At 44.6% G+C, this 144,179-nt stretch overlaps 2 protein-coding genes and 1 long non-coding RNA gene across 6 annotated transcripts; all 3 read right to left on the bottom strand.

Moving 5' to 3' along the window:
* Positions 1-15,980: 15,980 nt before the first annotated feature.
* On the bottom strand, positions 15,981-33,905 carry LOC122212813 (IQ motif and SEC7 domain-containing protein 1-like). Its single transcript, XM_042926792.1, is given in 13 exon segments — positions 15,981-16,186; positions 17,023-17,184; positions 19,687-19,786; positions 21,003-21,128; positions 22,656-22,697; positions 23,173-23,322; positions 23,791-23,984; positions 25,551-25,777; positions 26,015-26,093; positions 29,329-29,474; positions 32,283-32,444; positions 33,314-33,507; positions 33,834-33,905. Coding segments are annotated over 13 exon segments (1,860 nt in total).
* Positions 33,906-49,419: 15,514 nt separating this feature from the next.
* Positions 49,420-57,642, bottom strand: LOC122212809. Its single transcript, XR_006199332.1, has 5 exons — positions 57,575-57,642; positions 55,158-55,230; positions 52,190-52,250; positions 51,877-52,077; positions 49,420-49,672 (listed from the first exon to the last, which is right to left on the bottom strand). It is a non-coding gene; the product is annotated as an uncharacterized LOC122212809 (long non-coding RNA).
* Positions 57,643-60,902: 3,260 nt separating this feature from the next.
* LOC122212805 lies at positions 60,903-79,646 on the bottom strand. 4 transcript variants are annotated; one of them, XM_042926772.1, is made up of 5 exons: positions 79,254-79,646; positions 78,570-78,703; positions 75,548-75,704; positions 72,110-72,200; positions 71,946-72,012 (listed from the first exon to the last, which is right to left on the bottom strand). In XM_042926772.1, exons 1-5 carry the CDS (start codon positions 79,636-79,638, stop codon positions 72,006-72,008), a joined length of 774 nt encoding a protein of 257 aa, XP_042782706.1. In that variant the 5' UTR covers positions 79,639-79,646; the 3' UTR covers positions 71,946-72,005. The 4 variants fall into 4 exon arrangements, with proteins under 4 accessions (XP_042782709.1, XP_042782708.1, XP_042782706.1 ...); XM_042926771.1 differs by having other exon boundaries at positions 71,946-72,200; XM_042926775.1 differs by lacking the exons at positions 71,946-72,012; positions 72,110-72,200; positions 75,548-75,704 and adding an exon at positions 60,903-60,990.
* Between the last annotated feature and the right edge of the window lie 64,533 nt (positions 79,647-144,179).

Genomic DNA, 144,179 nt, shown 5'->3' on the forward strand with positions numbered 1-144,179 from the left:
CTTTGTCTCAAGTCCCCCACGATAGAAGCTGGCAATCATCCTGCAAGCTTCTACTTTTCTCTTTTCCTCCTTTACTCTCATTTCAGGGGCTTTTCGGGGAGTGTGGTCTTACTGGAACACTCTCCTGTCGATTGAGCAAGCTGCCACCCTCTAGCCCCGGCCACTCTGTGGGGAGGAGAGCGCCTGCCCTTTGGCTGCAAGTTGGTACCCTGGCCGGGATGGTAATGAGATCCAGAAACTTGATGTCCTGTCTTCACTCCTGTCCTTAGACAACGTTGTCTGCGTAGGGCACGGGACAGCCACCTAAGCCACGAAGCCTAAGACTCCCAAGTGAGGTTTCCTCATCAGGGGTCTAATGCGATCCCCTCCACCACTCTGGACTAGCCACCTGTGGCCGCAACAGCTCCACTGGGAGACAGCAGGAACCAGTACCTGAGTGAATTAAAACCCAACTGGGGACCGTTCCCTAGGGGAGTTGCTTGTGAAGACTCTATGGGTGGGACTGTCACTTGGACCATGATGGATTTACACCTGTGCTGCTTTCTGTCAATGTCCTCTACTAACTACTACTGAAATTACAAAACTGTGCAATTGATTCCCCCTTGTGAAACTTTTCTAGTGTTTTCCGTGGGTTACAAACGGCAGGTTCTTCAAGAACCTGGAGCCTGGCCTCTGTGGCATGCTCTTCAAAGACCAGGGAATCAGGACATGACCATCAGGGCCCTTTTCAAGCACGGCCTTCGGGGTAAGGTATTTCGGTCCATTCGCCGGGCACCCATCTGCAGTCTAGAATGCAACGGGGAAGTGGGGGGACACTAGCATCCCTCCTTCAGGAGCCCTTACTCGGCCAGTTGGCGGTCATGGAGATTTTATTCAAGGGACGCCTGGGGCACATTGACACCAGGAAGCTCTGACATACCGTGTGCATGGGGTGCCACCCAGGAGTCGGGGGCATGGTCAGCGGCAACGGAGCCTCTCTCTCTTTTCTTTCGACTTTTCTCTCTGGGAGGAGCATGGGGGCTTCTCTTCAGTCTCCAAAGATTCTCCCTTGGGATGCCTTTGTAACCCACTGGCAACAACTGGGCTTGCAAAATGCAGAAAGGACTGATCCTGTAACACTGTGTGGCCTTAGTAAACGGACAGAGGTACCCACCTCCAGGCCTTCATGGCTACCCGGACCCTGGGGCCCCTTGGGGAACGTGCTCAGGAACCAGGTCAGGAAACTCCCTCCTGATATATCGGAAGATAGTTGTCTCAACAGGCCTCCTTCCTCCTAAGAGAACCCAGGTTAAGGGAGGAAACTCAGGCCATCCCTGACAAAGGGGACGCAGACTCTTTCTCTCTGTTCCTCCTCCTACTAGATGTGAGGGCTTCTCCCTCATTTATTTCCCGGCTTCACAGCTATGATTAAAGCCACGTGTGCTTAGTCTTCCTTGGACGGGGACTTGAAGGAATATTCCCGAGCAGCTGCTAAAACTCCATTTGTTTTCCCCTCTTCTCTGGCCTGACCCAGATCGCCCATTTCCACTTTGGGGGAACAGAAAACATGGCATCTGTGCCTCTGACAGAGCTGATGAGGTTGGAACCAGGAAATTGTCCTTGCCTGCCTTCTGCTGGCATCTCACCTCTTCTGCCTTCCCCTCCCCCTCCTCCTGTTTCTGCACCACCTTGGGTGTGGCCTGAGTACCTGGTTCCTATCCCATCCTCAGTGCCTCGGCACCGCCGGCTCCTTCTCCTACCCTCCAGGTCAAGGAGCCCAGAGCACCCCTGGGACCACCCGCCCCAGATCCACCCCCCCACTGGCATCCCGGGAGAACAAACGGATTTTCTTTTTTTAAGTGGACGCAGGTGAAAAAATTCAGTGTTGAAACTCACCTAAGTTTGGCGGACCTGTCTTTAGACTTATCTGCATTAAATAGAAAACGTTTTTTCTACCAAGGTTTGCCAAAGGTCAGAGAAGCTCATTTTATGTCGGTTGCAATTTGTTAGCACAAAGATGACTTAAAATAATGGTTAGTTGTGCCTGGTTCAAAGTTGTCACAGGTTAAGATAGCTTTCAAAGTCTTTGGTAACATGAAACTTTAAGGTTTCGTTGTTGCTGTTTTTTTTTTTTTTTAACATTTATGCATTTTTGAAAGAGAGCAAACGGGGGAGGGCTAGAGAGAGAGGAAGACACAGAGTCCGAAGCAGGCTCTGGGCTCCAAGCTGTCAGCACAGAGCCTGACATGAGGCTCGAACTCACGGACCGGGAGGTCATGCCCTGAGCCGAAGTCCGACGCTCAACCCACTGAGCCACCCAGGCGCTTCAGTAACCTGAAACTTCAAAGTTTTCTTTCCAGTCTGCATGCAAAGGAGATGAAGTTCATTGGATATCTAGGGGTTTTTTTTTGTTTTTTTTTTTCCAAATAGGACCGAGTGCTCAAGCATTGATTCCTAAATATAAGGTTTGTCTGCTTTGGAAACAAGGTTCTTTTTCTCAGTTGTCTGCCAGGAGAACCAAAGCTTTCTAAAGCATTCTAAAGCTTTCTAAAGATCAGGTCTTTGATGACTTCAAGTGAAAACGTGTCCTTGGTAAAGGAGCTAGGCTTTGCTAACAGCTCTATGATGCTACACGTTTGCCTGTAGGATCTCTCATTGCCACCTTCAACCTTGGTTGAATAAATAAAGTTGTAAGGTTTGTAATGACCTGCAATCCTATTTGGGACAGGCCTCATAACCTTCTAAGGTTGTAGCAGACTTTCCCAAGATTTCAATTGTAAATGAAGTCTTTCTGACCAGGTAGGCCTTTTCATTTGGTATGTTAAGTTACTCAGAAAAGCTCTATCAAATGATGGTAAACCTTGGGCTGTACTGCACGGGTAAATGTTGCAACTACCCCCACTCTACACGCGATTCCTAAAGTTTTCAGTGTTTTGGCATAAGGTCCTCACTTGATAGTCTGATTATTGAAGTGTTATGTGTTGCAGAAATAACTGAGTTTCCTCGTCAGCTGCATCCTTAAGGACCTCTCGATTCGGAAAAAGGGCTCTGTGGACAAACACGGGTTTGAAAGCGTTTGAAAACGGGTAAGAATGTCCAGAATTCAGAATTAAAAAGCCGCAATCAAACTGAACAAGAGTTGGGAACGTGGGACTGAACGAACTGAGGAAGATCAGAGTTTTGGGACTCTTGTCAGAGACACTGCTGGTTTTCCGATGTTTGCTCTTTCTGGTGAAGGAAACTTCCTCTTAAGATAGCTATGATCTACGGAAATGTCATCAAGCATTCCTTTGTGAGTGGAAGCATTTATCTTTTCTCTCTGCCTAAACCCTCTGGCATTCACACCCTCCCAGTGAGTATCCTTTCCCTCGTGACAATCGTACTCATTTGCGTTAAGTCCTTGGAATGGGACACCATTGGAAATACTGGTTATTTTTACCAAGGCTTTGACTGGGACGTCCTATTTGAGAGCCATGCACAGACTCAGAGGTGTGAGCGTGTAGCTCCAAGGGACCAAGGTTGACTTTGGGAAACATGGAGCCATACAGCCCCTTGGAAATGTTGACCCGATACCTTGCTTCCAGAGTTCCCAGTAGCCTCCCCAGGTGAGTCAAGAATGTCACTTCCTGGCAGGTGCAGGAACCTCAGGATATCTCGGGGACCTCGTGAAGAGAAATTCGTCCAATTCCACAGATATTGCAGGCCTGTCTGACAGAAGTAACTGGCTTGGCTTCTGGCCCGGAGAGGCTACAAAAAGTTCAGTCTGGAGATTCCTGATAAAAGGTTCCGGCAGAGCAGACTTGAAAAGATCCTTATGATCCATCGCTATTCTTGCTGAATTTATGGAAACAATTGGGCCAAGGTTGTTAAAGCTGGACTTGTCCTACGAGTCAATTAGTCTCGATTTGGCCATCTCTGGAAATGAGGGTTTTTACAGAGACAAACTATGTTTCAAGAACGCATCGTTAGGGATGGTAAATCCTAGTTATGATTGTCTTTAAAAGTTTGTTGTTTGCCTAAGCTAGACAACTCGAGGTAAACTTTGTCACAGTAGCACAGGTATGGACAATCTTCTTGCTTGTTATTCTCCGGGAATAATAACCCCATGGGTATATGATTTAAACGACTGGAATGTGGGATGGATTCACCTATCAATAGACAAAGAGGCTAGTGGTTTATTCATCCTTCACTTGAGGCTGGGTTAATTCATAAATCTCTAAGCATGCAAACATATCCCTCCTAAACCTGATCTGACAGTTACTAGAAACCTACCCCATAGAAACCCAAAAGACCTGGTTTATTCAAAGGATGGAAAGTCGAATACAACAGGGGATTTGACTCCAAAATAAAAGGGCTGCAGTCAAGTTACAGGGGCATTTTTAACGGGCACCCGTATCTAAATGAAACCTGTACCCCCTTTCGCAGGAAATCCATGAGCACACGAATGTGCCTTCTTCTTCCTGTGAACCTGTGGAACACTTGTTCACACCTCTTATGATGATGGCAACTTTCTTTTTCATTCTCTTTCCCCAAGTTCTACTAACAAGTCCTTCTTACAATGGGCCATTCAAAAGGACCACCACAGACATTTGAGGTACAAACCAGAAAGACCAACCTCATTCCTGCTGCCTCTTCCCACTCTCCTCTGAGGATGCTTCCCGCCCGACATCTAACATCTCACTGGCAGCACTGGGAAACACTAAGTTTGTAATTTGCTCTAACCAGTCACCCTCATTTTTCTCGGTTCCAGAAGAGTACCTCTGATTAATTAGCTGATTGCTTACTGAACCAAACAGAGTCTACAGGATGGCTGTACATACATCACTTGTTACACAGTTAAGGCCTTAAATGACTCTCAACATACTATTATAGTGTTAAATACGAACATAACTCGAATGCAGAAAACAGTTCTACAAAATAGAATGGCATATGTGCTAACTGCTGCACAAGGTGTAACTTCTACTCTCATCAAAACAAAATGCTGTGTGTACATTCCAGATGACCACAGAAACATTTCTGGATTTCTCACTGACATGAGTACCACATGGGACGACAGTTCCCAAGAGGAGACGGGTCCTGTGTGGGACCTCGATGCGACCGCGGTTAGGCTAACGTGTGCCCCTTTGTGGGTAAGAAAGAGGCACACGCCCCTCCTCCCACCTCTCCCTTTCCACCACCCCCCACTTGGCACTGATCTGTCTCGAAATATGTTTCCTGGATTATTGTTGTTATTGGAGATACTTTACAAAATTCCTCAGTTTTCAGGCAGGAAAAGTGATGGTATTTTACAACGAAACCGTAAGATGCATGCTTACCCGTAGAGACCCAGCTTTGCAGGGAGTGCTGCGTCAACACCTAGGATCGTGTTTACATATCTGCTGTCTTTTCAGCTCCTTTTAAAGACAAACAAGAGGCTTCTTCTGCATGCAGCGCGTAATGGAAACATCGCTCTATGCTGGGTGACTGAAGACATTTTTAAGCAAGATGTGCACATCATATTAGGATGAACTTTATTTTTACATTGTTGTACAATTCATTCGTAAACTTAAAAAAAAATACAAACACATGATTTAATTGTTGTCCCAGAACAGATTTTTGTGGTGCTACCTGCCGCTTCCTCTACTCCTGCTCGTGTCAGAAATGACCGTTTCACTGGAACAATTTGCACGACTTGAGAGAAAGGTCCCAAGTGTGTCCTGACGGTGGGGAAGGAGGACACAAACGTCCTGCTCGGCGTCCTGCTGCCTATCCCCGGGGTGGGGGGTGGGTGGACGGCAGGCCCCCACAGCGCTGACCCTGTGGCAGGCTGGGGTCTAGAAAGAACAGTTCCACGAGAGCGCCACCCAGGGGGTGGGGGTGGGGCGCGGGAAAGCAATCTGTTGGCAGTTTTTGCTTCCCAAACGAGATTCCGGGCAGCGTGGCTCCAGCCTCCTTGGAAACACTCCCTGGAGACGCTTCCCAAGGTAAGCATGTAAATCAAACAAAGAATGATGAAGCCTCGCTGACCTGAGCCCAACACACTATACAAAGTTGGACACATGGGGAGAAAGGGAATTGGTTCCAGAAGCCCCCTTTCACTAGATCCGGCCGTGTGGCCACCAGACCACGCTTCAGGACACATGGACGGCAGTTTTGGAAGTAAGGGTTCTGAGTGGCCCGTGGTGCACGAAGGACGGCGATGGAGACAACGCCCCCGAACCCGACCCCATCGGCTTTGCTGTCCACCCTTTTTCATCGGTGGTCACCCCTTCAGAAAGGGCAACCTTGTGCCAAACAGCCTGCGTCTTTTCTGGAATAACCTCGAGTTTACAGGTAGACTCTACTATTGGTACAGAGGGTGAAGAAAGGCCGACATATTTAATATGTTATCACTTTACTTCAACTATTTGTCAACAGTAACACTGATATAGTTTGCAAATACACAATACATAGAGTGTGGCCTCACACGACTGACGCCAGATGGCATGCAGTACAATTCGACTTCTCCTGGTCAGAACAACAACCTTTAAACCGCAAGACAGAGAATGCCTCGGGGAGCCTGATTCTGCAGGAAAACCAAGAATCTAGGAACCGGTGGAAGCAGGGAGCCTCCCACCAGCCTGGCCTGGACCAGATGAGACGCACCCGTGCTTTGTACACATCCCTCCTTCCGAGCAGGTGCCCGGGAGAGAAACACGACATGATGGGAAGATAAAGGTGGGCAGGTTAAAGTCACACTTCTTCCAAAAAAAAAAAAAAAAAAAAGGCTAAACTCTAGATTGCTGTATTTGCTCTCTGTGGAGATTAACAAAGTGCTTGGTTTGCAGATTTGCTGCTATGGTGGCCTTGATGATATGACAAAGGGGCGGGTGGGGAGGGAAACGGGCAGGGGCCCCCGGCCGGCCCGCCAGGTGGGCTCCCCTCTGTCGTCCTGCCGTCTGGCCACGGCACACCACGCCGTCCATGGCATGCGGAGCCTGTGGCCCGCGGAGTGCAGCACTACCTTCGCCCTTTCTGAAAGAGCTCTCCGCCGGGGCAGGGGCCGCGGGGCAGTCCTCCAGTCCCACGGCTTAGGAGTATAGCACTGGCAGCTGCACTAGCTCGAAAGGCTGAAACTACAAAGTACGGCCCGTGGGTGACTCAGTCACAGAACTGGACGCGTGCGGCACCCGGCCCCAGGGGAGCCGATGGTGTCACCACAACACAGGAGCGACAAGAGCACAGCTGAGAGTCATGTGATGCCCTGGCAGCTAACTGTACCATGGGAAGGCAGAGGGGGCTTTGCTGGCGAGGGCCGGCACTCGTTGGCCAGGAGGTGGGGGTCAGAGGGGCCACGGTGAGGACACAGGGGTTGTGCTAGCACATGGCCACATGGAATCACGATGATCGCGGCTACCGCTCAGAAAACAAAATGGGAAACACACACACCGCCCTGGGTTGCTACATGCTAGAATCAGCCTTCGGGTTTGGAGCGGTTCCCAGCGGAAACTCACTGGGGTGGGGTGGGGGTGGGGGTGGTGCCTGTGGCAGTTGGACACAGGATGAGTTAGTTATGGTGTTGGGGAGGCGATTATGGGAGCTGGCCGCCCTCATGTTGGAGATGGCCGCCCTCATGTTGGAGATGAACACTTCTGCCATGGATGGGTGCCCCCCTGAGAGGACTCTGAATGAGTGTGCATTAAATCATATGCATATAAAAGAAATACGGATCATGGAAATTCACAGTTATCACAGCCATTAAAGTGTCTAAGAATCTGTGGAACCAATATCCTCAACCAGTTCCTAACCACTTGTCCTGAGTTGCTACTGTAGAGTTTCCTGCATTTGTATCTATTTGCTTACCTGAAATAACAGAGTAGTTTATAATACTGATTACTTATGATAGTTTTCTGTTAATAAAATAAGGATTTATACAAAGCAATATTGGACTTTCTAAACAGTTAGATGCTATGTTACTTGGCACAGTTAGTAATGATTGCGTAAAGAATTTAGCCAGTCCCTGGAGGGACTTCTCCTCTTTTTTTATGAAAATATGGAAGTATCTGAATTTGTTCCTAGCGTTTACGTTTTTGGTTTACTCTCTCACATTCATGTAAGATACTGTCTTCCTAGCGGGTAAGTGGAGCTCCTTGGAAAGTCTATATTGCTAATTTTGTGGACTGAGACATTTCCTTTCACACACAAATACTACCTATACAGTATATATATATATATATATATATATATATATATATAATATTTATATTTATATTTATTATTTTTATTATTTTTATTATTATATTTATTAATAATATTTATATTATATAAAGTTTACTTACGTATTTTCATCAACCATATCAGGTCTACTTAATTTTCTGCCCATTGTCAATAAAAGAGCAATAAATGCAGCAAGTTTGGTTTGTTTTTGTTTTTGTTTTGTCTTGTTCTGTCTCTGGTTTTTGTGTCTCGTTTCTTCTTTTCCTAGGCTGGGTTTTCATATGCGTGTACAGTTGGGGAGCAGAGGTGAGGGCTGCTTTGGGGTGGGGGACAGCTCAACATCTACGTGGCCGGTGGCGCCGTTTTCAAGGCTGATGGTGGCCGAGGCCCACCCCTTGGGTCCAAGTGGATGGAACCCAGGACACCAACGCTAAGTGAGATCGTGAACTTTGTTCCCTGCAACACAAGCCCCGTGGGCTCAGAGGGCTCCATCCAGGCCGCGGGGAGCAGAGGGGAGAGGTGGAAACAGAGGTGCCCTGGGTCTGGTCTGAGGCCGGCCGCCCCGGGGCATGGCTCTGTGTGGTATGCAGGTGTTCCAAGGCAGTCTGGGACCCCGCCCAGGCTGTCTACACAATTGTGCTGATGCCGCTGGGCAGTGGGGCGAGGGGCTGCCCATGGTGGTGCACTGTGTGGCCATGGCCCATGTGGCCCTGGTGGCTGGCGTGGGCCGAGGGCAGCGGTGGGTGGCTGTGCACGTGGGCCCCATAGGGTGGGTGCCCCCCGTGGGGGCCGTGGTGGTACTGGTGTGCATGCTGGATGTGCTGGGGGGGTGGTAGTGGTGGTGGTGGTGGTAGGGGGGCGGGTTCTGCTGCACGTGGCAGTACTGGGCATGGTGCCCGTGCTCCTGGGCCTGGGGCAGGCCCTCAGCAGGCCCCTGGTGGTGGCTGGCCCCAGAGTGCTGCGCGTGGGGCAGGCCCGGTGGGTGGGGGGTGGCTGGGGAGGGGCTGAGGGCAGGTGGGCCTGGGGAGGGGGCTTCCCTCTCTTACTCCCAAATAAGGAGCCCAGAAGGGAGGGTGAGTTAGGCATAGTCTGGTGTGGGTGAGATGGACACTCTCATGTTGATGTAGCTCTCTGGCGCATGTGAGGACTGCTAATGATGGACCCCTAAAAAGGAAATTCATAGAAATCAAAATTAAAAGACCTTACAGCACTTATGTCAGAAGGATTTTTTTTTTTTTTGATGTAAAATGTTCACCCACTGAGTGCTAAGCCTTAGTTAACTCTCTGGCTGCAGAGGGCGGGGCTGGGTGAGGCTGGGTCAGTGCCACCTCTTCTCATGCGACTGGGGGCCACAGGGACCCAGGGTGGCCTTCCACTGAGAGGAGTGGGGATGGGGTAGGGGATGAGGGAAGCTCCTGTCTGGTCAAAGCAGCAGCAGCAGAAACATAAGTGTGACTTCTGCTCTCGTCCTGATACGGAAGGCGGCCTGAGCTTTCGGATCAGAAAGACTGGCCCGGGGGTGCCTGTGAGCGCCATGTGCTGCGTGGAGTAGGCTGGGCTGATGTGCATGAAGAAGAACCCCGTTCCTGCTAAAACTGCACCATCTGCTCTGCCTGTGTGGGCCCCGAGCTTTCTGGGAAGCTGGTGGTAGGGACAGGGCGGGGGCTCGGGGGACCCTGTCCTTGTTGGAGGGGTGGGGGGGCTGCCTAGGCATTTCACTGCAGCTACCTACTGCAAATCAAACAAGGAAAAAGAAGGAAACAAAAAGGTCTGCAAGCTGAGGTTACGATGTGAACAGTAATATAGAAATGGTTGGCAGATGAATGTAATCTCATGAAATCCACACGGACTTTTTTCTTTCTCTCATGGCTTTCCTCCCCCGAGCTAGCTAAGCAATTCCATGATGTCCTGACTGCAGACACACAGCAATCGGAACTCCAAGAAGGAAGCGATGGGGATGGCGGAGCATGGAGGTCAAGAGATGGACAAAACCCACCCTCCCGCCCCCGACAGTGAGGATGGAGGGTGCACAGATGCCTGGCGGGCGGTGATTCCCGCCCAGGAGCAGTGTCGGCAGGCCGGGTCCCCGGGGTGGGGGTGGGGGAGTGTCAGGAAGCAGGGATGTTAACCATGCTTGGGGGGGGGCACAGGGGACGGGGTTAAGCGGGAACTAAAACACGAAATCCAGAACCACCCCCACCTCCCATGGGTCCAGCCCAAACAAGCGGTGAGAGACACGGGCGATTCTAGGAGGGGGGAAGCTGGCATGCACTGGGGCTGAGGCAGGCATGGGGGACGGGGCGTGTCTGCGCCTCTGTGTAGTAGGGGGAAGGAAGAGCAAAACGGAAAAAAAAAACCGAAAAAAAAAAGACAACAGATATAAACCAAGGATCAGGGAGGCAACACACGACAGCCAGCTGGACGTAGGCGCTTCCTACTTACTTCCACATTGCTCTCTAGCGATCCCACACTGCTGCGACGCCCTCGCCTCCCTGCCCAGAACATGCAATACCAGAGGTTAGACACGGACATGAGGCCAGGCCGCCGCCTGCCTGGCCCTGGGTCACCACTGCCGCAGGACGGGGGGACGGTCAGAGGACTGGCTCCATAGGGAAGCCCCTGGGAGGGCAGTAATGAGTTTCAAAAGAAAAAAAAAAAAGGAGGGGGAGTTCAAAGAAAAAAAATCGTTTTCAACCAGCCCCAACTTGATACCACTTCTCCTGGACTGGCAGTCTGTTGGTGGGGAGGTGGGGGGTGGGGGGATGCCTCCAGGTGGGCTGGGGCGCGTGCACAGTGGGGGCCAGATGCCCTGGCTCCAGCCACCTGCCAACAGGGGATGGGACAGGGGCAGCTTCTCCAATGGCTCAAAACAAACAAGATGTGGTCCTATGAGGCCCTGACTGCGTGGATTTCATATACATATGTATATGCATATTCACACATACATATACATCTCCCCCCTTGCAAGCAGGGTGGGGTTGATGGTTAGGAGAAAACTAAACTTGGTGTCCTGTCTTTTCCTTCTGGGGAGCTCAAATGTACTGGTGCCTCTGGAGCCAACTGTTTCGTTTGTGCAGTGCCCTGGCCAGGGGCAGGAGGCAGGGTAGGGACTGCTGGGAGAGGCCAGAGTCCTGCTTCCCTTCTGCGGGTACCACCCTTCCGGATGCCACAAGTGCTCCCTCAGCTGTGAGCGCTGCCTGCCGATGGCTTTCTACTACCCCCCGGCACATGGCATATAGTAGGCACTCAATATATGTTGGCTGTGTTACAGGAAGGCTGTGTCTTCTTGGTTCTGGAGGCCTAAGGCTCAGCCTGGCCTCCAGGGTCCTTTTGGAGGCCCTCTCCATGGATTCCTGCAGGACACTGAGGCTGGCAAGAATGGTGGGTGCCCAAGCTTCGGGGTCCAGCCCTCAGGAAAGCAGATAGGAAGAGGGGACAGAGAAGGGGCCGCCCACTTGATGTTCTGGAGGCTTCCACCTGTGCAGCCCTGGCCACGAGCCGAACACATTTGTTCTTGGTCAAGCCCCGCAGCAATGCAGTACAGGTGTCCCTTTGTGCCAAGCAGGAGGAGGAGGTGGAGGCTGAGGCTCATGGACCGACTGTCCAATTCCACAGTGAGCGAGCGGGACTCACACCCAGGTCTGCCTGTCCATCTCTGGGGCTGGGAAGCTTGGCCATGCTGCCTTCTGAGTGGAATGCAGGCTGAGTGAGCCCAGGAGCCTGAAAGATGGAAAGGCTGCTACGTGCCTCTCTGTGGCCAAGAAGCTGTCCCTGTGCGGCGTAGAGAGTGGGTCTGTGGGTCCTTCAGGCCTCACCGTGGCGTCTGAGAGTACTGGGACGGAGCCTTGATCTTGGGCATACAACAGTGGACTCGGGGGACATTCGGACCCTTTCCTTGGCCTGCCAACCCCCAAACCTGAGTCCCAGCTGGGAACTTTGCTTGACTCAGGCATGTGTGAGAGGGCTTCAGAGCTCGCTCAGGACAGGGCCACACAGAAGATTAGGGCAAGAGTGTTTTCCACCAGTTGCTGAGGACCAGGGAGAACCACGTAGGACCTGGCCCTTATTCCCAGCTGGAAGAAAGATGAGGGTCGTCACATATCCTCATCTTTCAGCTCGTATGAGAAGAGAGGCTGGCCATCTTCCCTTCCTGCTTTTTGTCCCAACACAGTGGTCCAGGGACATAGAGCAGAATGAGGCTCTTTGGCTGAAGAGGTAACCCCACCTGGCACTCCTTTGATTCTTTAGCACAGTTTCTGCGTCTGTGAAATGGGTACGCGCCTTCCTCTGAGAAGGGTAGACGTGAGCATCAGATACTCGGGATCTTGTGGCACCATGCAGAAATGCTGAAGTCAGATCTCTGCTGTCTCTGCGGTTTTAAAATCAGCTCTCTGGCCCCTCGAAGCCTAGAGGGCTCCCTTAACTGAAAACCAGGGACACAGTAAGGCCAGCCCGTCCCACCAGTGCCCAGCAATGTCTTCCGACTGATGTGCTTCTCTCAAGGGGACTTAGGCCAGGCCTGGAGCTAGGTTTGGGGGCTCTGTGTGGTATCTGACCTGAAGTACAACAAAACCCTCCTCCTCCTGCCCCCAAGTGGGCCAAGACTTAGGACACTTTTAACTTGGATGTCTTTGAGTGATGCTAAGTTTCTCAGAATCCATCTTTTCAACTTCCCAAATAAACATGAGATGTGAGGTATCCCTACCTCACTGCTGTCTGCAGTCCAGTCCCAGAGCACCTAGTCATGGGCCTACCCCACAGACACCTGCTCGCTATAGACCTGTGTCCGGGTGTGTGCACACAGGTGCACATCATGTGCTAATGGAGGTGAAGCATGCTGGGAAAGTGGCTCTCACCCATGCACCCACACTATCCCTCACCTGCACTCTATCTCCTGCTATGCTCCCTCTCTCTTGGGGGGGGGGGGTCCTGCACCAGCCACAGGTGAGCCCTGCCCCGCCCAGTGCCTCTCCCAGAACCTGATCAGGCCCTGCCAGGCCAACCGTGGCCAGAATCAGTAACCACGTCTGGAAGGAGTTCCCAGCATGGCTCTTCACAGCTTTCTCCTGCTTCTTGGTATCGGCACAGAATGCAGCAAGGGCTCTCAACCCAGGGTCCTACCCTGTGGTCATTAATAATGCTGGAGGCTGAGCAGGTGCTGCTTTGGACACTGGCCACCAGGAGCCACCAAATCTCCCCTGACAGGGCTTCCCGGGTTCCCTGGGGCAGAACATGGCAGGTCTCTGGCTAGGCCCTGGAGCAATGACAGGTGCAGGCAGGTCCCATGGCCTCTGGGAGACATCCTCTCTCTGGAGACTGATGTTGGGCAGCTTGGCTGGGAGGGGAAGGAGGACCCTGGGGGCTTGGGGATAGTGTCCATCATGACTTGACTGATCTGGGCCAGGGGTTAAGGCCGCAGTCACACCTGTGTCCCTGGTCCACGCAGGCCCTTGATCACAGTCCAACAGGGCTCTGGTGCCACTGAAATGAGCATGGATCCCGGACGAAGGAAGACCGTGTGGAGAGAATTGGTGGTGGGGGGTGGGGGGTTCCACGTCTGAGGTGTGTCGTCACCCGGAATGACGTGTGATTGCAGGTCCAGGGCAGACGTCCCCAGAGCAGTGACGTGCCAACAACTGAGCGCTAGCTTTCCCGAAGGGAGAGAGTATCCCCGAGGCCTTGCCTTTTCTCCAGCAGCCCTCTTAGTGAGGGCCACGGTGGGGAGAGTGACATTGCCTCTGGAGAGCTTCACTCCGACCCAGTCTGGGGCACGTCTTCGGGTGCTGAGCCCAGCATCTTCCTGGATGGCTGCCAACATTGGCCGGTCTCCCTCTGGAGACTGCACGTGGAGGGCTCCCAGTCTGGGGCCTTGGCAGCTGCCAGGATTCAAACACACCCTCCAGGCTTCCTGGGGACAGGGGGCTGCCTTCCCGGGGGATTCTTCACATGGTCTCCTGGGAAGACTCAATCACTAGAGTTTTTCTTAGTTCAGAATGTCCAAACGACAATGGCAATGGCGACGATAGAAGGAAAGCAGCTGAACTTCAGCACTCTGTCCCTCACACAGGCCTGGGGGTGCAGCTCTATCTGACCCCCAGGAGCTGGAGCCCTAGGTGTGGCTGTCCACGCTGGGAGCCTCGGTTCCAACAGAGCCACTGTTACCTGAGGGACTGGACGGGACCCATCCGCCCTCCAGGTGCTGCATCAGGGAACAAAGAGGCCAGGCCTAATGCCACTGCACAAACCCAAACAGAGGTCCCAGCTACCAGCCTGCAGAGGCCCAGAGCTGTCCAATTACGTTTAGCTGGGTTTAACAAGCCATAGGGAAAACCAGTGGTTCTCAACCCGTGGCACTTTGCCAACTAGGGGTGATTTTTGTCCCCCAGAGGACCCCTGGACATTTCTGGAGACATTGTCTGTTATGACTGGGGGGGGGGGATACTCTTGGCATCTATTAAGTAGAGGCCCGGGATGCTGGTAAACATCCTGCAGTGCACAGGACAGCATCCTCCAACAGCACAGAATTATCTGGCACAAAACGTCAATGGTGCTGGGGTTGAGAAACCCTGGGTAAACCCTCATGCTGGCAATGGATTTCTGATTTTTACTATAAAAAAAAAATGACAGGACAAAATAAGGACAAAAAAATTCCAACTCAAAAAAAGAAAAAAAAGAAAAAAAAATTCTGGGAAATGAGTAAGCTGGAGGGAGGCAGTGCGGCCGGTGGGGCAGGTGTGGGATGGAGTCATGAGCGGGCTCTTTTAGTAGCAGGGCCCAGGGCTGGCCACGAGGTAATGTCCGAGGCAGGGTGGGGCAGGTGAGGCCCCTAGAAGTGGAGGGGGCTGCCAGGCCCCTGGAGAGGAGGCGGCTGATCTTGGCCCAAGAAAGGGTCTTTTCCGACAACCCAGGGCCTGCAATCAGGCTCCTAGAGCCGGGACACCCAGAGCCGCGTGCCCTCTGTGGGACAACGTCCTGTAACCTCTGCTCCATTGTAGCTGGAGCCTCCTCCCAGGAGAAGCTGCCTGTTGAGATGTGACTGGGGGGCTTCAGGGGCTGTCCCTCCACAGCTTCTCTGACAGCACTGCAGGCAAAGCAGGCTAAACAACACTCACGGGTGGCTGGCCCAGGGGACCCGGCCGGGCGAGCGGCCCCCAAAAGCTCCCTGACACTCTAGACACACCTCCTCCCCTGGGAAATCTGGGAGGCTCTAGGGGTGCTGCTTGCTTAGGGGTTAAGAGGCTGGCAGCAAATAAACACACACAGAAACAAAGAAACAGTAACAAAAACCACGGTTGTGCCAGGGCTCTCCCCCCTCCCCCCACCGCCACGACATCCAGGGGGCAGCTGCGGCCACTGCCCTTGGGCCAGATGGGGGCCCGGGTTTCCCAGGAAGGGAGACCTCCGTGAGGGAAATGAGACCAGGGACAGTGGGAGAGGGGGGTCTCCAAACACAGTTTCGAGGGCTTCACTCCATTTCATTCATCAGCATAAAACACAGGGACACGGCAGCACAGAGGACAAGGGACACATCCATCAGTGGGGCCTGGCTCACTCTGTGTGAGAGCAGTTTCTGGAAAATAAATAAAAGAAAAAATAAAAACCCTAGAAGAAGAAAGGGAGAATAGGGGTAACCTCCTGGCTGTTCTGCCTTGACAACTGGATCCTGTTTCCTCTGGCCTTTTTGGGACACCCTCTCTGTGTGGTCAGATGCTACTAAGGTCTGGGGACAGTCACGGGAAACCCAACGGCACTCCGTCCTAGCCCTGCCGCCACCAGCCGCCACTGCAGTCCTTTCCCGGCACGTCTGAGTGCCTGAGTGTGCTGGGCTAGGAAGGGGGTCCTGGCCCGCTCTTGCCCGCTTCAGAGAGGTCCCGCAAGGAGCTGCTGAGGGCACTGCGCTTGAGGCCCTCACCGCTGGCTTAGCTGTGATCCAGGCAGGCTCGGCTCAGCGTCCTGTTGCCGGACTCCTTTTTGAGGCTGGAGCACTGGGACATGCTGGGCCGCATGACGCCTTTCTGCTTCTCGAGCTCCGCTGAAACAGAGGGGGCGAGGGACCAGTGAGAAAACAAAGCCTTGAGGGGGAGGCTCTGGGCCCTCTGTGTAGGCTTGGCATCACACCCAGCTGCCATCTGTTTAGCCTGAGGAAAAGTCAGGGCCCACGGCTGTCTTGGGAAAGAAAGAGAAGGTGTGAACGCTGCCTTTGACAAAAGGGAGCCAGGAGGAAACTCTGAGAGGGAGGCTGGAGAGGCACGGGCCTTGGGGTCTGCAGGAAAGACCGTCACTTTGCAGGCTTGAGGGCTGGCAAGGAGACTGTCTGGCCTGGGTCTGCGGATGAGCAAGGGGTAACCCGACCTTGCCGTGGGTGGGGCCCAAAGGTGGGGGTAGTTGTGTGTCTCCAGGGAGTGAGGCTTGGAGCCAGGAGAGAAAAGATGATAATCAGGTCCGATGAAACCCACAGGATGGGCTTGGTGGTGACTTCCCTGACGTGGAAGACAAAAGAAGAATAAGCACACCAAGGTGAAACGAGATCAGCTCCGGATCTCCGGGAAATCTCGTCTCGTGGGGCGACGGGGAAACCAGGCTCTCTCAGGCCATGCCATGTGGTCCCACAGGCAGGATGGGCTGGGCCATGGAAGCCCTCACTCTCACGCAGAGGCCTCTGCTGCCCTCCCCACGCCACCTCCTCTGGCCCTGGTATGGGGGCTGCCCTGTCACAGGGCTGTGGGAAGGCCAGGTGAGACCAGGGCACTTCACTTTTGTGGGCCCCCAGAGTCCCTGGCACCAGATGGGAGCCAACGGCCGCGTCCAGCAAGTCCCATGAGATGCCGGGGCTGCTGGCTCTTCCTCTCCAGGGGGCCTGGGACTTACACTCTATCCTGTGCTTCTCCATCTCCTGCACTTCCTTGATGGACTCCCGCAGGTCGTCGGTGAACTTCTTCCGGTCTTGAGGATTGGGAGCATTAAAGTTTATTAACACTTTGATGTCTGCTCCGGGGACAGCAGATGTGAGCTGGATGCCATTGGGGTAGTCTACAAAGGAGAAGGGGAGGAGAAGAACCCATGGATCCCTGGGTGCTCTCTGCACTCTCTCTGCTGGTCAAGAAAATGCTAAGTCTAAGGGTCCAGGCTCTCAGCAGACATGTCTAACCAGGGAGGAAAGGCATCCACAGGGCAGACCAGAGAGACTGCCAGGAAATCCCCATCTCCTGACTTGGGTCTGTGTTGTTCTATGCAGAAGTCTGGGGCAGATTTGGCCAATCTGAACAGAGGTCAGGGCCCCTATTACTTCCTCAACCTGAAGGTCATGGAGCCTAGACCCTTCAAGTCAAGGTCCTTGGTCATTGCCTGAAGCTCGAGAATGGCCAGGGGTGGAGTCCGGGAGTCACAGTCAGTGTCCTGTGCTGGGGGGGAGTCTTATCTGGTCTCCCTGGGCAATTCTGAGTGCACACTGAGCTCTGTTCTCTCACAAGTGGCCTCCAGACCCTCAGTTCCCTTGGGTGCTTCATGGGCGCCCCATACCCAATGCACTCTATGCTGAATGCTCAGTCTTTCTGGCCTGTGACCTGCCTGGTGCCACCTCCAAGCTCACAGAATCTCTGTGGCTTTTGTCCCCTGGTAGCATCTCTCTCCTCAGTGGGAATCAAGCATAAGCTACTGGATGTTTGGAAGTTCTTGGTCCAAACACCAAACCCACTTTTGCTCAGACCTAAGTCAAGGGAGGGAACTCAAATGCCTAGTGTGTTCCCATAAATGTAGGAAGTAAACCACATGAGACTGAGCAACAGAGTGGGGGGGGGGTGAGGGGCGTGCAGCCCATGACAGCCACATGACGTGGGAATGTGGGCCTAGCAAAAACCTTCTCGGTTTTCAAGAAAACTCAAAAATATCTAAAATTTTAGTTATTTTATTTTTTAATTCAATTTTTTTAATGTTTATTTTTGAGAGAGAGAGAGAGAGAGAGAGGCAGAGTGTGAGGGGGGAGGGGGCAAAGAGAGAGAGAGGGAGACAGAATCCAAAGCAGGTTCCAGGCTCTGAGCCATCACCACAGAGCCCGATGCAGGGCTCAAACTCACGAACTGTGAGATTATGACCTGAGATGAAGTTGGACGCTTAATGGGCTGAGCCACCCAGGTGCCCCCAATTTTAGTAATTTTATATATTAAGTATCAGCTCAACAAATTTTTTTTAAATGTGTAAACCAAACACATAACTGGGCTGCGACTGACCCACGGCTACCACTTTGAGATCCCTGCTATGAAGGCATGTCCCATAGAAATGTCAGTGTCGACTCTTGGGCTTATGCCAGGATCTTGGGTTCAGGGCTGAGGGCTGAGCCCTGGGAATGTAAAAACGAGGAGGGCACAGCCTCTGCCTGCAGATTCAGTCTGGTCGGGCCCACTGCTGGGAGCATCACAACCACCGCCACCCCTTCGGAGAGAGGGCCTTCCGGTCAGGACGATGTGGGGTGGCACCATGCTCCCTGAGGCCACCTTCCACCCTGGTAGAAACCAAGGCAAGGCAGGGATGGCCCAGGCACAGGTCCCTGGTTCTTTTTCAACCTGCAGATTGAAAGCGGATCAGACGGTAGCTTGGCAACCTGTCTGAGAGGATGAGGGCTTCCCTGCTGCTGGAGATATCATGACGCTTGACTGGAACGGTCCTCCCCTGGGGCCAGTGCAAAATGGGCAGGGCAACAGGATCTCCCCCTCACCCCCCATCTCAGGAGGCCTGGCTCAGCCTACAGCTCAGGGACCTCCAACAGGGATGGGAAAAAGAGGGAGAAAGGTAAAGGGAAGGGCTTGGGTATCAGAGAAAGACCAGGTCAACAGAAAAAAGTCAGTGGGGGTGTCAGCTCCTCCCCCAAGTCCTCAGGCCCCATGGCCCACTCATACCCAGAGAAGACTCCAATAACACCTAAGAATAAATCCTGCTCTAAGCACTTCATGTATGGACTCACCTAAGTCCCTGAGGTAGGTGCTATCACCCCACTTTACAGACAAAGGGAATGTGGCCCAGGGACCGCTAGGACCTGACGCATTTGCACCCGGGCTCTCCGCTCAGGACCGGGCTCCTGTCCTACAGCCCCCCAGGCCTTTCCTGCACCTGTTTGTTTGCCTGTGTTTGCACATCACTGTGCCATTTACTTGGTGTCTTCCAGGCAACATTTTATTGGCATAAATCCACTCCTCCCTGAATTAAAAAAAATCTTAACCACACGGTAAGAAGACGTAGGAGCAAAAGCAAAGGCGATCACCACCATGTACAATGTTATCAAAATCTCCCCAGGTACTGTTGCTCGTTAGACCCCTGGCCTGCAACCTTCTCTCTGCTGGCGAAGCAGGAATACGGAACACACGTGGGAGAGCTGGGGGAGATCCCCAGGGGGAGATCCTTGGGGAGCACAGCACTTCGTGACTACAAGGTGGGAGTTGTGACACCGTTTCCGCCACGTGACACACGGCCACGTGTGGACGAGTGCTCCAGCACGCACACTCGCGGCCGGGCCACGGCAGGCCCCCAGCACGGACTTACACTAGTTCTCGAAGAGCAGAACCTGCATGCCGTACAGGGAGAAGGACTGTCAGAAGCTGTACGTCACGGAGTTCTTCTTTTTCTGGAAGATCTTGGTCACCTGGGGGCAGCCAAAGACAGAGGCTGAGTTGTATCGCCTGCACCGCTCAGGGGCAACTCTGGGTGCTCGGGATTCTGACCGAGACTAACGTCAAAACCCTCTCGGCAGTGCAGAGGTCAGGAGGCCTCTGGGGCAGGGCAGGCCTGTGTGTCCAGGCACATCCTGACATGGATGCTGGCATCCGCTCCCGTGAATCCCAGCTGTCGTCCTGGCTGGCGATGAAGCCCCTCAGCAGAGAGGTGGCAGGCACCGTGCTGCACATGACCCCGAAGGTGCCAGGCCGGGCTCGGACACCCGGGACCCCACCTAAGCTCTGTGACTGCCTGAGAGATTTTGGAGGAGGAAACAGAGGATCAGGAATTTGAAGTCACTTGCTTGAGGTCAGGGACTCTTGGCAAAGACTTGAAACCCACAGGTCCAGATTCCAACCTCAGCAGTCATAGAGAAGTGGCTGGTTCTCAGGCAGGGAGGGGTCAGGGACAAGGGCCTCTAGCAAGAAAGCCCGGGGAATGCAGGAGAGACAAAGACCTAAGGGACAGTTTCCCCCCATTGTCTCCAGGGGCATCTTTATCCCCAGTGGCCAGCATCCATGCCACCTTTTTTTGGGCAAGAGCTCCGCATTTTCCCTTTGGGGAACCCCCTCTCTGCCACCCGGCACTCCTGGGGGTGAGCAGTGACCCAGGTTTAGCCAATGAGACAGCACTGCACCTGCCTGGCCCCTGTGAGCGGCTCAGGCATGGGCCCGGGAACCAGTAAGACCTCTGCCAGGACTCTTCCCAAGAAAATCCCCCTGGTGGCTGGGGATGCAGGGAGGGGGCAGGATTAAGCCTGCAACTGCGGAGACTGACTTTCTCTTTGTGGACAGAGCTCCTGAGAAGGGAGCCCACGCAGCTGAGAGACAGAGAGCCTAATAAAGCAGTCCCACTGACACTGTGTAAGCTTCTAGAAATAGTTGGGGCTGAAGCCCCACACCCCCCTCTGGGCTTTTACATAAGCTGACGAAGCCCTGTTTTCGTCGGCCGCACTATGAGTTAGATTCTGCCTCTTGTAACCCAAGACCGTGGGGCTGACTCCATCCCCTTCACCTCCACCCCACGCACGTGGGTGCCTTTCCCCAAGCGCAGGCACACAAGGCCAGATGGGAGACCTGAGCTATAGTTCAAGGCTGCCCCAAACCACGGGTCCCAGCCATGACACGTTCTGGGGAACCACATACCACCAGGACGTCATTAAACAGGAAGATTTCTCACTGGTGCAGCCTGAGCTTCTGGGGCTTCTTTGGGTCTGGAACCTCGAAGAGCCGGCAGTAGCCGACCAGCTGCTGGTGGGGCAGAGAGAGCACCTGTATGGGGAGGAAGCGCTGCGTCAGCCCCCAGCCCCTCCGCTGCAGTCCCTGTGTGCTGGGAACCCAGCCTTGGGCCTGGCCTTCGAAAACGCCTTCTCCCACCAACCGCACACAGCAGACGTGTCTGGACTCCTTGCAACTTTCCCTGCTCTTCCTCAGGAGTTCTCCTGAAGGGCCGTGGAAAGCGTCCCTGCCTCTCGCGACACCTCCTTTCCTTTCCTTCAGGCAGGTCCCAGAAGTCTTAGAGCATCACGTGCACACGGGAGCCCCCACAGTGAGGAATTCGTGATTTCTCAGTCCCCATAAAGTGCCCATCACACACATAAGCCTGTTAGTCCCGGCAAAGATTTCTCCAGAGTGTCTACTTGAGATGAGGACACTGAGGCACAGAGAGGTTGAGCAACTTGCTTCAGTCACACAACTGGGAAGGTGCAGAGCTGAGAGAGGATTCCAGGCCCCTCCTAAAGAATCCCGATGCTTCTGATGGTTCCCTGCCCCAACTCCTGGGCCGGCAGCCACACCACCCCTTGGGGCCTGGCCTGGGCCTCCACACGGAGCACGCCTGCCATGAGTTCACGTGAACCCCCACTCTGCCGAAGGCCGAGCCACTCGCAAGGCCAGGTACAACCTGTATGGTGTCTAAGGGCTGTGGTGACAAGTCACTGGGAAGGCCCAGTGGTGGCTCTGGAGCACCCAGGCTCATGCAGGAGACAGCAGGTCTCCTGTAAAGGGATGTGCTGGCAGGGAGGGTTCACTCTGCAACGGGTGCCCTGTTGGTGGGAGGCCGGAGCTCAGCGCATCAGGAAGATGGGAGGAAGGGCTTGGCCCAGGCTGGCGTGCTCAGGGAGGGGCATCATTTGGGATAAAAGCATGAAGGGGAGAGGGTGGCGGGAGGCGGGGCCAGAGAGGTGGGTGAGGGCTGGCCACGGCAGCGTCTAGTGGTTTGTCTCTAGGCCAAGGTGGGAAGAGGGGGGAGCAGACCGGTTTGCGACACTGACTCTTGCAGTGCAGGCTGCCTGGTGAAGGGTAAAGACGGACACATAAGGAAAGTGCCACGTGACTGCAAGGCTAGCCTTGCTGCTCCTGGGGTGAGCAGGCAGGCAGACCTGCTCAAGGTGGTGACAGTGGAGTGTGGGCGGCAGAGGGCTGGTTGGGTGGGCAGGCCTGCAATGGCCCATCAGCCTCATCTGTTTTGGGCACAGTGCCTCAGGTCGGAGGCAAGCCTTGGCCTCTGCGCTCAACCGGGCCGGGTGAGAGGGAGGGACACCATCTGCCCTGGCCTGAGGGTACACAACACTCCCCAGGTGGCTGCAGTCTGGGCCTGCAGAGGTTCGAGGCTGGGAGAATTATGAAAATCAAATTTCTTATCACTCTGGAAAGGAACTCAAGCAGCCAGAATTGTAGATCTGGGAACCAGGGCATGCAGGGAGGTGAACACAGAACATGGTGGACCTCTCTGCCCCCACCCCAACCCCAACCTGGTGCGGGATATCAGCCAGGATGTAAAAGCAGAGGGATACTCACACAGCCAAGCCCGTGATGCAGGGATCCAATCCATGTGGGAAACATTAAACAAACAAGAAAAGATATTAATGATCCAAAGCATGCACCTGGGACATGAGAGAGCTAATGGGATGACATCCGAGTAGGTAAGCACCCCTCCAGAGGCATGTTCCCATAGCCTTTGTCCAGACATGCCACACACAGCTCAGGAGACCTCCTCGCTGCCAGAACTTGGAAAGGCCGATAAGGGCATTCCCAGGCCACCAAGGGACCACTGCTCAACTTGGGCTGGTTTCTTAAGAGCCTCAGGCTCTCTTTAAATATAACCCAGGGCCAATGGTTATTATTCCCCAATATCAGGCAGGAGCCACCCTAAACCTAAAGGAACCGCCCCCCCCCCCAACTATGCCCCGAAGAAGCCAGGTTCCAAATGGCATCAGGGCCCCTGTCCAAAGCTAATGCCAGTGGGGCAGGCCTGGGGTCACATCAGGGGGGTGGGTGGGAGTGAGGGAGCCAGGGATGCAGGGCCACCACATACTCGCTTTTTCCCCACGATGAGCTTTCCCACCTTCTGCACCTGGGACACATGGTCCTCGTTGGTTTTCAGTTCCCGCTTGCGAATGCGCTCATAGATCCCAATTAGCATCTCCCAGGGAATGTCCTCACCATCGTCCACACCTGGGAAGGAGACAGTAGCCAGGCATCAGGGCGGGCCAGGGTCTGGGTGGCTGTGGCACCACTCAGCTTCAGGGCCCCAGGCTCACCCCTGATTTACCAAGTTTCTAAACCCAATCAGAATATCAATCCCTTTCATCAATCCTCAGCAGAACCAGAGACCTTCCAGACCCACAGCTACTGAACACCTTCAGTCAATTATGAAATGCCCTAGGATCCTTCCACCAGGACAAGGCCAGCATAGCCACCCAGATCAGCACACAGAGGGCTGTGCCAGCTTCCAGCCATGCTCCAAGGGCTTTATAAACATCAGCTTGCTAATCCTGACCACAGCCCCGCTGGGTGGGTGTGACCGTCTCCATTCCGCAGCTGGGAAAGCAAGGCTCAGGGAAGGGCCCGGGGTTGGGGGTGGCTGTGAAGCTGGTGTTTGTGGCTTCAGGCTCCCACAGGCATGGGCCTAAGTTCTTGCTTTGCCCCTCACGAGCCGTGGGACCGAGTCTCTGCGCTGGGGGTCCTCTGTGAAGTGGGCCACCAAGCGCACGGGTGACTTCATGGAGGTCTCATGAAGAAGACAGAGCAGCGGCGGTGCGTTCCCAGAAAGCGAGAACTCCGTGCACCTGAGCAGCGCCACCAGCTGTTGTCCCACGTCACATGCGAAAGAAGCTGGGGTCTGGCCTTGAAGCCAGGTTGTTCTGACGACAGGCATGCACCCTTTCCGCTATACCCTGAAAAACTGCTGTGAGGAAAACTCGGCCCCACTCAAGAGAGAAACGCAACCCCATGCCAGTCCTCAGACCACAGACTGGCAGAGGTCCAGAGGTTTGGTAAACTGCGCAGTTGGCGAGGCTGTGGGAAGGGGCCTCCCAGCCACTGCTGGTGGGAGGGTCACAAATATACACTCAAAGCCCCTCTGGGCCAGTGGTTGCATCCGGGGGAAATTTATCCCATGGGCCATGATGCACAGACCAGGGCACTCATGGCAGCATGGTTTCCAAAGAGCAGAAGACTGGGATTCACCCATTTACCCATTAATAGGGGACTGGTTAAGCCATCCCTGCACAGGTGCAATGGAATACCACACAGCTGCCAGGAAAATGAGGATGACCACAGGGAACTGACACGGAACTGTAAGGGGGAGGGTGTGGCCTTGGGCACACAGGTAGGGGTGGGAGGGGCTCTGCTACTGACCGTTCATACTTTTTTTTTTTTAGTTTTACAGAGTGTGAGAGCAGGGAGAGTGGCAGAGGGAAGAGGGGGGGACAGAGAGAGAGGGAGAGAATCCTAAGCAGAGCCCAACACAGGGCTCAATCCCATGACCCTGGGATCATGACCTGAGCTGAAATCAAGAGTTGGACGCTCAACTAACTGAGCCACCCAGGCACCCCACACATTTTTTAAAACCAGACTATTTTTTAGTACTGTGTTTTAGAGCAATTAAGTTCACAGCAAAATTCAGGGGAAAGCCCAGAGATTTCCCTGTAACACCAGCCCCCACACACTACCAACTTCCCACACCAGAGTCATATATTTATTAGAAACAGTGAACCCACACTGACACACTATTATCACCCAAAATCCATAATTTACATTGGGATTCACTCTTGGTGTTGTGTGTTCGATAATAAACGTTTACCGACACGTCTCCACCATCACGGAGTCAGGTGGAATAGTGTCACTGCCCGAAAACTCCCCCGTGCTCTACCTCCTCCGCCCCTCCTCCCTCCAATCCCTGGTGACAACTGATCTTTTATGTCTCCATAGTTTTGCCTTTTCCAGAAGGTCATATGGCTGGCCTCCTATGGTATGCAACCATTTAAGACTGGCTTTCTTCACTTGGTGGTATGCATTTTTAAGGTTCCTCCCTGTTTTCTCATGGCTTTTTTCTTTTTAGTGCTGAATAATATTCCATTGTCTGCATGGAATACTGTTTATGTATCCGTTCCCCCACCGAACGACATCTCTCGACTGCTGCCAAGTTTTGGCAACTATGAATAAAACTGCTATAAACATCCTGTGCAGGATTCTGTGTGGATGTACGGGGTTTTCAATTCCTTTGGGTAAATACCAAAGAATGTGATTGCTAGCTTGTCTTACTTTGTGTTTTTTTTTTTTTTTTTGAAACTATGTGAGGATAATAGCCATTAAAAAAATTAATCTAGAAAACTTAAAAACAAACGTCAATAAAAGAAAATCATTGCTCGTCTGGCTGCCATGCTGGTGAGCAATTCCTCCCCCGCTTACCCTCCAACCCCCCAAAGGCACTCCTGCTGAGGGTCTCCCCGGGGGAACCAGAGTGAGGAATTCCAGAGAAAATGCGCCCAGTGTGTACAGGGGGGAAGGTCTCCTCTACAAACACCAAGCTGGATGTCTGCCTGGTGCGGAGCACCAGCCAGGCTGTGGGAGACCAGAGTCCTGCCCCCGTGGACGTGACCTTGGGCAGATCCCTTCCCTCTGCCTTGGCTACCCTTCTGAACACAAGGAAGACTGAACAGAACACTCCTGAGTTCCTGGCTTGAAAAGATGGGATTTGGAGGGAATGGTTCAGGCTTGGGAGACAGCTGACAGCTCGATCTCCTGAGAAGTGGGATGATAACTCCCCCAGACTGCTGGGATGGTCGGGTGCAAGGCCGGATACAAACGACAAAGCCACTGATGTGAGGGTGGCCGACTGGCAATCTGACTGAGAAACCCTTCCCTCCCCGAGCCTTCTCTCCTCTGGGCTAATCATTTCAGGCTGCTCCTGTTGTTCCCCATACAGGGGAGTCCCAATTATGTGGGTGAGGTCTAAAGGCAGAAAAAAAAATCAGAGTCAAATCGCAAAGACCTTTAAAGTGCAGCGCATGGGGTCACCAACAGCATGCAGCACACAGCCTGCTCTCTGGGCAGCGAGGGAGCACAGGCCTACACGCTAAGGCCACGGGGGACCCTGTGAAGACCAGAATCAGGCTCAGCCCTGTGAGGAGAGACAGCCCCTGTCCCATCAAAGCATCTGCTGGTTTCTCTCGCACGCTCTGGTGCTGAATTGCCATTAAGAAAATTCCCAGATTCCTTAGCTTCCTGGGAACTGTAGCTAAGACCTGAATTCCTTGGGGTCCACAGCACTACTGAGATCTAGCAGAGGACCACACACCATGAGTGCTCTGGGCAGGGAATGGCCGTCTGGTTGGTCTGAACCAAGCCCTGCCCCTCGGCTTCCCTGACTGATCAGGTCCTGGAGCCCAGCTGGGAAAAGCGGGCAGCTTGGCACTCTTCTGGATGGGCACCCCATTAGCTGGCCTGTTGCAGGGTACCCACCACCAGGGGGCGCACCAGGACAGTTCAAACCCCGCTGCGGGTGGGTGGGGGGGGGGGGGGTGGGAGGGGAGGGCCTTCCTGCCCCAGGAAAGGGGACGACAGAGCGGTGGTTTTATAGGAAATTTAAATGGCGCAACAAAGATCAAAAACTTAAAATTTTGTCATCAGTTCAGAAGACTTAAAGAACTGGGTAGGAAAAAAAAAATAGCTCAACAAGCTGACAAAGTTGGACCTGATTCAGACCAACTTTTTTTCCTTTTTAAAAAAAAATATGACACCCTAAGGGGATCTCAGCCTGCTGCAGCTTGGTGTTTCCCAAGGAAAGGGACATAGTCCCTCCTCCTCCTTGCAGGGACTCCAGGTAAACGAGGACATGCTGTCAGCTAACATGGTGCCACTTGGGAGACAGCTGTCTCCTTTTCAATTCCTTTCCTCTGCAACAACACCAGGAAGGCCTTCCTTCCTGCTGCCCACCGTTAGCACCTGTCTAACATGGGCCACTCGCCCCGGCCTGGTGTTTTCGTCCACCAAATTCATTTTTACAATGGCTGCCTACGTGTGGCAAATGATACGGTCTTCCTGTTTACAGTGTGCTTATATAAGGTTCCTCTTAAAAATACACACAAGGGGCGTCTGGGTGGCTCAGTCGGTTAAGCGTCTGACTTCCGCTCAGGTCATGATCTCATGGTCTGTGAGTTCGAGCCCCGCATCGGGCTCTGTGCTGACAGCTCAGAGCCTGGAGCCTGTTTCAGATTCTGTGTCTCCTTCTCTCTCTGACCCTCCCCTGTTCATGCTCTGTCTCTCCCTGTCTCAAAACTAAATAAAAAACGTTAAAAAATTAAAAAAAACACACACACAAAAAGCAAGTCAGGGGATGCCTGGGTGGCTCAGTCAGTCATGTCCAACTTCGGCTCAGGTCATGATCTCACGTTTTGTGGGTTCGAGCCCCATGTCCGGCTCTGTGCTGACAGCTCGGGAGCCTGGAACCTGTTTTAGATTCTGTGTGTGTGTGTGTGTGTGTGTGTGTGTCTGTCCCTCCCCCGCTCCCACTCTGTCTCTCTCTCTAAAATAAAATAAACATAAAAAAAAGTCAAGTCAGTTTCATAAGGAACACGGAGTGTAGGAGAGGGCACAGCAGGGATGGTGGCACAGACACTCTGCCCGGCCCCTCCCCTGCCTGGCTTCCCCCCTCCTGCCCTGTTCCCAACTGTGCTCCCACACATCACCCCATCGGCCTCTGTGGACCATGTCTGGCCTGGCCCTCCCGAGCTGGGCTGAGCTTGCCCACCTGTCGAATCCCTGTGCATCTTTGCGAAACAAGCTAAAACCATCACAGCACAAGACCCAGGTATGGGTCACTCTGTCCATGCTCCAAGTGTGTGTCACGGAGCGTGACAGGAGTCTGCCCTCTTCAGGATGACTTGTGCCGTGTCTGTGGAGCCTTCTACCTGTATTTAGGCTGGCAATGCCTTCTTAGGACGAGGACTGCATGCCCCAGTCTCCCTCGGGATTGGATGCAGCCCAGAAGGTGATTAAGTTCTGGCCAATGGGATAAGAGCAGATGGGATGTGGGCATCTTTGAGGCTGTACCTTAAAAGGCAGAGCCCACTCCTCTCCCCTGTGGTGGTGGGTGTTGGCCCTGCTCCCTGGGACCCTGAGATGAAGGGAGCCCAGCTTGGGCCTCCTTCATGCCAGCTCAGAGGGAGATGCACTTCCATCTTGTTTCAGCCACGGCTGCTGGAGCATCTTTGTTACAGCAGCTGAAGCAACAGCCTCACTAATGTATTCTGCTTATTGTTCTCATTGCCTCAAATGTGCTCCCCTGCCCCAAACTCCAAGAGGCCCCCAGCCACTGGGGACTTCAGGGGGAGCTGGGTGAGGGGGGCAGATCAGAGAAGAGGAACCATGGGGTGCCAGGACTAAGGCAGTGGCTATCACAGCTCAGATGACGTGGGCTTCAATCCTGCCTTTTCCATTAGTGCCCCACCTCCAAGAAGCCCTCCTGGAAGGAAGTGCCTGAACAACCCCCCACTCAGGGCCCCAGAGTTGTCCTCCTATTGTGTCCTTATTCCCCACCTTGGCCCCACCAGTGGTGCTGAGCCTGGAGGGCTGGGTCAGTGGCTGACTCGTGTGTCCCATACCCAGCAAGGGCACAGAGGATCCCACCCAGTCACTGTGCACACAGTCCCGGGATGAATGACTGTAGGGTCGTAGCTGCCCTTGACTATGGGCTCTGTCATGCTAGGCATGGGCTAAGCGTGCCCACACGTCCAAAGGGGTTCAGTCCTTCCACTCTGTCCAGGGCAGGTACTTTCATTATCCCCACTCTATAGGCAAGGACGTGAGGCACAGAGAGATGAAGTCACTAGGGCAAAGTCACACAGCTAGTAAGCGGTGGAGCGGGTGCTACAGCCAGGCCGTGTGGCTCTGCAGCTTGTGCTCTGGGTCACTGTGTGAGACTGGCTGCCCTCTGTGAATGGGCGGACGATGGGGACATGGGCTCACCAGTGAGTGACGCTCATGAGGACCTGGAGGAAGACGGACTGTCCAAAAGTCTGCTTCTGGCAATAACCAGCACAGCCCCTGGCATGCAGAAGGGGCCACTGCCTCATCTCCCCAGGCAAGGGCAAGGCCACCTGACCCTGCTTAGGGGAGGGGGTGAAGGGGGATGCGGGCCCTGGACCTGGGCTTCATGACAAGTAACCTTCCTCTTGCCCACACCCACCCACGCCTTGCCTCGCCCCCGACCTGAACGCCTCAACGAGCCGCTCCACCTTCTGAGCCTCCCCTTGGGCCCGGATGTGTGCCTGGAACTTCCGGAGAGCTTCGTCCAGCTCCATGGCGGAGAAATCCATCTCGTCTACCACGCAGCTGGAAAGAGACACCAAGGCCACGTCAGCGCCTGCTGCCCGCAGGGCCTCTGCCGGCCTTCCTGCTGGGGGCGGAGCGCAAAGGGAGTCAGTGCAGGGGCAGGTGCTGAGCTGCCTGGAGCCGGGAGGGCCAGCCGCCTCTTGTCCAGGAGGGTCCTCCGCCCGGCTTCCTCCAATCAGCAAACACTTCAGATTATGTAGCCCAAAGACCCCCATGCTTCTGGGATGTCTTACAGACCCCACTGAAATTATGGGAAGACATTAGTGCTTATATCTATGTGTGTAATTTTTTCTTTTTTCTAAAAATTGTTTGAGAGAGACAGAGACAGCATGAGTGGGGGAGAGGCAGAGAGCAACGGAGAGAGAATTGCAAGCAGGCTCCCTGCTGCCAGCGCAGAGCCCGACATGGGGCTTGAACTCACACAACTGCAAGATGATGACCCGAGATGAAATCAAGGGTCAGACACTTAATCAACTGCGCCACCCGGGCACCTCGTACGTGTGTGATTTTCTACAGAGGAGCCAGACAGAGCCTATGGCTGCTCCTGATAAAGGCCGCCGGGGCACAAACAATCGGCTCTCGGGGCGCGTGGTCCACAGGGCACAAAGCGAGACGTTACTGCTCCAGTCTGCTCGGGCTGTCCTCGAGGGATGCCAGGAGCACGTGCCTATCTTCTCCAGGAGGAAGCGGAGGCCCAGGGTGCTACCTCGCCAGGCAGTGACTCTGCCCTGAGCCGGTCCTCCCAGGTGGAGGGTTTGGGGCGAGGTGCCTGGGTTTTGCCGGGGATTTTCGAGAGGCATCTTGGAGAACCTCTGCCATCCTCATCTGCCAATCCCCCGAGTGGAGGCGGAGCTGACAGAAGGCACTGGTAACCGGGTTTTGGTTCATTCCACTCATCCCAGCGCTGCCCCCCAGCACAGCCTGCTCCGTTTCCTGAACAGAGAAGGCGGGGTCTGCACCAGGGACCCACTCAGCAGGCTCTGGTATCCAGTGTATCCATTTGCAACAAAGCCATGGCCACCTCGGGTGTGGCTGCAGAGGTCTCGGCCATGGGGGGGGCCTAGTCCTCGCTTCCAGGGCCGCCCTCCCTCTGTTGGGTGCCATGGGCTTGAGCATAAACTGTGCTGCCCCCAACTTCTCTGAGTGCTCACAGCTCTGGGGGCAGCATCCTTGGAGGCTGGGGCAGAGCAGGTGGGGGAGGGGGATGGGGCCACACTGAGTAATTTTGCTGACTAGCATCTGAGCTGGACGCCTGGTGTGGGGGGGTGGGGGGTGCGGTTAGGATTGCTACTTCCTCAGGCTGCTGCTATTTTCTGATGGGGAAGAACAATGCCTGGATTTCCTACCACCAGCAGCCAGCTTGGGGTGTGTGGGGGGGAACGCAGGAACGGGGGCAGTGGATGGAGGACTGGCACAAGACAGCCTTAGGCCCAATTCTCTAAGGACCTCATCTGCTTTCCCCTGGACTGCTTCCTGAGGCTGGGTTAAAGGGAGAGAGGGGCACTAGCCACACTAACAATGCAGCAGGCTTTTCCTGATGGGGGAACACAAATGCCAAGCAGGGAGAAAGCAGCCCAGGTGGGCATGCCAGGTGCCAGGCACAGCCAGTTGCCACCAAAGGCCTGGCTCACTGCATCCTGTGTGCCTGCGCATCTACCTGTGTGTACAAGTGGGTGTCTGTGTGCCGAAATGAGGACAAACGTGTGTACGTGAGTCCGTGTGTGTGTGTGGGGATGGGGGGAGCACCGAGGCCAGCCCCTCCCTGAGCCAAAAAAGAGGCCCCAGGCAGATGCCTGCCTCCTCCCAGGGAAGTGTAGAGATGGCGGGAACACGCATGGCCAGGCTCTTCCTTATTGCAGAGGCGCCTTGCCCCAGCAGGCCTGAGCCCGCCCCCCCTTGCTTTGTTCTTTCATCCCGTGGGGCAGAGCTGGACAGATGCAGGGCACTGCCCTTGTTACTAACAGTCCGCTCTTTACCCTGCTCTGATTTCTGCTCCTGGCCTACATGTCTGTGCAGCTGCCTGGTCAGGAAAATCTTCAACGGGCTGCAGGTGCTCCCCCAGGCCCTGAGCCACCCTGTGCCATGCTATTCTGCAGTTTTGGCTCCTCCTCTGAGAGAGGGAGTTAGCGAGACCCGGCATCCCCCGACCCCTGCGTGTGAGGGGAAGACACAGGGCTTGTGCACAGTAACTGCACTACAACAGACCCAAGGGTCCAAGCGCAGGGTGCCTGTCTACTCAGGGCAGTCTCAAGGAGGAATGGAGAGATTTGGGGTCCGAGCTTTTCAAACTGTCGGCAGTTTCCAGGGAGCTGGAAACCCGGCTTTCTGCAGAGTTCAAGTAGCTGGGAGGGCTCTGGCCGTCAGCCATGGTTGGACTCTCACCCTGAGATCTCCCAGCCAGGAGAGGCAGGAAAGAGGCAGGGGAGGGAGGCACCGGGGGTCTCTCTGGGCTCCCCACCCCTCGCCCTGAGGGTGTGTTGGGACAGCTGGCAGCCAAGCTGGGGAAGGGAGCCTAGACCTCCAACCCCCCAGCCCTGCAGTGGCTCGGCTCTGCTGGAGAGGGATGGAGGTGCTGAGGGTGTGTGCCAGGGGGCCCGTGGGGTCCATGTGTGACATATGGTGCCCGAGGGTGCAAGCACGCACGTATGCGGCAGGGTGTGATGTATGAACCCATGGGGGGCATCCGTTTGTGTCTCAGAGCAATAAAGAGATAAGGGGAGGATTGGGTGTATGCTCCAGCAAGCAGGCGAATCTGACGCTGCATGCGCCGCAGGTCCCTGCCCCCACCCCCCCAGCCGTGGAACTCACTCCAGCACATCTCTGTTGAACTGTTTCTGTCGGTTGCCCAGGAACTCGCCGATCATCTGCCTGCTGAGGCCCTTCTGCTGCAGCAGGAAGTGGGCCACCCCCACTGGCGTGTCAGGCACAAAGCCACGTTCGATGAGGTACTGGACGCCTGTCTCAGGCTTCCTGGGGATGGGACGAGAGAAGGGCTTAGCCCTGGCTGTCCTGGCCCCTCCTGGCTTGCCTCTCTCCTCCCTGGGTACCCTAAGTGCCCTATCCTGTTCCGTCCGGAGCCCGCAATATGGGGGAACCCGGGAGTGCCCAGACTGTGCACCGGGCGCGGGCTGGGACTGGGCCACTGGCAGGAGTGTGGGCACGGGTGCTGGAGCAGGGACCCTCCCCACCCCCCTACCACTCTGCACTGCCCTGTACTTCACAGCCAGGCAGACTGGAACCCCCTGCCCAGCATATGCTGGCCTGCCCTCCACCTACCGAGAGTAAACAGTCTCTAATAGGCGCTGAGCACTTACTCTGAGCACCAATGTCCAAGCACCTACACATATTAACTTTCTTCTCACACTCCCCCTGCCGGTTGGCACTCTTGTAACCTGGGCTGTTTAGGAGCCTGACAGCCCCGTCACCTCACCAGGGGCCTCAACCACCCTTGTAAGGACTTCCTGAGTTTGAACAGAGTCAGGTGCCTGGAATGATCTGTGCGGTAAGCACCGTGAAAGGTTCTCGTGACTAGCTCCAACTTATGGGAGAGGAAGCAAAGGTGCAGCATTGACCCCTCCTGGGCAAAGGGAGTTTCCGGGAAGGGCTGGGCTGGCCCTGCAGGGCTGAGTGTGTCCACCTGCACTGGGAGCCATGGGGCCCTGGTGGGCTGTGGTGGAGGGAGCCCCCTCAGGGGCTGGGCAGGAGGCCCAGGACAGGCTTGGCTGACCTCACAGGGTGGTGTGACGGGGCCACATGTGTGACCCTAGGAAAGCAGGTGTCCTCTGACAACTCCCGAGCCTCAGACGGGCCTGAGGAGCTGTGGAACCGCTGTGGTGTACCTGCCACCGTGCAGGGGTGAGATCAGCAGGGCTACCTGCTGACTGGGAGCCTCCCCCTCCCTTGCTCCAGCAGGTAGAGATCCGTGTACTGCTGTCCCCCAGGAGCCTGGAAGGTGAGAGCCAGTGTCCACCTGTCCCCGTAAACCATGAAGCTCCTGGCTGACAGCAGCGTCCAGCAGGTACTGTATTTCCACCTGCCAGGGAAAGCAAACTTCCTGCTGCAAGGTGACCTTGCTATTTTTACCCCAGGATGACCACACACCCTAACATCACCTTTTGGCAGGGAGCAGCTGCTGGCCAGCTGGGCCCAGCACAGAAGTCGTGACAGAGTAGCATTGCTCCCCCACCCCTGGTGGGACCCCACCTCCACCCCCTGCCACATACCCCATTCCTCCCCATGACTCTGGTGTATCCAACCTAGAACTGCTCCCGTCCCAGGCCTCCCCAGCCACTCAGCTGCTCATGCTGTGGTCAGGGCAGGTCATGCTCCCTCACAGCCCTGCTTCACGCCAGCCCCTACAGGACTCCAGCCCTGTGGCAAGGGGTCACCGCGGCAAGCCCGCAGATGGGCTTTCTTTAGCTCATGCGACATTAGCGGAAAGAATTCTAGTTAGTCGCCAGCATTTAGAAATTGGGAGAGGTCAACACAGAATCCAGATTTCTGGCTTCTCTTGAAAAATCAGGCTGTCTGGCACTCCTGGGCCTGTGATCCCGTGTGGCAATGACTGGAGAGCTGGGCTGGACCTCCTCGCTCAGGCACCCTGCATCAGCCACCCACCCCGGGGCCTGCCTGGTCCCTCCCCTGAGTCCCCAATATGGGGCCCAGATCCAGGCCCAGCCTGCCAACATCACACAGCATGTCAGACTTCCAAGATTTGGGCTCCTCTACCCGGGGAGGAGCAGAATGCAGAGGGAAAGTGGAATGCACTTTGGAAGGAGAGTCTTACAAGGGGCCAGGGGAATGCGGATTCTTCAAAAATTAAGGACAGAGAGTCTACTTTTCACTAGGCCCAGCTCAGGATGATAGCAGTGAACGGGGCTGGTCATGAACGGATGCCTAGCACAAAGACAGGCTCTAACCCTTGGTCTCAAGGACAAAGGGACAGAATGATGGCAGGAGGGTGTAGGGAAGTTCTCCTGCGGGTGAATCAGAGGACTTCTCTGAGCAGGTGACATTGGGCACCTAAGTCATTAAGGAGCTTCCTAGGTGGAGGCAATAGTGCATGCAAAGGCCCTGAGGCAGCCATGGGCTTTGCAGGATTGAGGACCAGGAAGCTGCTTGAGGGTGGCTGACAGTGGGGGCATGAGGGGAGGGGCAGAAAAGCAGCAGGGAGGGTGGGCGAGACCCCACAGCACTGTGGAGGCCACAGGGGGAATCTGGTTTTCCTCTGAGTGGGCCCTGAACCCAGAGTGGGCTTGATTTGTTGTTGGGTAAACCATGCATTAAATCCAAATGGATACGAGACTCAGGGCAGATGGAGCCTCAGGACAGGACCATGGTAGGGGGTGGGGAGTAAAGACACAGCTCTGAAAGGCCCAGAACCACATATATGGGGCACATTTCAGACTCCGGGTTCCTCACACAGATATCAAGTAGGCACTGCCCATGGGCACCTACCAGCCCATGCTCCTTAGGGCAACAGGTGAGGTGTGGTGGTCACTGGTATCCTCGTGTCCCACTTTGGGCTCTGTGCCCAACCTTCAGCTTCTGCATCCTGAGCAACTTCAGCCTTCTGTATGGAATGCTCTGCATAATGGCTCACTTAGGCCACTGGTTCAGGGGCAGAAGTGCTTGCCAGGTAGGTCACCCCCAGGGCACCCTGAACCTCTGTGTGGCTGGCCTTGGGGGATGCAGGAATTACTTCTGCCCAAAATTCTGCAGGAGCACATGGTGACCATACAGGACACAACCTCTTTGCTTTGCAGGTGGGTTTGGAGGCTGTAAGGGAAGTTCTTCCAGCCAGGATGGCTGTGAGAATACTGAAGACACAGCATGAGGTTGGAGAAGTCTCTGTCTCCAGACAAGACAGCCCAGGAGCAGGCATGTCCCCATGCCGCAGGCATTCAGCTTCCCTCAACACAAGCCACTGAGCATAAAAAGAGCTTGGGATCAAAGTGGGTGGAACGGTAGGTTTACTGGCTTCTCACCTTTTGAAATCAACAGGTACCTATTTTAACTACTCCAGTGCCTTTTTTTATACAAGTTGAATTTCCCCTCCCTGTCCCCATATCTGCTCCTACATCTCTTCAACCAAGTGATCATTTAAGAAACGTTTTGGATGCCCTGTGGGTCTGCAGCCTCAGTGGGGCTGAGACCAGGCAACTATGCAGCTGTAAGTGAGGGGTTTCTGGGGCGGGGCAGCCTGCTCACATACTAAGATCTGCACTGTAGCCTCTGGCTCCTGCTGTCCTCTTCTAGAAGAAAGGGATTGTGGCAGCACGGAGCCAAAATAAGAGGCTCACATGCTTAGAACCAGGTTTGTCCTTTGCCCCTCATCACTCCTCCACCTACAGCACCCCCTAATACACCCAGAACAGTCCTTGGGGAATTTACAGCACAGTCAGCATCAGCACCAGGACCTGGACTCCTTGCCCTCAGTGCAGTCAGTGAAGGGGCCAAAGGAAATCTCAGGAAATAGGATTTGGAGATGGGGTATGTGACAGCTCTCGAACTGTCCACCAGCATGGAGACTCCATTCTCAGGATGAAAGATATTTGGCTATGACCAGGGCTCCAGGGAACCCATGGCTTCCTCAGGGCTCTAACAGTTCTGAGATTTCAGAACCGTAATCCCACCACGGCCAAGCACGCATGAGGAGAAGGATCATGGAGGAGCATCATGAATTTAGGACCTTAGCTTTAAGCCTTGTCTCTTCCTCACACTCAACCGTGCACTGCTGGCACAAGGCACAAGGTGTCCTTGGACTGAGGTCCCCAGAATTAGCTGCTAAATGAAAACCCAGTCCCTTTCTCCTGACACCTTGAAGAGCAAACACGTCACCTGGGGTTATGGTGCAGGCACAGTGGGCAGAGGGAGCAGGTGGCTTGTTGCTGAGTCAGAATTAGCTTGATTTTTTGTTCCTGCTTTCCTTCCCCACTGTTGTCTCTGCAAATTACTGATTTTGTGCCTGTGGCTTCCATTGAGTTTTCCAGAAAAAAGGAGTTATTAATGTAAACAATCTTGGCCACAGCAACAAAATGTCCTGAAGTGTTGAATTGTCATTTTATCACCAGAGCCAAACCTTTGCTTTCAGTAAAAGAAAAGAAGATGCACTTTTTCTTGAGGAAACAAAGAAGTAATTGTATCCTAAAGTAATGTTGATTATTTAGTGAGAGAAAACTTAGGGTTGCCTGGGGCGCTCAGTCCATTGGGCATTCGACTTCACCTCAGATCATGATCTCGTGGTTTATAGGTTTGAGCCTCGCATTGGGCTCTCTGCTGTCAGCACAGAGCCCACGTAGGGTCCTCTATCTTCCTCTCTCTCTGCCCCACCCCCACTGGTTCTCTCTCTCTCTCTTCATAATAAATAAAGAAAGTAAAAAAAGAAAGAAAGAAAAATGAGGAGGGAAAATTTAGGACAAGAGAGAACTCCAGACTCAAAATCTGTGACAGATCGTGACCCTGACATGACTAGAAGTCAACGTGATTAGAAGTGAACATGGCCAGAAGCTGACACAACTCAAGGACAGCAGAACTCTGCAGAATGACAAAAGATCTCTACAAAAAATGCATCAGACCTCAATCTTTCCCTGACGAGGTCAGAGAACAGTGAAACTATATAAGGATTTGCTGCCATGGGACTTTTGAGAGAATTTTTATGGGAGACTTCCTATCCCCAGAGCAGAAATACTAACATTCATATTTTACAATCTTTGGGATAGGTTCACCAATGTACTCAATCAGAAAGCACTCCTTAAGTTATAAATTATTAACAAGCAACAATGCACTTGGTTCCCCAAACAAAGAACTTATGATCTGGATATCTGGGAATGAGTACAGAAAACATTAAAAGCTCAACATTCTGAGGAGGCTAATGCCCCCAACCCCGAGGTAATCCTCACTCAGTCCCTTGTCCATTCTTCCCTTCTCCCCTTGAGTTCAGACGATGTATATGAAGATGTAGAATTACCCAAAAGAGAGGGGAAATAAACTAAGCTTTTATAGTCAGCCTGTGCCTTTGGTGCCTTTACAGCCAAAAGATACTCCTCCCCCCACTCAAAAGGGTTAGAAGATATTGAGCGTCCAGAAACCTCACTGACTAGCTCTGATAAAGTCCTCACCCCAATGCAAAAGTACATTAAGGATGCCCATAAGACCGGTGACTTCCAGCCATTTCACACTGTCAGGCAAAATGGGCAATATGTCCATGAAGTCCTGCTCTGACAAATAGTAAAAGAATTGCAGAAATCAGTTCAGTTGAATGGTCTCCACAGCCCTTTTAAAATCATCAGTTTAGAACCTATTTGTGGCACTTATTCCATGTCTGCCTGTGATGGGGGCTCTCTTATGAAAATCATTTTGAGCCCAGCCGTCCATGCTGTGTATGCCCAAGTGTTTTATATGCTTGTGTGACTAATGTCATGCTTAACTTTGATGCTGCTATCCTGGTGTCTTTTGAACAATTTTCTGGCCCAGGACACTATTCCCAACTAAGGCAGCTAGCCCAGCTTTGAATAATTGTCAAACAACAATGCACTAAAATAGTGTGTCATATTCTACACAGGCCATCCCTATTGAAGGGGACTCTAACTGTCTCTCCCCGTTTCTCCCAATATCTAACTTTATGTGGGAGCTTCTCTCTCGTTCATTTCCTGGGCCAATGACTATAATGAATAGAGCCAATTGTCTCTGATTAGTGTACCTCGGGATGGAGACTTTAAGGAATATTCCCTAGCAGCCGCTGAAGCTCCTTTTGCTTTGGGGAATGTCCCTGTCTTCTCTGGCCTGACGTGGACTGCCTAATGCACTAGTGGAAAACCAAATAAAACAAAACAAAAATCTGTACCTGCTCATATATCTGAGCTGACAGGCTTTGGGACCATGAGAACTCTTCCTCTACCTTCTGTGCCTTTGTCTGCCTCCAGGCTACTTGGTGGCACCTCACTTTTTCTGCCTTCCCTTCCCCCTCTAACAATTTCTGCACCACCTGGGGTGAGGTCTGCATATCTGGCTCTTCAGTGTCTCAAGCAGCATTACCTACTACCTCCACATTGTCAAAGAGCAAAAAATTTCCCCCTTAGACTTTCACCACCCACTTCAGATTTCCTCACTGGTTCCACAGGAAAAAAAATGACAATGGTAAACTTTTAAGAGGACACAAATGAAATAAAATTAGGATAGACATGCATTTTATTTATTTTAATATAATTGATTGACAAACTGATTTGCAGACAACACCCAGGGCTCATTTCTTTTAAATGATCAGAATTGAATAATAAATATTCATTCATTCTACTAAGGTTTACTGAAGGTCAAATTAGCTCATGTTATCTGTGTTCCAATTTGTTAGCAAAAGGATAACTTAAAGCAATGTTTAACTTTGTCTATCTCTACTTTTCATGGGTAATTGTTTAAATGCCCTTGAGGGACTTTGGTATCCTTCCACTTTAGTTTTTATTTAAATGATAAATTAAGTTAAATCCATTGGACATTGAGGTCTCTTCCACAACAAATAGAATGCTGAAGCATTGCTTAGTAAATATAGATTTGTGCTATGGGTTTCTATGGCAAAAAAAACCCCTAAGGTTACTAAAATCCATTAAAAATATAACTTGTGCTTCATAAGTCTGCCACCTACAAAATTTCTGATATAGCAGAGTTCACAAATGTTACTACTAAGTTTTCACTAGAGACTTAGGTCTCTAAGCTTTAAAATTCTGCTAAATGTAATTAGGCTAATGTAAATAAAGAAAGTCATTCTGTGTATAAAAGAGTAAGAGATATGTAAAAGAAGATACGAAAATAAAAACATATTTTTGTTAAAGATATAAATAAATAAATAAAAACACAATCTTAACAAATAGGGTTTAAAAAAACAGAATAGCATGCCCTTTTGAGTTGTTTACTTAAGGCTTGGTCAGAATTATGCATTCCTTTTAATCTATAAGGCAAAGCAATTGTAAAATGAGCACATAATAAGCTCAAATATATATCAGAAAAGGGGGGGATACCTTGGCTGTCTGCATAACAACCTCAGCTCCTTTTTGTGCTGTGATTATTCTTAACTTCTAAAATCTTAATCCTCAAGGACTAACCACAGCTATGCCACATCCTTCAAAATCAGAGAAACCTTCTCATCCTATGGTGCTATACAAAACCCCTGGAGGGGGGCCCACACAGACTTGGCCCACTAAACTTCCACATGGGTTGAGGATATTCCTGTGTTCTTTTAGGACTGTATTCTTTCTTGGACTTCTGTGGGTTCCCTCTCAGTTGGTAAAGCTGTACCATGGCATGGTGGAGACCACCATGATATCTTCCAAATGACCAGGACTTCCAGGGAATGAGTCTCGGAAGAATGGGAAACCACGCCCCCCTTTTTGGAAGAACCCTCTTCATTGACTCTTCACCCTGAAGCCACTTCGCAAATGCAAGTCTTTGTCCCTGATATAACATTGGGAAGCCTCAAATATCTGTCTAACCAGGCAAGCATCCTCTTACAACACAATGGTATTGCATATACTTCTGAAATGCATCTGATAGCCATGACATCAATCACTGACAGGAATTCGATACAGGTAACCCTGATTCTTCTCCTTGCCCTCATTTGTCCAGGCCAAGCTCAATATTTAGATTATGCTCATCTACATAACACACCTATATGTGACAAGCTTAACACTCCTAGATGGGGATATACCTATTAGCAATAATGACATGGAGATCATGGGAGGAGCCAATCTTAACCCACCCTTTCAAGCTGAACAAGAGCACTGGCTTTATATGACCAGACCACAATGGTGGCTTACTTCAGAACCTCCTTAGGTGTGTTACTAAACTTAGTAGCTTCTGTGCTTGTCTCAAATGAAGAATCAACTGGCATTTACATGTACAGCCCAAAACCTCTACAAGGCCAGACAATTTAAAATTTTTCTCAGCCACAAATTTTGATATACCTCAAAAACAAACTTATCTCATACTCCTAATCTTCTAGCTTGCTCTAATCTCAAGTATTCATACCACTGCTCGAATAATATTCTTTGGACAACCTGGTATGGAGAGACTGAGCATAATATTCGCTAGGTCACTTGGACCTTAATTGACTGGGTCCCAGAGGCCACCTTGAAACAAAATATTTGAATAAGACCATATCCTTCGACCAATCTAGTAAGAATAATATTTTTTTTTGGAAGGACAGAGGTTGGTCTGGCCCTATATTTCTACTCATAAAGGAAAATGTAAAATGGTTGTTAATCTTTGAGACCTAGGCCTTCCCTTCTTGACTCATAGTGTTAGCCATGATGGAATTTATATAAATAAACATATTAACAAAACATGGGACTCCCTGACCAATTTGCATGGCCTACTATTTTCATTCCTTCTCCTTACATTCTCTTTATTACCTCCACTTTACAAACCCAACCAATAGAAAATAAGTATAACATTTCTACCACCATGGGTGGGTTTATGTCCTGAGTAAATAAATATAACATCTACCAATTAAATTTCCCCTCTTTATTAGTTCTTAGTGTGTCTCAGCCTGGGTTCCTATTAATAGCTCTGAGCCCTATATGCATCCATCAGGATGAGGCTCACTTTCCAAGCTTGTTAAACACTGGTATTCAACTTTAAGGCAAAAATGATTTGTTGGCCATTTAATCATGGGCACCTTAGCAGCAGTAAGCATTATCCCCTCTGTCACTGTCACTGGAATTGGCCTGCATCAAACTGCCCATGTCCTCATTAAATTTGTGGTCAATACTACCAAAAAATTAATAAACCAAATTTCTATTGATAGACAAGCTTTGGCCTGCCTTGAAGCTTTTGAAGCTGCAGTGGAATTTATTGGAAAAAGGCCTTGTTCCTCCACTCTAAACTGCCCCGTGACCTTAACGACCAGCATATTTGCATAACTGCCATTCCTTATGGTCACTCCCAAGCCTGGGATGCTTTCCAGACACACCTTTACAGTGTTTTTTTTTTTCCTTTCTATGCCTCTAACATTATAGGAAATTTGGTTGTGACATTGAGCCAACAGCTACAATATACAGACGACCAAATTAGAAATGAATGGCCTGATTCCTGGGCAATGTGGCATGACTTAAATCTTTTCTCACTTACAGCCAGCACACATGTCAAATTATGGATAACTCTGGGAAGCAGAATACTTATACCGTGTCTCTTTTTATATCTTTGCAGAGTCACCCGCCAAGCCACCCAAAAACAAAACAAGGACCAGGAACCTGTCATGATGGTCTGTGAACAAAAAACTAGAGAAAACCAAGAAAAAAAAAAGGTGGGACTGTAGGAATTGAGTATAGGAATCCCAGAGCTTGTACCAATGGGTTAACAAGGCTAAGGATGAAAGCATCCAAGTTTAGGTAAGCAGGGAAAAAGCGTCCTGAGCATGGAAAAAGACAGAGGAAAGGAAGTCGCAGGATGAAAGCATCCAGAAGAGGTAAGCAGGGGGAAAGCACCCCCAACATAGAACAAAGACACAGGAATAGGAAGACACAGAGTGAAAGCATCCAAGATTACATAACAGGGCGAAAGCACCCCCAGCATAGTACAAAAGCAGAAAGCTGCTTTCAGAAGATGGAAGCTCCAGAATAGGTATACAGGTAAAGAGGGATAAAGACAGCCTCAACAGGGTGAAATCACCTGGAGCAGAGCTAACCAGCAACAGAAACCTGCCTTCTTAACTCTGAGGTAGCATTCTCTGTCTAATCCGTAGGCAAATTAAGATAAACAGACAATGTGTCTCATGCCTGTCATGAAGAGCCATCTGCTGGATGCCAGGATTTGTTTTTTATATTGACCCAAACCCTAACACCACATAACATAAAAAGCTCCTTTCTCTCACACACATAGGTTAATAATCAACCTTTTATTCTTTCTATACATCCATCATGTTGGTAAGCCTTCTGATGCTAAAAATACAGAGCAAAGACCCTTACTCAGGGCTCTTTTCTCCTTCCTGACAGTAGCCACTCTTTTATTCAGTTCTGCATCCACTCTATTTCTAGATAAGAGAAACATTGAGAATCCAAGTCTACACAAAGGCAGGATCCTCCATGTTCCTTGTTTATAATCTTATCACACAGAAGAAGGACCCCACCTCCCCAAGTCAGGACAGAACATGATCAAATGCAAAGAGAGCAGGCTGCAAGCAGGGACACAGGATGGGGACTGTCACTTTGACAGCACAAGGGTGTATGGCAGGTGCTGTTAGGGTATTGGTCCTGGATTTGGGAAACTGAAGCTGGCAATGCACTAGGACAGCACTGCAGTCCTGCTGATGACACCTCATGCCCCCAGAGTCCACCTGCCCCTGCAGAAGAGTCGCATCTGTGACCCTGAACTCTGCCAGAGGATTCGGTCCTTCACCACACTCACAGGCACATCCTCTCCTGGCAGCCTGGGAGCACAGATATTCTGAGGACCTCAAGCCCTGGGGACAGAGCTGGTCAGGGGGACACGGTCACACAGCAGACTTGAGCCTCGTCAAAGGAGGCAGAGCGCAGGAAGGCACAGACTCTGCAAAGGAAGATGCCTCATGTGATGACCCCTTGGGGTCATGCTCATGGATGGAGTCAGTGTGCTGGGCACATGGCAGGGACCAGAGATCACCTGCTAAATGAAGAAGAAGTGAGTGAATGAGGGAGTTAATGAGAGAAGGAATGAAGAAGTGAATGATGGAGGTCAAGTCCACACAGCAGGGGAATTTATTTGGGCTGAGGTCAGAGGGTGTAACAGCCTGGGTCCTAGAAGGTGGCACAGGGTGTGTCCTGCTCTCCTCCCATGGCTGGCCTTCCTTCGTGTAGCACCTGCTGATATCTGGGATCATCTCCATCTCCTCAGACAATGCTGAATGTTCCCAGGAGGTGGGAACCAGGCAGAGACCTGAGCAGGGTCTTCCAGGAGTGCCCTGCCCTAGAGGATCATGTGGCAACCTGCCAGGTGGCTCTTTATGTCTTGTAGGCACCAGGCAATGATTCACCTCATCTCTCAGAGAATCCAACAGACAACCCATCAAGAAGGCCAAGTTATGTCCTCATCCAGTCACAGATGTGGAAACTAAAGCTAACATCACAGCCTGGGTTCACTAGTAAAACAAGCTAGGTGAGCATCCCAGTACCCTTGACTTTCGATTGTCATAACATCAGGCCTGTATCTCAGCATTCTGGAACTCAGATCCTACCTCCTGGAGCACCCCACTCTCCTGCCATGAGGCCCCTCTGAACTCAGGGGAGCAGAGCTGAGCCATCAGCCTGGGACCAGACATGGTGGCTGGGAAAGGGAGGACCCTGGGCTCTGTAGGCTCTCCCAGTATGGGACCACCAGGGCTCTGTGGTTTCTCTTGATACCAGATGAGTTGGGCTCCATGAACTCTCCTGGTACTGGACAGCTGCTCCCCTTCAGGTCAGGACTTCTCACTGTGAATCTCCTGGGGCTTGGTTTCCTTATGTTGTCAACGGACCTGCTGCTCCCCAGACCATAAACCACCATCTGAGGGCGATCAGCACTGCCCCATAGGGTTTAATTTGCCTGAATTCCTTCCAGGAATGCCCCACATCTCTGACAACTGCTCCCCATGGAGGTCACGTCCCCTTGGACCTGCATGTGTCTGCTCTTCATCCTAGGCACACATGGACTTTGTAGTATTTTAGGAACAGAGGCTTGGGAAACGTTTCTCTGGAGTTGGGTTGTGAGTAACACTTTTCCCCTATGTGGTGCCACTGTCCAGCTTTCTGCATTTCCTTCTTTATGTTTTCACCAAAGGGGCAACAACCATGTCTTCCCTGGCATCAGGCTATGGTGTCACAGAAGAAACAGGAGCCTTTACCCTAAGGTTATGACCAATTTTACCAAAGGGGTCTAATTTTTTCACATCCAACTTTTAATCCTTTGGGGATTTCAATATCAAATGAAAAAAATCCTGTTTCAAATAAACACAAAATACAAATATTAATCTGTCCCATTTTAGAATGTGTGGGCAGACACAAAGGCATCTATTGTGAGGTTCCAGTTATAGGAAAAGTCACAAAGATAGCTGAGAACTTCCCTCATCTGGGGAAGGAAACAGGCATTCAAGTCCTGGCAGCACAGAGAATTCCCTTCCAAATCAACAAAACCAGGTCAACACCACGGCATGTCAAAGCGAAACTGGAAAAATACAAAGATAAAGAGAGAATTCTGAAAGCAGCTAGGGACAAAGAGGTCTTAATCGACAAGGGAAGACACAGAAGGGTAGCAGCAGACCTATCCAATGAAATTTGGCAGGGCAGAAGGGAAGGGTAGTAAACAGTCAATGTGATAAATGGGAACATATGGAGTGAAGAATCCTTTCCCCAGCAAGGCTGTCATTTAGAATAGAAAATGACAGAAAGGCTTTCCAAGACAAACAAAACCTAATGGAGTTCATGAACACTAAACCAGTCCTGCAGGAGACCCTAAGGGGAGATTCTGTGAGTGGAAAGCAGCAGAGACTACAAAGGACCAGAGGCCTCACCAAAAGCATGAAACCTTCAGATAATACAATGACACTAAATCCATATCTTTAACTAATCACTCTGAGTGTGAATAGATTCAATGCCCCAATCAAAAGACACGGAATCAGAATGGGTAAAACACAAAACAAAACCAAACAACAAGATCCATCTATATGCAGTCAACAAGACACTGATTTTAGACCCCAGGACACCTCCAGATTCAAAGTGAAGGTATGGGGAACCACCTATCATGCTACTAGAAGTCAAAAGAAAGCTGACGTCGCCATACTTCCATCAGACAGACTAGATTTTAAACCAAAGACTGTAGTAACAGATTCAGAAGGGCATTATATCATAATTTAGGGGTCTATCCATCAAGAGGAGCTAACAATTGCAAATGGTTATGTCCCCAAAGTGAAAGGCCCACATATATGAATCGATTAATCACAAACATGAATAAATGTATACATACAAATACCATGATTGTAGACGACTTTAAGATGCCACTCATGGCAATAGGCGCATCATCAAGGCAGAAAATCAGTAAGGAAACACAGATCCAATGTGTCATTGGACCAGATGTATTCAGATACACATAGATATATATTGGCCTTAATATATACCTTTATATACATGGATATCAACACCGATATATTGAGATCTTTTCATCCAACAGCATTAGAATGCACATTCTTCTTAAGTACACATAGAACATTCTCCAATATAGATCACATCCTGGGTCACAAAACAGCCCTCCACAAATATAAAAGGACTGAGATCATACCATGCATATTTTCAGATCACAACGCTCAGACACTTGGAATCAACCACAAGAACAAAAATTGGAAAGCCTCCAAATGCATGGAGGTTACAGAACTTCCTACTCAAGAAAGAATGGGTCCACCAGGCGATTAAAGAAGAAATTAAAAACCATATGGAAGCAAATGAAAATGAAAACACGCAAACCAAACCCTTTGGGATGCAGCAACGGCAGTCCTTAGAGGAAAATACATTGTAATCCAGGTACATCTACAGAAGTAAGGATGGTCCCAAATACAGAAACTAACTTCACTCCTAAACAAACTAGAAACACAGCAGCAAAGAAAGCCCAACGTCAGCAGAAGAAGGGAAACAAAAAAGAGTAGAGCAGAAATAAATCTTATAGAATCCAAAAACAAGGTTTCACACATCAATGAATCTAAGAGATGTTTTTTTTTTTTAATAAGCAAAATTGATAACACCCTAGCCACACTTCTCAAAGAGAAGAAAGACAGGCCCAAACAGATAAAATCACAAATGAAAGACGAGAGATCACAACCAACCCCACAGAAATACAATAAGAATCCGAGGATACTATGAAAAAGTATATGCCAACAACCTGGACAACCTGGAAGTCATGGAAAATTCCTAGACACCCACACACTACCAAAAGCCAAACGGGAAGAAATAGAAAACGTGAAGAGACCCATAACCCGTGAAGACATTCAATCAGTTATTAAAAATCTCCCAACAAATAAGAGTCCTGGGCAGGATGGCTTCCCAAGGGAATCCTACCAGACATTTAAAGCAGAGTTAATCCTTCTTCTTCTTCTCAACAAGATACTAGCAAACGTAATGCAACGGTATATTAAGAGAATGATTTACCAGGATCAAGTGCGATTCATTCCTGGGCGGCAGGGCTGGTTCAATATTCACAAATCAATCAACATGACACATCCCATCAAGAGAAGAAAAGATAAGAACCATATGATCCTGTCAATAGATGCAGAAAAAGCATTTGACAAAATACAGCACCCTTTCTTAATACAACCCTCAAGAAAGTCAGATAGAAGGAATAGACCTTCAATCCCTAAAAGCCACATATGAATGGCCCACAGCTAATAGCCTCCTCCGTGGAGAAACACTGAGAACTTTTCCCCTGAGATCAGGAACACGAAGGGATTTCTACTCTCACCACTGTTGTTTAATATGGTGTTGGAAATCCTAGCATTAGACATCACACAACAAAATGAAATAAAAGGCATCCAAGTTGGCAAAGAGGTCAAACTTTCACAGTTTGCAGATGACACGATACTCTATGTGGACATCCTGAAAGCCTCCACCAAAAAAAAAACTGCTAGAATGGATACATGTATTCAGCAAAGCTGCAGGATAAAAAATCAATGCACCCAAATCGGTTGCAAGTTTATACACCAATCATGAAGCATTAGAAAGAGATATCAAGGAATCGATCCCATTTATCACTGCACCAAACCATAAAATACATAGCATTAAACCTAACCAAAGAGGTAAAAGATCTGTATGCTGAAAACTATAGACAACTTATGAAAGAAACTGAAGAACACACAAAGAACCTGGAAAGTATTCCATGCTCATGGGTTGCAAGAACAATCATTGTTAAAATGTCAATACTACCCAAAGGAATCTGTACATTCAATGCAATCCCAAACAAAATAACAGCAACATTCTTCACAGAACTAGAACAAAAAATCCTAAACTTTGGAGAGAACCACAAAAGACCGAGAACAACCAAAATAAGGTTGAAAAAGAAAACCAGAGTGGGGGAGGCATCACAATCCCGCACTTTAGCCTGAACTACAAAGCTGGACTCCTCAAACGCACGGTATTAGCTCCAAACAAGCACAGAGGCCAATGGAATAGAATAGAGAACCCAGAAATGGGCCCACAGATGTGTGGTGAACTAAGCTCCAACAAAGCAGGAAAGAGTAGCCAATGCAAAAAAGACAGTCTCTTTAGCTAATGGTGCTGGGAGAACTGGACAGCAACATGCACAAGAGTGAACCTGGACCACTTTCTTACACCTTACACAAACATAAACTCCAATGCATGAAAAAGCTAACCGGGAGACAGGAAACCATCAAAATCCTAGAGGAGAAAACAGGCAACAACCTCTCTGACCTCTGCTGCAGCAATTACTTACTTGAGCCAAAGGCTCAAATTACTTACTTACTTTCAGAGGCAAGGGAAATAAAAGCAAAAGTGAACTTTTGGGACCTCATCAAGATACTAAGCTGCCACACAGCAAAGGCAACAATCAACAAACATTAAAGGCAACCGACGGAATGGGAGAAGATATGTATTTGCAAATGGCATATCACATACAGGGTTAGGATAAAAAAGTCTATAAAGAACTTGCCAAACTCAACACCTGAAAACCAAGTAAGTGAAGAAAGGGGCAGAGGACGTGAATAGACACTTTTCAAAGGAGGCATCCAGATGACCAACGGACACATGCAAAGATGCTCAACATCACGCATCATCCAGGAAATACAAATCAAACCCCACTGGGATACCACCTCAGTGGGTCAGAGTGTGGTGGTGACATTCACAACTCTGGAAATAACAGATGTTGGCGAGGATGTGGTGAAACGGGGACCCTCTTGCACTGTTGGTGGCAATGCAAACTGGTGCAGCCGCTCTGGAAAACAGTGTGGAGGTTCCTCAAAAAAATTAAAAATACAATTACCCTACAACCCAGCAACAGCACTATTAGGCATTTATCCAAAGGATACAGGAGTGCTGATTTGTAAGGGCACATGTACCCCAGAGTTGATAGCAGTTCTATCAACAATTGCCACATTATGGAAAGAGCCTAAATGTCCATCAACTCATGAATGGCTAAAGAAGAGGTGGTGGTCTATATACAATGGAATAATACGACTTGGTGATGAAAAAGAATGGAATCTTGCCATTTGCAACACTGTGGAAGCAACTGGAAGGTATGATGCTAAGTGAAATAAGTCAGTCAAGAGAAAGATATCATATGTTTTCACACATATGTGGAATTTGAAAACTTCACACAAGATCATAGGGGAAGGGAAAGAATAAATAGTTACAAATACCTAGAGGGAGGCAAACCATATGACGCTCTTAAAAGACAGAGAACAAGCTGAGGGTTGATGGGGATGGGGAGTTAAAGGGGTGGAAAAAAGGGATGGTGGGCATTGAGGAGGGCACATGCTGGAATGAGCCCTGGGATTATCCGGAAGTGATGAATCACGGGAATCTACTCCCGAAACCAAAACTACACTGTACACACTATATATTCGCTAACTGGACACTAAATTTTCAAATAATAAAAATAAAGAATAAATAAAGAATAATAATGAAATCAGGGGAGGGGCGCCTGGGTGGCTCAGTCAGTTGAGTCTCTGAATTTGGCTCACGTCATGAGCTCTTGGTTCATGAGTTCGAGCCCCGCATCAGGCTCTCTGCTGTCAGCACAGAGCCTGCTTTGGATCCTCTGTCCCCCTCTCCCTACCCCTCCCCTTCTCCCTCACTTTCTCTCTCTCAAAAATAAACAAACACTAAAAATATTCTTAAGGAGTAAAAATAATACAATAACAAAAGCAGGGTGGAAAAACATGAGATTCAAGATTTCAACTCTATATTTCAACAGTAGTTTTAAGGATGTAAAATATGCTTTTACTAATATAGACAAATAGTCATTTCTGTAATGAATGGCATTAAGAGTAATAAAATATTTTAACTGTGAAACACTAATTCAGGATTTTATATGAATACTGCTTTTAACAATTAATCTTGGGACCCCTTGGTGTCTCAGTCAGTTGGGCGTCCAACTCTTAGTTTCAGCTCGAGTCATGATCCCAAGGCCGTGGGATCAACCCCTGCGTCAGGTCCACACGAAGCATGGAGTCGGCTTGCGATTCATATGCTCCCTCACTCTCTCTCAAGAATCAACATTAAAAAAATAGTAAAACAAATGAAAAAGTTAATCTTAAGGCACAAGATTTAAAGTATAGAAGAGAAATACAGGATTACAGAATTTTGAGCCATTTTCCAGAACTACCATGAAGTCTAATAAAAATATAAAAACCGATTTAAAATTTCATATAGTTTTATTATTCCACTGGGAACAGCATATGAAGAGCTCTAATTTCCTATCTACACCATATTGGAAGGTAGTTAAGGACCCGAGAAGGAATCTAGCATTAAGCAACTAATATGTTTATGATCAACCAATTTGAAGATTTTAAAGTCTTCAAATACATGTGTGATTATCAACCAGGACTGAACATTCCCAGGAGGAAATAAGAAAGGGACTAAAAAAAAATCAACTCAGCAGTCTTTCTCAGTTTTACACATGAAAGAATTTACATGCTAAATTGAAAAACTATGAATACTAAAGTTTCCCCTGAATAATATAAAATATATCTTGGGGTGCCACGGGGACTCAGTCGGCTAAGCATCCGACTTCGGCTCAGGTCACGATCTCATGGTTCCTGAGCTCGATCCCCGCGTGTCAGGCTCTGTGCTGACAGCTCAGAGCCTGAAGCCTGCGTCAGATTCTGTGTCTCCCTCTCTCTCTGCCCTTCCCCCGCTCATGCTCCATCTCTCTCAAAAATAAATAAATATTGTTTTAAAAATGTATCTATTGTCGGAAATATTCAAAAAAGTAAAAATCATCTCCTACAAAGAATTTTGCATACTCTCTTGGAAACATTTCCTGCCTTATGATTCTGTCATGACAAAGAGTTCATATTAGACAAAAATTTATACATGTTGAGTTCATTCATTTGGTATGTGTGCATGTGTCTATTCTATGCAGATACTATTAAAACAAGAGTGGCACCTGGGTGGCTCAGCTGGTTAAGCGTCCAACTTGATTTTGGCTCAGGTTATTCAAGCTCTGTTTCAGGTTTGACACTAGCAGCACAGAGCCTGCTTAGGATTCTCTCTCTCTCTCTCTCTCTCTGCCTCTGTCTCAATCTCTGTCTCTCTCTCTCTCAAAATATATAAACAGTTGAAAACTTAAAATTAAAAGAAGATAATTCAGAATGCAGAAATACTATTTTATATATATTTTTTTCTTTCAGAGTGTGGCAGCTTAAGTGGCACCTGGGTGTCTCAGGCAGTTAAGCATCTTGATTTGGGCTCAGGTCATCATCTCACAAACCGGTTTGTGAGTCTGAGCTATGGGTCCAGCTCTGTGCTGACAATGAAGAGCCTGTTTGGGATTATCTTTGTCTCTCCCCTCTCTCCCTGTCCCTACCCTGCTTGCTCTCTCTCTCAAAATAAATAAAGTAGCTAAAAAACAAAAAAAAACCAAATTCAGTGTTGCAGCTTCAAATTTAGTTTTTCATTTCACGGATAAAGAACCTTATTTACATCACCAGAAATTTTATTTAATGAAAAGAATAAATGTTTATTTCCTCTCTTTCTACTCAAAAAGACCTAAAATATACCAAGATTATACCACACAGTAAGTTACCTTAGAAACCCCAAAAAGACAATAGCCAAAAAGTGAAAATTCGCAATCAACCTGGTATGGACTAAAACAGATTTCACTTTGCATTCCTTAGAAACACAGGTTTTGCTAAACTAAATCTAGGATATCACCTTTATTAAACTGAAATGTAAGGGCAAAAATTTCTTCCAGTTCTTAACAGAAATCAGCTGTAAGTCATTCAGAAGAGTCTAAGCATATTTTTCTGTTACCTGGCTTTTTTTTTCTTAATTTGCACTTAAAATATTCCCTCCCACATTTTATAATTTAAAGAGCATCTGCTCTGCCTTAATCCCACTATTGCTGCTGTGATTTTATGATACTTTCTCTCAACTCTTCATACTTTAAGTTCAACTCGCCCTTCTAAAATGAATTCTTCCCCTTCACCCCCCTCCTCATCTTCATATGCATCGAGCTATTCTTTCCAGCTGCCTTCTCCTTCTTTGCTTCCATAAAGGCATATCCGAGAATTGTCTACTCCCACCCAACTTTCTAAATGTCAATCCTGTACCTTCCTCTCTGTTGTCATTACACTGATTTCTATTATGATCTTGAGGACTTCCGTTTCTTCCTAAGATCCTTTTCATCATTATAAAGAGCAAGAGGATGGTATGGGGTGGGGACAGTATAAAACAAAACAACTTACCTTTGCAAGACCAAGGACAGCTAACGTCTTGAGAGAAGGTTTCAGAAGAGATTTAGATGATGGTAAAACAGGAAGATGATCACCATAAACTCGGGCTGGTGTTTTGGAGAGTTTCAGCCACATCTTAATTTTGAGAATCAGGATTGTTGTCCTCAGATAAGGTTCCACCTTCTGGTTTCACAGTGCCACGTTTTGGTTTCACTTAGTAGAAAACAAAGTAAAGAGGACATGAAAATATCTGTAACTTCAAATGAGTGAATAACACAAGAATGGACAAGAATTAGTGAATAATACAAGTCTTCCAATAGCTTACCGTTTTTCATGAATTGCCAAGAAGAATGCAGGAGTTTTGCTATGCATGGTTTCGGGACATTCTAGAATAGAATTAATAGCTTTAAGGATTATAAGAATCCAATTCAATAAAATCATTGTAATATTCACCATTACCAAATGAGCATCATTACACAAGGAACACAGGCTTTGGAATCATTCAAATGTAGATTCATATCTCAGTTATGCCATTTACTATTTATTACCAGTCTCCATTTTTTCATGTGGTGAGAATTACAAGAGATCTCATAGGTAGTCTCAAAATGTTACTCGCCATACCTGTAACTGATTAATATCAGGTAAATGCTTTACCAAAGTAATCTCAGATAAACATTGAACCCTAGGTAATTGAAAGCATGTTGAAAAAACTAACACTAAGAAATTTAAATATGTTATCTTGTGAGGTGTTTGCATGATTTAGACTGGCATGAAGTATCTCTTGTAAGAGTAAATATACAAACTTACTCTTCAGTGGTATCTTATGTCGGTAAGTTGGAATTGCAAACAGTTTAAGTTGCTTCTGTTTCTCAAAACACTAAAAAAATATGACTGTTCAAATGTAGCTCCTTCTGGGATGCCTGGGTGGCTCAGTCAGTTAGGTGATCCACTTTTGATTTCAGCTGAGGTCATGAACTCACTGTTAGTGGGGTTCAAGCCACACAGCAGACTCTGTGCTGACAGTGCAGTACCTGCTTGAGATTCCCTCCTTCCCTCTCTGTCTGCCCCTCCCTACTAGCACTTGCTCATTCTCTCTCTCTCTCCCTCCCTTTCCAGGAGAAATACAAACATTACAAAAACATTTAGCTCAGCTCCTTCCAAGAAAGAGGAAAAAAGAATAATAAACCTTGTGGGGAATAAGTCATGGATGAAACCACACACAGACAGTAGAATTCCATAACCAATATGTTGACAACAGAGTTGACAGAAAGGGATGTACTAAAAGGACACTAAAGAAATGTTTTCTGCAAGGAAACATTATTGTAGGAGTAAACCATGAAAAAAAAAAAGCATGGTGGGGGGAACACATAGGTGGCTCAGTCAGTTCAGTGTCCAGCTTCAGCTCATGAGTCATGACCTCATGGTTTGTGGGTTTGAGACCCATATTGAGCTCTGTGTTGACAGCTGGGAGCCTGGAGCCTGCTTTGGATTCTGTGTCTCCCTCTGTCTCTGCCCCTAACCTGCTTGCACTCTGTCTCTCTCTCTCCCTCCAAAATAAATAAACTTTAAAAACATCAAAAATACCTTAAAAAGCATGGGGGGAGAAGAGGAAAAAGGAAAAAAAACAGAACATGAGCAATCAATCAAGCATGAGCTTAAGACAAGGAAGAAAAGGAGAAATGTGAGCAAAATAAGGTAAGTGGAAACAACATACACTTTTTAACGGGTACATAAGTAGGATTAGGAATATACTATGAGCAATAGTCTTTTTTAAACCTTTTAAAGATTATATATATATATATATATATATATATATATATATATAAACACTATACGTAAAACAGAGGCTTCGATTCACAGTATGTCTCTAATAATACTGACTTTTATCACTCTAGAGTTATCTGCTTACAAATACTGTAATAAAGAATTTAAGTTTTTTCACTATAAAAAAATGTTTAATTACTGGCATCTATCCCTTCCGAAAAGCTATAAATTATTACTAGACTAACAAAAGAACAGAAAAAGAGAGGTTCTTAACACATCAACTTTCACTATGGAAAAAGAATTGGGAATGAGAATTCTAGGAAGAAATGTGAACCTTCAAAGGATGTATGTAATGGGACACAGTTGGGGTTACACAAACAAAGGCTGAGGACTTTTTCTCTGCAATTCGAAGCTCACAATGGGAGGATACCAAAAATATACTGTAACCTTCTTTCATATGTAACTCTTGATTTCCTCAATAGAATTCACTTGCGTTTATACGTATTAAACACTAAAACGGAATATAAACTGAAGCCTGACTTTTTAAATTCACATATTTAACTGTGATATATCATGCGTATTTCATTGCTTTTCAAACTCCATTCTACGGAATTCCATTTCCCTACTCATTTGTTCACATTCAAAAACTATGACATTGCTTCTTCCAAGCAAGACTTTATTCTAGGAGCTCCAGAAGTCAAACAAGTAGGTTTCCTCACCTCCAGTAGCTTATAATGATTTAGGGGTTTTGAAATGAATATTTAAATAAATATCAGATGTCTGAAACTTTAAATTTTAGAATCTGACACAAGGACTAGGAGGAGATATTTTTAAAAGCTAGAATATGAAAGACTTCTGAAATTAGAAATTTGACAACTTGGCTATGAAGAGCCTCTGCTCATAGAGCTACTCTTTTCAGCAAAATACGTATCCTGCAGGGAGATGCACAATTTTAACTTACTCTTCGTGGAGTTATTTCAAAACTACAGGGAAACACCTTTGTGAGGTAAATGTTGAGAAATAATGTAAACACCTAACTTTCTACATTTTCTAATATTATTTTAGTCTAAATGTAGAACAAAGGATAGAGCCAAAGGAAAATCCTGTATCTTACCAAAATAAAACTTGCCCGCGGCGGGGGCAACCTACAATAGATACTTGGATCCAATAAGATTTCATTTAGGCATGAGTATTATCAGTCATGTTACTATCACAGTAAGAATCCTTATCCTTAACCAAATGTCATATTTCCTCCATTATGGGAAAGCTTTTCCCAATATAACTTGACGGTCATTATATATTTTCCAGCCCATTCTTTTATCAGCCTCCATCTCTAGGATTTACCAAAGTAAAACAAAATAAAACAAAACATTCAACGCGTCATGTATGTGTAAAGAGGTTTATTCTTGCTAACTTTCCATGACACACATAAAATGATGATACACAGTCTCCTCTTAAATTTTCAGAGTAAATAAGGGAGAAAACTAAATTCAGAGCAGGAAAGTGAGTTTCACAGGAGGGTACTTTACCTTGGTACCAAAATCTAAGTCTTGGCTAGCTGATGTAGACCATGAATCATCAGGACCAGGTTTGTGGGAAAGCCTTTAGAGCAAAAATATACAACAAACACATGTTCATTTATATAAAAACAAAATTTAAAACATTAAGTGAAAGTTCAGCTATCTGTTTATTAAACAAAGTTTCTTGGTATAATTAAAAGTTGGCCTCTGGTTTTTTCATTAAGTTTTATTTTAATTCCAGTAATAGTAACATCCATGGTTATTTTAGTTTATTAATATAGTGATTCACCAACTCCATACTCACCCTGTGCTCATCATGACAAGGCAACTCCTCGATCCCCATCACCTCTTTCACCACTCCCACCACTCACCTCCTCTCTGGGAACCATCTGTTTATTCTCTGCAGTTAATTGCCTATTTCTTGGTTTGTATCTCCCTTTTTTTTCTCCCTATGCTCAATTGTTGTTTCTTAAGTGCTAAATGAGTAAAATCATATGGTATTTCTCTTTCCCTGAATTTGCTTACCATACTACTCTCGGGCTCCATCCAGGTGATTGCAAATGGTAAGATTTCATTGTTTCATGGTTGAGTAATATTCCAGTGTGTGTGTGTGTGTGTGTGTGTGTGTGTGTGTGTGTGTATGGATTACGCATACAAACACACATACATACATGCAGGACATCTTCGTTCACTCATTTGTCAATGGACACTTGCGCTGGCTATTGGAAATAATGCTGCAGTAAACACAGGGATGCGTGTGTCCCATGGAATTCTTGTTTTTGTATTCTCTTGGGTAGTATCCAGTAGTGCAATTACTGGATCATAGGAGAGTTCTGTTTTTAATTTTTTGAGAAACCTGCATACTGTTTTCCACAGGGGCCGCACGCATTTGCATTTCCACCAACAGTGCAAGAGGTTTCCTTTGTCTCCACATCCTCGCAAACACTTGCTTCTTGTGTCTTGGAATGTAGCCATTCTGAAAGGTGTGACGTGGTATCTCGTTGTAGTTTTGGGGAGCATCTTTTCATGTGTCTGTTGACCATCTGTATGTTGTCTTTGGAAAAATGTCTGGTTATGTCTTCTGCTCATTTTGAACTGGGCTTTTTTGGTGGGAGGGGATGTTGACTTGTATCAATTTTTTATATATTCTGGATGCTAACACTTTACTGGATTTGCAAAACATTTTCAAATATGTTCTCCTATCCCAGAGCTTGCCTTTTACTTTTGACGGTTTCCTTCACTGTGCAAAACATTTGTGGGTTCATGTAGTCCCCATAGTTTATTCTTGCTTTATTTCCCTTGGCTCAGGAGACATAACTAGTAAAATTTTGCTACAGCCAAAGCCACAGAAATGATGGTCTGTGCTCTCTTCAAGGATTTTTTATGGTTTCAGGTCTCACACTTAGGTATTTAATTCATTTTGACTTTATTTCTGTTATGGTAAAGAAATTGGTCCAGGTTCATTCTTTGGCATGTGGCTTGTCCGTTTTTCCCAACATCATTTGGTGAAGAGACTGCCTTTTCCTCACTGGATACTCTTTCCTGTTTGTGGAAGATGAACTGACCATACAGTGGTGGATTTAATTCTGGCTTTTTGGTTCTATTCCATTGAGCTATGTGGCTATTTTTTACGCCAGTACCCACCATACTGTTTGGATTACTACAGCTTTGAAATAAACTTGAAAGCTGAGATTGTGATACCTCCAGGTCCTCATTTTCAATATTCCTTTGGCCATTCAAAGTCTATTGTGGTTCTATACAACCTTTAGGATTGTTTGTCTACCTCTGTGGCAAATGCTGTTGGTATGTTGACAGGGCTTGCATTACACCTGTATATTGCTTTGGGTAGTGTAGACACTTAAAAATATGTATTTTTCCCATCTATGAGCATTGTATGTCTTTCTCTTTCTGTCACTTTCAATTTCTTTCATAAGTGTTTTTACGGTTTTCAGAGTATAGGTCTTTCAACATTTGGACCCTGTTAAAGAAATTGTGCTTTATATACACAATGGAGTACTATGTGGAAATGAGAAAGAATGACATATGGCCCTTTGTAGCAACATGGATGGAACTGGAGAGTGTTATGCTAAGTGAAATAACCATACAGAGAAAGACAGATAACATACGGTTTCACTATTATGTGGATCCTGAGAAACTTAACAGAAACCCATGGGGGAAGGGAAGGAAAAAAAAAGAGGTTAGAGTGGAAGATAGCCAACTCATAAGAGACTCTTAAAAACTGAGAACAAACTGAGCATCGATGGGGGTGGGAGGGAAGGGAGGGTGGGTGATGAGTATTGAGGTGGGTACCTTTTGGGATGAGCACTGCGTGTTGGATGGAAACCAATATGACAACAAACTTCATATATTGAAAAAAAAAAAAAACAAAACTTTAAGTTCTCTATTTTCCCTCCACCTCTCCTAACCTGTGATATCTCCAGGAAAGACCCAGTCTCAGTTTCCATAACCAAGTGTGACAGGCAGGGAATTCTCTGAAATGGTTGAAAATTATATCTATAAACGTTACCAGAATGACTTCTCACCTCACATCTGTCAGAATGGCTCAGTTTCAACACACAGGAAACAACAAGGGTTGCTCAGGGTGTGGAAAAAAAAAAAAACCCGTGTGCACTGGTCATGGGATGTAAATTGGTATCGCCACAATGAAAGCCAGTAAGGAAGGGCCTCAACAAATTAAAAGTACAAATACCATAGGATCCAGTAATTCCACTACTGGGTATTTATTTACCCAAGGGAAATGGAAATACTAATTTGAAAAGATATATGCACCCCTATCTTTATTATAGCATTATTTACAATAGGCAAGATATGGAAGCAACCCAAGTGTCCACCAACACATGAAAAGACCACACACACACACACACACATACACACACACACACACATACACACACACACAATGGAATATTATGCCGCTATAAAACAGAATGAGATCGTGCCATCTGAAATATCATGGATATACATAGACGGTAGGAGGCTAAGTGAAATAAGTCAGACAGAGAAAGACAAATCCTATATGGTTTCATTTCTGTGTAGAATCTAAAAAGGGGAACAAATTAACAAACAGAGAAAAAGCAGAAACAGACCCATAAATGCAGAGATTTGACTCTTGCCAGAAGGGAGGGGAGGTGGGGGGATGGACAAAATGGATGAAGGGGAGAGGGAAGTTCATGGTTCGAGTTATAGAATGAATAAATCACAAGGCTCAAAGGTACAGCATAGGGAATCTAGTCAGTGGTATCGTAATAGCATCATACATTAACAGATGGGAGCTACGCTTATGGCGAGCATGATGGAACATCCAGAGTTGTTGCATCACATATTACATTGTGTGTCACGTAGACCTCCGTTTAAGTAAATATATCCAAGTTAAGGTTTCTATGTTATGAGTGGTAGTACTAACTAGAGATTAAAAGATGAAAAGTTCCCAAGGCCAACTTTGTTCCTACACTGGTCTTGCCTTATTTAGGTCCATAATAACTAGCAAGACCTTCCAAGCCTTCAGGGGCATTCAGCTACCCAAGGAGAGAGACTGCGATCAAAATGGTCCTGGTAGTTGTGCCTCTATTTCTTTATACACTGCCTGAATATTTTCTTCCCTATGAGCTCCCACTCCTACATCACTCTTCAGCACGGTTCTGTGGCATTCCCCAACCTTTCAATCTTTAGCCTATGAAGGCACAGACTCCTACAACAAGGATGGGCTTAAATGACCGAGGGTAGGAGCCATGTCCTGCTCCTGGAGAATAAGATAATTGGGAGTCTCAGTCATCCACACAGTCACCTCAACATAGGCATGTTATCACCTATCCAGATGAAGCTCCCTTACTGGTTTGACAAGTCAATCCTAGCCCTCCCCAGCCCTACAGTTACATGGGAAGGGCATCACAGATTTAGGAAAAGAGGTGGAGTGAGGAGACAGCTTGCCTTGGGCCATATATCTCTGTAGTTCAGAATCTCCACCCCCCACCCCCAATTCCTTCAGAGGATCTAAGCCATCCTCCCTCAGTTGGGGTCGAAGTATGGGATATCATATTTCTATTTGCTGTAAACAGACTCTTCCCAGCAGCTTAAATGATTTTTAATCTCTCTCATCAGAAAATCTGAGGTATGCTCGCACCTTTAATGAAACCAACACACACAAAAGCAGAAACCTGGTCAGGACACTCTTGAACACTCTATTTGAATATGCCATTCTAAACATCTCCCCTAATCCTAGGTCCTTCATTCCTGTCATTCACCTTTATCTCACTTGGCATGAACCCCCATATTCTGACATCTTTTCTAAAACTCTTATTCCTATCCAACTCAGTGTTGTTCATATTGAAACCTGGTCTCCTCTGCTAATTCGATTCTTACCCTCCGTCATTGTATTCATTGGACCCACTTCCCAGCTTTCTATTATTAAAACATTTGCCTGCAAGATGAAGACAAAAAAACAAAGAAAGAAAGGAAGTAAAGAAAAAAGAAAAGAACCCAAATTTAAATCTCATTTCTGTCACTTATCATATCCAACTAGGTCACTTCAATCTCTTTTGAGTTTCAAATTCTCCATGGGTACAACCATTGGACAAGCAGGTTAAACATAGGTTGAAGTACCAGAGGGTATTGTGATGAATTAATCTCTGAGGTTCACTAAATCTTGAGATTCTAAGTGCTTTGGATTTGGCCTCTGGAAAAATGGAGAGAACTTAGCTGGCACAATTGGAAAAATTAATGGAAAAAATACCAATAAAACCAGAGAAGAAAGTAAAAGGGCAAAAATACAGTATAGAAAAATCATGGGGAAAAATCTCCAAAAAAAGAAAAAGCTTCCTAGAACTGGTTAAGCATACTAGCCCAAAGAGAAACCAGCCTGGGAACTTAGGCAACAGAGAATCATATACCAATATCCTCGAAATAGAGGCTGAATTTAATTAACTAACATGGTCTACAACTAGGTATCTTTCCTTTACAGAAAACTCATTTGTCTCAAGAAGAGGAGATATCACGACATCTAAGGATATGCCTGACTTGATCTTGCTTATTATGTAAAAGCCGTGACACCATGGCCATAGCTGACATCCACCCTAAAATCTCTGATGGTAAAAACAAGGGAATTGTACCACTGCACTAATTACTTTTGTTAGCACTACTGGTCAAATATATAAGGCCAAATGCTTGGACTTAGTTCTTAAGAAAACCCTAAATTAGAGTTCCGACATCATTAGCTTTGACATTCTGAGTTGATCTGCCCTAGGATCTGTATCTTCATCTTAGTGCTGCTGAGGAACCAGAGAATGGATGTGGAAGCTACACAAGCTGACGGGCAAACCCCTCGTTACTCATTAACTATGGAACCATGGGGCGGGTAATCAACCTCCCTGAACCACAGTTGCCAAAGTAATAAAAAGTAGGCTACAATAACACAAATACTTTGCAAAGCTATGCAATGAGTGTATAACTTAACAGATGTTGTTCATAGGATATAGTGTCTAGAGCAGGGTAGAACACTCAATAACTGCTTTTGTTCTCTGCGTTCCCTTAGGAAACACGTAATTTTCAGTTCATTCCTTTCCTTTCCTTTCCTTTAATTTTCTGTTTCATTTCATTTCATTCCTTTATACTTTGAGAGTGAGCGCACATAGAAGGAGGGAATGATATCTCAAGTAGGCTGTCAGTGCAAAACCGGACATGGGGCTTGAACTCACAAACGTGAGTTGAAATCAAGAGTCACACCCTTAACTGACTGAGCCCCCAGGTGCCCCAACAAATGTAATTTTTACAAATCCATAAAAATCCTAGCTGGATATAGAGTCTTCCTCAGCATTCTTATCTGCTCCTAAAGAAGAAAGCAAAATACATGTTAAATCAACAATTGAAAAATAGAGGAAATTACAAGTGTACGGCTTGTGATTTGTCAAAAAGTATTGCTTTGGGACCACACCTGGAAACCACACTACACTGAATGGTAATTATACCATTGGTCGGCTTAAAGCACTAAGAAATTTTACTTTCTCCTCTATATTGACCAAAAGCAAGAATAGGTTTTATCGGAATTTGACACCTACAGGTGAGCTGATGTTTACAATGACCATCACTTATTGACTCTATGACACTGGAGGAAAATGGTATCATTAGGAGAATGATGATCATAAGCTGAAAATGTCAAACTGAAACGAGCATGATTTTTCTGGACCTCCACTATGAGAGGAGTTAAAAGAGAGTATGTTTACTTTGCAGTCACATGGCAGAACTTCCCCAGCCCTTCAGTAGAGACTGTTCAGATTTAGGATGTAACACCCCCTTACAAAGTGGGCTCTATAGAGCTAGAGCTCTATAGCTATTGTACTTTGCTTCATGGCCAAACCATAACGAACAGACTTTCCCTGGCCTTATTTCCAATGGCAAGGTAAGTAAGAAGGATTTGGCATTCCAGTTTGATAAAGTCCTAACCTCTTGAGACTGTCTCCTTCCATTTCTAGAGAGTCTAACTAGACCCACCGCATATCACAGAGGAGGATGATCCTAATGTGAGTGCTGTGTAGTGGTTCATGATGTCATTTTTCTCAACCCTCCCCATTAGGTGACACACATCTAGAGAAATCATGTTTTTTTCATGGAAAGCAGAGGTCATCAGATCCTCTACTGATGAGCAACTAAACAAAACAAAGGGCAAAGAATATCTTGAATGCCTACATTCAATTACCGGGAAAATTTAATGTTCTAAACATTCAAAGATATCCACTGCATGATTCTTACTATATGACACTCTGGAAAGAGCAAGACTATGGAGGTAAGGGTTGGGGTGAATGTAGGGAGAAATGGGCACAGCACAGAGGACTTTTAAGGCAGTGAAACTCTTTCACACGATACCACAAAGGTGGATTTACATCATTACACATTTGTGAAAACTCAGAATGTATAACACCAAGGCTGAACGCTAATGCAAATTAGAGACTTGGCCTGAAAATGATGAGTTAGTGTCCATATAAAATGCATCACAGTTCTCACGGTGCCTGGGTGGCTCATTTGGTTCAGCATCCAAGTCTGGATGTGAGCTCAGGTCATGATGTCACAGTTCATTGGATCAAGTCCTGCATCAGGCTCTGTGCTGACAACACAGGATTCTTTCTCCCCTCTCTCTCTGCCCCTTTGCTGCTCACACACATGCATGCTCTCTCGCTAAAAATTAAACAAAGGAATTGAAAAAAATATACTACTAAAATGGACCACTGTCGTGCAAGATGTTGACAACAATGGGAGGCTAGGCGTGTACGGGAGCATGGTATGGTATGGAGACTCTCTGTACTTTCTATTATATTTTGCTGTGAACTTAAAACTGCTGTGAAAAATAAGGCTTATTAAATGTATAAAACAACAATAATAAAAAAACACGGTATCCATTGAAGCTACTCTTAGCATATATTAACGCATGATACAGTCACCTTAAAAATTAAGATAGAGATCAAAGTAACACAATATGGAGACTCTCTCCCATATGGAAGTATATGAAAATACATAAAGCAATACACAAAAATACAAAAGTTATTCATATACTTAGGCAAGAAAACAATTGGTGAATATGATCAAATATAACTACAAACAGGGATTTAGCACTATAGGAACAAAACCTGGGTTTTCCATATAATTAAGAGATTTTATTCTAATTTTAAATCAAAAATCATTATGTTGATCGTATCTTAGAATCATAATGAAAAGTTAGTCACATAAAAAAAGATTATAACGACCTAATATTGCCCTAGTAATTTTTGTACAAACGCCTACTTCATATGGATGATGAAACTGAAAGGACTACCATGGTAACCATCATATTACTTGCTAGTAAAATAAAATTTGAAGACACCACGAAAAATGATGTCAGGGCTATAATTCCTATGAAGAACAGGTTTCATTCATTCAGCAGGCCAAAGATGGCTACCCTCAGAACATCCTACTTGAATGACTGGCCGTTGGTTGTTCCCTGGGATCTTGGATTTAAGGCGGGTTCCCACCATTCTCTAGCTGCTTAAAAGTGGCTCACTCTGCCTAAGTGCTGGTACAATCAATGTGCTTAAGGCCGTACACTTGATTTCCTTCTGAAAACCTGGAATTTTGGGACATGCTAAGGAGAAGATGCCTATGTGATTAGCATTTGATGAGAACTCGGGCACTGAGTATCCATAAGCCTCATACTGGCAGACAATATTTTACTTGTGCTGTCCTAATTTGATGTTGGAGGAATTAAGCACATCCTGCTAACTCCATAGAGAAAGGATTCCTGGAAGCCTGCGCTTGGGTCTTCTCTGGCCTTCACCCCATGCACCTTTTCTCTGCGCTGATTGGCCTTTCTAGCCTGTCCCATACCAAACCACAGGCATGAGTACAACTATATGCTGAGGTCTGGGAGCTCTTCTGGTCAATAATCAAATCTGGGTGTCGTTGGGGTGCCTCTAACACAATGGAGTTATATGAAATTTTTATTATTTGGGTTGATGTGTTACACATGGTTACAGTCAGAAGGCTATGTCAGAGAATATCTTTCTTGGCAACTCTTTTTCTTGGTATTTGCCTGGAAAATTCCTACATTCCTATATATCCATTTGAAGAAAGGCTTAAAAAGAATAGATGAAATCATGATGTCAGAAAGTGTGAAACAAGCAACAATCCTATTTTACTCAGAAGGAAAAAAAAAGAGAATCCTGGTGGTTGCCACTATGTTCTACCATATACAATTTCCTCTCAAATATGAAAAATTAGGGGGAGGTTCCGGAAGATGGCGGCGTAGGAGGACGCGGGGCTCACAGCGCGTCCTGCCGATCACTTAGATTCCACCTACACCTGCCTAAAGAACCCAGAAAACAGCCAGAGGATTAGCAGAAGTGAGTCTCCGGAGTCAAGCGCAGACCAGAGGCCCACGGAAGAGGGGCTCCTCCTGAAGTGGATCACCTAAGGAGAAGCGAGCTAAGCCTGCCCCTCCAGCCCCCGTGCACCTTGCCTACCCACCCCAGCTAATACGCCAGATCCCCAGCAACACAAGCCTGGCAGTGTGCAAGTAGCCCAGACGGGACACGCCACCCCACAGTGAATCCCGCCCCTAGGAGAGGGGAAGAGAAGGCACACACCAGTCTGACTGTGGCCCCAGCAGTGGGCTGGGGGCAGACATCGGGTCGGACTGCGGCCCCGCCCACTAACTCCAGTTATACACCACAGCACAGGGGAAGTGCACTGCAGGTCCTCACCACCCCAGGGACTCTCCAAAATGACCAAACGGAAGAATTCCCCTCAGAAGAATCTCCAGGAAATAACAACAGCTAATGAACTGATCAAAAAGGATTTAAATAATATAACAGAAAGTGAATTTAGAATAATAGTCATAAAATTAATCGCTGGGCTTGAAAACAGTATACAGGACAGCAGAGAATCTCTTGCCACAAAGATCGAGGGACTAAGGAACAGTCACGAGGAGTTGAAAAACGCTTTAAATGAATTGCAAAACAAAATGGAATCCGCAATAGCTCGGCTTGAAGAGGCAGAGGAGAGAATAGGTGAACTAGAAGATAAAGTTATGGAGAAAGAGGAAGCTGAAAGAAAGAGAGATAAAAAAATCCAGGAGTATGAGGGGAAAATTAGAGAACTAAGTGATACACTAAAAAAAAATAATATACGCATAATTGGTATCCCAGAGGAGGAAGAGAGAGGGAAGGGTGCTGAAGGGGTACTTGAACAAATTATAGCTGAGAACTTCCCTGAACTGGGGAAGGAAAAAGGCATTGAAATCCAAGAGGCACAGAGAACTCCCTTCAGACGTAACTTGAATCGATCTTCTGCACGACATATCATAGTGAAACTGGCAAAATACAAGGATAAAGAGAAAATTCTGAAAGCAGCAAGGGATAAACGTGCCCTCACATATAAAGGGAGACCTATAAGACTCGTGACTGATCTCTCCTTTGAAACTTGGCAGGCCAGAAAGGCTTGGCACGATATCTACAGTGTGCTAAACAGAAAAAATATGCAGCCGAGAATCCTTTATCCAGCAAGTCTGTCATTTAGAATAGAAGGAGAGATAAAGGTCTTCCCAAACAAACAAAAACTGAAGGAATTTGTCACCACAAAACCAGCCCTACAAGAGATCCTAAGGGGGATCCTGTGAGACAAAGTACCAGAGACATCACTACAAGCATAAAACATACAGACATCACAATGACTCTAAACCCATATCTTTCTATAATAACACTGAATGTAAATGGATTAAATGCGCCAACTAAAAGACATAGGGTATCAGAATGGATAAAAAAACAAGACCCATCTATTTGCTGTCTACAAGAGACTCATTTTAGATCTGAGGACACCTTTAGATTGAGAGTGAGGGGATGGAGAACTATTTATCATGCTCCTGGAAGCCAAAAGAAAGCTGGAGTAGCCATACTTATATCAGACAAACTAGACTTTAAATTAAAGGCTGTAACAAGAGATGAAGAAGGGCATTATATAATAATCACAGGGTCTATCCACCAGGAAGAGCTAACTATTATAAATGTCTATGCGCCAAATACCCGAGCCCCCAGATATATAAAACAATTACTCATAAACATAAGCAACCTTATTGATAAGAATGTGGTCATTGCAGGGGACTTTAACACCCCACTTACAGAAATGGATAGATCATCTAGACACACAGTCAATAAAGAAACAAGGGCCCTGAATGATATATTGGATCAGATGGACTTGACAGATATATTTAGAACTCTGCATCCCAAAGCAACAGAATATACTTTCTTCTCGAGTGCACATGGAACATTCTCCAAGATAGATCATATACTGGGTCACAAAGCAGCCCTTCATAAGTTTACAAGAATTGAAATTATACCATGCATACTTTCAGACCACAATGCTATGAAGCTTGAAATCAACCACAGGAAAAAGTCTGGAAAACCTCCAAAAGCATGGAGGTTAAAGAACACCCTACTAACGAATGAGTGGGTCAACCAGGCAATTAGAGAAGAAATTAAAACATATATGGAAACAAACGAAAATGAAAATACAACAATCCAAACGCTTTGGGATGCAGCGAAGGCAGTCCTGAGAGGAAAATACATTGCAATCCAGGCCTATCTCAAGAAACAAGAAAAATCCCAAATACAAAATCTAACAGCACACCTAAAGGAAATAGAAGCAGAACAGCAAAGGCAGCCTAAACCCAGCAGAAGAAGAGAAATAATAAAGATCAGGGCAGAAATAAACAATATAGAATCTAAAAAAACTGTAGAGCAGATCAACGAAACCAAGAGTTGGTTTTTTGAAAAAATAAACAAAATTGACAAACCTCTAGCCAGGCTTCTCAAAAAGAAAAGGGAGATGACCCAAATAGATAAAATCATGAATGAAAATGGAATGATTACAACCAATCCCTCAGAGATACAAACAATTATCAGGGAATACTATGAAAAATTATATGCCAGCAAATTGGACAACCTGGAAGAAATGGACAAATTTCTAAACACCCACACTCTTCCAAAACTCAATCAGGAGGAAATAGAAAGCTTGAACAGACCCATAACCAGCGAAGAAATTGAATCGGTTATCAAAAATCTCCCAACAAATAAGAGTCCAGGACCAGATGGCTTCCCAGGGGAGTTCTACCAGACATTTAAAGCAGAGATAATACCTATCCTTCTCAAGCTATTCCAAGAAATAGAAAGGGAAGGAAAACTTCCAGACTCATTCTATGAAGCCAGTATTACTTTGATTCCTAAACCAGACAGAGACCCAGTAAAAAAAGAGAACTACAGGCCAATATCCCTGATGAATATGGATGCAAAAATTCTTAATAAGATACTAGCAAATCGAATCCAACAGCATATAAAAAGAATTATTCACCATGATCAAGTGGGATTCATTCCTGGGATGCAGGGCTGGTTCAACATTCGCAAATCGATCAACGTGATACATCACATTAACAACAAAAAAGAGAAGAACCATATGATCCTGTCAATCGATGCAGAAAAGGCCTTTGACAAAATCCAGCACCCTTTCTTAATAAAAACCCTTGAGAAAGTCGGGATAGAAGGAACATACTTAAAGATCATAAAGGCCATTTATGAAAAGCCCACAGCTAACATCATCCTCAACGGGGAAAAACTGAGAGCTTTTTCCCTGAGATCAGGAACACGACAGGGATGCCCACTGTCACCGCTGCTGTTTAATATAGTGCTGGAAGTTCTAGCATCAGCAATCAGACAACAAAAGGAAATCAAAGGCATCCAAATTGGCAAAGATGAAGTCAAGCTTTCGCTTTTTGCAGATGACATGATATTATACATGGAAAATCCGATAGACTCCACCAAAAGTCTGCTAGAACTGATACATGAATTCAGCAAAGTTGCAGGATACAAAATCAATGTGCAGAAATCAGTTGCATTCTTATACACTAACAATGAAGCAACAGAAAGACAAATGAAGAAACTGATCCCATTCACAATTGCACCAAGAAGCATAAAATACCTAGGAATAAATCTAACCAAAGATGTAAAAGATCTGTATGCTGAAAACTATAGAAAGCTTATGCAGGTAATTGAAGAAGATATAAAGAAATGGAAAGACATTCCCTGCTCATGGATTGGAAGAATAAATATTGTCAAAATGTCAATACTACCCAAAGCTATCTACACATTCAATGCAATCCCAATCAAAATTGCACCAGCATTCTTCTCGAAACTAGAACAAGCAATCCTAAAATTCATATGGAACCACAAAAGGCCCCGAATAGCCAAAGTAATTTTGAAGAAGAAGACCAAAGCAGGAGGCATCACAATCCCAGACTTTAGCCTCTACTACAAAGCTGTCATCATCAAGACAGCATGGTATTGGCATAAAAACAGACACATAGACCAATGGAATAGAATAGAAACCCCAGAACTAGACCCACAAACGTATGGCCAACTCATCTTTGACAAAGCAGGAAAGAACATCCAATGGAAAAAAGACAGTCTCTTTAACAAATGGTGCTGGGAGAACTGGACAGCAACATGCAGAAGGTTGAAACTAGACCACTTTCTCACACCATTCACAAAAATAAACTCAAAATGGATAAAGGACCTGAATGTGAGACAGGAAACCATCAAAACCTTAGAGGAGAAAGCAGGAAAAGACCTCTCTGACCTCAGCCGTAGCAATCTCTTACTCGGCACATCCCCAAAGGCAAGGGAATTAAAAGCAAAAGTGAATTACTGGGACCTTATGAAGATAAAAAGCTTCTGCACAGCAAAGGAAACAACCAACAAAACTAAAAGGCAACCAACGGAATGGGAAAAGATATTTGCAAATGACACATCGGACAAGGGCTAGTATCCAAAATCTATAAAGAGCTCATCAAACTCCACACCCGAAAAACAAATAACCCAGTGAAGAAATGGGCAGAAAACATGAATAGACACTTCTCTAAAGAAGACATCCGGATGGCCAACAGGCACATGAAAAGATGTTCAACGTCGCTCCTTATCAGGGAAATACAAATCAAAACCACACTCAGATACCACCTCACGCCAGTCAGAGTGGCCAAAATGAAGAAATCAGGAGACTATAGATGCTGGAGAGGATGTGGAGAAACAGGAACCCTCTTGCACTGTTGGTGGGAATGCAAATTGGTGCAGCCGCTCTGGAAAGCAGTGTGGAGGTTCCTCAGAAAATTAAAAATAGACCTACCCTATGACCCAGCAATAGCACTGCTAGGAATTTACCCAAGGGATACAGGAGTACTGATGCATAGGGGCACCTGTACCCCAATGTTTATAGCGGCACTCTCAACAATAGCCAAATTATGGAAAGAGCCTAAATGTCCATCAACTGATGAATGGATAAAGAAATTGTGGTTTATATACACAATGGAATACTACGTGGCAATGAGAAAAAATGAAATATGGCCTTTTGTAGCAACATGGATGGAACTGGAGAGTGTGATGCTAAGTGAAATAAGCCATACAGAGAAAGACAGATACCATATGGTTTCACTCTTATGTGGATCCTGAGAAACATAACAGAAACCCATGGGGGAGGGGAAGGAAAAAAAAAAAAAAAAAAAGGGTAGAGTGGGAGAGAGCCAAAGCATAAGAGACTGTTAAAAACTGAGAACAAACTGAGGGTTGATGGGGGGTGGGAGGGAGGGCAGGGTGGGAGGGAGGGCAGGGTGGGTGATGGGTATTGAGGAGGGCACCTTTTGGGATGAGCACTGGGTGTTGTATGGAAACCAATTTGACAGTAAATTTCATATATTAAAAAATAAAAAAAAAAAAAAAAAAAAAAAAAAAGAAAAATTAGTTAATTTTCTCCAACTAACTAGGACTTAGTTCACTTTTCTGGCAGATAGGAATCAAAAGAAGTAACAGGGATTGTTCTAGAAAAAACAGAACTATCAGACCCAGTATAAAAACATACCACTGATTATAGTTTTTTGTTTGTTTGTTTCATTTCCTTAATTTCTTAGAAAACAGAGACAGGTGCAAGGTGGTATCTCAGTGTGGTTTTGATTTTTATGCCCATCTGGATGTCTTCTTTGTAGCAGTGTCTATTCATGTCTTTTGCCCATTACTTCACTAGATTACTTGTGTTCTGGGTGTTGAGTTTGATAAGTTCTTTGTAGATTTTGGAAACTAACCCTTTATCTGATATGTCATTTGCAAATACCTTCTCCCATTCTGTCGGTTGCCTTTTAGTTTTCCTGATTGTTTCCTTCGCTGTGCAGAAGCTTTTATTTTGATGAAGTCCCCCTAGTTCATTTTTGCCTTTGTTTCCCTTGCTTCTGGAGACGTTTTGAATAAGAAGTTGCTGTAGGCAAGATCAAAGAGGGTTTTGCCTGCTTTCTCCTCGAGGATTTTGATGGCTTCCTGTCTTCCATTGAGGTCTTTCATCCATTTTGAGGTTATTTTTTGTGTGATGAACACCTTTTTATGTGAACATGTTTTGATTTTTCTTGGGTATATACCTATAAATACAGTTGCTAGTTCATATGGTAACTCTGTTAAATAAACCTTTTTTGTTTGTTTGTTTTTGTTTTGTTTTTTCAACCTTTTGAGGAGGGGCAGGCACCTGGGTGGCTCAGCTGGTTGAGTGGCCGGCTCTTGATTTCAGCTCAGGTCATGGTCTCAGGGTTGTGGAATCGAGCCCTACATTGGGCTCTGCTCTGAGCATGGAGCCTGCTTGGGATTCTCTCCCTTCCTCTCCTCTGTTCCTCTACCCCACTTGTGCACTCTCTCTCAAATAAGTGTAGAACAATTGTTTTTCTAGTTTAACCTTTTGAGGAACTGCCAGAATGTTTCCAAAGTGGCAGCAACATTACATTTTCATCAGCAGTTTTTGAGAGTTCCCATTTTCCTGATTCTTGCCAATGTTTGTCATTATCTGTTGCTTTTATGATAGCAATTCTAGTGGCTATGAAATGGCATCTTGTGGTTTTTGGTTTGCATTTTCTTATAACTAATGATGTTGAACGTGTCTCTTTTACTTTTGAGAGAGACAGTGTAAGCAGGGGAGGGGCAGAGAGAGAGGGAGACACAGAATCTGAAAGAGGCTCCAGGCTCCCAGCTGTCAGCACAGAGCCCGATGCGGGTCTCGAACCCACGAACCGTGAGATCGTGACCTGAGCCCAAGTCAGAAGCTTAACTGACTGAGCCACCCAGGCACCCCGAACATCTCCCTTTTAACGTGATTATTATCCATTTCTGTATTGTCTTTAAAGAACTAATCCATTCTTTTGCCCGTTTTTATATTGGATTGTCTTTTCATTATTGGAAGAGTTATTTAAATATCCTACATACAAATCCCTTAGCAGATACGGGATTTTCAGGTATTTTTCTCCTATTTAGTCACTTGCCTATTCACTTTCTTGATGGTAATATTTGAAGCATAGTAGTTTTTAATTTTGATGAAGTAAACTTAATCTGCTTTTGCCTTTTGGTGTCATGTCTAAGAAATCAGTGTCAAATCCAGTCACAAACATATACACGTAAGCATTTTTCTAAGAGTTTTATCATTTTAGCTCTTAGATTTTAAGTAATTTTGTATATATGCTATGGGGTAGAGGTCTTATTTTATTATTTTGCATGTGGATATCCATTTGTCCCAGTACCATTTGTTACAAAGACTAGTCTTATTCCATTTAATTGTCTGGCACCCTTGTAGAAAATCAGTTCACTATAATGTGAGAGTTTATGTTTAGATGCTCAATGTCAATACATTGATCTATATGTCTGTCCTTATGCCAGTACCATATCAAATTTTATGAAAACTTTTTCCTAGTTATCTTGCAAATTACCAGTCACTTATGTAATAATAAAAAGTCAATGTAGTAGAACTTAACTTTGCTCCTATAGAGATTTTTGTTTCTTGAAGAACCCTTTCACCAGCCTATGCCTTGCTGACCCCATGACTCGATGTGAAGTCAGGCTGAAAAAGATAAAATGCTCTTTCTTTAGTGTGTTCAGACTTTTATTTATTTATTTATCTATATTTATATACATTTTTAGTGCGTGCACAAGCAGGAAGAGGGGGTGTGTAGGGAGAGAAAGAGAGAGAGAGAGAGACAGGAGAGAGGAGAGAGAATTTTTAGCAGGCTTCACACTTAGTGTGGAGGCTGACAGGGGTCTTGATCCCATGACCCTGGGATCACGACCTGAGAGGTTGAGGCTCAACTGACTGAGCCACCCAGGTTCCCCACCTGTGCAAACTTTTAGTGTCTCAGTCAGTGCTGCCCACTTTCATTTCCATCAAATCTTGGCCATAAGATCTCTTGACTCAGTCTACCGTTTACTTCATTATGTTTTATTATCTCATTATAATGCATAGACTCATCCATAGTTTTCACCATCTAGGAAGGAAAAGATTAACTTTGGGTATTCCTCTTTCCTATTAAACAATCTTGCTAACCCATCATCTTGCAATTCACAATGAGATCCTCTTCTGACCTGGTTCTTGTGTGTAACACTGGTGTTAATCCTGTTCTTGCACAGATCCTACATTCTTGGAAAACACAGTAGCCTGTTTCCCCTTCTTTCACTTAAATAGAAAGATATGCATAGCTATATTTTATAGCTCAGAGTATAATTAATGGAATAAACATTACATCATTCAAATAATACAGCTGTACAAAGTGAGGTAGTATTAAGTTGATTTATCAGAGACAAATAGTAGATTGGTAATTTGAATGACAACAAACTTTTGAAGCCTACTTGTATGATATGGAGAAGCATTGTGGGACAACACAAAGATGAAATGGTCTTACCTCCCCACACAAAGAAGGTTGGAATAAGGTAAAGGAGAATGCACACTTAATTTAAGTAGTGCTAAAGGACAGTACATTTGTTTTGCTACTGAAAAGATGAAAAATGATTCCATGACATTCTCTTTATTTCCTCACTGAGGAAAGGAGAATGAAGATTGAGTATTCAATGGATTAAAAAATACTCAAAGCTGCCTATTTCCTTTAATTGAAATCAGATCAAAGGGCCAATTTTGGTTATCCAATTGACTCTTTCTAGTTTTTCAACTATTGTGCTTCAAATCGTATGTCTCTGTGCTTCTACCTTAACTTGAGGGGACATTCTAAAGAGGCATTCCTGCTTACTTGTAAGAATTGTTGGAATTGAAGGGAATCTTAGAAAAAGATCTTAGAGACAGGAAGAACGCAGAGGAGTAGGAGGACTATAGGCTTGCCTCATCCCACGAATACAACTAGATAACAATCAGCTCACCCTAAATACCCCAGAAATCGACCTGAAGACTGACAGAACAAACTCCACAACAAAAGGGAGAGAAGAGGCCACATCAAAGAAGGTCCTTGATGCAGAAATGTCGTCTAGAAGAGAAACAGATCCTGGCTTCTGCAGAGGGGAGGGAGTTGAGGTTGTGGGTAAGGGTGAGAGAGAGGAACGCACAAGGGAATGCACAAAGAGAACATTTCCCCATAGCCACTGGCTTGGAAAAATTTCGTGAGTTCTTGCAACCAGTAGTGCATAAAGTCTGGAGTTTTAAAGGGAATCCGGTTTAGCTGGTTTAGAGCCCTGAGGTACTGCACTGCTCATGGACAGAGGGCAGGCAAACAACATGGGAGCATATAGCATGGGTAGAGTGGTCTGAAGAGTGCCTGGGGCACACAGTGGGGAGATTATTTGCTCTTCTCAGAGCACGTCCCTCAGAGGCAAAGTTCAGAGAGACCTGTCTGTAGGAACAAAGCCGCTGGCTGGCACCATCTCCTTCTCCTGCCCCTCACCACAAACATAAAGCCACCGGTAAGAAGCAGTGCATTGCTAACACTGGGTACCTAACTTGCTTACACCAAACGCCACCCCATTGCACTCTGGTGGAACTACCTTTCTCAATCACTCTTGCTTGAGTTCCAGCACAGCTACCCCTCCCCCAGAAGACAAGGACAAATGCCTGCCCACACCACATCTCCCAACCAGAGAGTTTCCCTTGGCCTCAGTTCCAGGAGAGGTGGTGACAGGTCTCATTTCATAAGCAGACCAGAGCACACCTAGTTAAAACTCGCTATGTTCAGGCAAGGGACCAAACACTCACCAGACCAGGCAAGGAGAGCCTCTGCAGACGACTGGCCTGAAGGATAGCATAGCCAGAACACAACAGCAGAACACATGCAGCACACACTGGTGACACTCCCTGAAGTGCTAGACCCTGGGCATTACATGACGTCTTTTTCCTAAGTCCATTACTTTCGGGAGCATGTGACATAACTGGCTTCTCTAACACACAGAAGCTGGCAGATACTTAGACAAAATGAAAAGACAGAGGCATTTATCCCAAATGAAAGGACAGGATAAGGCCATGGCCAGAGACGTAAATGGGACAGATGTAAATAACACGCCTAATGGAGAATTTAAAACCATGATCATAAGGATATTCACTGGACTTGAGGAAAGAATGGAAGACATCCGAGAGACCCTTACCACAGACATAAAAGAGTTCAAGAATCAGAGATGAAGAGGGCAGTAAAAATGAACAGCAAGCTGGAAGAAGCAGAGGAACAAATTAATGACCTAGAAGACAAAGTAATGGAAAGCAGTGAAGCTGAAGAAGACAAAGACGAATTATCCAATGCAAGAATAGACTTAAGGCACTCGGTGACTCTGTCAAATGTAAAAACATTCATATGATAGGAGTCCCAGAAGAAGAAGACAGAAAGAAGGGGACAGATAATTGATTTGAAGACACAATAACTGAAAAATTCCCTAATGTGGAGAAGAAAACAGACATCCAGATCCAGGAGGCACAGAGAACTTCCATCAAAATCAATACCCAAGACATGTTGTAATGAAATTTGCAAAATATACTGCTAACATCTTTTTTTTTTTTTAGTGTTTTGTTTTTTTTTTTTATTTTTTTTTATTTTTTATTTCCGTGACAGAACGCAGACACAAGCAGGGGAGGGGCAGAGAGAGAGAGAGAGAGAGAGAGAGAGAGAGAGAGATTCCCAAGCACTCTCTGTGCTGTCAGTGCAGAGCCCACTGGAGGGCTTAAAGCCACAAACTTCGAGGTCACGACTTGAGCTAAGATCAAGTCATGCTTCACCGACTGAGCCACGCAGGTGCCCCACTGCTACAAATCTTAAAAGCAGCAAAACAAGTCATTCACTTCCAAGGGAAAACCCACAGGGCTAGCAGGAGATTTTTCAACAGAAACTTTGCAAGGCAGAAGGAAATGGCATGATGTATTCAAAGTGCTGAATGAGAAAAATCTGCAGCCAAATATACTCTATCCAGTAAGGCTATCATTCGTAATAGAATGAGAGATAAAGAATTTCTCAAACAAAAATGGAAGGAGTGTGTGACCACTAAATCAGCCTGTAAGAAATATTATCGGGACTCTGAGTGGAAAGGAGAAACCAAAAGTGACAGTATAAAGGCAGGAAATGTAAAAGCAGTAAAAATGTATATTTCTGTAAAAAAAAATCGTCAAGGAATGCCCCCAAAAATGATATACAATATAATAGCTTATCAAATCATGGGGCGGAGAAAATAAATTAGCTCTAACTTAAGTGACCATCAACTTAATATAGACTGCTACACGCAGAAGAGGTGATATACAAATTAATGCTTATCATATACCAAAACCCACACTAATAACCATGCAAAGAATAAAGAGAAAGAAATCCTGCTTTCAGCCCCACCCAAAGCCTCACTTCCCCTTCCCTTCTGGCAGGTGTGGCTAAGCAGGGTCCCTGTGACCATCCCTCCATGGTGTGAGGATGCCCAGGGATGGAAAGGGAGGAGGAATGGGTAAAAGAACAGGGATGCTCCCTGGGGCTGAAAGTCATTCACTCATTCATTTCATTCATTCATTCATTCATTCATTCATTCATTTAAGCTCCTATATGATAGGGAACTCACGGCCTAGTGGAACACGCCACAGCAAACACACTGAAGAAAGAGAAGTGGTGCTCTGCCCAGCCCACAGCAAGGAGCCTCTCTGAACAACGAACGGATGCTGAAGCCGAGAGGCAAAGGATGGGTAGTCGTTAACAAGACAGAGCCTCCATTCCCCCATCTGCAAAAGGGATTACCATGGTACCTCTATCATAGGTTGCTGTCCAGATGCAATGTTAGCTACTAATATTTTTATGGGCAGGCAGGGTGCACACGAGAGGGGCTGCAAGGCCAGAGAAACAGCAGAAGGGGAGGAGGGTCGGTGGGATTTGGGGTGGAGGAGGCTTTTAAAGGGTGACAGAGTTTCAGGGCACATAGGAAGAAGTGGGTGGAACAGACATTCAGGCAGAGGGAACAGCATAAGCAAGGGAATAGAATCTGACGTTTGAGACCCGTCTGGACCATTTCTCAGAGCTCTGTCAGGTTAATGCTTGGGATCCAGTTAGGTCATTCTGTGCAGACAGCCGAAACCAGGCCAAAGTCAAGAGGATCCAGAGCAGAAGTGACGCAGGGTCAGAGGTGCAGAGGTTCCCAGGAAGGGAGGACACCAGTCCTCCTTCCCCTCTGCCCTCCATCTCACCACGGGTTACTTATTCAGAGTGGTCTCTTGTCCTGGCCTCAGCCTGTCGGATGCCTCCCTCTCTCAGCTACAGTATGGCCTGACAGCTCTCCAAGTCTCTGGAGCCTTCTCTCCTTATTCAACCATCATTTATTAAGCACCTACTGAATGCCTGGGTGCTAAAGCTGGCATGGACCACCTCCCACTGCGAATGGTTAAGCTGTTGGTAGACTCAAATGGGTCTTGCTGGGAGATTTACACCATGGAAACCTGCCAACGCTGTTTATCAGGTACTTTTTCTCCCAGAGGGCCTGTTGCCAGCACACCATTGCCCCCTGCCCAAGCAAGGACACAGAAAGGCAGGCCCCTGCCTATAGGGACTCACACAAAAGGAAGACGATAGCCTACTGGAGCAGGCTGTGTAGTCTTCCAGGACGCAGGGGTGAACTGGGGGACCCATTCTGGAAAAGGGGGCATAAATGCCCACTAGAAACTGAACCAAGCTGTTCAAATAGCACTAGTGTGCCTCGTTCCCATTTTAGAGGCAAGGAAACAGAGGCACAGAGAGGCAGAGTCACCAGTCCACGTTCACACAGTAAGAAGTGGCAGAGTTGAGATTTGAACCTGGGCCACTGGATCTGGAGTCCTTGCTTTTCACTTCTGCCCTTGACTGTCCCATGGTGCAATTATTGCAATGCCCAGCCCCCCACCCCTGCCCCCCACACACACCCCTAAGCAGCCAGCACAGGGATACGCAAAACCAGGGAGGCCTGACTGGTTTTGCTGCCCAACTAGTTTCCATTCTCCTAGGGCTAAGGTCTGTGTCCTCTCCACCCAGCTGCCCATGACAGTGCCCCTGACAGGAAGATATTGTGTTTGTTGGTCTTACTGTCTGAAGAACCTTCTGGAAGGGAGCCCTGGTCCCCCATGTGCAGAGCTAGTGCTGACTAGGAGGAAGGGGTGCATCGTGCAGCATGGAGAACAAAGAGGCTTTGGCCTTGGGGAACACAGCAGGGTCCGTTGAATGCCATAGCTAAGGTGCCCGTAGGGGCACAAGGAGGACCACCCCACCCCGGCCACCGCCCACTGCTTCTCTCTTCTTCCAGAATAGCATGAGCACACGGACTTGCAGTGCCCCCAGCCCTGACTTCCCTGGGTCACATCCAGCCCTCACAGGATACTCATCGCCACAAGGTAAAGTGAGCCTGGCCCATGAGCTGACATCAATGCCCCCGTTTTCCAGGTAAATATACTGGCACAGCGGCCAAGGATTTCCCGAGGCCTTCTCAGGTGCTGGGCTCCCTACACTCATCACCTCATAAAGACCTCTCCACAACCCTGTGGAGGAGTCTCCCCGTTTGACAGATGTGGACACTGAGACTCAGAAAGCAGACTTGCTTGGGGTGGTCCAGCCACCGGCAGATGTGGGCCAAGCAGCCCTGACCACAGCAGGGACCCTGGGCAGACTCCAGAGGGGCTGCTGAGCCAGATGGCAGCACTGCCGCCCCATCAGCTCCTCGCTGTCAGGTCAGGACTGGTGTCCCAGGAGTGGCAAGGAGTGCTATGGGGATGGGGCAGTGCCAGTCCTGGGGGGCAATGGAGGGGTCTCTCTGGGGTAGTATTCCTGCCCACAGGCCTTCTAGGGAGTCTTCCAGAGCCAGGAGAGTCACCTGACCTCCAGCTACTAGGGCTGGCTGAGACCCACCTCTGCTTCTCATGGCACTCCAGCTCAGGTGCCACCATTCTGACTTACATCCAAGCTCCCCTCCCCAACCCAGCTTCCAGAACACACTATTTGCAGATATTGATAGAGCCCTCCTCCAGCCAGGTTCCCTTCCCCACCCTGGGCAGTGTAATGAAAAACACCTGAGCCTCGCCGCTCCGCTCCCCCCCCCCCCCCCCCCCCCCCCCCCCCGCCTCAAACCCAAGGAAAGGACTAGGGGTGCTCTCCCCACGCCCCTCCGCCTGACAAGCAGCCACAGTCCCAGCCTCCGCACCCGCCCTGTTCCAGGAACCCGCTGGAGGCTTGGGAAGTGGGGGGCACAGCTCACAAAGAGCCTTTTGAGCCCAGCGCCTAGGGGAGGCCCCTGCCCAGGCCTAGGGAGGGGATCTAACGCATGAGGCTTTGCCCTCCAGGGCCTGGGAAAGGTCCTGGGGCCAGCCTGGTTGGGGGAGGGGGCGTCAGAGCCCAGTAGACTCCCTGGAATCCCGCCCCCACATCCTTGTCTCTATGCCCCCAACCCCTGGTCCTGGGGCTCCCATTCCCTCCCATAGGGTGACGCTCAGGGAGGGAGGGGGCTGTGGGAGCCCTGAGGGCTTGGCGGGGTAGGGGTTGGGCCAGGAGCCCAGAGATGGAGGCGGAAGGCCAGGAGTGCGGGGATGGAGGGGCTGCGGCTAGGGTTACCCTGGACGCCAGGGTCAACTCATCCATCTCCAGCCTGGTCTCAGCAGCGGAGGCAACAGCAGCAGCGTCGGCGATGGCTGCGCGGCCCTCGAGGCCCCAGCGGGGAGATACTGGCGTCTGCTACAGCCTCTCACCCCATCTCGAGCTCCTGCAGAGTCTGGGGCGAGCGCAGGGCATCGCGGGCATCCCGAACCAGCGCCTGGCCCACATCCCCCTCTCACGCCCCCACCTCCACACTTTCCTGCGGTCCAGGCACGGCCGCCAGGCTGCACCCTGGGACGCAGCGCGGGGGCGGGTGCCCCCGGAAGGGGCGTGTGGGACGAGAGGGGTGCGAAGGCGAGGCCTGAGCGCGGCAAGCAGAGGTGCCAGCTCCCGCTTGGCACGGAGGCTCCGGACCCCGCCCCACCCCCCCACCGGAGACCCCTCCCCTCCTTTCGCAGTGCCCAGCTGGGCCTGGAGGGGACATCGGAGCCCAATAGTCTCCCTGGCATCCAGCCCCCACCTCCCTGTCTCGACGCCCCCAACCCCTGGCCCGGGGCTCCCGCTCATGCCCCTAGGGTCACTCTCAGGGAGGGAGGGGGCTGTGAGAGCCCTGAATGCTGGGGGTGGGGGGTTGTGCCTGGAGCGCGGAGATGGAGGGAGCGGGCCAGGAGTGCTTAGATGGAGGGGCTGCGGCTCGGGTCACCCGGGCACCAGGGTCAACTCACCCATCTCCAGCCTGTTCTCAGCAGCGCAGGCAACAGCAGCGGCGGCGGCAGCGATGGCCGCGCGGCCCTTGAGGCCCCGGCGGGCAGATGCTGGCGTCTGCTGCAGCCTCTCACCCCATTTCGGGCTCTGGTGGAGGCTGAGGCACGCGCCCGGCATCGCGGACCTTGCGGCCCAGAGCCTGGCCCACATCCCTGCCTCACGCCCCCACCTCCACCCCTTCCGCCTCCAGGCAAGGCCGCCAGGGTGCACCCTGGGACGCGGCGCGGGGGAGGGCCCCCCCACGGGAAGGGTGTGTGGGGCGAGAGGGGTGTCAAGGGGAGGCCGAGCTAGGCGAGAAGAGGTGTTGACTCCCGCCAGGCTCCCCGGCTCCGGACCCCATCCCATTCCCCCACCAGAGCCCCCAGCCCTTTGCTCGCAGTTCCCCTGTAGGCCTGGGGTGGGGGGGCGTCGGAGCCCAATAGTCTCCCTGGCATCCGGCCCTCACCTCTCTGTCTCCACGCCCCCATCCCCCGGGCCCGGGGCTCCCACTCCTGCCCCAAGGGTCACGCTCAGGGAGGGAGTGGGCTGTGGGAGCCCTGACGCCGTGGGAGGGTGGTTGTGCCGGGAGCGCAGAGATGGAGGCGGAGGGCCAGTAGGAGGGCGTGGATGGTGGGGCTGCGAAGCGGGTTCCCTGGGATGCCAGGGTCAACTCACCTATCTCCAGCCTGGTCTCAGCAGCGCAGGCAACAGCGGCGGTGGCGGCGGCGGCGATGGTTGCGCGGACCTCGAGGCCCCCGCGGGGAGATGCTGGCGTCTGCTGCAGCCTCTGACCCCATCCCGGGCTCGGGCGGAGGCTGAGGCATGCGCCCGGCATCGCGGGCATCTCGGCCCCGCGCCCGGCCCATAGCCCCGCGTCCCGGCCCCACCTCCACCCCTTCCCGCAGTCCAGGCACGGCGGCCAGGCTGCACACTGGGACGCGGCGCGGGGAAGGGGCCACCTGGGACGGGCGTATGTGGCGAGAGGGGTGCCAAAGGCAGGCCGGAGCGCGGCGAGCAGAGGTGCCAGCTCCTGCCTGGCTTGGCAGCTCCGGACCCTGCCCCACCACCCACCGGAGGCCCCCCCACCTCCGTTCACAGTGCCCCGCTGGGCCTGGGCGTGGGAGTGGGAGCCCAATAGTCTCCCTGGCATCCGGTCCCCACCTCCCTGTATCGAAGCCCCCAACCCCCGGGCCCGGGGTTCCCGCTCCCGCCCCTAGGGTCATGCTCAGGGAGGGTGGGGGCTGTGGGAGCCCTGAAGGCGTGAGGGGAGGGGGGTTGTGCCGGCAGCGCGGAGTTCAAGGCGGAGGGCTAGGAGTGCGTGGATGGAGGGGCTGTGGCGCGGGTCCCCCGGGACGCCAATGTCAACTCACCCATCTCCAGCCTGGTCTCAGCAGTGGAGGCAACAGCGGCGGCGGCGGCGGCGGCGGCAGCGGCATTGGCTCCGCGGCTCCCGGAGCCCCAGGCTGGGAGATAGTGGCTTCCACCGCAGTCTCTCGTCCCATCCCGAGATCCGGTGGCGGCTGCAGCGGGCTCCAGGCTTCGCGGGCGTCGCGGCCCCGGGCCCGGCCCCTATCCCCGCCTCACGCCCCACCTCCACCCCTTCCCGCGGTCCAGGCACGGCCACCTGGCTGCACCCTGGGCTGCGGCGCGGGGAAGGGGCCCCTCGGGAGGCGCGCGTGGGGCGAGAAGGGTGCCAAGGCGAGACCCGAGCGTGGCGAGCAGAGGTGCTGGCTCCCGCTAGTTTCCGCGGCTTTGGACCCCGCCCCACCCCCCACCGGAGCCCCCTCCTCTCTGTTCGCTGCGCAGCGCTGGGCCTGGGGTGGGGGGGTGGGGGGCGTCGGAGCGTTGGTTACCGTTGACAGTTAGGCCTCTGTGCGCATGCGCAGTGGTTGCCTCTTCTGAAGTGCGCAAGCGCGCTTGTGTCTGGCGGTATTGCTTGTTGCCAATTACTGAGAAGTGGCAGCTACCCAAAGGCGGATCCTCACTGCTGGGGTGTTGTGGCCAGGCGGGTTTGGCCTGTCTCCGGGCGCTAGTGTTGAGCTCGGGAGGTAGTGGAAAGGGAGGGCGGGGTGAAGTCTCTGTGGAGCCCGCAGGCTTCACAATGAAGAGGATTTGGGGGTTCGGGAGGGAGAAGGGCATGTCACCCTTGGGCTCCGCTTCTAGCTTGCAGAGGCAGGGCAGGGGCTTTGGGCAGAAGAACAATGGAATTGACAACTTGCTGCGGGGTTACCATGTCCAAGAGAGAGATCTCAGAAAGATCCACAAGGCTGCCTGTGTGGGCAACGCAGCGCAAGTGCAGCAGATTCTGTTCTTCGCGGAAAATGGCGTGGATGATAGAGACAAGATGAACAGGTAATAGGGGCTTGGAGGCTGGCAGGGAGGAGGCGGGACGGACCTGGGAGAAGAGCACACCTGGCCTAGCTCTATCTGTGCATCCGAGCCCTCCCTCGGGGAGCTGGGTTCTCTTCCCTCCTGAGGTCCCGCTGCCCCTCGGTCGTGGGAACCCTATGTGGTCTAGCACCAGGCCGACAGCGTGAGCGGCAAAAACAGAGTCTTCAGCTGCCCTGGCACGTACCCGGTAATTCCTGAATAGACCACTTGACTCTCAAGTTTGACGTGATTTACCCAAATTTCAATAGTAATACACACGAAATTAAGTGTCGACAACATGTTGTTTTTAATGGACTCATTTTCATACTATAACATCATAGAAAAGCGCATAATGGGAGAAATAATTCCTGTAATCAACTTCTGGGCTAGAAATTCTTGGGACAAAATCCAGTATCCAGTTTATGTCTGTGTACACTTAGGTATGTGTGCTATTTCCTGAGGGACCTTGGAAGGACATTTTGAAGTGGAAGTTGGCTCTGAATAGGAGGACTCCTTTTTCTCAAAATGTGTACCCTTCCTGTATTTGTCAGTGTTAGGTAAAGCAAATGAAAGCATCCTGGTTTTAAGAATTTTGAGCTACACATGCTCTTCTTGTGATGTCATTAAGGAAATTTTTGGACTCACTATCTTGTACATCTGAAAGTGATAGAACACTGTATGTTAACAAACTGGAATTAACCTAAGAACTTATGTTTTTGTATAGGAGGTAGATTTGCCCTTCCAGATATCAAAATGTACCTGAAATTTCCACAAATTATTCATTTACAAACAGCTGAAAAGACCGATAAAGGAGTGGTGCAGAGTAGAACATGACCAACGCTCAAATATACATAAGACTTTTGAATTTGATACTGGTGACATTTCATATTAGTAGGAAAAGGTGAATTATTCATAAGTAGTGGAGAAACAGCCGATTTGGAGAAAACTTGTTAGAATTTTATCTCCCTAAAATAAGTTCCAGATGGGATATCAATTTAAAAATTGTAATATGCAAAATAAGAAAAGTGACAGAAAAAAATCCCACAAATGCCTATTTACCCATCCTAAGAATGACTTGAAAAGCAAGACTTTTGGGGGGTGCCTGGGTGGCTCAGTCAGTTAAGCCTCTGACTCTTGATTTCGGCTCAGGTCATAATCTCAGGTGTTCATGGGTTCAAGCCCTTCGACGGGCTCCCTGCTGTCAATGTGGAGCATGCTTGGGATTCTGTGTTGCCTCTCTCTCTCTCTCTTTCTCTCTCTCTCTCTCTCTCTCTCTTTCTCTCTCTCTCTCTCTCTATTTCTCTCTCAAAAAAGAAAAAATTGGGGCCCCTGGATGGCTCAGTTGGTAAAGCGGTCTGACTTTGGCCCAGGTCATGATCCCGTGCTTTGTGGGTTCGAGCCCCGCTTCAGGCTCTGTGCTGACAGCTCAGATTCTGTGTCTCCCTCTCTCTCTGCTCCTCCCTTGTTTGCACGCTGTGTCTCTGTCTCCCAAAAATAAATAAATATTAAAAAATATTTTTTTAAATCAAGAATTCTGGAGATTGATTTAGCAACATAAAAAACTAAAAGCCTCCATCAGAAAATAATATTATTACAATAAAAGACAATGCACTTGCAAATATTTACAACATATTTGTATCAGACAACAGAATCTATCTTCGTTTTACAGGGAAGTCTTTGAAATCAAAACGAACAAAAACCTGTAATTTGAAATCGTGCAAAGTATTTCTTTGCATATCTACAAGGGACCAGTGGACATAGGGAAATATACTGTCCCTGGGAAAAAAGAAATTTAAGTGAAAAAGGGACTGAAATACAGTTTTCCGTCTACAACCTTTGTGAAAATAGAGTGATGGTGCTTATACTGCCGCTTAAAGTTTAAGTTGTTTTCGACTTTCCAATAGACAATTTGGTGTAAGTACCACATTTAAAAAATATGTATTCCTTTTACCCATCAATTTTATTTCTACTAAAATATCTTTAGGAAATCACTAGAGATAAATGGCATACATTTTGCTTTTCTCAGCACTATTTAAAATAGCAATGTATTAAGAAGAACTCGTATAATGGCTTTTATAAGTAAATGTCATTACATCCATAAGATGGATATGTGATCATTGAAAGTGGCATAGATAATAGATATACACAGAGATGCAGAGCTGTGCTTTAGTTGATCATTAAGTGAGAACAAAAATCAGTGTGATCATAGGTACACACAAGCAGACTACGATTTTATGTTAAGCCCAAAAATGCACAAAATGTGATGACATTTGTTATTTCTGAGCCTTTGTATTTACATGCATTTTTCTTTGCCTTCAAAGAAAATCTGTGCTTTCTACATGAAAAGGTGTATAAAGGTCCTATTAAAAGTTTATTATCAACAGAAAGGGTTTATTGTCGTTGAAGTAATCCTGGAGAAGAGCAAGAATATTGATCTTATATACATAAAAATAATTTCTCACTTTGTGTTAAAAAATATTTTTGGATGTAAAATAAGAAAAGTGAGTTAATTAAAATGTTTTTTGAGCATTGGCATATTTGGACAACTTTTGGCCTCTTCAGAAGTAAAGGGAGTATTTTTATTTGCACTTGTAGATTTTATTATGCATATATTATACATATGTTTTCTGTTATAGGTAGCTTTATTACGTGTAATAGGTAAATGATTTATATTAATCATGAAAATAAAATATATTAGTTGTGTCTTGTGAAAAAAATAAGACCTAGCAAATATAAGTGATTATTTACTGTTTCAGAAGCATGCTTTCCTTTATGTACCTTTTCTTTAAAAATATTGAACTCTCCAAATGTATTTATCCACTCTTTCCATCCATTTATTTATCACCTAGAACCTGCACATATATTATAGAGCGGAAATACTCTACCCAAGATCCTTTTGTTCTCAAAGACTTCATTTTGCACAGTATAAGATGAGGAATTTTATTTATTTATTTTCTAAAGATTTTATTTTTTTAAGTTTATTTATTTTTTGAGAGGGATGGGGTGGGGGTGGGGGTGGGGGGAATGGAAGGACAGAGAGAGAATCCCAAGAAGGCCCCGTGCTGAAAGCAGGAACTTTTCCAATACACTTTTCAAAGAGTCCCAGCACGGGGCTTGAGCCAGTGAACATGAGATCATGACTTGAGCCCAGATCAAGAGCTGCAAGCTTAACAGACTGAGCCACCCAGGTGCCCCAGCTTTTATCTTGTTTACTTTATGTTTTAGGTGTTATTTATTGTTGAGGGTGAAAGCATGAGCAGGGGGAGGGGGAAAGGGAGAGGAGGGACAGAGCATCTAAAGCAGGCTCTGCACCAAATTTTATTTTTAAGTAATCTCTATACCCATCGTGGGGCTCAAATTTACAACCCTGAGATCAAGGTCCTATGCTCTACTGACTGAGCCGGCAAGGCACCCCTAAGATGAGAAATTTTACATTGAAGTATTAGGACTTAATCTCAATGGGAAGTTTTCCTCCTTCCTTTCAAAGTTTCTGAAGATAGGAAATTGTAAAAGATAACCTTTACCTGACCTTCTGAAATTTATGAGAGTAGTAACTACTAATATCGATCACTGGAAATACTTGATTTTTGTACAATCTGTAGACCTCAATATTTAATAAAATGAGCTGTTCCTAGTCATTGGAATCCTGAGTTTCCTGTGGCTTAAACTTTCTTGAGAAGCAAAGTAAGAAGTTCTTAAAAATGTTTTCCTTTTGCTAATTTAGTCCTCTTTTCCTATAATGCTTTTCAGAACTAAAATTTATTTAAGTGCCAATCATATGACTAGAACTGCAATAGACCTATTGTATATACCCTCATTTCACATAATGGAAGGCACCAAGATTCTATGGTGTCCCACTATTTTATATACCAATTATTTTTTTAAAGTCCTGCCATTTTCAGTTGTAAGACATTTTGAGTTATAAATTGCATTCCAATGTCAGAGATATTAAAATGTGACAAAATGAGCATGTTAGAATCATTGAAATGCAGTATTCTTGCTAATCCTTAAAACATGTCTGCAAATTAGGTGTAATTGTATCAAGGTACCTAATTGAAGTGTTGTCTATGTAAAGCAGTAGTAATGGTAAAAATTATATTATCCAACAACTATTGAGATGTTATTTGTGCTAGGAAGTGTTCTAAATACTTGCATAGATCCTCATTTAAGCATCACAACGAGGTCTTGTGAGATAACTACTCAGTATTTTATTTTATTTCATTTCATTTCATTTTATTCTTCTTATTTTTTTTTTTTTTTACTGATCTCTACACCTACTGTGGGGCTTCAAACTCACGACCCTGAGATCAAGAGTTACATGCTCTTCAGACTGAGCTAGCCAGGTGACACAAGACAACTACTATTTTTATCCCCTTTTGTTGAGGACATTGAGGATAAGTCTAAGCAATAACTAGTGAGTGACAGAGTTAAACTGGGATTCAAACCCAAGTGGAGCTGAATCCCGAGGTCATGCTCTTTGTCTTCAAACAGGCTGCTCTTTTATTAGCGTGATGAGTAATCACTACTAAATATTGTACTTTCTCCAGAGGAAAACTGAATCTTTGTTTTGGAGGCATAGGAATAACATGCTACTTAATGTTTACAATTTCCTGAATTAACTGCAAGTTTTGAGACAGTGCACTATCATTTCCTAAAAACTCCTCTCACTTTTTTAGGACTGCTCTCCATTTGGCCTGTGCCTATGGCCATCCAGAAGTGGTGACCCTCCTAGTAGAGAGGAAATGTCATCTTAACCTCTGTGATCATGAAAACAGGACAGCTCTCATGAAGGTATGTAGTACCAGCTATATCTGCCTGAGATAGATTTGATGTCATTACTTAGAATGAAAATGAAGTTATTGACTTGAAACAAAACGAATTGGTGAAACCTGTGGCATGCTTACTTTAAATTCTCAGAATTTACACTCTGTTCTTGGCATATCACTGACAGGCTGTACAGTGCCAGGAAGAGAAATGTGTAAACATACTATTGGAAAATGGTGCCGATCCAAATATTAGGGATGTGAGTGGCAACACTGCTCTCCACTATGCGGCCTTTGGTGATAATATATCCATAGTAGAGAAGCTGCTGCTATACAATGCGAATACTGAAGCAAGAAATAAGGTAAATAACTAATTTATACATTATTTGAAATTTTATATATATACATGAATATGTTAGCCTCAAAATGTTTTATTTCACACACACACACACACACACACACACACACTCACTCACTGAATTCTATACATCAGGCCCTGTCATCATGGAAATAACTCCAATGCCAAGTCAGGGAGGGCTAGAAAAAGGTAGTGCCCACAGAAAGGGCAAAGTTGTATCTCCCAGCCACCCTTCCACCCCAGAAAGAAAATGTTTCCATTAGTGCCTACAAGTGGATGGTAGTCTCAGAGCCCATAAAGGACTAAAGGTCTAGAGGGGAGTGAGGTGATGATGGAGGCTGGGTGCAATGCAGGGGCTTAGGCAAGGGGTGCTGCTGGGGATAGGTGGGAGGAGGAATGGAGACCCAGACCCAGCAGGGAGAGCTTGGATGTGTGCAAGTGGAAGGAGAAAGCAGCAGGTTGTAGGTGCTAGGCACTGCAGGCCCCGGTGCTCTGAAGATGAGGGCATTGGGGTCAGGTCACGTCTTGACATCCAGCAAAGACATCTACTTGTATTGGTAGCCACTCGGCCAGCCATGTACCATGTTGGGGTGTCCCACTTCAGAGAGTAGCTCCTGCTCAACCTTGTGTAGCTCCTCAGCAGGGTTGTAGCTGTACATGGGGAGTAGATGATGGCCACACTTGCTGGCCCACCTTCCTTTTCTTTGACATGCATTACCTTTCATTGCTGAAGCCCCTAGAGGAACACCCTTGGTTGACACGGGCAGGGTCAATTTTACGTATTTGGAAGTTCAAGGATTCCCTGAATGAAAATATTTGGCAATAACTTATTTATCTAAGATTTCTTCTTTCTTTCTTTCTTTCTTTCTTTCTTTCTTTCTTTCCTTTCTTCCTTCCTTCCTTCCTTCCTTCCTTCTTAATATTTTTTATTTATTTTTGAGAGAGACAGAGACAGAGACAGAACAAGAGGGGGAGAGGGGCAGAGAGAGAGAGGGAGACACAGAATCTGAAGCAGGCTCCAGGCTCCCAGCTGCACAGAGCCCAATGCAGGGCATGAACTCATGAGCCATGAGATTAAGACCTGAGCTGAAGTTGGATGCTCTACCAACTGAGCCACCTAGGCACCCCTAAGATTTCATTTTAAATGAGGATACTTCTAAAGAAACAGAGAATACTGCTTTGTTTTATGTATTTATGGCAAATATTTATGAAAACAATATATTTGTTAAAGGTAAAACTTATTTTGTTTTCAAATATTTTTCCCATCCAATTTTTTTTATTAGTGAAAAACAACACAGGAAAGCAAAATTTGCCCTAGGCTTTGTCTTAAAACTCAAAGAAAAGAAATGCATTTTACAATAAAAAATATTGCTGCTGTTGACAATTTTCTATTTGATAAAAAAGTGATTTATAAAAATGGGATTTATCTTTTATTGGCCAAGGCTTAAGAGATAAAAGGGGAAAGGAGGGAGCAGTCAGAACTAAGTGGGCCAATTTGGAAATTTGACAAGTGAGAAAAAATAACAAGAAGAGGTTGTTTGTTTTATTATTTTTTCCCCTTCAGTTTATATGTTTAGTCAAGGAGTCTTCAATTTTTGAGGGGAATAGTTGTTACTTAGGGAAAGAGTGAGTTGCAAACCTGCCTAGAGACCAAGTGTAGGAGGACTCAGAGGAAATCAGATTGGCAGTGAACAGGTGGTTGATTATGTGGGCAAGGAGAAGAAAAACAAATAATTAACTGTCATATAATCCTATTCTGGCAGAAACACCCACTTAGGTAAGAGTCTAAACTCTGCTCTGAAATCTAGAATATCTTGATGGGAAGTAAGAAGTTTAAAAGTAATGAAATCAAGTTGCATTTTGACTTTACATTTAGTCCCTGTTCTACCTCTGCTCAGGGAAATTAAATGCAGTTTTGATAAGTCATTCTTTTGGCTAAATCTTCAAATGATAGAGGGAGTTGGCCACATAGATGAGACTGATGTGATAGTCTGCTGCATCAGCTCTCAGCTAGAATTGTGGTGGTGAATCCCCGTGCCCTGGGGAAGTTCCAATTTTTTTTTAACAAGCCTAAACTCTCCCCTGAAGAGTTTGAGTAAATCTAGTAACATGTATACATAGACATGGATATTTAGAAATATTTTTTTTTGAGACTGTGCTACAACTCTTGGTTAAGAACTACTGGGGTGTGTGGGTGGCTCAGTCGGTTAAGCGTCTGACTTCAGGCTCAGGTCATCATCTCACAGTTCACAAGTTCTAGCCCCGTGTTGGGCTCTGTGCTGACAGCTTAGACAGAGCCTGGAGCCTGGTTCATATTCTGTAGTCGCCCTCTCTTTTTGCCCCTCCCCTGCTCATGCTCTTTCCCTCTCTTCCACAAAAAGTGGACATTTAAAAAAAATTTTTAAAAAGCTAACTACTGAATGGAGGGGTACCCAGGTTGTTCAGTTGATTAAGCGTCCGACTTCCACTCAGGTTGTGATCTCATGGTTTGTGAGTTCGAGCCCCACATTGGGCTCTGCACTGATGGTGCAGAGACACATGAGAGTCTCTCTCCCTGCCCCTACCCACTCGCTCACGCTTGCTCTCTCTCTCTCTCTCTCGCTCATATTCATAGCCATTTGGTTATTACAAGCAGTGTTTTCCTGATTGCAATAGGAGAAAATCTTGAATCTTCTTTATTAGTTGAAGCTATGTGACCGACTGTCTTATGATGTCTGTTAAATTCATATAGCCCTGACATAATCCAAATGGTAGTTTTAAACATGGAAATGTAGTTAGTGACAATACAGTTGGGAATTGTTTTCAGAATTTAGTTTCAGCATAGTTGTGAACTAATTTGTCTATTTGATTAACAGTCTGGGAGAATTAAACACAGATAGATTGCAGTTTTAATAAGCGTTGGAAAAATTCTTAAGGTGGGTGTTACAAGTCTTTTTGTTGTGATTGTTTTAGACAGAGAGAGCGTGAGTGGGGGAGAAGGGCAGAGGGAGAGAGGGAGAACCTCAAGCAGGCTCCAAGCTCAGTGCCAAGCTTGATGCAGGACTCAGTCCCACAACTCTGGGATCATGACCTGAACTGAAGTCAAGCGTCAGATGCTCAACTGACTAAGCCACCCAGGCTCCCCTCTTATGAGTCTTAATAGCAATTTTTATTACATGTTGGGGCCTAAATTTTTGGTAAAACGTGATACTGATACTTCAGGAAAGATTTACATACAAATATATGCTTTATGCACAACCAAAATACCCGTGGGCTATTGACTAAATTTGGCCCCTGGATGTGTTTCGTTTCCTCCATAAATTGAGTCAACATTTAAAATTATGACACTCATGCAGAAGTCTGGATTTCAGACTTTTCTTATAGAATCATACCTGGTACTTTGAGCCCATACTACTGTTTGGTATGCATTCCAGTGGCTGACTGTTTATATGAGTTATGTGTGTCTCCAGTTTGCTACTGTCCCCACTTAGGTTCTTCACTTACTCAAGTCACCTACTTTGCCTCCATAAGCATTGCGTTTACAATTACTGTTTTATTATATATATATATATATATATATATATATATATATATATCTCCACACACACACACACATATATATATATATATATATATATATATATATATATATATATTAGACTGTGCTAATCAGATCTCTTTTGGACACCAAGAAACCTTGGTAATTTTTTTTAAAGTTAATTTTGACAGAGAGAGAGAATCCCTAGGAGGCACTGGGTTTGAACTCATGAATCATGAGACCATGACTTGAGCCAAAGTCAAGAGTCAGATGCTTAACTGACTGAGCTACCCAGGTGCCTCTGTTTTATGGTCTATTTTGATAAATATTTCAAGGTTTTCAAGGCAATCCATATTAATTCATAATATATATTTTGTATTTTATGTTAATGTCTTCGGAATAGGATTGAATTTTCCAAGTTAAACTTTCTAAGTTGTTTTTGTATTGTATTCATTTTTTTAACGTTTATTGATTTTTGAAGGAGAGAGCACATGCATGAGTGGGGGAGGGGCAGAGAGAAAGGGAGACACAGAATCCCAAGCAGGCTCCAGGCTGAGCTGTCAGCATAGAGCCCAATGCAGGGCTTGAACTCACAAACCATGACATCATGACCTGAACCAAATTCAGCCTTTTAACTGACTGAGCCACCCAGGTGCCCCATAAGTTAGTTTGAAAACAAGACACTTTTTCCTTCTGTGTACTATAAATAATCGTATTCCTGGGGTGCCTGGGTGGCTCAGTCGGTTGAGCGTCTGACTTCGGCTCAGGTCATGATCTCGCTGTCTGTGAGTTTGAGCCCCGGGTGGGGCTCTGTGCTGACAGCTCAGAGACTGTAGCCTGCTTCGGATTCTGTGTCTCCCTCTCTCTCTGCCCCTTGCCCACTCAGGCTCTGTCTCTCTCTGTCAAAACTAAATAAACATTAAAAGAAACAACATTTGAATAATCGTATTCCTATTGGAATATTTGCAAACCGTATTAGATTAATCATGGTTACAGTTGAATGGTTTATGTCTATTGCAGACAATATTCTCTTTCTCTTCAGCATTGTTCCCTAAAAATGCAAATAATGTAGTCACTTTCATTATGATAAAAATGATCTGTATAAATCAGTGTTTGAATTTTTATTGATAAGCCATTATATTTTTATTTGCGATTTATAGTTTGCCTAAAATATAAAGTAAGTAGCTATTCCAGTGGAAACTGGAATACAACTAGAATACAAACAATTTTTTTAGAAGTAGATACGTATTAGGGTCCCAGGATTATTATAATTGACAATAAAATTTCATATGGAGCTTCCTAACAGTTAAGATAAAAATTTAGCATTTTATAATAGGAGAAAGCCCATGGGCTATTTAATATTAAGTAATCAAAGTTCATTTGAAGCTTAACTCTTGGAGTTCTGGGCCCATCTCCTTAGTGACCCATTTGGAGCAGTGATGCCTTATGTTGACATCTCGGATGTCAGTGGATCCTGATACCACTGACAGAAGACAAGCAAGTTTGTATAACTTGGGGAAAAGCTTCACCTTTATTGGAAATCTCTCCAAACTATATCCCTGAAACTCTGATTCCTCAAATGTGAATGTTTGCCACAAAAAGGATTGTCAAATGGGGACTGAGCAGATTTACATGGATTTCTGTAATGCCAGACATATAATGCAGTTTTATAATATTTCTCAAACATAGATGATCATGAAATCTTTCCATTGGGACATAGTACTTACCTTCTGGCAAAGTAGGTATTCTTTGGAAGATAATTTAAGAAACACTACTCCAGAGATCATCATTTAGGTTATTAATTCAGTAAAAGTACTTAAAGCATATACTGCTGTGTTTTGGAGTTTGGAGATACAGAGGTAAGAAATAGCCCCTGATCTCAAGAAGCTCTTGGTTTAGATAGGGAACAATACAGTATACCATGATAAGTACTGTGATAGAAGCAACAATCTTGGAACCAGTGAGTGTTTGAAGTGAGTTTGGGAGAATGACTTCATATAATCTGTTGAAGAAGGTGGAGAAGGGCTATTTTATTAAAAACAATTTTTAATGTGTATTTCTGAGACAGAGAGAGAGAGAGAGGGAGAGAGAGAGAGAGAGAGAGAGAGAGAGAGAGAGAGAGAGAGAGAGAGAATCTGGAACAGGCTCCAGGCTGTGCGCTGCCAGCATAGAGCACAATGCAGGGATTGAACTCACACACCCTGAGCTCATGACCTGAGCTGCAGTTGGTCACTTAACCAACTGAGCCACCCAGGTGCCCCAGTGGAGGAGGGCTATTTTAAAGAGAAGCAGCAGCAGGTGAAAGCACAGTGGTGGGAAGGAAGAGGCCATTTTTTATTTACTTTTTGTATTATATGTTTCAGTTTAGAGGATCTTTTGTATGTTTTAAAATTCCGTATGGAAAGGTGTAATTTTGTAAATTCTAAATTGTTTTTGCTCTTTTACAGGATAACATCACACCACTTCTAGTTGCCGTAAATGAAAACAAACAGCAAATAGTGGAAGTTTTAGTAGAAAAGGCAGCAAATATACATGCAGAGGATAAATTAAAAAGGTGCAGTAGTTTTCTTTTCAACCTTAGTATGGTTCTAGAGTGGTAATAATTATTCAAGTCAGGAAGATTAACTTCAGAAGAAGAATATTAATTTATAATTATATAGTGAAAAATGTCAACACATCACCAGTTAGGTAGAAAGCAATTATTCTGACTGGGCAACATGAAGAACAGGGTATAGCAGAATTCATATTCCTTGATGATGTTGACTCATGTCATTTGCAGTGTTTATTTTTAAATAGGTTCCATGTTCGGCGTGGAGTCCAATGCTAGGCCTAAACTCATGACTCTGAGATCAAGACCCGAGCTGAGGTCAAGAGTCTGATGCTTAAACAACTGAGTCACCCAGTTGCTCAGTTTTTTGTTTGTTTGTTTGTTTTTTTGTTTTTTTTTTTTCTGCCACATGATTTTGTATTAACTAAAGGGATTTCATTTTAGTTTTATAAAATGTGGACTCTCAGCTCTTAATTTACTTAATGGCACAATATTGGCCTTCTTAACCCTTTTATGGTATTTTTTAAATTTCTACTTCATAGAGGGACCTGGGTGGCTCAGTTGGTTAAGCATCCAACTTTGGCTCAGGTGATCATCTCATGGTTCGTGGGTTGAACCCCACATCAGGCTCTGTGCTGACAGTGCAGAGCCTGCTTCGGATTCTCAATCTCTCTCTCTCTCTGTCTCTCTCTGTCTCTCTCTGTCTCTCTCTGTCTCTCTCTCTCTCTCTCTCTCTCTCAGTGTCTCTGCCTCTTGCCCACACTCTGGTGTGCACTCACTCTCTTTCTCAAAATAAATCGTAAATAAACTTAAAAAAAAAGAATTTCTACTTCATATACATTTTCCTTCAAAGATGTTTATTGGGGTGCCTGGGTGTCTCAGTTGGTTAAGTCTATGACTTTGGCTGTGGACATGATGTCATGGTTCGTGGGTTCGAGCCCCACGCCGGGCTCTGTGCTGACAGCTCGGAGCCTGGAGCTGCTTTGGATTCTGTGTATACCGCTCTCTCTCCCTCTCCTTGCTTGAGCTCTGTCTCTCAAAAGCAAATAAATGTTAAAAAAAAGATGCATATTAAACATAGAGTTGTTGTGTCTTTTGGATGACACTTTTCTTTAAATTGCTTTTTTTTCCTTTTTGAGTAAAACTAATGTCGTTAGGTGATCTCTAAATGATGATTAATTACTATTACCAAGTCTCATCAGGTTTTATCCTTTTTCATGTACAGTATATGTATTTTTGATTTTATTTTCAATTGGTAGGAGTAGAAAGATGAAAAATAACTTTAACCGTATAGACTTTTCCTTTAATGAGGATAAGTTATAGGTGGGTGATAAAGAAGGAAGAGCTGTGCTTTAGATTCACACAAGACTAGGTTGATTCATAGCTTTCCTACTAGCTAGGTGTTGTGACCTTGGGAGTGTTACGTATCATCACTAAATATGTTTCCTGATATAAAAAGGAGGATAATAATATAACCTTCAAGGGTGGTTGTGCGTAAATCATATTTTATATACATAGCATTTAATTTAGTGCCTACCATATGCTTATCAGCATCGTTAACTATAATTATGCCTGTTTTGTTAGGATTTGCATTAAAATATTATCATTTCAAGCCTGCAGATAGTTTTTATACTTGCTTGACCTCTAGATGGCTTTGAAGTGCACTGTATCAGATTAAGGAAAACGTGGGGAATTATTTTTTTTAAATCTTTATCTATTCAGATAAGTGACCTAGCATAGTTTTTTGTTTATCAAACGACATTAAATTAGCAACTCTATAATACATTACCCAGGTGGGACAAGAAGCTTCCTTTTTGTCCCTTCATTTTAGTCTTGGAGATCATTTACATAGATGAACACTGAAACATGTAAATGGTCAATTCTGAACAGATAGGCAAGATATTAACCTGATAAAGTATATCAAATTTGCTGTTTAAATAACTCTAAATTCCTAAGAGTGAAGTTATCTCTGTTATTTTAGAACAGCCTTCATGCTTGCTGTAAATTATGACTCAACAAATGTAGTCAGGCTTCTTCTTCAGCAACGTATTGACCCCTTTCCTCAAGATGTATATGGATGGGCTGCAGATGAATATGCTTATAGTAAGGGTTTTAATCTGTAAGTGTTTGTACTAAAATGCTAGTTATTACTAAACTGAGGTTTAAAATAATTTAACTGTTAACTTCGTATGTAACAGATGGGATTTCGTAGTTTGGTCAGGCAGTTTTGGAATGGCAGTCGGTTAGTCCACAACATTAGCCAGAAATCAAGCAAAGGACTAGACTAGTTGGAAGTAGGAATGTGTGCAGGATTCTTTATCTCAGGACTTTTGAGACCTTTATCCTCCAGGAGCCTAACCTTATCCATTTCATTTCAAGTATAACCCCTCTGCATGGGACACAAATAATGTTACATCTGTGTTTTCTAACTAGTAACTTGGGTCTTGAAATGTTCAGTTTTGTAGAAGACCCTCTACTTTCCTTTGAGGGATATCTCCTGTACTCTGTCCCTTGAATTTTCCAAGAACCTAAGGAGCACCCTAAGACCAAAGAGTCCTCTTTCACAAGTCATTTGGAGGGGAAAAAAAGGACATCCTGATCATTCTACAGTTTCCTTTGATTCTGTTGCTGCGTAATTGCTGTTGAAACTGGTGCTGTAGTCTGGTTGTGATTGACCTTTACTCCCAGGATTCCCTTGCTGATCCAGAGTTTACAGTCTTCATGGTGTTCCACACTTAGATTTCAAAGCTACAAAGTTTCTTTTGTTCACTGCACATGCACATATGCTCAGCAGCTATCCCAAAGCACCAGCACCCTGTTTGGGCAGCTGGGTCTCCTGGCTTTCGCCATACACCCCTGTCCCTCCACACTCAAAGACCTTATGTGGAACCCATATCTTAGCCTAGACTTTCCTTATGAGTTACCCTTTGAGGATCTTGTTTGTTTGTTTTTTTTTTTTTTTTTTTTTTTTTTTTTTGCCAGAAGATGTTAGTTGGGACCATTCTAAGCTGTCAGAGAGGTTCAAATGATGCTGCAGGAAGAGATTGGACTTCTCTTTCCCCTTTGTTAGCATATCTGTACCCCTGCCTTTTTTTAAGTAGGCTCCATGCCCAGCATGGATTCCAACATGGGGCTTGAACTCACGAGCCTGAGATCAAGACCCAAGCTGAGATCAAGAGTTGGATGCCCAACGGACTGAGCCACCCAGGTGCCCCTGGACCACCGCTTTAAATCCTGTGGAGCATCTTTTCTGAAGTCAAGGAAGGTCTCATCTTGCCCTTCCCAGAGTAATGAGCATCACCTAAGAGGTGGCCTGAGAGGCCATGTTTTGGGTATAATATCTCATTAAATCCTCTTATCAACCTTGTAAAATAAGGCAGTAATGTCCCTTCTTTTATAGAGGGAGATTTTGAGCCAAAGAGAAGTGGCTTCTCCAAGAACAAATAGCTATAGGTTATAGAGCTAGTTTTGGAACTTCTGAGTTCCAAACACTCCATTCTGGCAAGCGAATTCTAATTATTCTCATTTCTATTTGATGTGTATTTATTTTTGATAGAGGGAGACGGAGTACGAGCTGGGGTGGGGGGTGGTTGCAGAGAGAGAGGGAGACACAGAATCCGAAGCAGGCTCCAGGCTCTGTGTTATCAGCACAGAGCCCGACGTGGGGCTCAAAGCCATAAACCGTGAGATCATGACCTGAGCTAAAGTTGGACGCTTAACTACCCAGGTGCCCCTGGCAAGCTAGTTCTAATTTACTAAGCTAGAATGCCCTCAATTCATGACTGGTTCATCTTCCTGTTTTTTTCTTCTTTAAGTACAGACTTAATGAAAAGCTTCTAGAACGTACAAATTTGAAGTATATTGGGTAATTCAAGTTTTGATATTTGCTCTGTTATTATTTGAAATACTCTAAGAATTTGATGTATTTGGTAAATGTTTTTCGTATCAGCGTTAAAATAGTAATATTATTTATCACCCTTTTTTATACATTGCAGTTACGAAATAATTTGTCGACATAAAGAAGAAATCATGCTTAAAAATTCTTTGCAAAACAGCAATGCTGGTAAGACTTTACATAGTGAATTGCTCTTGGTGGTCCTAACATAAGTAAAGTCAGAGTAAGGGTGTTTTGATAATGAAAGAACAATGAAGAAAAGAACACCAATGTGTAAATTGCATACGTATTTTTTTCTTTCTTAATTTCTTTCTTTATAGTCTAATGTTCAGAATTATTTAAGAAGTTAACTGTAGGTAATTGAAAATATGAGGCAGTATTATCTGAAAAGAAATTCATTATTTTAGTCATGACCCCTAAAATACCATGTGACATCTTTGTGTAATAAATATGAAAATGCTTTGTTAACTGTTTATTTAATTTTGAGAGAGAGAGAGAGAGAGAGAGAGAGAGAGAGAGAGCAGGAGAGGGACAGAGGAAGGTAGACAGAGGATCCAAAGCAGGCTCCACCACTGAGAGCAGAGAGCCCAATGTGGGGCGCGAACTCGTGAGCTGTGAGATCACGACCTGAGCCAAGGTCAGATGCTTCACCAACTGAGCCATCCAGGTGCCCAGAGGAAAAAAAGATTTTTAAGTTAGCATGTTTTATGTTTCCTCCATAAACATATTATAACAAATTGCACTTGTTATAAAAATGGATCTTTTATAAAATGTTTACAAATGGATTATATTTAGAAAATATTGTTACCTAGCGATTTGTCTCATTAAAAAATGAACCAGCCCTAAAACTGGGAATTCTACAGTACTTTCCTGGTACCATAAACAAATGGCAAATAATAAGAACTGAAAATCTTAGCTAGTGTGCAACACTCCCAAGGAGATTTTTATAGATAGCTTCCAGGAGTACCGAAGAAAAGCACTGCCTTGTTGAGAGGCATAGGTTATTTCACATATTGTCTCAACAAGGTCTCACCATTATCATCTTCACTCCTCATAAATCAAGACAGAATGAGAGGGGCGCTTGGGTGGCTGCGTCGGATAAGTGTCCAACTCTTGATTTCCGCTCAGGTTATCATCATCTCACAGTTGGTGAGTTGGAGTCCTGTGTCAGACTTCTCTGTCGGGCTCTTTGCTGACAGCTCAGAGCCTGTGTGGAATTTTCCCTTTTTCTTCTCTCTCTGCCCCTCCCCTGTACATGCATGCTCTGTATCTCTCAAAAAAAAATAAACATTTAAAAACAACAACAACAACAAATCCAGAATGAGATATGTTGACTTCATTAGAACAATGTTTTCTTCTGTTTGTTGGAGAATTGTCATGACACTGTAATTTTGTTAGAATAAGATACTCTGTTGCCATTAGTCAAAATTTTATCTTCACAAGTATTCAAATAGGGCAACTTGGGCTCCAGAAATTATAATAACAGCACAAAGATGTTTCACAATCACACACACACACAAAAATGCTACTGTTGCTCCCTAGTTGTGGGACCCAGTGCACTGTACAATCTGAAAAGTAGGAAGAAAGCTTTAACTTGGTAGACTGTTACCAAAGGACTTCTGTAGGTTAGTTTTGGAAGTTACAAGAAAGGTAAAGGTAGAACAGACAGCGTTTTGATCATTAAGGTGCTCATAACAGAATAGAGCTGTCCCTGCGGTTTTTGAAACAGAAAAGTTTCTGTGGTTTTTAAAAATAATTTTCAAAGGAATCATTTTTATTCATGTCCATTTGTTCACTTCACAAGTAACTCTTAAGTGCCTGTTAGCTTCTAAGTGTTATCCTGTTGTTGTAGAATACAAACATTCAAAAACCAGTCTCTGCACCCCAGGACTTTGTTGTTACCACTGCCGTTTGTGTTATTTACTCTATTTAGTGCTTACTGGGTGCCAGAGTCTCGTAGTGCTTATAATTATCATTGTTATTTTGTATTGACATTTGTTCCAGTTACCGTAAGTTCCTGGTGAGGAATCCGAGTTTTCAAGGACTGGGTAGAATCTATGGTAAGCATGCAGAGTTAAGAGTTCAGTTTGCCAGGTAGAGAGGCAGAAGGACCAACATTTGTATGTTTGACAATGTTTGTAAACTATCACGATTACGTGTTTGGCGGAGTACACAGCAGTGCAGAGGCGAAGGTGTACGAGTGAACTTAGCAGGATTTATGAGCAGTTGGGTTTTGCTGGTAGAAAACGTGTGCTATGGGAATGGTTGGGAATGAGGTGAATACCTAGGTAAGACAAGCTTATGGAAGTTTGTTAGTGCTATAGAAAGGAGTAGATCTTACCCGATATGCCTTGGGAAATTTCTTCTGTAGAATGCTTTTAGCGGCAAATAATAGGTGACTTCTAACAGTGACTAAACCAGTAGGAACCAGAAATGTTTTGATGGTTCAGTGATGTCATCAGGATCCCAGTCATCTCTTGTTCAGTTTTGGAGTTGCTGGTATTTTTATTTCTCCTTTCCGGGGTGGCTAATTAGCGACAGCTCCAGGTATCATATTCTCACACGGCAACATCCAGTGGGTGGGAAGGACTGCTTTTCTTTAGGTGTTTCTTTTCACTAGGAAGAGGCTTGCAGTAGACTTCCTCTAACATTTTAAAGACTAGGTTATGTCACATACTCATTCCTAAACTGGTCCCTGGTAAATCAGGTACTGTGATTAGCTTGGAATAATCCTTTCTCTTTTTGAAGCCAGGGTGAGGCCACCTTCTCTGTGTATGGAGACAATAAATATCCAAATAAAGTTGTGATTCTCTAGCAAGAATGAAGAATATGGAATGGCTCTTAGGGAGGGAGCCAGCAGTATTTGATGCAGGGATTTTGGAGAATTTGAAGCAGAAGACTACTAAGATTAGATTTGAGTTAGGACACTCTGGTTATGGCATAAAATACAGATCACCAAGCCTTTTTCCTAAAGAGCCAGTGAATAATTTAGGTGATGTGGTTTCTCAGCTCTGCCCTTGTGAAAGCAGCCATAGCAATATGTAAGTGAAGACATGGGGCTATGCCCCAATAAAACATTATTTACAGAACTAGATGGCAGGTTGGATTTGACCAGTGGCCGTAGCTTGCTGAACCCTCATATGAAGGATAGGTTATAGGAAACCACATAAAGAGACTGGGAGGCAAAGTAAGCTCTTGTTTTCTTAGCCTGGTATTAGTCCATTGTGAAACTTTCAGCTGTGTAGTTTGAAAACGTCAGGGGGTTCAATTTATTCCATTATTTTTTTTTTTCAGGGCCTTGTGTCTTTCTCATTTGTTTTGCTTATTTTTTTTATTCATTTAAGAAATAATAATATTTTGTGGGTTTTTTTTTTTCCCTGCGAAAATTATCAGTTAAGAATTCATGTTTGACTAGGGCAATGGCAGGGAAAAGACAAAGCAGAGACCGAAACAGTATAGTTAATACGAATCTGTGATTCCTGAATATGAAAAGTTAGGGGGTGAGAGAGAACTCTCAGAAGATTCAGAAGTTTCCAGGTTGTGTGCCAGCATGTAAATTGGACATGAAAAGTGTGTAGGACTTTATCAGATGAACAGAGGAGAGCAGCAGGAATGAGGACACAGTAATTATGACTTTTTGATTATTTTGGCAATGACTGCCTTTAATAGGTGAAGTATATTTTTAATTTTCTAAGAAATTAAGGAAAGAAACAAAAAACTATAATCAGTAGTATGTTTTTATACTGGGTCTGATAGTTCTGTTTTTTCTAGAACAATCCCTCTTACTTCTTTTCATTCCTATCTGCCAGAAAAATGAACTAAGTCCTAGTTAGTTGGAAAAATTAACTGATTTTTCATATTTGAGAGGAACTTGTGTATGGTAGAACATAGTGGCAACCACCAGGATTCTCTCTCTTTTTTTTTTCTGAGTAAAATAGGATTGTTGATTGTTTCACACTTTGTGACATCATGATTTCATCTATTCCTTTTAAACCTTTCTTCAAATGGATATATAGGAATGTAGGAATTTTCCAGGCAAATACCAAGAAAAAGAGATTCCAGGAAAGGTATTCTGTGACATAACCTTCTGACTGTAACCACGTGTATGACATCAACCCAAATAATAAAATTTTATATAATGCAGTTGTGATAGAGGCACCCCAACGACACCCAGATTTTATTATTCACTGGAAGAGCTCACAGAACTCAGCATATAGTTGTTGCCTATGGTTTGTTATGGGGACAGGCTAGAAAGGCCAATCAGCACAGACAAAAGGTGCATGGGTGAAGTCCAGAGTAGACCAAGCACAGGCTTCCAGGAATCCTATCTTTATGGAGTTATCAGGATGTGCTTAATTCCTCCAGCATCAAATTAGAACAGCACAAGTGAAATGTTGTCTGCCAGTACGAGGCTTATGGATACTCAGTGCCCGAGGTTTTCATCAAATGCTAATCACATAGGCATCTTCTCCTTAGCATGTCCCAAAATTCCAGGTTTCCAAAAAGAAATCAAGTGTATGGCCTTAAGCACACTGATTTTACCAACACTTAGGCACAGTGAGCTTCTATTACCGAGCTAGGGAATGGTGGAAACCTTCCTTAAATCCAAGATCCCAGGGAACAACCAAGGGCCAGTCATTCAAGTAGGATATTCTGAGGGTAGCCATCTTCGGCCTGCTGGTTGAAACCTTTTCTGCATAGAGATTACAGCCCTCAATTCATTTTTGGTGGTGTCTTAAATTTTTATTTTAATAGCAAGTGAAATGATGGTTAACATGGTACTGGTTTCAGTTTCATCATCCATATGAAGTAGGTATTTGTACAAAAAAGACTAGGGCAATATTAGGTCATTATCATCTTTTTTTATGTGATTAAGCTTTCATTATGATTCTTAGATACGATCAGCATAATTTTTGATTTAAAATTAGAATAAAATCTCAATTATATGGAAAACCCAGGTTTGACTCATATAGTGCTGAATCCCTGTTTATAGTTATATTTGGTCATATTCATCAATTGTTTTGTTGCCTAAGTATACAAATAACTTGTATTTTTGTATTTTGCTTTATGTATTTTCATATACTTCCATATGGGAGACAGTACCCCTGTTGTGTTACTTTGATCTCTATCTTAATGTTCAAGGTGACTGTATCATGGTTAATATATGCTAAGAGTAGCTTCAATGGATACCGTGTTTGGTTGTTGTACTTTGTTTGATTGTTTTTTACATTTAATGAGCCTTATTTTTTCAGCAGTTTTAAGTAAACAGAAAAATATAATAGAAAGTACAGAGAGTCTCCATATACCATACCATGCACCCGTACACGCCTAGCCTCCCCTGTTGTTAACATCTTGCACGACAGTGGTCCATTTTTAGTAGTAATTATTTTTCAGTTCCTTTGTTTAGTTTTGAGTGAGAGAGCATGCATGCGTGTGAGCAGCCAAGGGGCAGAGGGAGAAGGGAGAAAGAATCCTGTGCTGTCAGCACAGAGCCTGATGCAGGACTTGATCCCATGAACTGTGAGATCATGACCTGATCTCAGATCCAGACATGGACGCTGAAACAATTGGGCCACTGAGGCACCCTGACAAGAGTGCATTTTATATGGACACTAACTCATAATTTTCAGGCAAAGTCTCTAATTTGCATTAGTGTTCAGCCTTGGTGTTATACATTCTATGAGTTTTAACAAATGTGTAATGATGTGAATCCACCTTTGTGGTATCGTGTGAAAGAGTTTCACTGCCTTAAAAGTCCTCTGTGCTTGGGCGCCTGGGTGGCTCAGTCGGTTAAGTGTCCGACTTTGGCTCAAGTCATGATCTCGTGGTTCCCGAGTTCGAGCCCCGTGACAGGCTCTGGAATGACAGATCGGAGCCTGGAGCCTGCTTCCGATTATGTGTCTCCCTCTCTCTCTGACCCTCCCCCCATTCATGTTCTGTCTCTAAAATAAATAAACGTTAAAAAAATTTAAAAAATAGTCCTCGGGGGTGTGCCCCTTTTTCCCTACATTCACCCCAACCCTTACCCCATAGTCTTGCTCTTTAAAGAGTGTCATATAGTAACAATCATACAGTGGATATCGTTGAATGTTTAGAACATTAAAATTCCCCACTAATTGAATGTAGGCATTCAAGATATTCTTTGCACTTTGTTTTGTTTTGTTGTTCATCAGTAGAGGATCTGATGACATATGCCTTCCATGAATAAAAGCATGATTTTTCTAGATGTGTGTCACCTAATGGGGAGGGTTGAGAAAAATGACATCATGAGCCACTGCATAGCACTAACATTGGGATCATCCTCTGTGATGTTCTTTGGGTCTAGATCTCTAGCAATGGAAGGAGACAGTCTCGAGAAGTTAGAACTTTATCAAATTGGAATGCCACATCCTTCCTACTTACCTTGTCATTGGAAATAAGGCCAGGGAGAGTCTGTTTGCTATGGTTTGGCCATGATTCAAAGTACAATAGCTATGGAGCACATTTGTGAGGTGTTGTTTCATCCTAAAACTGAACAGTCTCTACTAAACGGCTGGGGAAGTTCTGCTGTGTTACAGCAAAATAAAAAAAAAAAAAAAAAAAAAAAAAAAAAAAAAAACAAACAAAAAACCTCTCTTTTAACTTCTATAGCAGTGGAAGTCCAGAAAAATCATGCTAGTTTCAGTTTGACATTGTCAGCTTGTGATAATCATTCTCCTAACGACACCATTTTCCTCTAGTGTCATAGAGTCGGTCAGTGATGGCCATTGTAAACATAAGTTCACCTGTAGGTGTCAAATTTTGATAAAACCCATTCCTGCTTTTGGTCAACATAGAGGAGAAAGTAAGATTTCATAGTGCTTTAAGCCTACGAATGGTATAATTACCATTCAGTGTAGTGTGGTTTCCAGGTGTGGTCCCAAAGCAATACTTTTTAACAAATCATAAGCTGTACACTTGTAATTTCCTCTATTTTTCGATTGTTGATTTAACATGTATTTTGCTTTCTTCTTTAGGAGCAGATAAGAATGCTGAGGAAGACTCTATAACCAGGTAGGATTTTTATGGATTTGTAAAAATGACATTCGTTGGGGCACCCGGGTGGCTCAGTTGGTTAAGGGTGTGACTCTTGATTTCAACTCAGGTTTGTGAGATCAAGCCCCATGTCAGGTTTTTCGCTGACAGCCTCCTTGGGATATCTTTCCCGATTTCTGTGTGCACTCACTCTCAAAGTATAAAGGAATGAAATGAAATGAAATGGAAAATGAAAGGAAAGGAAGTGAAATGAATGAACTGAAAATTATGTGTTTCCTAAGGGAACGCAGAGAACAAAAGCAGTTGTTGAGTGGTCTACCCTGGACAAGACAATATTTCCTATGCATAACATCTGTTAAGTTATATAGCATTGCATAGCTTTGCAAAATAGCTATGTTGCTGTAGGCTACTTTTTATTAGTTTGGCAACTGTGGTTCAGGGAGGTTGATGAGTCGACCATGATTCCATAGTTAATGGGTAGCTAAGGGGCTTTGCCCGTCAGCCTGTTTAGCTTCCACATCCATTCTCTGGTTCCTCAGCAGCACTGAGATGAAGATACAGATCCTAGGGCAGATCAACTCAGAATGTCAAAGCTAATCATGTCGGAACTCTAATTTAGGGTTTTCTTAAGAAACCAGATTAGTGCAAGCATTTGCCCTTATGTATTTGACCACTAGTGCTAACAAAAGTCATTAGTGCAGTGGAAACTAGTCCCTTGTTTTTACCATCCGAGATTTTAGGATGGATGTCAGCTATGGCCATGGTGTCACAGCTTTTACATAATAAACAAGATGTCGTCAGGCAGCTCCTTAGATGTGGTGATATCCCTTCTTCTTGACACAAATGAGTTTTCTGTAAGGGAAGGGTATTTAGTTGTAGACCATGTTACGTTAATTAAATTCAGTCTCTATCTCAAGGATATTGCTAGGATATTTCAAGGATTCTCTGTTGCCTAGGTTCCCAGTCTGGTTTCCCTTTGGACTAGTACCCTTGACTAGTTCTAGGAAGCTATTTCTTTTTTGGAGATTTTTTCCCTATGACGTTTCTGTACTGTGTTTTTGCCTTTTTACTTTCTTCTCTGGGTTTCTTGGTATTTCTTTATTTTTCCATTAATATTTCCTCTTCTGCCAGCTAAGGACTCTCCATTTTTCCAGAGGCCAAATCAAAACTACTTAGAGTCTCAAGAATTAGGGAACCTCAGAGATTAATTCATCAAAATACCCTCTAGTAATTCAACCTCTGTATAACCTCCTTTCCCAATGGTTGCTTACATGGACAGTTTGAAACTCAAAAGAGATTGAAGTGACCTAGTTGGATATGATAAGTCACAGAAATGAGACTTAAATTTGGGTTCTTTTCCTTCTTTCTTTGTTTCATTTCTTTCTTTGTTTTTTGTCTTCATCTTGCAGACAAATATTTTAATAATAGAAATCTGGGGAGTGGGTCTAATGAATACAATGAAGGAGGGTAAGAATCGAATTAGCAGAGGAGACCAGGTTTCAAGAAGAACAACACTGAGTTGGATAGAAACAAGAGTGTTAGGAAAGATGTCAGAATATGGGGGTTTATGCCAAGTGAGATAAAGGAGAATGACAGGAATGAAGGACCCAGGAATAGGGGAGTTGTTTAGAAAGGCATATTCAAATAGAGAGTTCAAGAGGGTCGTGACCAGGTTTCTGCTTTTGTGTGTGTTGGTTTCATTGAAGGTGCGAGCATACCTCAGATTTTCTGATGAGAGAGATTAAAAATCATTTGAGCTGCAGGGAAGAGTATGTTTACAGCAAATAGAAATATGATATCCCTTACTTCCACCCCAACTGAGGGAGGATAGCTTAGATCCTCTCAAGGAATTGGGGGTGGGGGGTGGAGATTCTGAACATCAGAGATGTATGGCCCAAGGCAAGCTGTCTCCTCACTCCACCTCTTTTCCTAAATCTGTGATGCCCTTCCCATGTACTTGTAGGGCTGTGCAGGGGTAGGACTGACTTGTGAAATCAGTAAGGGAGCTTCATCTGGATCGGTGATAACATGCCTATGTTGAGGTGACTGTGTGGATGAGTGAGACTCCCAATTCGCTTGTTCTCCAGGAGCAGGACATGGTCCCTACCCTCGGTCATTGGAGCCCATCCTTGTTGTAGGAGTGTATGGCTTCATAGCCTACAGATTGAAAGGTTGGGGAATGCCACAGAACCGTGCCGAAGAGTGATGTAGGAGTGGGAGCTCATAGGGAAGAAAATATTCAGGCAGCGTATAGAGAAATAGAGGCACAACTACCGGGGCTATTTGATCGCAGTCTCTCTCCTTGGGTAGCTGAATGCCCCTGAAGGCTTGGAATGTCTTGCTAGATATTATGGACCTAAATAAGGCAAGACCAGAGTGGGAACAAAGTTGGCCTTGGGAACTTTTAATCTTTTAATCTCTAGTTAGTACGACCACTCATAACCTCGAAACCCAAACTTTGACATATATAGTTAAACGGAGGTCTACCTCACACACAATGTAATATGTGATGCAACAACTCTGGATGGTCCACCATGTTCACCATAAGTGTAACACCCATCTGGTAAAGTATGACGCTATTACGATACCACTGACTAGATTCCCTATGCTGTACCTTTGAGCCTTGTGATTTATTCATTCTATAACTGGAACACTGAACTTCCCTCTCCCCTTCCCCCATTTTGTCCATCCCCCCACCTCCCCTCCCTTCTGGAAAGAGTCAATTCTCTGTTTTTATGGGGCTGTTTCTGCTTTTGCTCTGTTTGTTCATTTATTCCCCTTTTTACATTCTACACAGAAGTGAAATCATATAGGATTTGTCTTTCTCTGTCTGACTTATTTCACTTAGCCTCATACCATCTAGGTATATCCATGATGTTGCAGATCTCATTCTGTTTTATAGCTGCGTAATATTTCATTGTGTGAGTGTGTGTGTGTGTGTGTGTGTGTGTGTGTGTGTGTGCTTGGTCTGTTCATGTATTGGTGGACACTTGGGTTGCTTCCATATCTTGTCTATTGTAAATAATGCTATAATAAAGATAGGGGTGCATATATCTTTTTTGAATTAGTATTTCCATTTCCCTTGGGTAAATAAATACCCAGTAGTGGAATCACTGGATCCTATGGTATTTGTGTTTTTAATTTGTTGAGGCCCCTCCATACCGGCTTTCACTGTGGTGATACCAATTTACATCCCATGACCGGTGCACAAGGGTTGTTTTTTCTCCACATCCTGAGCACCCTTGTTGTTTCCTGTGTGTTGAAACTGAGCCATTCTGACAGATGTGAGGTGAGAAGTCATTGTAGTAACGTTTATACATTTAATTTTCAACCATGTCAGAGCATTCCCTGCCTGTCACATTTGGTTATGGAAACTCAGACTGGGTCTTTCCTGGAGATTTCACAGGTTAGCAGAGGTGGAGTCAAAATAGAGAACTGAAAGTTTTTTTAAAACAGGGTCCAAATTGTGAAAGACCTGTACTCTAGAAACCGTAAAACACTGATGAAAGAAATTGAAGGTGACGGAAAGAGAAAGACATCCGATGCTCACAGATGGGAAGAATACATATTTTTAAAGTGTCTACACTACCCAAAAGCATCTACAGATGTCATGCAATCCCTGTCAACATACCAACAGCATTTGTCACAGAGCTAGATAAACAATCCTAAACGTTGTATAGAACCACAAAAACTTGAATGGCCAAAGCAGTATTGCAAAAGAGGAAAACTGGAGGTATCGCAGTCTCAGATTTCAAGTTTTCTTCCAAAGCTGTAGTAATCCAAACAGTATGGTGAGTACTGGCAGACAAAATAGCCTCATAGCTCAGTGGAATAGAACCGAAACCCAGAAACAAATCCACCACTGTATGGTCAGTTCATCTTCCACAAACAGGAAAGACTATCCAGTGGGGAAAAGGCAGTCTCTTCACCAAATGGTGTTGGGTAAACCAGACAAGTCACATTCCAAAGAATGAAACTGGGCCAATTTCTGTACCATACACACAAATAATCTCAAAATGAATTAAAGACCTAAGTGTGAGACCTTAAACCATAAAAAATCCTTGAAGAGAGTACAGGCTGTCATTTCTCTGACTTTGGCTGTAGCAACATTTTACTAGTTATGTCTCCTGAGCCAAGGGGAATAAAGCAAGAAGAAACTATGGGGACTACATGAACCTATAAAGCTTTTGCACAGTGAAGGAAAACGTCAAAACTAAAAGGCATCCTCTGGGATGGGAGAACATATTTGCAAACATTTTGCAAATCCAGTAAAGGGTTAGTATCCACAAAGTATAAAAAATTGATATGAGTAAACATCCTCCCCTCCAAAAAAGCCCAGTTTAAAAATGAGCAGAAGACATAACCAGACATTTTTCCAAAGACAATATACAGATGGTCAACAGACACATGAAAAAAGGCTCCCCAAAACTACAACGAGATACCATGTCACACATGTCAGAATGGTTAAACTCCAAGACACAAGAAGCAAGTGTTTGCGAAGATGTGGAGACAAAGGAAACCTCTTGCACTGTTGGTGGAAATGCAAATGGGTGCGGCCCCTCTGGAAAACAGTATGGAGATTCCTCAAAAAATTAAAAAGAGAACTCTCCTATGATCCAGTTATTGCACTATTGGATACTAACCAAAAAAAATACAAAAAACACGAATTCCATGGGACACACGCACCCCTGTGTTTATTGCAGCATTATTTCTAATAGCCAGCGCAAACGTCCATTGGCAATTGAGTGAATGGAGAAGTTCTATATGTATGTATCTGTGTGTTTATATGTTTTTCATACACACACACACACACACACACACACACACACACACAAACACACACACCCTGGAATATTACTCAACCATAAAACAATGAAATCTTGCCATTTACAATGACCTGGATGGAGCCTGAGAGTAGTATGTTAAGGAAAGTCAGGGAAAGACAAATACTATATGATTTTACTCATGTAGCACTTAAGAAACAACAAATGAGCAAAGGAGAAAAAGAAGGAGAGACAAACCAAGAAATAGGCTCTTAACTGCCGAGAACAAACAGATGGTTGCCAGAGAGGAAGTGAGTGGTGGGAGGGCTGAAAGAGGTGATGGGGATGAAGGAGTGCCCTTGTCATGATGAGCATGGGGTGAGTATGGAGTTGGTGAATCACTATATTAATAAACTAATATAACACTGGATGCTATTATTACTGGAATTATAATAAAACTTAATGAAAAAAACCAGAGGCCAACTTTTAATTATACCAAGAAATGTGGTTTAATACACAGATAGCTGACCTTTCACTTAATTTTTTAAATTTTCTTTTAAAATAAATGAACATGTTTTTGTTGTATATTTTTGCTCTAAAGGCTTTCCAACAAACCTGGTCTTGATGATTCATGGTCTACATCAGCTAGACAAGACTTAGATTTTGGTACCAAGGTAAAGTACCCTCCTGTGAAACTCACTTTCCTGCTCTGAATTGAGTTTTCTCCCTTATTTACTCTGAAAATTAAGAGGGGACTGTGTATCATCATTTTATGTGTGTCATGGAAAGTTAGCAAGAACAAACCACTTTACAGATACATGACGCGTTGAATGTTTTGTTTTGTTTTGTTGTACTGTGGTAAATCCTACAGGTGGAGGCTGATAAAAGAATGGGCTGGAAAATATATAATGACCGTCAAATTATATTAGGAAAAGCTTTCCCACAATGGAGGAAATGTGACATTTGGTTAAGGATAAGGATTCTTACTGTGATAGTAACATGACTGGTAATACTCATGCCTAAATGAAACCCGATTGGGTCCAAGTATCTATTGTAGGTTGCCCCCCGCCCCGGGCAAGTTTTATTTTGGTGAGATACAGGATTTTCCTTTGGCTCTATCCTTTGTTCTACATTTAAACTAAAATCATATTAGAAAATGTTGAAATTTAGATGTTTACATCATTTCTCAACATTTACCTTACAAAAGTGTTCCCCTGTAGTTTTGAAATAACTCCATGAAGAGTAAGTTAAATTTGTGCATCTCCCCGAAGAATACGTATTTTGCTGAAAAGAGTAGCTCTATGAGCAGAGGCTCTTCATAGCCAAGTTGTCAAATTTCTAATTTCAGAAATCTTTCATACTGTAGCTTTGAAAACTATCTCCTCCTAGTCCTTGTGTCAGATTCTAAAATTTAAAGTTTCAGACATCTGGTATTTATTGAAATATTCATTTCAAACCCCTACATCATTATAAGCTACTGGAGGTTAGGAAACAAACTTGTTTGACTCCTGGAGCTCCTAGAATAAAGTCTTGCTTGGAAGAAACAATGTCATGGTTTTTCAATGTGAATAAATGAGTAGGGAAATGGAATTCCGTAGAATGGAGTTTGAAAAGTAACAAAATACGCATGATATATCACAATTAAATATTTGAATTTAAAAAGTCAGGCTTCAGTTTACATTCCGTTTTAGCGTTTAATACATATAAACGCAAATGAATTCTACTGAGGAAATCAGGAGTTACATAAGAAAGAAGGTTACAGTATATTTTTAGTATCCTCCCATTGTGAGCTTAGAATTGCAGAGAAAAAGTCCTCAGACTTTGTTTGCTTACCCCATCTGTGTCCCATTACATACATCCTTTGAAGGTTCCCATTTCTTCCTAGAATTCTCATTCCCAATTCTTTCTCCATAGTGAAAGTTGATGTGTTAGGAACCTCTCTTTTTCTGTTCTTTTGTTAGTCTAGTAGTAATGTATAGCTTTTACTAAGTGGTAGATGCCAGGAATTGAACAATTTATTTTATAGTGAAAAAAATTAAATTATTTATTACAGTACTTATAACCCGGTAACTGTAGTGTGATTAAAGTCAGTATTATTAGGGATATACTGTGAATCAAAGCCTCTGTTTTACGTATAGGTTATATATATATATATATATATATATATATATATATATATATATATATATATATCTTTCAAAGGTTTAAAAGAGACTATTGTTCATAGTATATTCCCAGTCCTACTTATGTACCTGTTGAAAAATGTATGTTGTTTCCACTTACCTTATTTTGCTCACATTTATCCTTTTCTTCCTTGTCTTAAGCTCATGCTTCATTGATTGGTCATGTCTCATTTTTTTTTCCTTTTTTCCTCTTCTCCCCCCATGCTTTTAAAGATATTTTTGATGTTTTTAAGTTTATTTATTATGGAGCGCGCGAGAGAGACAGAGTGCAAGCGGGGTAGGGTCAGAGACAGAGGGAGACACAGAATCCAAAGCAGGCTCTAGGCTCGGAGCTGTCAACACAGAGCTCAATGTGGGGCTCAAACCCACAAACCGTGAGATCATGACTCATGAGCTGAAGTTGGACGCTGAGCTGACTGAGCCACCTATGTGTTCTCACCACCATGCTCTTTTTTAATGGTTTACCCCTACCCTAATATTTCCTTCCAGAAAACATTTCTTTAGTGTCTGTTCTTTTAGTACATCACTTTCTGTCAACTCCATTGTCAACGTATTGGTTATGGAATTCTACTGTCTGTGTGTGGTTTTCATCCATGACTCATTGCCCCACAAGGTTTATTATTCTTTTTTCTCTTTCTTGGAAGGAGCTGAGCTAAATGTTTTTGTAGTGTTTGTATTTCTCTTGGAAAGGGAGGGAGAAAGAGAGAGAATGAGCAATTGCTAGTAGGGAGGCGCAGACAGAGAGGGAAGGAGGGAATTTCAAGCAGGTTCCACGCTGTCAGCACAGAGCCCGATGTGTGGCTTGAACCCCACTAACCGTGAGTTCATGACCTGAGCTGACATCAAAACTGGGTCACTTAACTGACTGAGCCACCCAGGCGTCCCAGAAGGAGCTACATTTAAATAGTCTTATTTGTATTTAGTGTTTTGAGAAACATAAGCCACTTAAACTGTTTGCAATTCCAACTTACCAACATAAGATACTACTGAAGAGTAAGTTTGTATATTTTCTCTTACAAGAGATAGTTCATGCCAGTATAAATCATGCAAACACTTCACAAGATAACATATTTAAATTTCTTAGTGTTAGTTTTTTCAACATGCTTTCAATTACCTTGGGTTCAATGTTTATCTGAGGTTACTTTGGTAAAGTATTTACCCGATATTAATCAGTTACAGGTACGGCGAGTAACATTTGGGACTACTTATGAGATCTCTTTTAATCCTCACCACATAAGGAAATGGAAACTGGTAATAAATAGTTAACGGCATAACTGAGATGTGAATCTACATTTGAATGATTCCAAAGCCTGTGTTCCTTGTGTAATGGTGCTCATTTGGTAATGGTGAATATTACAATGATTTTATCGAATTGGATTCTTGTAATCCTTAAAGCTATTAATTCTTTTCTAGAATGTCCCGAAATCACGCATAGCAAAGCTACTGCATTCTTCTTGGCAATTCATTAAAAACAGTAAGCTATTGGAAGACTTGTATTATTCACTAATTCTTGTCCATTCTTGTGTTATTCACTAATTTGAAGTTACAGATATTTTCATGTCCTCTTTACTTTGTTTTCTACTAAGTGAGACCAAAACGTGGCACTATGAAACCAGAAGATGGAACCTTATCTGAGGACAGCAATCCTGATTCTGAAAATAAAGATATGGCTGAAACTCTTTCCAAACCACCAGTCAGAGTTTATGGCGATCCTGTTCCTGTTTTACCATCATCTAAATCTCTTCTGAAACCTTCTCTCAAGACGTTAGCTGTCCTTGGTCTTGCAAATGTAAGTTGTTTCGTTTTATACTGCCCCCACCCATACCATCCTCTTGCTCCTTATAATGATGAAAAGGATCTTAGGAAGAAATGGAAGTCCTCAAGATCATAATAGAAATCAGTGTAATGACAACAGAGAGGAAGGTACAGGATTGACATTTAGAAATTTTGGTGGGAGTAGACAAATCTCGGGTATGCCTTTATGGAAGCAAAGAAGGAGAAGGCAGCTGGAAAGAATAGCTCGATGCATATGAAGATGAGGAGGGGGGTGAAGGGGAAGAATTCATTTTAGAAGGGCGAGTTGAACTTAAAGTATGAAGAGTTGAGAGAAAGTATCATAAAATCACAGCAGCAATAGTGGGATTAAGGCAGAGAAGATGCTCTTTAAATTATAAAATGTGGGAGGGAATATTTTCAGTGCAAATTAAGAAAAAAAAAGCCAGGTAACAACCAAAAAATACTTAGACTCTTCTGAATGACTTACAGCTGATTTCTTTGAAGAACCGAAAGAAATTTTGCCCTTGCCTTTCAGTTTAATAAAGGTGATATCCTAGATTTAGTTTAGCAAAACCTGTGTTTCTAAGGAATGCAAAGTGAAATCTGTTTTAGTCCATACCAGGTTGATTGTGAATTTTCACTTTTTGGCTATTGTCTTTCTTGGGGTTTCTAAGGTAACCTATTGTGTGGTATAATCTTGGTATATTTTAGGTCTTTTTGAGTAGAAAGAGAGGAAATAAACATTTATTCTTTTCATTAAATAAAATTTCTGGTGATGTAAATAAGGTTCTTTATCCATGAAATGAAAAACTAAATTTGAAGCTGCAACACTGAATTTGTTTTTTGTTTTTTAGCTACTTTATTTATTTTGAGAAAGAGAGCAAGCAGGGTAGGGACAGGGAGAGAGGGGAGAGACAGAGAGAATCCCAAACAGGTTCTTCATTGTCAGCACAGAGCTCGATGCATAGCTCAGACTCACAAACCGGTTTGCAAGATGACGACCTGAGCCCAAATCAAGATGCTTAACTGCCTGAGCTACCCAGGTGCCACTTAAGCTGCCACACTCTGAAAGAAAAAAATATAAAATATGTTTTCTGCATTCTGAATTATCTTTTTTTAATTTTGAGTTTTCAAGTCTTTATTTTGAGAGAGAGAAAGAGTGAGACAGAGGCAGAGAGAGAGAGAGAGAGAGAGAGAGAGAGAGAGAATCCTAAGCAGGCTCTGTGCTGCCAGTGTCAAACCCGACACAGAACTTGAATAACCTGAGCCCAAATCAAGTTGGACGCTTAACCAGCTGAGCCACCCAGGTGCCACTCTTGTTTTAATAGTATCTGCATAGAATAGACACATACACACATTTCAAATGAATGAACTCAACATGTATAAATTTTTGTCTAATATGAACTCTTTGTCATGACAGAATCATAAGGAATGAAAGGTTGCCAAGAGGGTATGCAAAATTCGTTGTAGGAGGTGATTTTTTACTTTTTTGAATATTTCCGACAATAGATACATTTTTAAAACAATATTTATTTATTTTTGAGAGAGATGGAGCATGAGTGGGGGAAGGGCCGAGAGAGAGGGAGACACAGAATCTGACGCAGGCTTCAGGCTCTGAGCTGTCAGCACAGAGCCTGACACGCGGGGATCGAGCTCAGGAACCATGAGATCGTGACCTGAGCTGAAGTCGGATGCTTAGCCGACTGAGTCCCCCAGGCACCCCAAGATACATTTTATATTATTCAGGGGAAACTTTAGTATTCATAGTTGTTCAACTTAGCATGTAAATTATTCTTTCATGTCTAAAACTGAGAAAGACTGCTGAGTTGTTTTTTTTTTTTTTTCTTTTTTTGGTCCCTTTCTTCTTTCCTCCTGGGAATGTTCAGTCTTCCTTGATAATCAAACATGTATTTGAAGACTTTAAAATCTTCAAATTGGATGATCATAAATATATTAGTTGCTTAATGCTAGATTCCTTCTTGGGTCTTTAACCACCTTCCTATACGGTGTAGATAGGAAATTAGAGCTCTTCATATGCTGTTCCCAGTGGAATAATAAAACTATATGAAGTTTAAAATCGGGTTTTATATTTTTCTTAGACATCGTGGTAGTGCTGGAAAATGGCTCAAAATTCTGTAATCCTGTATTTCTCTTCTATACTTTAAATCTTGTCCCTTAAGATTAACTTTTTCATTCGTTTTACTATTTTTTTAATGTTGATTTTTGAGAGAGAGTGAGGGAGAATATGAATCGCAAGCCGACTCCATGTTTCGTGTGGACCTGACGCAGGGCTTGATCCCACGGCCTTGGGATCATGACTCGAGCTGAAACTAAGAGTTGGATGTGCAACTGACTGAGCCACCCAGGCGTCCCAAGATTAATTACTAAAAAGCAGTATTCTTATAAAATCCTGAATTAGTGTTTCACAGTTAAAACTTTTTATGACTCTTAATGCTATTCACTACAGAAATGACTATTTGTGTATATTAGTAAAAGCATATTTTACATCCTTAAAACTACTGTTGAAATATAGAGTTGAAATCTTGAATCTCATGTTTTTTTTCCCCTGCTTTTGTGATTGTATTATTTTTACTCCTTAAGAATATTTTTAGTGTTTGTTTATTTTTGAGAGAGAGAAAGTGAGGGAGAAGGGGAGGGGTAGGGAGAGGCGTACAGAGGGACCAAAGCAGGCTCTGTGCTGACAGCAGAGAGCCTGATGCGGGGCTTGAAGTCATGAACCAAGAGCTCATGACGTGAGCCAAAGTCGGAGACTTAACTGACTGAGCCACCCAGGCGCCCCTCCCCTGTTTTCATTATTATTCTTTATTTATTCTTTATTTTTATTATTTGACAATTTAGTGTCCAATAAGGGAATATATAGTGTGTACAGTGTAGTCTTGGCTTAGGGAGTAGATTCCTGGAATTCATCACTTCCGGATAACCCCAGGGCTTATTCCAACATGTGCCCTCCTCAATGCCCACCATCCCTTTTTTCCACCCCCTTATCTCCCCACCCCCATCAACCCTCAGCTTGTTCTCTGTCTTTTAAGAGCGTCATATGGTTTGCCTCCCTCTAGGTATTTGTAACTATTTATTCTTTCCCTTCCCCTATGATCTTGTGTGAAGTTTTCAAATTCCACTTATGAGTGAAAACATACGATATCTTTCTCTTGACTGACTTATTTCACTTGGCATCATACCTTCCAGTTGCTTCCACAGTGTTGCAAATGGCAAGATTCCATTCTTTTTCATGGCTGAGTCGTATTATTCCATTGTAGATAGACCACCACCTCTTCTTTAGCCATTCATCAGTTGATGGACATTTGGGCTCTTTCCATAATTTGGCGATCGTTGATAGAACTGCTATCAACTCTGGGGTACATGTGCCCCTACAAATCAGCACTCCTGTATCCTTTGGATAAATGCCTAATAGTGCTGTTCCTGGGTTGTAGGGTAATTCTATTTTTAATTTTTTTGAGGAACCTCCACACTGCTTTCCAGAGTGGCTGCACCCGTTTGCATTGCCACCAACAGTGCAAGAGGGTTCCCATTTCGCCACATCCTCGCCAACATCTGTTATTTCCAGAAGTGTGAATTTCACCACCACACTCTGACTGATTGAGGTGTTATCCCAGTGGGGTTTGATTTGTATTTCCTGGATGATGCATGATGTTGAGCATCTTTGCATGTGTCCGTTGGCCATCTGGATGTCTTCTTTGGAAAAGTTGTCTATTCACGTCCTCTGCCCCTTTCTTCGCTTACTTGGTTTTTGGGTGTTGAGTTTGGCAAGTTCTTTATAGACTTTTTTATCCTAACCCTTTATGTGATATGCCATTTGCAAATACATATCTTCTCCCATTCCGTTGGTTGCCTTTAAAGTTGTTGATTGTTGCCTTTAGTGTGTCCAGCTTTGTATCTTTTTTTTTTAATTTTTTTAATGTTTATTTTATTATTTTTGAGACAGAGAGAGACAGAGCATGAACGGGGGAGGGGCAGAGAGAGAGGGAGACACAGAATTGGAAGCAGGCTCCAGGCTCTGAGCCATCAGCCCAGAGCCCGACGTGGGGCTCGAACTCACGGACCGCGAGATCGTGACCTGAGCCGAAGTCAGACGCTTAACCAACTGAGCCATCCAGGCACCCCCCAGCTTTGTATCTTGATGAGGTCCCAAAAGTTCACTTTTGCTTTTATTTTCCCTTGCCTTTGGAGACATGTCAAGTAAGTAATTGCTGCAGCCGAGGTCAGAGAGGTGGTTGCCTGTTTTCTCCTCTAGGATTTTGATGGTTTCCTGTCTCCTCTAGGATTTTGATGGTTTCCTGTCTCACGGTTACCTTTTTCATGAATTGGAGTTTATGTTTGTGTAAGGTGTAAGAAAGTGGTCCAGGTTCACTCTTGTGCATGTTGCTGTCCAGTTCTCCCAGCACCATTAGCTAAAGAGACTGTCTTTTTTGTATTGGCTACTCTTTCCTGCTTTGTTGGAGCTTAGTTGGCCACACATCTGTGGGCCCATTTCTGGGTTCTCTATTCTATTCCATTGGCCTCTGTGCTTGTTTGGAGCTAATACCATGCATTTGAGGGGTCCAGCTTTGTAGTACAGTCTAAAGTCCGGGATTGTGATGACTCCCCCACTCTGGTTTTCTTTTTCAACCTTACTTTGGTTGTTCTGGTCTGGGTCTTTTGTGGTTCTCTCCAAAGTTTAGGATTGTTTGTTCTAGTTCTGTGAAGAATGCTGCTGTTATTTTGATTGGGATTGCATTGAATGTACAGATTGCTTTGGGTCGTATTGACATTTTAACAATGTTTGTTCTTGCAATCCATGAGCATGGGATATTTTCCGGGTTCTTTGTGTGTTCTTCAGTTTCTTTCATAAGTTGTCTATAGTTTTCAGCATACAGATCTTTTACCTCTTTGGTTATGTTTAATGCTAGGTGTTTAATGTTTTGGCGCAGTGGTAAATGGAATCGATTCTTTGATATCTCTTTCTAATGCTTCATGATTGGTGTATAGACATGCAACCGATTTGGGTGCATTGATTTTTATCCTGCAGCTTTGCTGAATGCATGTATCCATTCTAGCAGTTTTTTGGTGGAGGCTTTCAGGATGTCAACATAGAGTATTGTGTCATCTGCAAACTATGAAAATTTGTCCTCTTCTTTGCCAACTTGGATGCCTTTTATTTCATTTTGTTGTGTGATGTCTGAGTCTAGGACTTCCAACATTATGTTAAGCAACAGTGGTGAGAGTAGAAATCCCTTCATGTTCCTGATCTCAGGGGAAAAGCTCTCAGTGTTTCTCCATGGAGGAGGCTATTAGCTGTGGGCCATTCATATGTGGCTTTTAGGGTTTGAAGGTCTATTCCTTCTATCCGATTTTCTTGAGGGTTGTATTAAGAAAGTGTGCTGTATTTTGTCAAATGCTTTTTCTGCATCTATTGACAGGATCATATGCTTCTTATCCTTTCTTCTCTACATGGGACGTGCCATGTTGATTGATTTGTGAATATTGAACCAGCCCTGCTGCCCAGGAAAGAATTGCACTTGATCCTGGCAAATCATTCTCTTAATATACTGTTGCATTACATTTGCTAGTATCTTGTTGAGAAGGTTTGCATCCATTTTCATCAGGGACATTGGCCTGTCATTCTGCTTTTTAGTGGGGTCTCTGTCTGTTTTGGAAATCAACGTAATGCTGGTTTCATAGAAGGAGTCCAGAAGCTTTCTTCTGTTTCTATTTTTTTGGAACAGCTTGAGAAGAAGAACGATTAACTCTGCTTTAAAGGTCTGGTAGAATTCCCCTGGGATGCCATCCTGCCCAGGACTCTTATTTGTTGGGAGATTTTTAATAACTAATTGAATGTCTTCACGGGTTATGGGTCTGATCACGTTTTCTATTTCTTCCCGTTTGGCTTTTGGTAGTGTGTGGGTGTCTAGGAATTTGTCCATGTCTTCCAGTTTGTCCAGGTTGTTGGCATATACTTTTTCATAGTATCCTTGGATCCTTGTTGTATTTCTGTGGTGTTGGTTGTGATCTCTCGTCTTTCATTTGTGATTTTATCTGTTTGGGCCTGTCTTTCCTCTTTTTGAGAAGTGTGGCTAGGGGGTTATCAATTTTGTTTATTTAAAAAAACACATCTCTTAGATTGATTGATGTTTGCAACCTTGTTTTTGGATTCTATAGGATTTCTTTCTGCTCTACTCTTTTTGTTTCCCTACTTCTGCTGATGTTAGGCTGTCTTTGTGCTGTGTTTCTAGTTCGTTTAGGAGTGAAGTTAGTTTCTGTATTTGGGACCATCGTTGCTTCTGGAGATAGGCCTGGATTGCAATGTATTTTCCTATAATGACTGCCTTTGCTGCATCCTAAAGGGTTTGGATTGCGTTTTTTCATTTTCATTTGCTTCCATATGGTTTTCAATTTCTTCCTTAATCGCCTGGTGGACCGATTCTTTCTTGAGCATGAAGTTCTGTAACGTCCATGCATTTGGAGGCTTTCGGGTTTTTGTTCTTGTGGTTGATTCCAAGTGTCTGAGCGTTGTGATCTGAAAATATGCATGGTATGATCTCAATCCTTTTATATTTGTGGAGGGCTGTTTTGTGACCCAGGATGTGATCTTTTTAGAGAATGTTCTATGTGCACTTAAGAAGAATGTGCTTCTACTGCTGTTGGATGAAAAGATCTCAAGATATCGGTGTTGATACTCATGTATATAAATGTATATATTAAGGCCAATATATATCTATGTATATCTGAATACATCTGGTCCAATGACACATTGGATCTGTGTTTCCTTACTGATTTTCTGCCTTGACGATCCTCCTGTTGCCATGAGTGGAGTCTTAAAGTCGTCTACAATCATGGTATTTGTATGTATACATTTAATCATGTTTGTGAGTAATCGATTCATATGTGTGGGCGTTTCACTTTGGGGCCATAAACATTTGCAATTGTTAGCTCCTCTTGATGGATAGACCCCTTAATTATGACCCAATGCCCTTCTGAATCTGTTACTACAGCCTCTGGTTTAAAATCTAGTCTGTCTGGTGGAAGTGTGGCGACTCCAGCTTTCTTTTGACTTCTAGTAGCATGATAGGTGGTTCCCCATACCTTCATTTTGAACCTGGAGGTGTCCTGGGATCTAAAATCAGTGTCTTGTTGACAACATATAGATGGATCTTGTTGTTTGGTTTTGTGTTTTACCCATTCTGATTCCCTGTGTCATTTGGTTGGCGCATTGAGTCCATTCATATTCAGAGTGATTAGTTAAACATATGAATTTAGTGTCCTTGTATTATCTGAAGGTTTCATGCTTTTGGTGAGGCCTCTGGTCCTTTGCAGTGTCTGCTGCTTTCCACTCACAGAGTCGCCCCTTAGGACCTCCTGTAGGGCTGGTTTAGTGGTCATGAACTCCATTAGGTTTTGTTTGTCAGGGAAAGCCTTTCTCTCTCTTTCTATTCTAAATGTCAGCCTTGCCTGGGAAGGGATTCTTCGCCGCAGATGTTCCCATTCAGCACATTGACCGTTTCCTACCCCTCCCTTCTGCCCTGCCAAGTTTCTTTGGACAGGTCTGCTGCTACCCTTATGTGTCTTCCCTTGTCAAGTAAGACCTGTTTGTCCCTAGGTCCTTTCAGAATCCTCTCCTTATCTTTATGGTTTTCCAGTTTCGGTATGGCATGTCGTGGTGTTGACTTGGGTTTGCTGATTTGGAAGGGAATCTCTGTGCCGCCAGGACTTGGATGCCCGTTTCCTTCCCCAGATGAGGGAAGCTCTCAGCTATAAGTTGTTCAAAAAAACCTTCTGCCCCTTTCTCTCACTCTTCTTCTTCTGGGACTCCTAGGATGTGGCTAATATTTCATCTCACCGAATCACATAGGTCTCTATACATGCCTCGTGATCTAGTCATTTCCTTCCTTTCTTTTCCCTGCTTCATCTTTGTCCACAATTGTATGTTCTGTTTCACCGATTCTGTCTGCTGCTTCTCCCGTCCTTGTTATCACTGCATCTAGTTTACTTTGTATCTCCTTTACACCATTTCATTTTCAGCATTCATCATGACGATTCCTTAGGTCCTTGATCTCTGAAGCAGTGGATTGTCTGCTGTCTTCTATGCGTGCTTTCAAGCGCAACTATGCGTCTTATGGGTGTCATTCCAAAAATTTGCTCACATATATTGTTTCTGTCTCTTTTGAGCCCTTCTCTGGCTGTCATTTCTTCCCGGATTTTTTTTGAGGAGAATTCTCCGATTTCGTCGTTTTGGCTAGATTCCTGCCATTTATGTGTGTAAATAGCTTGTTCTGTGTCCCACACCTGCGAGGACTACTATATGAAAAAGAGCTCCTACACTGTCCAGGACCTGGCAGTTGAACAAATATTTTTTGGAGTGTGTTGTGTGCACTCTTTCGGTGCGTCTTTGGCTGCTGTTCTCGCTACGTGGAGTGGCGGTTTGGGCCTTCCACCAGGTGTGCTTTGATTTGTTTGTTGAAGTAATCCTGGAAAAAAGGAGAAGAAGGTGGTGAAGAATCCTTAGCCCAAATAAAAAGAGAAATGACTGGAGTTGAAAAAAAAAAAAAAAAAACAGGCAGTGACTCAAAGGAGCTTTAGGGCTTAATCCAGAAAGAGAGGGAGGAAAATGAAGAAGGAGATCTAGAAAAGTATAGAGAAAATGCGCAATCAAACAAAGAACCAGAACGGAGGAACAAAGGAAAAAAATTATGTAGATATATCTATATATATCTATGTATAGATATATAGGTATATATTAAATATATAGATAAATGTAGATATAAAATTGACCCACGTCAACTCGGGACTACTAGGCTGTTTCCAAAGGGAGAGGAGGAAAGAAGCAAGTAGAAACAGAAAAAAGGGAAAAGAGAAGAAAGGTAAAGCAAAGGAAAGAAAAGATGGGCGCCTGGGTGGCTCAGTAGGTGAAGCGTCCGACTCTTGAATTTAGCTCACGTCATGTTGTCGCTGTTGGTGGGTTTGAAACCCCCATCAGATTCTGCAGTGAGAGCATGGATCCTGCTCGGATTCTCTCTCCCTCTCTCTGCATCTCTTCTGCTTGATCACTCACTCTCTCTCTCAAAATAAAGAAATAAACATAAAAAAAGAAAAGGAAAGACAAAAGAATAATAACTCAAATGAAAACAAACAAACAAACAAACTAAGATAGAAAACCGGAGGAGAGTTTTCTATTGGTGCCTGGGACTGGTGGCTGTGCTGGTCTAGAGGAGGGGCTGTCTGGTCCCATCAGTGTCAGTCTCACTCCTATAGAGAAGCAGTTACGAGGCACAGAGAGTCAGGGATTGGTGTAAAGGGCCTGTCTCCACGGAGGCTCACTGTCCATTCCCTGAAGCCCCACGATGTTGGTCATGGGGAGAGACATGGCGACACCCCAATCTCTCCTGCCCACACGAGGTGTCTCAAAACTCACTGTTTAGGCTATCCTCACAGAATAGCCTGGGGAGCCGGCTTGCCTTGCTGCACAGTCCCCTGTGCCACCTGAGCACTGAGCTGGGATTCAAAACCCTGCAGGATCCCGCTTTGCTCAGACCTGGTAGTGGAGTTGCGCCACTCTGCCCAGTGGACAGAGGGCCTCTTGCTCGTGCCTGCACGGTCTTTTTCCCTTGGGCAGGGCAATACCTCCCCTTTCCACCATACTCAAGGTGTTCTCTCCCAGTGTAGCCCTGAGATTGCTACCAAGCCTAGGGGCGGCTCTCTCCCCACCAGGCATGGGAGGTGGTAGCTCTGGTCGAGAGAAAGTGTGGTCACCTTGAAAATTCTGTTTTTTACCCTCTAAGGCTGTTTTCCAAAGTAGAAACTGGCTCTCTGGACCTCTCCTTGGTCTGTGGTCCGGACAGGCTTTCTCATATCCAAATGCACTTCCCACAGCCTCTCTCTCTCTACCTTCCTTTTGTTTTTCCACCAAAGGCCTTCCCCCACTCCATGCCTGTACTGCCCATTTAATTTCTCCCAATTCTCATACACACCCTTCTGTCCCGCCAAGCTGTCACTCTGCACCTGCGGAGATTTTTCTGTCCCTCTGCAGCCTGTATTCCTGGTATTCCAAGTGTTGTGACCCCAATACTGCTGTGTTTGAGGGACAAGGGAAATTCTGATCCCCTCCCCTGCCATCTTAACTCCCCCCTCCACCTTTTACTTTCCTTTTCGCAATTTCAAAGTTGGGTGCCTAATCGACTAAGTCACCAAGGCCCCCTAATAATACTTGTTTTCGATAGGAAGATGTTCAAAGGCCAATAAAATGGCCCTTGTGTCCAGAAAAGAATGGCAAAGTTAGAATGGGTTTTTGATGTTCTCATTTGGGGCTATAATAAGTTCCAGTAAACTCTTAGTGGAGACATCATATAGGTATACATTTGACCCTTGAACAAAATGTGTTTGGACTGTGGGAGTCCACATACAGAATTTTTTCAATAAATAGAATACCATCCTGTAAATATATTTTCTCTTCCTTAGGATTTTCTTTTTCATCTTGGTTTTTTTTTTTTCTTTTTTTACTTATTTATTTTGGGAGAAAGAGAGAGGACAGAGCACGAGAGTAGGGAAGCGGGGGCAGAGAGAGAATCTTCATCAGGCTCCACACTGCCAGCGTTCAACTCAGGAAGTATAGATCATGTCCTGAGCCAAAGTCAATAGCCTGACCCTGAACCGACAGTGCCACCCAGCACCCCTTCCTTACAATTTTCTTACTAACGTTTTCTTCAGTTCATAGTGTAAGAATCCAGTATGTAATACATATAACAGGGAAAACATGCATTAATCCACTGTGAATATTGTTGGTAAGCTCAGCATTCCGTTATCCTAACCCTGACCTCTCATGCTCAGTTTACAGAGTCAATGGCCAAATTAGGCCGAAAAGGTAGATTAGACCTAGAGAGCATATAGAAGTGCTTCTGCTTTAATATTCTGGTTTTCAATACATATATACTTTTTGATTTTTTTTTTAATTTTTTTTTTAACGTTTATTTATTTTTGAGACAGAGCGAGACAGAGCATGAATGGGGGAGGGTCAGAGAGAGGGAGACACAGAAATGAAACAGGCTCCGGGCTCTGAGCTGTCAGCACAGGGGCCCGATGCGGGGTTCGAACTCACGGACTGCTAGATCGTGACCTGAGCCAAAGTCGGCGCTCAACCGACTGAGCCACCCAGGCGCCCCTACTTTTTGATTTTTAAGTGTGATTGCTTTTAAAGTAGGAAATTCGGTAGGAATTTTTGTTTTTTGGATTTGGTTTTGAGGTTTCAAAGATATTTGTGGATTTTCGAGTGCATGGCCATCAGAGCCCGTAACCCTTGCTTTGTTCAAGGGTCAACGGTATACTGATTTGGTACTTTTGAGATCTTCTCAGTGAGATTAGTGTAAATGTTTTGACCTTAATTAATTGGTCCTTGTATACTGAGTACGTACCAAGCAGTTAGCTACTGAGTGTACAAGTGGAGGATTTAGGTTGTTGTGGTCGGAGCAGAAAAGTAAGTCAACAGCAATCTGTTATAAGTCACTATAAAGGCTTCATCGATAGGAAATGGACAATGCCAGTTGAGAGAATATTAGGGGCCTTTGTAGTGAGGATGAGGATGAGAGTGGGAGTGGGAATTTTGGTAGTCAGAAAAGATCTGAGAGTGGCAAAAGGTGCCACGTGAAATATGAGAAGGCCCAGTCGTGTAGACCGTGGCGAGGGACATTCTGGACAGAGAGGACCACGGATCATCATTTTACTCCAACATCTTAGAGTGACCAAGAAGTAGGAAGGCTCACTCCATCATCATAATCATTATTATTGTTGTGTGTAAAAAAGAAAATGTGCATAGTGAAATGAGTGCTTGGCTCATTTTAGGTGACTAAGACATACATGTTCTTATACTTGCCGTTTGAATGCTTACTACACATTCTGAAGAGTTCCATACCTATATCTACATTGTTTCTGCTACTAGTTCACCATAACTTTAAGGAAAGTTTTTCTTACTACTTTGCCATTCGAAACAACCCTTCTTTCGTCAAGAAAATGGTCAAGCCTCTGTTTACCTAAACGAAGCAGCAGCTACGACAGTGTTTTGTTGATACACAACATGATATACTCCAAAGTTTCTGATCATGTGAGGTATGAATTGACACTGAAACAAATGTCTGCCATTTTATTAGAAGCAGTTTTCATTTATAGCAAGTACACTTTTAAAGATTTTGTTTCAAAACTTATTTCAAATGTCCTTTTATTTGGGTCAGGAATGCAAAGGAAGGGGTTTTGTTAGTTCCTTTTTGAAATCTGCATACAAGCCAGGCTTCTGCCTTTGAAAGTATTTATTCTGGCCTTCCATGATCAGTTTAGAGAGTCAATAGCCAAATGAAGATTCAAAGGGACGCTGAATCAAGAGAGCACATATGAGGTTTTGTATTTAAATGTTTTGGTGTTCAATACGGTTTTCTTATTTGTAAGTCTGATAGTTATTAAAATCATAAATTCAGATATTTTCTTGGAAAAGGATTAGGAAGTCTTCACGCAACTCATTACTGATGCTACTTTTAACAGTGTGTGTCTGAGAAGCCCAACAAATATGTTCCTCATGTCTCTGGAGCTGTGGATCAGAAAGGGCAAAGTGTATTAAATGGACAAGTAGAAGGTAAGAACTGTATTTTATTCAAAGGTCATTTGACAGAATGTTGATTTCAAACAGGAATACTGATATATTCTAATATCTAAAGAAAACGGCCTGTTAAGTGCATAGGAAAGAGAAAGGGATGTGAAAAGGAGATAAGTTGCATATCGTATGTGGTGTCAGCAACAGATTAAATTGAGAGTGCCACCAAAGGAGCTAAATGGCTAGTTCCCTTTCAAGACACTGGGAGGCCTAAGGAACCTCAGGAAAGAAGAGACGAGCCAAACAGGGAATGATGTGAATGGCGGAGACTACAGGGAGTAAATGAAGGAAAGTAAGCCGGTGTGTATTGTGTTTCTACTGGAAGGTGGTAAAATACACTAGTCCTTTAAAGGGAAGAGCAGACTATTTGAAATGCAGCAACACTCTCAGGTGAGCTTCTCGTACCAGAATTTGTCAGAGTAGTATCCCCAAATGTCCCCACTCTTACTGTGATGCTCACTGTTGGCAAGACATTAAGGACTGACCTAGCTGATGATGCAGAGTTATGTCCTAACTACCATGGGTGAACATAAGCATTTGTAGTCAGTGATAAATGTATATACGTTAATGCCATATAAAATGGGGGTACTTCATACGGTAGTATCATTTAGGGCAAAATAAGAGAATTGGAAGGAGGGTCAGATAGGGAGACATCAAGATAACTCATCTGACATTTTGGATGCCGTATTTGTGAGTTTTGATTATTTTGGCGATAACCGCCTTTAATAGGTGAACTATATTTTTAATGTTCTAGGAACATAAGAAAAGAAACAAAAGAACACTATAATCAGTAGTATGTTTTCATATTCTGTCTGACAGTTCTGATTGTTGTAGAATGATCCCTGTTACTTCTTTGATTCCTATCTGCCAGAAAAATGAACTAAGTCCTAGGTAGTTGGAGAAAATTAACTGATTTTTCATATTTCAGAGAACTTTTATATGGTAGAACATAGGGGCAATCACCAGGATTTGCTCTCTCTCTCTGTTTTTTTTTTAGAGTAAAATAAGATTGTTGCTTGTTTCACACTTTCTGACATCATGATTTCATCTATTCCTTTTAAACCTTTCTTCAAATGGATATGTAGGGATGTAGGAATTTTCAAGGCAAACACCAAGAAAAGAGATTCCAGGAAAGGTATTCTGTGACATAACCTTCTGACTGTAACCACGTGAAAGACATCAACCGAAATAATAAAATTTCATATAATGCAGTTGTGTTAGAGGCATCCCAATGACACCCAGATTTGATTATTCACTAGAAGAGCTCACAGGACTCAGCATATAGTTGTAGTCATGCGTGTGGCTTGGTATGGGGACAGGCTAGAAAGGCCAATGAGCACCGAGCAATGGTGCATGGGGTGAAGGCCAGAGGAAACCAAGCGCAGGCTTCCAGCAATCCTTTCTCTATGGAGTTAGCAGGATGTGCTAAATTCCTCCAGCATGAAATTAGGACAGCACAAGTGAAATGTGGTCTGCCAGTACGAGGCTTATGGATACTCAGTGCCCGAGGTTTTCATCAAATGCTAATCACATAGGCATCTTCTCCTTAGCATGTCCCAAAATTCCAGGTTTCCACCAAGGAAATCAAGTGTACAGCCTTGAGGACATTGCTTGTACCAGCACTTAGGCACAGTGAACCACTCTTAACCAGCTAGGGAATGGTGGGAACCCTCCTTAAATCCAAGATCCCAGGGAACAACCAAGGGCCAGTCATTCAAGTAGGATGTTCTGAGGGTAGCCATCTTTGGCCTGCTGGATGAAATCTGTTCTGCATAGGAATTATAGCCCTGACGTCATTTTTGGTGGTGTCTTCAAATTTTGTTTTCCTAGCAAGTAACATGATGGTTACCATGGTACTGGTTTCAGTTTCATCATCCATATGAAGTAGGTATTTGTATAAAAATTACTAGGGCAATATGAGGTCATTATAATCTTTTTTTTTTATGTGATTAAGCTTTCATTATGATTCTGAGGTATGATCAACATAATGATTTTTGATTTAAAATTAGAATGAAAATCTCGTAATTATATGGAGAACCCAGGTTTGATTCCTATGGTGCTGAACCCCTGTTTATAGGTATAAGATTTTGGATCACATTCATCAATTGTTTTGTTGCCTAAGTATACAAATAACTGTTGTATTTTTGTGTTTTGTTTATGCATTTTCATATACTTCCAAATGGGAGACAGTACCCCTATTGTGTTACTTTGATCTCTATTTTAATGTTCAAGGTGACTGTATCATGAGTTAGTATATGCTAAGAGTAGCTTCAATGGAAACCATATTTTGTTGTTTTTGTTGTTTCATACATTTAGTAAGCCTGATGTTTTACATCAGTTTTAAGTTCACAGCAAAATATAATAGGAAGTACAGAGAGTCTCCATATACCATACCATGCTCCCGTACACGCCTAGCCTCCCCTGTTGTTAACATCTTGCACGACAGTGGTCCATTTTGAGTAGGAATTTTTTTTTTCAGTTCCTTGGTTGAGTTTTGAGCGAGAGAGCATGCATGCGTGTGAGCAGCCAAGGGGCAGAGGGAGAGGGGGGAAAGAATCCTGTGCTGTCAGCCCAGAGCCTGATGCAGGACTTGATCCCATGAACTGTGAGATCATGACCTGAGCTCAGATCCAGAGTTGGACGCTGAACCAACTGAGCCACCCAGGCACCCTGACAACAGTGGTGCATTTTCTCTGGACACGAACTCTTCATTTGGAGGCCAAGTCTCTAATTTGCATTAGTGTTCAGCGTTGGTGTTATACATTCTATGAGTCTTAACAAATGTGTAATGATGTGGATCCACCTTTGTGGTACCGTGTGAAAGAGTTCCACTGCCTGAAAAGTCCTCTGTGCTGTGCCCGTTTCTCCCTACATTCACCCCAACCCTTAGCTCCATAGCCTTGCTCTTTCCAGGTGTCATGTAGTTAGAATCATAGAGTGGATGTCTTTGAATGTTTAGAAAGTGAAAATATCCTGGTAATTGAATGTAGGCATTCAAGATATTCTTTGCCCTTTGTTTTGTTTAGTTGCTCATCAGTAGAGGATCTGATGACCTCTGCCTTCCATGACAAAAAGTATGATTTCTCTAGATGTGTGTCACCTAATGGGGAGGGTTGAGAAAAATGACCTCATGAACCACTACAGAGCACTCACATTGGGATCATCCTCCTCTGTGATGTGCGGTGGGTCTAGATAGACTCTCTAGCAATGGAAGGAGACAGCCTCAAGAGGTTAGAACTATATCAAAGTGGAATGCCAAATCTTTCCTTCTTACGTTGCCATTGGAAATAAGACCAGGGAGAGTCTGTTTGCTATGGTTTGGCCATGCTGCAAAGTACAATAGCTATAGAGCACACTTTGTGAGGGGGTGTTTCCTCCTAAAACTGAAGAGTGTCTGCTGAAGAGCTGGGGAGGTTCTGCCGTGTTACAGCAAAATAAAGATACTCTCTTTCAACTCCTCTAGTAGTGGAAGTCCAGAAAAATCATGCTAGTTTCAGTCTGACATTGTCAGCTCATGATAATCATTCTCCTAACGATACCAGTTTCCTCCAGTGTCACAGTGTCGGTCAGTGATGGCCATTGTAAACATCAGTTCCCCTGTAGGTGTCAAATTCTGATAAAACCCATTCTTGCTCTTGGTCAATATAGAGGAGAAAGTAAGATTTCTTAGTGCTTTAAGCCTACGAATGGTATAATTACCATTCAGTGTAGTGTGGTTTCCAGGTGTGGTCCCAAAGCAATACTTTTTAACAAATCATAAGCTGTACACTTGTAATTTTCCTCTATTTTTCGATTGTTGATTTAACATGTATTTTGCTTTCTTCTTTAGGAGCAGATAAGAATGCTGAGGAAGATTCTGTAGCCAGGTAGGATTTTTGTGGATTTGTAAAAATGACATTTGCTGGGGCACCCGGGTGGCTCAGTCGGTTAAGGGTGTGACTCTTGATTTCAACTCAGGTTTGTGAGTTCAAGCCCCATGTCGGGTTTTGCGCTCACAGCCTCCTTGGGATATCTTTCCCGATTTCTGTGGGCACTCACTCTTAAAGTATAAAGGAATGAAATGAAATGAAACGGATAATGAAAGGAAAGGAAAGGGAATGAATGAACTGAAAATTATGTGTCTCCTAAGGGAACGCAGAGAACAAAAGCAGTTGTTGCGTGTTCTACACTGGACCAGACACTATATCCTATGGGTAACATCTGTTCAGTTATATAGTCATTGTATAGCTTTGCCAAGTAGCTGTGCTGTTGTAGCCTACATTTTATTACTTTGGCAACTGTGGTTCAGGGAGGTTGATGACTCGACCATGATTCCATAGTTAACGGGTAGCTGAGGGGCTTTGCCCATTAGCCCGTGAAGCTTCCACATCCATTCCCTGGTTCCTCAGCAGCACTGAGATGAAGATACAGATCCTAAGGCAGATCAACTCAGAATGTCAAAGGTAATGATGTCGGAACACTAATTTAGGGTTTGCTTAAGAACCCAGGTTAGTCCAAGCATTTGGCCTCATATATTTGACCACTAGTGCCAACCAAAGTCATTAGTGCAGTGGTAACTACTCCCTTGTTTTTACCATCCGAGATTTTAGGGTGGATGTCAGCTATGGCCATGGTGTCAAGGCTTTTCCATAAAAAGCAAGATGTCGTCAGGCAACTCCTTACATGTAGTGCTATCCCCTCTTCTTGAGACAAATGAGTTTTCTGTAAGGGAAGGATATCTAGTTGTAGACCATGTTACATTAACTAAACTCACTCTCTATTTCGAGGATATTGCTATATGATTCTCTGTTGCCTAAGTTCCCAGGCTGGTTTCCCTTTGGGCTAGTATCCTTGTCTAGTTCTAGGAAGCTTTTCGGTTTTTTGGAGTTGTTTTTTTTTTTTTTTCCCAATGACTTTTTGTACTGTGTTTTTGCCTTTTGACTTTCTTCTCTTTTTTCCTTGGTATTTATTCTTTTTTTTTTTCCAATAATTTCCCACTTCTGCCATTTAAGGACTCTCCATTACTCCAGAGGCCAAATCAAAAGCACTTAGAGTCTCCAGATTTAGGGAACCACAGAGATTAATTCGTCAAAACACCCTCTGGTCCGTCAACCTATGTTTCACCTCCTTGCCCAATGGTTGTTTCCCTGGAGAATTGGAAACTCAAAAGAGATTGAAGTGACCTATTTGGATATGATAAGTGACAGAAATGCGATTTAAATTCTGGTTTTCTTTCTTTCTTTCTTTCTTTCTTTCTTTCTTTCTTTCTTTCCTTCCTTCTTTTTTGTCTTGATCTTGCAGGCAACTGTTTTAATAATAGAAGGCTGGGGAGTGGGTCTAATGAATACAATGAAGGAGGGTAAGAATCGAATTAGCAGAGGAGACCAGGTTTCAAGGAGAACAACACTGAGTTGGTTAGGAATACGAGTTTGAGAAAAGATGTCAGAATATGGGGGGTTATGCCAAGTGAGATAAAGGTGAATGACAGGAATGAAGGACCCAGGATTAGGGGAGTTGTTTAGAAAGGCATATTCAAATAGAGAGTTCAAGAGGGTCGTGATCAGTTTTCTGCTTTTGTGTGTGTTGGTTTCATTAAAGGTGCGAGCATACCTCAGATTTTCTGATGAGAGAGATTAAAAATCATTTGAGCTTCTGGGAAGAGTCTGTTTACAGCAGATAGAAATATGATATCCCCTACTTCCACCCCAACTGAGGGAGGATAGCTTAGATCCTCTCAAGGAATTGGGGGTGGGGGTGAAGATTCCGAACATCAGAGATGTATGGCCCAAGGCAAGCTGTCTCCTCACTCCACCTCTTTTCCTAAATCTGTGATGCCCTTCCCATGTACTTGTAGGGCTGGGCAGGGGTAGGTCTGACTTGTGAAATCAGTAAGGGAGCTTCATCTGGATCGGTGATAACATGCCTATGTTGAGGTGACTGTGTGGATGAGTGAGACTCCCAATTCGCTTGTTCTCCAGGAGCAGGACATGGTCCCTACCCTCGGTCATTGGAGCCCATCCTTGTTGTAGGAGTGTATGGCTTCATAGCCTACAGATTGAAAGGTTGGGGAATGCCACAGAACCGTGCCAAAGAGTGATGTAGGAGTGGGAGCTCATAGGGAAGAAAATATTCAGGCAGCGTATAGAGAAATAGAGGCACAACTACCAGGACCATTTTGATCACAGTCTCCCTCCTTGGGTAGCTGAATGCCCCTGAAGGCTTGGAATGTCTTGCTAGTTATTATGGACCTAAACAAGGCAAGACCAGTGTGGGAACAAAGTTGGCCTTGGGAACTTTGAGTCTTTCAATCTCTAGTTAGTACTACCACTCATAACATAGAAACCTAAACTTCGATACGTTTACTTAAACGGAGGTCTACGTGACACACAATGTAATATGTGATGCAACAACTCTGGATGTTTCACCGTGATCGCCATAAGCGTAGCTCCCATCTGTTAATGTATGAGGCTATTACGATACCACAGGCTAGATTCCCTATGCTGTACCTTTGAGCCTTGTGATTTATTCATTCTATAACTGGAAGCCTGAACTCCCTCTCCCCTTCCCCCATTTTGTCCATCCCCCCACCTCCCCTCCCTTCTGGCAAGAGTCAAATCTCTGCATTTATGGGTGTGTTTCTGCTTTTGCTCTGTTTGTTCATTGATTCCCCTTTTTACATTCTACACAGAAGTGAAATCATAGAGGATTTGTCTTTCTCTGTCTGACTTATTTCACTTATCCTCATGCCATCTAGGTACATCCATGATGTTGCAGATAGCAGGATCTCATTCTCATTTAGAGCTGCGTAATATTTCATTGTGTGTGTGTGTCTGCGTGTGTGTTTGTATGTGCTTGTGTGTGTGTGGTATCCAAACAGTATTGTGGGTACTGGCGTACAAAATAGCCTCATTGCTCAGTGGAATAGAACCGCAAACCCAGACATCAATCCACCACTGTATGGTCAGTTCATCTTCCACAAACAGGAAAGACTATCCAGTGGGGAAAAGGCAGTCTCTTCACCAAATGGTGTTGGGACAACTGGACAAGCCACATGCCAAAGAATGAACCTGGACCAATTTCTGTACCATACACACAAATAAACTCAAAATGAATTAAAGACCTAAGTGTGAGGCTTGAAACCATAAAAAAAAAAAAAATCCTTGAAGAGAGCACAGGCCGTCATTTCTCTAACTTTGGCTGTAGCAACATTTTACTAGTTATGTCTCTTGAGCCAAGGGAAATACAGCAAGAATAAAATTTGAGGACTACTTCAACCTACAAAGCTTTTGCACAGTGAAGGAAAGAGTCAAAACTGAAAGGCAACCTCTGGAATGGGAGAACAAATTTGGAAATATTTGGCAAATCCAGTAAAGGGTTAGTGTTCACAATGTCTAAAAACTTGATTCATGTCAACATCACCCCCCTCCAAAAAAGCCCAGTTTACAAATGAGCAGTACACATAACCAGACACTTTTCCAACGACAACAACAGATCGTCAACAGACACATGAAAAGATGCTCCCCCAAACTACAACGAGATACCACGTCACACCTGTCAGAATGGCTACATTCCAAGACACAAGAAGCAAGTGTTTGCGAGGATGTGGAGACTAAGGAAACCTCTTGCACCGTTGGTGGAAATGCAAATGGGTGCGGCCCCTGTGGAAAACAGTATGCAGGTTCCTCAAAAAATTAAAAACAGAACTCTCCTATGATCCAGTAATTGCACTACTGGATACTACCCAAGAGAATACAAAAACAAGAATTCCACGGGACACACGCACTCCTGTGTTTATTGCGGCATTATTTCCAACAGCCAGCGCAAGCGTCCATTGACAGCTGAGTGAACGAAGAAGAAGCCCTATATGAATGTATGTGTGTGTGTATATGTATATCCATACACACACACAGACACACACACGCACACACACATGCACACACACACACACACTGTAATATTACTCAACCATAAAACAATGCAATCTTGCCATTTGCAATCACCTGGATGGAGCCTGAGGGTAGTATGGTAAGCAAAGTCAGGGAAAGACAAATACCATATGATTTTACTCATGTAGCCCTTAAGAAACAACAAACGAGCAAAGGGAGGAAACAAAAGGGGAGACAAACCAAGAAATAGGCTCTTACCTGCAGAGAAGAAACGGATGGTTGTGGAGAGGAGGTGAGTGGTGGGAGGGGTGAAAGAGATGATGGGGATGAAGGAGTGCCCTTGTCATGATGAGCACGGGGTGAGTATGGAGTTGGTGAATCACTATTTTGTACAACTTAAACTACTATAACTCTGGATGTTCCTATTACTGGAATTAAAATAAAACTTAATGACAAAACCAGAGGCCAACTTTTCATTATACCAAGAAACTTCGTGGAATAAACAGATAGGTGACCTTTCCCTTAACTTTTTTAAATTTTGTTTTTAAATGAATGAACATGTGTTTGTTGTATTTTTTTGCTCTAAAGGCTTTCCGACAAACCTGGTCCTGACGATTCATGGTCTACCTCATCTAGCCAAGACTTAGATTTTGGTACCAAGGTAAAGTACCCTCCTGTGAAACTCACTTTCCTGCTCTGAATTGAGTTTTCTCCCTTATTCACTCTGAAAATTTAAGAGGAGCCTGTGTATCATCATTTTATGTGTGTCATGGAAAGTTGGCAAGAACAAACCACTTTACAGATACATGACGCGTTGAATGTTTTGTTTTGTTTTGTTGTACTGTGGTAAATCCTACAGGTGGAGGCTGATAAAAGAATGGGCTGGAAAATATATAATGACCGTCAAATTATAGTGGGAAAAGCTTTCCCACAATGGAGGCAATATGACGTTTGCTTAAGGATAAGGATTCTTACTGTGATCGTAACATGACTGATAATACTCACGCCTAAATGAAACGTGATTGGGTCCAAGTATCTATTGTAGGTTGCCCCCCGCCCCGGGCAAGTTTTATTTTGGTGAGATACAGGATTTTCTCTTGGCTCTATCCTTTGTTCTACATTTAGAATAAAACCATATTAGAAAATGTAGAAATTTAGATGTTTACATTATTTCTCAACATTTACCTTACAAAGGTGTTCCCCTGTAGTTTTGAAATAACTCCATGAAGAGTAAGTTAAAATTGTGCATCTCCCCGAAGAATACGTATTTTGCTGAAAAGAGTAGCTCTATGGGCAGAGGCTCTTCATAGCCAAGGTGTCAAATTTCTAATTTCAGAAATCTTGCCCATTCTAGCTTTGAACACTATCTCCTCCTAGTCCTTGTGTCAGATTCTAAAATTTAAAGTTTCAGACATCTGATATTTATTTCAGTATTCATTTCAAAGCCCCTAAATCATGATAAGCTCCTGGAGGTTAGGAAACGCACTGGTTTGACTCCTGGAGCTCCTAAAATAAAGTCTTGCTTGGAAGAAGCAATGTCATGGTTTTTGAATGTGAACAAATGAGTAGGGAAATGGAATTCCGTAGAATGGAGTTTGAAAAGTAACAAAATACGCATGATATATCACAATTAAATATGTGAATTTAAAAAGTCAGGCTTCAGTTTATATTCCGGTTTAGTGTTTAACATGTATACACGCAAATGAATTCTATTGAGGCAATCAGGAGTTACATAAGAAAGAAGGTTACAGTATATTTTTGGTATCCTCCCATTGTGAGCTTAGAAGTGCAGAGAAAAAGTCCTCAGCCTTGGTTTGTTTAACCCCATCTGTGTCCCATTACCTACATCCTTTAAAGGTTCCCATTTCCTCCTAGAATTCTCATTCCCAATTCTTCCTCCATAGTGAAAGTTGACGTGTTAGGAACCTCTCTTTTTCTGTTCTTTTGTTAGTCTAGTAATAATTTCTAGCTTTTCGGAAGCGATAGATGCCAGGAATTGAACAATTTATTTATAGTGAAAAAAATTAAATTCTTTATTACAGTATTTATAACCAGATAACTGTAGAGTGATAAGAGTCAGTATTATTAGGGATATACTGTGAATCAAAGCCTCTCTTTTACATAAATATTATATACATAGATACATAGATAGATGGATATGGATATAGATAGATAGATATAGATAGACAGATATCGGTAGAGATATATATAATATACACATATAAACACATATATATTTACACTTATATATAAATACACACTTATATGTATACATATTTATGTACACCTATACGTACACACACACACACACACACACACACACATATATATATATATATATCACACATATATAAAGACATATATCTTTAAAAGGTTTAAAAGGGACTATTTTTCATAGTATATTCCCAATCCTACTTATGTACCTGTTGAAAAATGTATGTTGTTTCCACTTACCTTCTTTGGCTCACATTTTTCCTTTTCTTTTTTGTCTTAAGCTCATGCTTGATTGATTGGTCATTTGTTTTGTTTTGTTTTGTTTTTTCCTTTTTCCCTCTTCTCAACCCATGCTTATTACGGTATTTTTAATTATTTTTCAAAGTTTATTTATTTTTGAGACAGAGAGAGACACAGAGTGCAAGCGGGGTAGGGGCAGAGACAGAGAGACACACAGAATCCAAAGCAGGCTGCAGGCTCCGAGCTGTCAACACAGAGCTCAACGTGGGGCTGATAACCACAAACCGTGAGATCATGACTCATGAGCTGAAGGTGGATGCTGAACTGACTGTGCCACATATGTGTTCCCCGCACCAGGCTCGTTTTTAATGGTTTACCCCTACCCTAATTTGTCCTTGCAGAAACTATTTCTTTAGTGTGTGTTCTTTTAGTACATCACTCTCTGTCAACTCCATTGTCAACATATTGGTTATGGAATTCTACTGTCTGTGTGGGGTTTCCATCCAGGACTCGTTGCCCCACAAGGTTTATTATTCTTGTTTTTCTCTTTCTTGGAAGGGGCTGAGATAAATGTTTTTGAAATGTTTGCATTTCTCTTGGAAAGGGAGGGAGAGAGAGAAAGAATGAGCAAGTGCTCGTTGTTGTGATCTGACAATATGCAAGGTATGATCTCAGTCCTTTTATATTTGTGGAGGGCTGTTTTGTGACCCAGGATGTCACTTGGAGACATTGGAGAATGTTCTATGTGCACTTAAGAAGAATGTGCGTTCTACTGCTGTTGGATGAAAAGATCTTAATATATCGGTGTTGATATCCATGTATATAAATGTATATATATGAGGCCAATATATATCTATGTATATCTGAATACATCTGGTCCAATGACACATTGGATCTGTGTTTCCTTACTGATTTTCTGCCTTGACGATCCGCCTTTTGCCATGAGTGGAGTCTTAAAGTCGTCTACAATCATGGTATTTGTATGTATACCTTTAATCATGTTTGTGAGTAATCGATTCATATGTGTGGGCTTTCACTTTGGGGGCATAAACACTTGCAATTGTTAGCTCCTCTTGATGGATAGACCCCTTAATTATGATCCAATGCCCTTCTGAATCTGTTACTACAGTCTCTGCTTTAATATCTAGTCTGTCTGGTGGAAGTGTGGCGAGTCCAGCTTTCTTTTGACTTCTAGTAGCATGATAGGTGGTTCCCCATACCTTCACTTTGAACCTGGAGGTGTCCTAGGGTCTAAAATCAGTGTCTTGTTGACAACATATAGATGGATCTTGTTGTTTGGTTTTGTTTTGTGTTTTACCCATTCTGATTCCCTGTGTCTTTTGATTGCGGCATTGAGTCCATTCCCATTCAGAGTGATTAGTTAAAGATATGGATTTAGTGTCATTGTGTTATCTGAAGGTTTCATGCTTTTGGTGAGGCCTCTGGTCCTTTGTAGTCTCTGCTGCTTTCCACTCACAGAGTCGCCCGTTAGGATCTCCCGCAGGGCTGGTTTAGTGGTCATGAACTCCATTAGGTTTTGTTTGTCTGGGAAAGCCTTTCTCTCTCTTTCTGTTCTAAATGTCAGCCTTGCCTGGGAAGGGATTCTTCGCCGCAGATGTTCCCATTCAGCACATTGACCGTTTCCTACCCCTCCCTTCTGCCCTGCCAAGTTTCTTTGGACAGGTCTGCTGCTACCCTTATGTGTCTTCCCTTGTCGATTAAGACCCGTTTGTCCCTAGCTGCTTTCAGAATCCTCTCTTTATCTTTGTAGTTTTCCAGTTTCGCTATGGCATGTCGTGGTGTTGACCTGGGTTTGTTGATTTGGAAAGGAATTCTCTGTGCCGCCAGGACTTGGATGCCCGTTTCCTTCCCCAGATGAGGGAAGCTCTCAGCTATAAGTTGTTCAAAAAAAACCTTCTGCCCCTTTCTCTCACTCTTCTTCTTCTGGGACTCCTAGGATCTGGCTAATATTTCATCTCACTGAATCACCTAGGTCTCTAGTACCTGCCTCGTGATCTAGTCATTTCCTTCCTTTCCTTTCCCTGCTTCATCTTTGTCCACAATTGTATCTTCTGTTTCACCGATTCTGTCTGCTGCTTCTCCCGTCCTTGCCGTCACTGCATCTAGTTTACTTTGTATCTCCTTTACACCATTTCATGTTCAGCGTTCATCATGACGATTCCTTAGGTCCTTGATCTCTGAAGCAGTAGATTGTCTGCTGTCTTCTATGCGTGGTTTCAGGCGCAACTATGCGTCTTGTGAGTGTCATTCCAAAAATGTGCTCACATATATGGTTTCTGTCTCTTTTGAGCCCTTCTCTGGCTGTCCTTTCTTCCCGGAATTTTTTTTGAGGGGAATTCTGTGATTTCGTCGTTTTGGCTAGATTCCGGCCCTTCGTGTGTGTTAATAGCTTGTTCTGTGTCCCACACCTGCGAGTACTACTGTAATAAAAAGAGCTCCTACACTGTCCAGGGCCTGGCCGTTGAACAAATTTTTTTTGAGTGTGTTGTGTGCACTCTTTCGGTGCGTCTTTGGCTGCTGTTCTCGCTACTTGGAGTGGCGGTTTGGGCCTTCCACCAGGTGTGCTTTGATTTGTTTGTTGAAGTAATCCTGGAAAAGAGGGGAAGAAGATGGGGAAGAATCCTTAGCCCAAACAAAAAGAGAAATGACTGGAGTTGAACAAAAGACCAGGAAGTGACTCAAAGGAGCTATAGGGCTTAATCCAGAAAGAGAGGGAGGAAAATGAAGAAGGAGATCTAGAAAAGTATAGAGAAAATGTACCTTGAAACAAACAAAGAACCAGAACAGAGGAACAAAGGGGAAAAAAAATATATAGATATATCTATAGATATATCTATGTATAGATATATAGGTATATATTAAGATATAGAGATAAATGTAGATATATAATTAGCTTTGACCCACGTCAACTCAAGACTACTAGGCTGTTTCCAAAGGGAGAAGGGGAAAGAGGAGAGTAGAAAGAGAAAAAAAGGGAAAAGAGAAGAAAGGGAAAGCAAAGGAAAGAAAAGATGGGCGCCTGGGTGGCTCAGTAGGTGAAGCGTCTGACTCTTGAATTTGGCTCACGTCATGTTGTCGCTGTTGGTGGGTTCGAAACCCCCAACAGGTTCTGCAGTGAGAGCATGGATCCTGCTCGGATTCTGTCTCTCTCCCTCTCTCTGCATCTCTTCTGCTTGATCACTCACTCTCTCTCTCAAAATGAAGAAATAAACATTAAAAAAGAAAAAGGAAAGACAAAAGAATAATAACTCAAACGAAAACAAACAAACAAACAAACAAACAAACAAACAAACAAAGATAGAAAACCGGAGGAGAGTTGTCTATTGGTGCCTGGGACTGGTGGCTGTGCTGGTCTAGAGCAGGGGCTGTCTGGTCCCATCAGTGTCAGTCTCACTCCTATAGAGAAGCAGTTACGAGGCACAGAGTGTCAGGGTTTGGTGCAATGGGCCTGCCTTCACTGAGGCTCACTGTCCATTCCCTGAAGCCCCACGATGTTGGTCATGGGGAGAGACATGGCGACACCCCATCTCTCCTGCCCACACGAGGTGTCTCAAAACTCACTGTTTAGGCTATCCTCACGGAATAGCCTGGGGAGCCGGCTTGCCTTGCTGCACAGTCCCCTGTGCCACCTGAGTACTGAGCTGGGATTCAAAACCCTGTAGGATCCCGCTTTGCTCGGACCTGGTAGTGGAGTTGCGCCACTCTGCCCAGTGGACAGAGGGCCTCTGGCTCGTGCCTGCACGGTCTTTTTCCCTTGGGCAGGGCAATACCTCCCCTTTCCACCATACTCAAGGTGTTCTCTCCCAGTGTAGCCCTGAGATTGCTACCAAGCCTAGGGGCGGCTCCCTCCCCACCAGGCATGGGAGGTGGTAGCTCTGGTCGAGAGAAAGTGTAGCCACCTTGAAAATTCTGTTTTTTACCCTCTAAGGCTGTTTTCCAAAGTAGAAACTGGCTCTCTGGACCTCTCCTTGGTCTGTGGTCCGGACAGGCTTTCTCATATCCAAATGCACTTGCCACAGCCTCTCTCTCTCTACCTTCCTTTCGTTTCTCCACCAAAGGCCTTCCCCCACTCCATGCCTGTGCTGCCCATTTTATTTCTCCCAATTCTCATACACACCCTTCTGTCCCGCCAAGCTGTCACTCTGCACCTGCGGAGATTTTTCTGTCCCTCTGCAGCCTGTATTCCTGGTATTCCAAGTGTTGTGACCTCAATACTGCTGTGTTTGAGGGACAAGGGAAATTCTGATCCCCTCCCCTGCCATCTTAACTCCCCCCTCCACCTTTTGCTTTGCTTTTCGCAATTGCAAAGTTGGGTGCCTAATCGACTAAGTCACCCAGGCCCCCCAAAGAATACTTGTTTTCCATGGGAAGATGTTCAAAGGCCAATAAAATGGCCCTTGTGTCCAGAAAAGAATGGCAAAGTTAGAATGGGTTTTTGATGTTCTCATTTGGGGCTATAATAAGTTCCCGTAAGCTCTTAGCGATGACATCATAAAGGTATACATTTGAGCCTTGAACAAGATGCGTTTGGACTGTGGGAGTCCACATACATACAGATTTTTTTCAATAAATACAGTACCATCCTGTAAACATATTTTCTCTTCCTTATGATTTTCTTTTTCATCTTGGTTTTTTTTTTTAATTATTCATTTTGGGAGAGAGAGAGAGGACAGAGCACGTGAGTAGGGAAGTGGGGGCAGAGGGAGAATTTTCATCAGGCTCCACACTGTCAGCGTTCAACTCAGGAAGTATAGATCATGACCTGAGCCAAAGTCAAGAGCCTGACCCTGAACCGACAGTGCCACCCAGCACCCCTTCCTTACGAGTTTCTTAGTAACCTTTCCTTCAGTTTATAGTGTAAAAATACAGTATGTAATACATATAACAGGGAAAACATGCATTAATCGACTGTGAATATTGTTGGTAAGCTCAGCATTCCGTTATCCTAACCCTGACCTCCCATGCTCAGTTTACAGAGTCAATGGCCAAACTAGGCCGAAAAGGTAGATTAGACCTAGAGAGCATATACAAGCGATTCTGCTTTAATGTTCTGGTTTTCAATACATATATACTTTTTGATTTTTAAGTGTGATTGCTTTTAAAGTAGGAAATTCGGTAGGAATTTTTGTTTTTTTGATTTGGTTTTGAGGTTTCAAAAGATATTTGTGGATTTTCGAGTGCATGGCCATCAGAGCCCGTAACCCTTGCTTTGTTCAAGGGCCAACGGTATAGTGATTTGGTACTTTTGAGATCTTCTCAGTGAGATTAGTGTAAATGTTTTGACCTTAATTAATTGGTCCTTGTATACTGAGTACGTACCAAGCAGTTAGCTACTGAGTGTACAAGTGGAGGGTTTAGGTTGTTGTGGTCGGAGCAGAAAAGTAAGTCAACAGCAATCTGTTATAAGTCACTATAAAGGCTTCATCGGTAGGGGATGGACAATGTTAGTTGAGAGAATATTGGGGGCGTTTGTAGTGAGGATGAGGATGAGAGTGGGAGTGGGAATTTTGGTAGTCAGAAAAGATCTGAGAGTGGCAAAAGGTGCCAAGTGAAAGATGAGAAGGACCAGTCGTGTAGACCGTGGCGAGGGACATTCTGGACAGAGAGGACCACGGATCATCATTTTACTCCAACGTCTTAGAGTGACCAAGCTGTAGGAAGGCTCACTCCATCATCATAATCATCATTATTGTTGTTGTGTGTAAAAAAGAAAATGTGCATAGTGAAATGAGTGCTTGGCACATTTTAGGTGACTAAGACATACATGTTCTTATACTTGCCGTTTGAATGCTTACTACACATTCTGAAGAGTTCCATACCTATATCTACATTGTTTCTGCTACTAGTTCATCATAATTTTAAGAAAAGTTTTTCTTACTACTTTGCCATTCGATCCAACCCTTCTTTCGTCAAGAAAAAGGTCAAGCCTCTGTTTACCTAAACGAAGCAGCAGCTACGACAGTGTTTTGTTGATACACAACATGATATACTCCAAAGTTTCTGATCATGTGAGGTATGAATTGACACTGAAACAAATGTCTGCCATTTTATTAGAAGCAGTTTTCATTTATAGCAAGTACACTTTTAAAGATTTTGTTTCAAAACTTATTTCAAATGTCCTTTTATTTGGGTCAGGAATGCAAAGGAAGGGGTTTTGTTAGTTCCTTTTTGAAATCTGCATACAAGCCAGGCTTCTGCCTTTGAAAGTATTTATTCTGGCCTTCCATGATCAGTTTAGAGAGTCAATAGCCAAATGAAGATTCAAAGGGACGCTGAATCAAGAGAGCACATATGAGGTTTTGTATTTAAATGTTTTGGTGTTCAATACGGTTTTCTTATTTGTAAGTCTGATAGTTATTAAAATCATAAATTCAGATATTTTCTTGGAAAAGGATTAGGAAGTCTTCACGCAACTCATTACTGATGCTACTTTTAACAGTGTGTGTCTGAGAAGCCCAACAAATATGTTCCTCATGTCTCTGGAGCTGTGGATCAGAAAGGGCAAAGTGTATTAAATGGACAAGTAGAAGGTAAGAACTGTATTTTATTCAAAGGTCATTTGACAGAATGTTGATTTCAAACAGGAATACTGATATATTCTAATATCTAAAGAAAACGGCCTGTTAAGTGCATAGGAAAGAGAAAGGGATGTGAAAAGGAGATAAGTTGCATATCGTATGTGGTGTCAGCAACAGATTAAATTGAGAGTGCCACCAAAGGAGCTAAATGGCTAGTTCCCTTTCAAGACACTGGGAGGCCTAAGGAACCTCAGGAAAGAAGAGACGAGCCAAACAGGGAATGATGTGAATGGCGGAGACTACAGGGAGTAAATGAAGGAAAGTAAGCCGGTGTGTATTGTGTTTCTACTGGAAGGTGGTAAAATACACTAGTCCTTTAAAGGGAAGAGCAGACTATTTGAAATGCAGCAACACTCTCAGGTGAGCTTCTCGTACCAGAATTTGTCAGAGTAGTATCCCCAAATGTCCCCACTCTTACTGTGATGCTCACTGTTGGCAAGACATTAAGGACTGACCTAGCTGATGATGCAGAGTTATGTCCTAACTACCATGGGTGAACATAAGCATTTGTAGTCAGTGATAAATGTATATACGTTAATGCCATATAAAATGGGGGTACTTCATACGGTAGTATCATTTAGGGCAAAATAAGAGAATTGGAAGGAGGGTCAGATAGGGAGACATCAAGATAACTCATCTGACATTTTGGATGCCGTATTTGTGAGTTTTGATTATTTTGGCGATAACCGCCTTTAATAGGTGAACTATATTTTTAATGTTCTAGGAACATAAGGAAAAGAAACAAAAGAACACTATAATCAGTAGTATGTTTTCATATTCTGTCTGACAGTTCTGATTGTTGTAGAATGATCCCTGTTACTTCTTTGATTCCTATCTGCCAGAAAAATGAACTAAGTCCTAGGTAGTTGGAGAAAATTAACTGATTTTTCATATTTCAGAGAACTTTTATATGGTAGAACATAGGGGCAATCACCAGGATTTGCTCTCTTTCTCTGTTTTTTTTAGAGTAAAATAAGATTGTTGCTTGTTTCACACTTTCTGACATCATGATTTCATCTATTCCTTTTAAACCTTTCTTCAAATGGATATGTAGGGATGTAGGAATTTTCAAGGCAAACACCAAGAAAAGAGATTCCAGGAAAGGTATTCTGTGACATAACCTTCTGACTGTAACCACGTGAAAGACATCAACCGAAATAATAAAATTTCATATAATGCAGTTGTGTTAGAGGCATCCCAATGACACCCAGATTTGATTATTCACTAGAAGAGCTCACAGGACTCAGCATATAGTTGTAGTCATGCGTGTGGCTTGGTATGGGGACAGGCTAGAAAGGCCAATGAGCACCGAGCAATGGTGCATGGGGTGAAGGCCAGAGGAAACCAAGCGCAGGCTTCCAGCAATCCTTTCTCTATGGAGTTAGCAGGATGTGCTAAATTCCTCCAGCATGAAATTAGGACAGCACAAGTGAAATGTGGTCTGCCAGTACGAGGCTTATGGATACTCAGTGCCCGAGGTTTTCATCAAATGCTAATCACATAGGCATCTTCTCCTTAGCATGTCCCAAAATTCCAGGTTTCCACCAAGGAAATCAAGTGTACAGCCTTGAGGACATTGCTTGTACCAGCACTTAGGCACAGTGAACCACTCTTAACCAGCTAGGGAATGGTGGGAACCCTCCTTAAATCCAAGATCCCAGGGAACAACCAAGGGCCAGTCATTCAAGTAGGATGTTCTGAGGGTAGCCATCTTTGGCCTGCTGGATGAAATCTGTTCTGCATAGGAATTATAGCCCTGACGTCATTTTTGGTGGTGTCTTCAAATTTTGTTTTCCTAGCAAGTAACATGATGGTTACCATGGTACTGGTTTCAGTTTCATCATCCATATGAAGTAGGTATTTGTATAAAAATTACTAGGGCAATATGAGGTCATTATAATCTTTTTTTTTTATGTGATTAAGCTTTCATTATGATTCTGAGGTATGATCAACATAATGATTTTTGATTTAAAATTAGAATGAAAATCTCGTAATTATATGGAGAACCCAGGTTTGATTCCTATGGTGCTGAACCCCTGTTTATAGGTATAAGATTTTGGATCACATTCATCAATTGTTTTGTTGCCTAAGTATACAAATAACTGTTGTATTTTTGTGTTTTGTTTATGCATTTTCATATACTTCCAAATGGGAGA

This window comes from Panthera leo, assembly GCF_018350215.1.
Source record: "Panthera leo isolate Ple1 chromosome F3 unlocalized genomic scaffold, P.leo_Ple1_pat1.1 chrF3_random_Un_scaffold_30, whole genome shotgun sequence".
In the NCBI taxonomy this organism is placed as follows: Eukaryota; Metazoa; Chordata; class Mammalia; order Carnivora; family Felidae; genus Panthera; species Panthera leo.

What these genes read in the sequence shown, in the direction of transcription:
- LOC122212805 (XM_042926771.1), bottom strand. Translation starts at nt 79,638, where the DNA reads ATGGGATGGGGTCCGGAGCCGGGGAGCCTGGCGGGAGTCAACACCTCT. An exon ending in TGAGAACAGGCTGGAGATGG is followed by an intron (nt 78,704 to 79,253) that starts GTGAGTTGACCC and finishes CGCTCGCCCCAG; the next exon opens with ACTCTGCAGGAGCTCGAGAT. An exon ending in TGAGACCAGGCTGGAGATGG is followed by an intron (nt 75,705 to 78,569) that starts ATGAGTTGACCC and finishes TCCCTTTTGCAG; the next exon opens with ATGGGGGAATGGAGGCTCTG.